The sequence below is a fragment of the Jaculus jaculus genome, chromosome 14 (assembly GCF_020740685.1).
Source record: "Jaculus jaculus isolate mJacJac1 chromosome 14, mJacJac1.mat.Y.cur, whole genome shotgun sequence".
Classification (NCBI taxonomy): domain Eukaryota; kingdom Metazoa; phylum Chordata; class Mammalia; order Rodentia; family Dipodidae; genus Jaculus; species Jaculus jaculus.
The window spans coordinates 82,224,379-82,368,557 of record NC_059115.1 but is presented as its reverse complement, the minus strand read 5'-3'; the positions used below and the strand labels follow the sequence as shown (position 1 = coordinate 82,368,557).

At 46.3% G+C, this 144,179-nt stretch overlaps 1 protein-coding gene across 4 annotated transcripts; it reads right to left on the bottom strand.

Annotated features, from left to right (window-relative positions):
- Window positions 1-30,619: 30,619 nt before the first annotated feature.
- Serinc5 (serine incorporator 5) lies at window positions 30,620-131,511 on the bottom strand. Of its 4 annotated transcripts, none has more exons than XM_045133443.1 (12): window positions 131,394-131,511; window positions 76,498-76,665; window positions 55,061-55,239; window positions 54,492-54,574; window positions 52,778-52,871; window positions 47,138-47,349; window positions 45,115-45,210; window positions 42,844-42,970; window positions 37,614-37,680; window positions 34,431-34,470; window positions 33,669-33,813; window positions 30,620-31,110 (listed from the first exon to the last, which is right to left on the bottom strand). In XM_045133443.1, exons 1-12 carry the CDS (start codon window positions 131,472-131,474, stop codon window positions 30,963-30,965), a joined length of 1,440 nt encoding a protein of 479 aa, XP_044989378.1. In that variant the 5' UTR covers window positions 131,475-131,511; the 3' UTR covers window positions 30,620-30,962. The 4 variants fall into 4 exon arrangements, with proteins under 4 accessions (XP_044989378.1, XP_044989381.1, XP_044989380.1 ...); XM_045133446.1 differs by lacking the exon at window positions 131,394-131,511 and adding an exon at window positions 130,126-130,232; XM_045133445.1 differs by lacking the exon at window positions 131,394-131,511 and adding an exon at window positions 94,220-94,281.
- Window positions 131,512-144,179: the final 12,668 nt, after the last annotated feature.

Sequence of the window (144,179 nt, the reverse complement as noted above, 5' to 3'; positions counted from 1 at the left end):
CTGATGTAGTTACAGTACACCTTATGTAGTTACAGTTCACCTGATGTAGTTACAGAATACCTGATGTAGTTACAGTACACCTTATGTAGTTACAGTACACCTTATGTAGTTACAGTTCACCTTACGTAGTTACAGTATACCTTACATAGTTACAGTACACCTGATGTAGTTATAGAACACCTGATGTAGTTACAGAACACCTTATGTAGTTATAGAGCACCTGATGTAGTTACAGTACACCTTATGTAGTTACAGTACACCTGATGTAGTTACAGTACACCTTATGTAGTTATAGAGCACCTGATGTAGTTACAGTACACCTTATGTAGTTACAGTACACCTGATGTAGTTACAGAACACCTATGAAGTTACAGCACACCTTATGTAGTTATATTGTACCTTATATAGTTGTTGCCACCTTATATAGCTATTTATACTTTTTCTTGGGATCGCTGTTGGCTGTTTACTAGGCAAGGTCAGAAAGCTTATAGTTCCCTTCTTGAGGAGTCACCATTGTGACTACTGAAGTGAATCAAATCTTGTTCCATACTTGTATTCTAACAGCCCATAGGGAAGGGGCCCAAGTATGCTTGAACCTGTGAGGCCACTTCTTTGCCGGCCCTCACCTGTGGAGGGGCAGGAGACCCCTTGTGCCCTTCCTTCCTCTCCCACAGTCGGAGCGTTTTTCTCCAATCTGAGGAAAGAAACCTCATATTCCCTATTTCTTTTGGCCAGAAGATTTTATCTGTTCCCAGTCTTCTTTCGTTTACTTCTTTTATTTACAGAACTCCCCAGATACGCTGACCTGTGAGGACACAAAAGCCAGAACAGCACACAGGCCCTGTAATTCACCCCACGCCTCGCTCGTATGAGAAGCCGGGATCCACTCCCACCTGAACCCAAGAAAACATGGGGAGGATAGGTGGGACGATTTTGAGGTGGCAGTCACCCCCCACACTTTTCTGAATCACTATAGAAGTTGTTGGTCTAAAGTGTAGACTTGTCTCTGGCTCTGTGGGGCCTACCTGATAATATGCTATGGCCACCAGGATACTGTTTGGAAAAACGAGGGAAAGCTGGAGTTGCTCAAGGGATAGGCGGTGGCCAGAAGAAGGAAAATAAGGGGCTAGGGGAACAGTCGGTGAGGATGGGGATCTACTTGTCATTAGAAGGTGGAAGGAGCCTCTGATAGGGCAGCTTGGGTGACCAGTTGCTGACGCTATATCCCAAGAGCAGAGGCAAGCGCTCCCCATAGCCGAGTCTGCCGGCCTACCTTGAGAGGTTCCACTAAACATCATGAGAAAGCACCCCATGTGGTGGAGGACCTGACCTCAAAGGAACACCGTAGAAACTCAGAGCAGTGGTCAGTGGGGTTGAATTGGGGGAATTAAGATAGAGGTAGTGAGGGAAACTGTTTTCTTGAACTTATTGTAATGGGTAAGAGAGAGGGAGAAAGAGGGATGTGGGGAAAAAGAAGGAAGGAGGGTGCACACAGCGCAGAGTACTAGAGGCGGGAGAGGGGGAGGGGGAGGACACCAGAGTGAGAGTTTTAAGGGTATAAAGGGAAACTGCCCAGTGAGAAAGGGAACTGGGTGAGGAACTGAGGTAGGGTCTGGGGGAGGTGACATACCCTTTTCTCAGCCCAGACGCATCCTCAGTTAGCACAACAGGACATGTTACCAGAATCCCGAACTCCAGGACCCCTGGAGAGGGCGGGGCATGAGGAGGGTGATGCAGTAAGAAGCACAGCAGAGGCCATGGCGCTGAGGGTGTGGAGCTGGTCTGTGCTCAGCCCTCGCAGGAGGTAATCCAGGTGAGGAGCCGCAAAGGGGGCCTTGGGGACCACTTGGGCCCCCTCCTGCTCAGCCCTCCAGCTGGGTGTTTCCAGTGGCTGTCTTCATCCAACTTCCAGTTGCCAGAGGCAGCAGGGCACAGACCCAGATGCAGACGTAGAGCTTGCAAAGCGCCCACGCCCTTCTGATGAAGCCCCTGCCCTCTGCCATGACTGCAAGAAACCTTTAGAGGAAAACAGCCAGGAAAGTGCCAGGGAAGCCAGCGAGCAGTAGAACATTGTCTCAAAGAAATATGGGTGGCTACATGGTATAAGTACGAAAAGTTAAAATGGAAACACAACAGACAGCGCTCAGTAGAAACTCACTTTGGAGAGCAAAATTATCTACAAAGGAACAGTTGTCAGACTAGGTGTGAATGCAGGTTACCACATTTGGGTTTTAATTTTTTCTTTCGAGATCATCTTCATGTATTGCTTATATTATAGCACTCACCAGAGTAAAAAATAGCAGTAGTCTAATGCCTAGGGGAAATGCTGTGAAAGAGCACTTTAACCAGAAAGTTCTCAATCAGCTTATTTATTTTACTGTATTTTATAAATTTATAAAATGATTCTATGTTATTATTTGTTTGCTTGCAAGCCCAGGCTGGTCTGAAACTCAAAATTCCCCTGCCTCCACTTCCTTCGTGCTGCGTTTAGGAAAGGGTGGTGCCAGGCCAGGCTAGCAGCTTGTTTTTCACAAGTTATTGTTAATAATTCAATCCCCTCCAACAAAGGAGGACTAAAAATGAGGACAAACCTTTCCAAAGGCCCCCAGTCCTGATTTTCTGGGGGGTAAACCTTTCAATAAAATATGTGTAGATTAGGAAAAGCCACAGATAGGGTCGATCCCAGCGCATGTCTCTGCAGAATCCAGTAGGGGGCAGCAATCCTCTAAAAATAGCACTCCTCAAGCTGCGGCTCTTTTTTAAGAAATATTTTTATTTACTTGCAAGTAGAGAGAGAGATGGATGGAGGGAGGGAGGAAGGGAGGGAGGGAGGGAGGGAGGGAGGGAGGGAGGGAGAGAGAAAGAGAAAGGGAGAGAGAGAGAGATAAACACACAGAGAAAATGGATGCACCAGGCTCTCCAGCCACTGCAAACAAACTCCAGAAGCATGCACCTGCCACCTTGTGCATCTGGCTTCACATAGGTACCATGGAATAGAACCCTGGCCCTTTGGCTTCCAGGCACCATAACCTCTAAGCCATATCTCCAGCCCCCAGCTGCTCTTTTAAGGTGTCTTAAAGTTTATTAGAAGTAGGATAACAGAAAATGTCAAAAATAAATAAACAAAAAGAAGTAAACTGCCAGCAAATACAGTTTATTAAGTTCTTACTCTGCTCAAAGCTTTGTGGCCTGTGCTGATAGCTTTGTGCTCAAGAACTCTACTTACACAAACCGCCATCTCAACAAAGAGCGATAACCCCAGCACTCTAAATTCAAACTATTACAATTGCAGCTCACTTTCTATTAGGAAGCACCTAGGAAAAGACTGCCCCATTGTTCCCTAGCCTAAACTCCAGGCGACTCGGCTCTGTGAGTTAAGCAAGAATGTACCTGTGAATCCACTCACCACTCACTCACACATTCTCTTTGTTTGTTTGTTTTTATTTATTTGAGAGCAACAGACAGGGAGAGAAAGAGGCAGAGAGAGAGAATGGGCACACCAGGGCCTCCAGCCACTGCAATCAAACTCCAGATGTGTGCACCCCCTTGTACATCTGGCTAATGTGGGTCCTGGGGAATCAAGCCTCAAACCGGGATCCTTAGGCTTCACAGGCAAGCGCTTAACCACTAAGCCATCTCTCCAGCCCTCACTCGTTCTCTTTTAAACTCCCACTGAAGAGTACAAGACACTATATGCCACACACTGTGATGAACCAAAACACTACCTGACTCCAGTGGGCTTTAGGCCAGGCCTCTGAGAAAGTGAAAGGTTTCATTGCTCTATTACCAATTCACCTTAGGACCATGAGCTTTCTAACCAGTTTATTTTAAAAATAAATAAGTTATTTATTTATTAGCATGAGAGAGAAAGAGGTAGACAGAGAGACAAAGAGAGTGAGAGACTGGGCACACCAGGGCCTCCAGCCGCTGCAAATGAACTCCAGACGCATGCACCCCCTTGTGCATCTGGCTTACATGGGTCCTGGGGAATCAAACAAAGGTTTTGTTGGCTTTGGCTTTGCAGGCAAGTGCCTTAACTGCTAAGCCACCTCTCCAGCCTTCTAACCACTTTCTATGTTCCTTGGTCACTGGCTCTATTTAGTGGGAATTTGTCTATTGAAAGAACCTATCCTTACTTAAGCCTAAGAATTTTTAGCTGTGTCCAAAGAGATCCACGGCCAAGTTTCCTACTGGAAAGAATGGGCTTCTAGGGCAGGAAGTCCCTGGACACCAAGTAATAGAGCCAAAAGCTGGGAATCTTTTATAGAGTGTTCTTTTGTTAACAAGAAAACAATTTAAAGCTTGGGAGGCTGCACACAGCAATCCGGCCTTCTAGCTTCTCTTCAAGAAGCTCACAGCTTCCACAGAGGATGAGGCTCAGTACAGCACTTGTGTGATACTCCAGGTTCGAGCTCTAACACCACAAGACAGCCTGGATAAATAAAAATGAGTTTAAGATGAAAAAGTTCTGGCTACACTATGTGTATTTCTGCCTAGGAAACAATGCCCTCCTCATACCACGATTCCCATTCAGTCTTTGTCACCCACATTAAAGTTCCTGCCAGGCCCTGCCAAGTAGCTGAGCTGAGACCATCCTACTACAGGTAAGGATCAGAGTCCATGGCACCTGCCAAGATTTCTAGGTTCTTATGTCACGGGGCGAAGAATTGCACCAGGAGCCCACAGTAATAGACAATGACATTCCTAAGAATGGAAGTAGGCTAGTAGGCTGGGAAAATGACATGCCCTCAAAGCACTGGGCCAGACACCTCACGGCCACCTAGAAGTCATTGACCTTACGCAATCCCGTCTCTGTACCTTCAGGTTTTCTCCTGCATGCTCTGTGTATTGCGGTAGCTCAGGTGGTGCAGGGTTTCCAGTCTTTTCTGCCTACTGACTTCTCTCCTGGTTAAACCTGACGCCCCCTGTGTGACCACAGTCCTGCACACTTCCACCTGGGACGCCAAGAGGCTCGTGGGTCTGTGCAAGCAGAGAGTCAGCCTTGGCGTCCAGGTCTCTTGCTCCTAGTCCCGCAGCGAGTCACACCAGGGTCTGCATTCCAGCTCACGTGTCCTCACTTCATGTGCCAGCATGACCCATAACACAGATAGGGCACCCTCAAACTGGGTGGTCATGGAAACGAGAACAAACGTGAACACCAGCAGTCCTGCTGAGAAGGGCCCTCCTGGAATGGGGGCGTGGAGGAGGGAAATGTTAGTACAAACACATGTGACAAATAGAGTTTCTACTTAACAAAAATAACGGTAAAAAAGAAAAAAATAATGATTGAGGAAGACACTTAACCCTGACCTCTGGCCTCCATGCACACTTGCAGACATGCTTGTAGTCACAAAGATACGGACACATGCATACACACACACACACACACACACACACACACACACACACATACACATACACACACACACACACACACACACACAATAAAGTTGAGGCAGGTTTATGAGGCCAAAAAGAGCAAAGCTATGTCCCTTCCTATATTCATCTTCTGTCCCTTCCTATCAAGCAAGAAAGGGGCTCTAATTCTTCCTCTCCTTCCATGCTTGACCAAGCAAGAGGACGGAGGTGTTCCCACTTCCTAGGAGAAGGGCTGCTTACCCGAGCTAAGGCCTTACAGAAGCTTAGACTGGTTCTAAAATCTGAAAGAGGACCTGCCCATTCCTCCTGCCGCTCATTACTCACTGATGCCCAACACCTGCAGCTTCCCCTTTCTAGACTTTCCTGGAACAGAAGCCACTATCTGTGGCCAGATGGCATGCTGGGGCACAAGGGAGTCACAGATGCTGATGAACTCCTGCAGGACCGAAGGGAATTGGTAAGTCAGAGTAACTGTGGAAAGTGTCCCCCATGCCCCCAGCATGGTTAAACCCTGGCTTTCCTTGGTACATTTGTCTTCCTCCTCGTGCCCTATGTGGGGTTATTTCACATCCCAAAATATAGAAGTTACATTTAAATCCTAATTTCAAGGTCTGCTTCCAAGGAATCTGACCAGAAGTAAACTGGTTCCGAGCTGTAGATGGTTCAGCAGTTAAAGATACTTGCTTGCAAAGCCTGGTGACCTAGGTTTGATTCCCCAGTACCCACATAAAGCCAGATACACAAAGTGGTACATGCATCTGGAATTCATTTGCAGTGGCAGGAAGCCCTGGTGTGCCCATTCTCTCCCCCTGTTTTCTCTTCTCTCTCTCTCTCTCTCTCTCATCTTTCAAATAAATAAATAAATATTTAAAAAAGGAAGTAAACTGGCCCACTCAGATTCTACTTAACCTTGAGCCAGAGGGTCTTGGGTTTGAATGGACCCCAATGCTCATAAACATGTTTGTGCATGTGTGTGCACACACATACATCTAGAAATTTCCAACATCTCCCTGAACCAAAGACATGCTTATCCTCAGCCACTTAGCTAGGCTGCTGTCCCTTCAAGAAAGCCCATAATCAGAACATGGTCACATACTTCTGGGATCCCAGCACTCGAGAGGTTCAAGTAGGAGGGCTGTGAGTTCCGGGCTACCCTGGGCTACACAACAAGGTCCTGTCTCAAAAAACAAACAAACAAAACCAATCAAACAACTGTTGTCAAAAAAATCTAATAAGTAAATGAAAGGTTGAAGGGGGAGGGAATGTCAGGAATGGGTCTCCTTCCTCTCTCTGACCCCAGGCACCACCCAGCATCACACACAGCCCCCTCACCACCACCCCACCACCCCACCACCCCACCACCCCACGAGGTGGCCAGTGCTTGGAAACACCTGGATTTCGGGGCAGCAAGAGGCAACAGGTACTTAGCCTCTGCTCTGCACACTCCGAATGGCCTCAGTGGCACTGGGGACGGTCCCTGCGTGCAGTGGTCCCGCAGCCACACTTGGCTGTTTCTCCCGCAACCTGCTGGCGGTGCAGCACAGTCCACTGCGTGGAGCGAGCGCAGCTGTCCCTCCCGCCGGAGGCTGGCTGCCTGATGGGGGACTATTAAGCTTGCCATGTGCCTCCTACCCAGAGGGCAAAGACAATTCACAGAAGCTCAGCTTGCCAACTCCGGGATCCCCTCCAGAGCCTCCCTGGTGGTGTTCATCTGCTTCGTGGACACCTGAGCTGTCAGGGAACTGCCCCAGCCTGAGCCGGCCTCGCTTGTGCTTGGAGGGCTCTCGCTATTAGTCATTCCCAACAGGGGACATCATGCGCTAAACTCTTGCCATGTGCCACACACTGTGAAAGTGCTGGACCTGGGTCACCTCCTTAGTCGCTGCAGCAGGCCTGGGACAGGCCGCACCGAGAATTAATGGCTCTCCCTAGCTTGCACTGCTCGTGAGCGAGCCGCAGGGACGCAGGCAGATTTCAAAACAAGAAAGGTTTCCGCGCCAGCCTTGCTTCTCTCCTACTCAGGGCAGAAATCGTCCTCCACATAACTGGGGTCCAGCCCTTGTGAGGTGAGGGCTGAAGTGCTCACGGGCATTTGTGTCGCATGTTACTTCAGGGAGTCAACCACGCCAGGCCATGAGCCCCAGCTAACAGAATGATTTTGCTTTTGTGTGGACTTGAAACATTTTCAGTGATTTTCTTTCTATGTCTAGGAAGCTTGCAAATGTTTCTCTGGCCTTAATTTTTCCCGGTCCATGTGAAAGAAACTTAAACCTCTCCAGCAATCCACGATAGGCAAACTTAAAGGATACTGCAGTTGAGGGGCACTTCTGTACCCCCATGACAGCAAGTAACTATAACGATTCCAAAACCAAGCGCTGGGCACCCTGTGTTCCTTTGCTGCAGCTGCTGACGTTGTGCCTACATCCTTAGGGACGGAGTTGGCAACACCAAGATGGCACTGAAAATTCTCACCAGCTATTGAGTTGATAATTCCCCTCTTAAAATTCATTCTAAGGAAATGATTTACATGAACCAGGTGTGGTGGCGCACACCTTTTATCCCAGCACTCAGGAGGCAGAGGTAAGAGGATCGCCATCAGTTTGAAGCCACCCTGAGACTATATAGTAAATTCCAGGTCAACCTGGGCTAGAGTGAGACCCTACCTCAAAAAGAAAGAGAAAGAAAGGAAGGAAGGAAGGAAGGAAGGAAGGAAGGAAGGAAGGAAGGAAGCAAGGAAGGAAGGAAGGAAATTATTTACATGGAAATAAAAGCTGCCTGTAGAAACATTTATTGCAAACTTATCTCTTAGAGTTAAAAAAAAAAAAGTGGGTGGGGTGGGAGTGGGGTGTCAGTAGGGGTTTAAAGCCCAGAAAAATGATTAGGAAAGTATAACTGAGCAGATGCAATAACCTAGCGGGGCATTTTGAACAATGGAAAGTGTTCAGATAAACTGGGGGAGGGAGTAGAACAAAACCAGCAATGCCATGAGTGCAGTCTGTTGTGAGGTGATAGGGTAGGAGAGCCTGGGGCTTTCAATGAATGTTTTAGTGCCTGCTATGCAAGAGGACAGACCCAACAATCAGATTAGAAGGCTCAGACGAGGAAGGGAAGAAGAAAAGGAGAGAGAGAGATGAGGAACACTATACCACTACACACATGCATTAAAACTAATATTCTCTATGAAATATGCAAAGATGTATGCCCATATAATAAAATAGAATTCTACATTGATGGAGATAAATGGGAATAATCACTAAAAGGTTTGAGAGTTAGAATTAAGATCACCAAAATAATTTAAAGTCAATAGAGACCATAGAAGAAAAAAACAGAGGAAGTTTCCAGGAAATGAAACAAAAATAGAGAGAAGTGGGAGAAGACGTTCAAGCTGGAGCTAGGTAGGCAAGGAGGTAGGCATGAGGTCACCCAGGGAAAGGGCAGTCCAGTGTGGATGGCAGCGCCTCCTGACTGGGCAGGAAGCGAAACATGAGGGATCAAGGAACATGTGCCTGCACGTGGCGGCTGTGTCTTCTGCAGGGCCGAAAGCTCCTCCGTGGTTAAACCTCCTTGAAGTGCCAGGTGTGTTCTTCTGCTCTAAAGCGCCAGGGCACTGCCACACACGCATGCTGATGGAGCCTCTGCACCCTCAAAGGACTTCAACTTATTATAATTCTATTTGCATTATGGTTTTAACCCCTGCCTTGATGGCTTCTCAATATGGACGACTTGGTCCGCCATGATTTGGGAGGGAAACAACGGCTTGCTCTCCATCATTCACATGCCACTCAGCTCCCATATAGTCACAGACAGCTCTTAAAACTCCACAGTGCATAACACAGTGGGCTCCCGCCTCCCTTGGGGGCCCCCGTCAGTTCTCTTCCCCCTCCTTTCTCTCTGTATTGTGTCTTATCCTCTGCTTTGTTAAAGTAAGCTTCTGCTTGAAACGTCTGTTCGCTGAATCCTTTCCTTCAAGATGACAAGAACCAAGCTGGGTATGATGGTGTGTGCTTTTAATCACAGCACCAGGGACACAGAAGTAGGAGAATTACTATGAGTTCAAGGCCAGCCAGGGCTACAGAGTGAGTTCCGGATCAGCCTGGGCTAGAATGAGACCCTGCCTCTAACCACCCCCACCCTCACAAAAAGGAAAAACCAAGGAGAAAACTTCACGCAGCAACAAATTCAGAAGACCCCCAAATCTATCTAATAGGAGTCTCCAAAGAAAGAGCTGAGACAATGGTCCAGCACTGTCCAGAGCAATGTGCCGTGACCGTGGCTGGGTAGGGGTCCCGTTGGGTTCCACTGCGAAGGGATATCACCTCCCCCAGTGCACCAGGAGTATGGCTCCCAAAAGGAGAGCGCAAGGCGCTGTGAGGAACTGGCACTGGCTCCGAGTGATCATCCCTTCTTTCCTGACGATGCAGAGCTTCTTGATAGGACCTTAGCAGTCTGTCCTGGGCAAGTGCACCTAGGTTTGGTCACAGCACAGATAGATTAGGCATACTCTGCCTGCCAACAGTCTCTCATGAGTTATCTGACTAAAGCCTTACAAGGAAGCAGGGTGGGAGGGAATCCTTTTAACAATCCCACCTGACAAGTCTAGGAATGCTGCCCAGAGAAGTTGAGAAGCTTGTTGAAATTGATTCGGCTAATAAGAAGAAAATCCAGAACTGACCCGGTGTGGGGGGGAGTGCCCCTTGTACCTTACACTACCTGATACCTTTTATGTTTGCCATAGGACCTTTAAACCTCTCCGGCAGGCTCTCCAGGACCCTAAAACTGACTGCCTCACTGGACTCTGGACCCCAGAAAGAACCTAAGGTGGGTCATTAAATGCCCATGAGCACTTCCACTGAGTCCCATCCCATGAGCCTCCTGTAGCAGAGCAGCGCTGGAGAAAATGAGCATTCCCACACCACCGTGGGGTTCAGAACCGCAGCTCCATCTCACCTTCCACCTCACTATGAGGCTGCCCACAAAACAGGAGTCCTGCCCCCCTCTTCTCTGCAAAGCCAGGCAGAAAAAGCGGAGGCTGAGTGCCACTGTTGCACAAGTGTGTGCTTCCTGCCCCGCAGGTTGATGTCGTCGTCTGCAAGGCACCCTGCTTATCCATGCTCTTGGTGACCATGTCCTCCCAGCAGCTCCCATAGGGCTCCCCAGCACTGTGAGGGCTAGCCAGCTAGGACCTAGTTTCCCTTTCGGTTCCAGCATGGTATTCTGGTGTCTTATGACCACAGCCTGTGATGTCTTCAGCAATAGGGACTTACTTTTTAGATCTGGCAGGTAATCACGTGTTTTGGTAACGCCTACATTGTTTTGGGGACCTCATGGGTCTCCCTAGCCAACAGCTCACTGTAGGGGGACAATCCAATTCTGGGCCTGGGATTTACCAGCCAGAGTCCATGGTTTAAGGTTAAACCTTTTCCACCTTCTGTCTGGATTGCATGGCTCCCTCCCCTTTTATTGGTGGTTAGACCTTGTAGAATGTGGATTTCTATGGAGCTGATTCATGTTGTCTTAACTTTTGTGTAATTCCCTTTTCACCCTCCCAACCCCCTCCCCCTCCAAGCCCCTCGCACTCCCGATAGTCTGTCCTCCCCTAACTCGTCAGGTAACTTCTCTCATCACTCCCTAGGTCTCTCTGCTGCTGTCATTCTGGCTTGATGCCCATATTCCTGGTGCTGACTACCGTCTGCACTCAGCTCCGACTGGCCCCAGTCAGGAACCGCGGGCGAGAGGGAGGTGCAGAGTTTCCCTCTGTGCCTGTGGTCATGCCCACAGTGGTTCTTTGCCAGCTCCATCCATTCCATTTTCCTGCAAGTTTCATTATTTCATTTTTCCTTACAGCTGAGTAGAATTCCATTGTGTACATATCCCACATCTTCATTATCCATTCGTTAGTTGATGAGCATCTGGGCTGATCCCAGTTCCTAGATGTCGTGAATAGAACAACAGCAAACATGGCTGAGCAAGTGTCTCTAGTAAAGAGAGGCGTCTTTAGGGTGTATGCCCAGAAGTGGCATTGCTGGATCAAATGGTAGATCTACTTTCATCTGTCCCAAGAGTCTCTACGCTGATTTCTGTAGTGGCTGTACAAGTTTGCATTCCTCCTAGCAGTGAGCAAGGGCTCCTCTTTCTCCACAGCCGGCATTTGTTGTCATTCAGTTTTCTGATGAACGCCATCCTGACTGGGGCGAGATGAAATCTGCATTTCTCTGATGACTAATGACTTCGAGCTTCTCTTTTAGTGAGTATGGGCCATTTGTATATCTTCTTTTGAGAATTATCTGCTCAAAACTCTATCCCACTTTTTGATTTTTCTTTTATATATATATGGTCTCACTCTAGCCCAGGCTGACCTGGAATTCACTATGTAATCTCAGGGCAGCCTTGAACTCACAGCCATCCTCCTATCTCAGAGCCTCCCAAGTACTGGGATTAAAGGTGTGTACCACCACACCTAGCTTTTGACTTTTTTCTTTATTGTTTAGTTCTTTTTAGATTCTAGGTATCAGACCTTTGTCAGAGGTATAACTGGTGAAGATTTTCTCAAATTCTATGGAATATCTATTGACTCTGTTGATGGTTTGCTTGTCTGTATGGTTGATTTTTAGTTTCATGAGGTCCCAGTGGCTGAGTGCTGATCTAATTCTCTGTGCCACTGGGGATTTATTCAGGAAGTCTTTCCCTCCACCTATATCATGGAATGTCCTCCCTACTTAATCTTGTAGTTGTTTCAGAGTTCCAAGTCTTACATTGAGGTCCTTAATCTATTTAGGGTTGACTTTTGTGCAGGGTAAGAGAAGTAGGTCCAATATCATTCATCTACATATGGTTGTCCAGTTTCTCCACTCCAACACCATTTTGTTGAAGATGCTGTCTTTTCTCTAGTGTGTATTTTCTGCCCGTTTGTCAAAGATGAACTAGTTGTATTTGCTTGGATTTCATGTTGGGTCTTCTTCTATTCTATTCCATTGATCTATATGTCTGTTTTTGTACCAGTGCCATGCTGCTTTGGTTGCTATGGCTTTGTAGTATATTTTGAAATCAGGCGTGGTGATCCCTCCAGTCTTTTGTTGAGGATATTTTTGGTTATCAGCCTGAGATATTTTTTAATTTATTTTTATTTTTATTTTATTTATTTGAGTGGGTGTGTGACAGAGAGACAAGAGAGGCAGATAGAGAGAGAATGGGTGCACCAGGGCCTCCAGCCACTGCAAACAAGCTCCAAATGCATGTGCCACCTTGTGCATCAGGCTTATGTGGGTCCTGGGGAATTGAACCTGGGTACTTTGGCTTTGCAGACAAGTGCCTTAACCACTAAGCCCTTTCTCCAGCACCAGCTTCCTACTTAATCTCCAGTAGGAGGAAGTGTCACTGGGGCTGGAACTTGAGTCCAGCCTAAGTGTGTGTTCAGCGTCGGCTTGTGCTGGCAGATGTTGGCCATTGTCTCCCTGCTGTGGATGTGTGATGAAGCCAGCCAGCTTCTTCCACCACGACGGAGCTTCCCCTGGAGACTGTAAGCCTGAACTAAACCCTCTCGGCCCCATCAGTGTTTCTGGACAGGTGTTTTTTTCCAGCAATGAGAGGGTAATTGTAACACCGGGTGAAATCAGGAGTACTTGGGGAATTAAACCCAGTGACATTGACATGACTTATGACTTCTAATTTATCATTATTTAGTAAATTATGACATTGAAAAAGATGCAAATGTGTCTAAGCATTAATTTATAAGTATTTTTAAAGTAAACTAACGTTTTAACTTGTCTACAATTTAAAATATGGGGAATCATTTCCACTTAAGTGAAAGGGCTATGTATTTATCTATTGTACCATAATAATTAGTGAGGGATAGGGAGTGGTAAATAAAATGGGAGAAACCAAGCCAGGCATGGTGGTGCACACCTTTAATCCTAGCACTTGGGAGGCAGAGGTAGGAGGATCACCGAGAGTTCAAGAATACCCTGAGACTACATAGTGAATTCCAGGTCAGCCTGAACATGAGACCTTACCTTGAAAAACCAAAAAAATAAAAGGTGGGGGAGGGGAGAGACCAGCCCAGGCATGGTGGTGCATGCCTGTAATATTAGCACTTAGGAGGTACAGGCAAAAGGATCATGAGTTTGAGGCCAGCCTTGGCTACAAAGGAAATTTGACACAAGTTTAGGCTAAATGAGACCTCCATCTCAAAAAAAATAAAAGAAAAAAGAAAAAAAAAAAAGAAAGGAGGGGATAGGAGAGAATAAAGAAGAAAGAGGCTTAAATCTCTTTGTGTCTACAAGATACCCTAAGGCAGGGCCTTGGCTGTAATGAGAAAACCCAATTCCTGGCACCTCTCCAGGGACCTGGAATGATGTGTGCCTGGGCACAGCCTGCGTGGCTGGCCCGAGAACCAGCTGGCACCATTAAGCAAGAAGAAAGTCCTGATTCTCCTAGGCCAGCTGGCAGCACCCCAGCCCCACCCCCAACCTTCTGGAAAATAGAAATTAAACCTGTCAGGGCCAGAAAGAGGCTACCCAGGGAGCCCCTGCATTCCTAGATGTTGCCCTGGATCAGGCTATTGTCCAGCCTCTTGTCCTAAATAGCAGAAGCGAGTCATAAGTTAGCGTTCTGTCCAGCTGTCCAGGGCTGTCCCTAGAAGCCACTTCTGGTTCCCTTCTCCTTGATTGAAGGGGGGCTTTCTCCAGGCTCCTCCTCCCTGTTCCCTTTGGCCAGCCCATGCTGAAGTTGAAGCCCCAGAGCAGAGTTCCAACTGCAAATCTTTGAGTGGGGTCTGCATGTGCTGGAGGTGAGTGTGGGTATTTGCATATTCAACCTGCTCCCTGGTGATGCAGATGTCGCTGGTCAGAGGGGAAAGTGCTAGACAAAACAGCAGCAGGCAATTTTAGCCTCAAATGCATTTAAGTAGAAACCTGGACTCCTGGCATAGGTGTCTGATTGAACATGGAGCCAAGTGTGTGTTCTTCTGAGTGGCTCAGAGAGGAAGGACCTGCCCTTCACTCAATCATCATGGCGGCACTGAGCACACAGCTCCAGGGCCTAGGTGGCATTTTTGGCTGGGCGTATGAGCCAGTCCCAGCAATTCATCTTTAGTTAGAGCCCTGGAACCCATGAGCGAGTACAGCCCTGTGGAGATGCACTACCCTTTCCCCACAGCTCAGCGCACCTTCCATCCCTCCATTAGCTCCTGGCTAAGCCCAGGTAGATTCCTTATGGTTAAGTGTACTTTTCCAGGTGGGGTGTCTAGTCTCATGAAATCTGCCTCTGGCCGAAGGCAGAGGATCAGCTGACTGCATAGTATAGGCTGCAGCCAATCACATGCCCTCATTTTGTCAATGGCATCTTTTTCTCCTCCTAATTAATAAAATCCTACAATTCATTTTAGAATGCTTAGAAAACGTTTAAAGTATAGAGAAGGAAATTCTCATATAATCCTAGCCCTCAGAAATGATTAGTGTTAGCATTTTGGAAGAAGCCCTCCCAATCTTTTACATGCATGGATGTGACTTGCATGCAACCTACCTTGGTTCCTCAAGCCCAAACGTTAATTAACGTAGAACTCTAGTGTGGCAGCTGGCTTTGGCACTAGCCTGTGTGCTTCCTGTATGCTCTTGGAGGCCCTTGAGACAAACGAGTGTTTCCAATACCCTTCCTCAAGGAACATTGCCTATCACAGGCCCCACTTTTTCAGCCACCTTCTCTATGCCAGGCTACAAGAGGTGAATTCAAACACACAAACGAATCAAAACTTATTATCTTCACCTAATCAAAATGTTGGTCAACACTGGGGAGACTCAAAACTCATCAAAGTGCCAAGAAGTTGTTGAGTGTTTGGCACTATAAGAGACCTCTCTATCACACCCTCCCGGGCTCAAGTACCATTACAGAATAGGTGGTAGAAAGAAGGCAAATGAGCCAAAGGATGGTGAAAGGTGGTTTGGAATGGTGTCTTCCAGACCTGAAGTAGTAGCTGAATTTGCAACCTCACAGTAGCTGTCAAACATTATGTGTACAAGCTCTGCATGATATTGGGCCCATCAACCTGTTGTCAAAGATGATGGAAGAGGGTATTTTTTGTTTGTTTGTTTTGTTTTTCAAGGTAGGGTCCCACTCTAGCTCAGGCTGACCTGGAATTCACTATGTAGTCTCAGGCTGGCCTTGAACTCAAGGAGATCCTCCTATCTCTGCTTCCCAAGTGCTGGGATTAAAGGCATGTGCCACCATGCCAGGTGGAAGAGGATTTTTAAAAATGACATCAAGATAGAAGACAGAGTTTTGCTAAGAAGGGGTTCAATGGAGAAATAATGGGAGATGGGAACAGAAAAGGATGGTGGGGAGCAGTTATGATCAAGGTACATTGTATATATGTATGGAGGTTGCCAGTTTAAAAAGTTTAAAAGAAAAAAAGAAATGGAGATGAACTGGGGACTTCTGAGTAAGATGGCTGCATAGGAGTCACAAGAAACCAGCCTGGGGAGGGATTCAAGCAAAACCACAGCAAAATACACTTTTCTTCTGAATAGTAAAGGTGTACAAGTTTTTATTGGCCACAGCACCTTACCAGAAGGGAAGAAACCAGCCAGAATCCCACTGAGGCACGTGTAGCCCCGATCCACATGGACCCGCGCCCACCCAGCCTGTCTGGGAGCTGCAGGAGCAGAGACAAAACAAGGGGATTTCTAGCCTCATCAGCCTTCTTGCAAAGTCAAGAAATGTGAAAGGGAGACAGCAGAGACCAGTTGAAGGGGACACAGGTGGGACCAGCTGAGCAGTTCCAGTACAACTCCAGGCTTCCTGTACTCTCCCCTCCCCCAACTTTCAGAACCGTGACCCTCAGAAGAAGGCATCAGCCCCCTCCCACCACACCCCGCGGCAGGGCGTGCAGCGCAGTTGACCAGAGCACAACACGGAGGGATAGAGGTGGGCACTCAGCATTGGTGAGATTGAAAGCCACCCCAAAAGGTAATGAGGCCGACTGACAAAACAGCAGGTACCCAGGCCTGCACTGGAAGTGCTAATCGCTCTTTCCATGTCAGGACAGGTAATGGGTTACATATTTGTGGTTGGCTTTACCATTCTCAATTAATCTGTATTTGGGGGTTGACTATTGTTACCTTTGATGCTTTCAGATTCATAGGGCCTTTGTCTTTTTTTTTTTTTTTTCTGTTATTATTGGGGGCAAAGTCTGCTTCAGACCCAGGCTGATGTGGAACCCATTTCAGAACAGAAATCTCAGCCTTCCAGCTGACAGGATTAAGGGTGTGGAGCTACACACACCCTGAGGGAATTTGGCTTTGTAAGGTTATCTGTTTGTTTCAATCATCACACTTCAATACTCTGCTTTTTTTTAAAAAAAATTCATTTTTCTTTATTTATTTGAGAGTGAGAGAAATGGGGCAGGAGGGAGGGAGGGAGAGAGAGAGAGAGAGAGAGAGAGAGAGAGAGAGAGAGAGAGAGAATGGGTGTGCCAGGGACTCCAGGCACTGCAAATGAACTCCAGATGTGTGCACCCCCTTGTACATCTGGCTTACATGGGTACTGGGGTATCAAATCTGAGTCCTTTGGCTTTGCAGGCAAGTGCCTTAACCACTACACCATTTCTCCAGAATGTGCTGTTTTTTTTTATTGAATGTGTATATTACTCAGTTGAATTTTAGAATTTTGCCAGTAAATTGTTCCACCCAACCCACTAGAAGACTTGAATAGTAGGAAATTCAACACCTAGGTTTACTCCTGTGGTTGGGTTGCAGTACAAGAGCTACACTTGGCACCTTGACCTCCTACTCTGAAGGGGCATAAAGTTGGATTTTCAAGTCTAAGAGCACTGCAGATAATTAGAAAACCCAAGCACCAAATCAACTCAGGATGCAAAAATCGCTACATTATAATAAAAAAGCACAAAGGATCAAGACAATACAATCCCACCAAAATTATAAGTCCATCAGAAATGGCCCCAATGAGACTGTTTTAGATGCAATCCTTGATAAAGATTTCAAAAAAATGATTTTATCTCTACTCAAAGAAATCAAAGAAGAAAACAAAGGAATTAAAGAAGAAAAGAAACTCCTGAAGGAATTCCAAGAGAACACAGGAAACCACCTTAATGAAATAAGGAGGTCATTCTTAGACACGAATAAGAAAACAGAAATATTAAAGAAAAGCCAAGCAGAAATACTAGCACTGAAAAACACAGTTAGCCAAATAAAAAAAAACTGTGAAAATCTTACCAGTAGAATGGATAAAGGAGAGAACAAAATATCTAAACCAGAAGACTCAGTGGCAGATCTAATATGATCCAACAAAGATAAAGACAAGGTAATAGGAAGATAGTAATGGAAATTTCAAGATATTCAGGATGCTATGAAAAGATCAAACATAAGAATTCAGGGTACAACAGAAGGAGAAGAATTTCAATCCAAAGGCATAGTAAGTATTTTCCACAAAATCATAGAAGAAAATTTCCCCAAATTGGGAAATAAATGCCAATGCAGATACAGGAAGCTTTTAGAACACCAAACAGGGCCAGAGAGATGGCTTAGTGGTTAAGCGCTTGCCTATGAAGCCTATGGACCCCGGTTTGAGGTTCGATTCCCCAGGACCCACGTTAGCCAGATGCACAAGGGGGCACAAGCATCTGGAGTTCATTTGCAGTGGCTGGAAGCCCTGACACGCCCACTCTCCTCTCTCTGCCTCTTTCTCTGTGTGTCGCTCTCAAATAAATAAATAAAAATAAACAAAAAAATTTTTAAAAAGAACACCAAACAGACAAAACCTGGAAAGCACCTCTCCTTGCCATGTTATAATTAAACTACTAAACATGCAAACCAAAGAAAATATATTGAAAGCAGTTATAAAGAAAAAGCAAGTCACCTATAAATGCAAGCCCATCAGGATAACAGCAGATTGCTCAACACAAATTAAAAGCAGAAGGGCTTGGAATGATGTATTCCAAGTTCTGAAAGACAACAACTGTCAACCAAGACTATTTTATCCAACATAGCTATCTATCTGAATTGAAGGAGAAATAAAGGCATTCTACAAGAAAAACAGACTAAAGGAATTTATGACAACTTAGCCAGCTCTACAGAAAATACTTGAAGGAATCCTTCCCACTGAAGAGAAAGTGAAGCACACACATAAGGAAACAGGAAAAAATAAACTCAAATAACAGGTAAAACAAGAGAGTAAAGGGAAAACAGGAAGCAGTGCAAAACAAGAATGGTAAGAGTAAACACATACCTTTCAATAATAACTCTTAATATCAATATCCTTAATGTCCCGACCAAAAGACACAGGCTTGCAGACTGGATTAAAAGGCAGGATCCTGCTGTTTGTTGCCTCCAGGAAACTCATCTCTCAATAAAAAATAGACACTGTCTTAGTGTGAAAGGATGGAAAACGGTATTTCAAACAAATGTGCCTAGGAAACAAACAGATGTTGCTATTCTAATATCTAATAGGATAGACTTCAAAACATTAGTAAGGAAAGATAAAGAAGGTCACCTTATACTGATTAAAGGAACACTCCATCAGGAGGAATTACAATCCTAAACATAAATGCACCTAACGTGGAGACTTCCAATTTCATCAAGTAAACCAACACTATTAAACTTAAGGTCACAAATAACACCAAACACAATTGTAGTGGGTGACTTCAATAACCCACTCTTATCAATTGGCAGGCCATCCTGGCAAAAAAATAAATAGAGAGACATCTGGACTACATAATGTCATGGAACAAATGGACCTAACAGATATCTACAGAACATTCCATTCAAATGCTTTAGAATACAGATTTTTCTCAGCAGTACATGGAACATTCTCCAAAATAGACCATATATTAGGACATAAAGCAAATCTTAACAAATACAGGAAAATTGAAATAATCCCTTGTACCCTATCTGACCACAATGGGATTAACCTACAAATCAGCAACAAGAAAAACTACAGAGCATACAGAAATTCATGGCGAATAAACAGCACACTATTGAATGATGAATGGGGTCATTGAAGAAATAAAAAAGCAAATCAATAAATTCTAAGAATCAAATGATAATGAGAATACAACATACCCAAACCTTTGGGACATAATGAAAGCAGTCCTAAGAGGGAAATTTATAGTTCTAAGTGCCTATATTGAGGAATTAGAGACTTCACAAGTTAACAATTTAATGCTTCCTCTTATGGCCTTGGAAAAAGAAGAACAAGGCAACCCAAAAATCAGTAGACAGGAAGAAATAATAAAAATTAGGCCTTCTGATTTTTCTTGTGTCCAAAGGATAACAGACAAGACAAGCATTTTAGATTATATTACGAACTTTCATTGAATTCATGGAAAAGAAAATGCGAGGATGAAAAGAGAATCGAAAATCTGACTTAATCCTGACCACCAAGTAAAACCAAGACAGACACAACTAAGAGTCAGTCACAGGTTCACTTTTCAGTTAAAAAGCTAGTTTCGTAAGGTCAGTATTAATTCAAAGCAAATGAAGAGTCAAGCAGGAAGTTCTGCTGTGACAATATGCAGGATTTTTTCTGCCAAAGAGGAATGTAATCCTCTCCGGTGGCATTAAGTCAAAATGTATGACCTCACAAAGATAACCATGAAAAAAAAAAAAAAAATGAACCTTGCAATGCAAGATTTGTCTAAGCCTTTCACTATCCAACTAACCAATATTTATCACTTATTGATTTACTTATTTCACCAATGTATTTCATTTCACAGTGAGTCTTGCAGTGGAAATGCTGAATAGGTACCTAAAATGTAAGCTCACCAACATTCATTTTCCTTCAGCAGTTGAGATGTATCTTTCTAAAGCACTATTTTATAATACTACCCTCCCTGTATTAAAACAAACAAACAAACAAACAACTAGTTACTCTCTGTTTTATTTGTTAAACAAAAATCTATGAATTTTAATCTGGCTATAAAGTTTTGTAAATATTTTATTTTTATTTATTTATTTGAGAGAGAGAAAGATATCAGGGGTGGGGTGAGAGAGAATGGATGTGCCAGGGCCTCCAGCCACTGCAAATAAATTCTAGACACATACACCACATTATGCATCGGCTTACATGGTACTGGGAAATCAAACCTGGGTCCTTTGGCTTTGCAGGCAAATGCTTATCTGCTAAGCCATGACTTCAGCCCTGGCTACAAAGTTTTTTATTTAAATCTTTAAATAAATTTTAATTCATGGGAATAATACAAAAGTTGTGGAAAGTTTTCAGAGAAGAAAATTTAAAAACCACTTTAATTCTAACACCAAGAAACAATCAGTTTCTGAACATTAGAACATGCTGACAACACATATGCCAAGGAAACAAGTGTAAGATTTTTTTTTAATTTCCTTATTTTGAATTATGGTAGATTTTCAAAATATTTGCTGTCTCACCTAGAGGAAGGGTACTTCTCTGCCTCATTGCATTAGCCTGCAGTAAGTGATGAAGGAACCCCTCCTTGTGGGAGGATTCCATACCCCACCCTGATGACTTCCAGAGGGGCCATGACACTTGCTTTTGCTAAGCACAAACAATAGAAGTTATGTGTGCCCAGTCTAAAATGCATTAAGAGTTACTGTGTAGTTAGGCCAAATTCTTCCTCTCTTCCATAAAATCAGAAGTATCCCAAACAAAGACTATATTATGACCTTTGGTCCCCGAGTAAAGAGGACTTGGAACAGAGTGTAGGCAACCCACAACTGATATGTAATGTGAATGAAGCTGAATGAGACTTTGGTCATTGTAAACCATTGGCAATTTTGGAGCTGCTTGTCATACAGCAGGTTAATTTATCCTGCGCTGACAGATACACCCACCTGCAAGGGTCTTTGGAGAGCTTCTGTGTAATGAAATACTTGCCTGAGTCCCAACTCATACCTTTCATATTTAAGTAATTATTTTTGAGGTAAGCCCAACACTGGCCCTTTTTTTATGTGAGAGAGCAAGAACTAGAAAGAGAGAGAGCAAGAGAGTATTGACATGCCAGGGCCTCCAGCCACTGTAATCGAACTTCAGACGCATGTGCCTCCTCATGTGCTTGCGTCACCTTGTGCGTCTGGCTTACATGGAATCTGAAGAGTCCAACATGGGTCCTTAGGCTTTGTAGGCAAGCGCCTTAACTGCTAAGCCATCTCTCTAGCTCTTGTATTTGTATGGAACTTGCAGCAATCCTCCTGCCTCAAGCCTCCCAAATGCTGGGCACGAGCAACTATGCATAGCTCCAAACTGTATAAAACTTAATTTTGAAGCATTTTATGTGGGCTGTTTACAAATCCATTAATTTTACGTGAATATTGTATTATCTAATTTTATCTCTGGGGGGTGCGTGCATGTATGTAGTAGCTGTGGTGAGTGTGTCCGTGTGTGGACAGATGCGTGCACATGCGTGTGGAGGCCAGAGGAGAATCACTGCTTTTGCTCTTCCATCTGTTTTCCTCGACACAAGGCTTCTCAGTGAACCTGGAGCTTCGGCCATCTTTTTGGCTAGACTGACTAACCAGAGAGCCCTAGTGATCTTCTTGTCTGCCCTAATTGGTGCTGGGGTGACAGACATGCCCAGCCATGCCAAGCTGCTTGCCTGACTGCTGAGGGTCCAATGGGGGGCCTCGTGCCTGTGTGGCAAGTATCTTACCCATGGAGGCATTTTCCCCAGTTTTACCTTTGAGATTATTGCCTACTTGGTTTATGTTACCTCAGCCTCTTTAGTCAGAAATGAGCCTTCATGTGCAGCTATGATCTAATTTTAACTGATTTTCTCAAGCCTTTCAAAAAGCCTATAAAACAATCTTGCATTTCTAGCCTTCAAAAATCTTACTATATACTGAACATTCAGCCTAAATTTAATATTATAATTTGAAAACATTTTTTGTTTTTCGAGGTAGGATCTCACGGTAGTTCAGGCTGGTCTGGAATTCATTATGTATTCTCAGGGTGGCCTCGAACTCATGGCGATCCTCCTACCTCTGCCTCCCGAGTGCTAGGATTAAAAGTGTACACCACCACACCTGGCTATAATTAAAATTTTTAACAGATTCCAAATATAACTATATCTTATGAGGTTTTTACTAATAAAAAGCAGGAAAATATATACATCAAAATAATTGCAAATTTTATTTCTAAATAGAATTCCTAACTAGACATATAACTCAGCTTGTCATCAAAGAGTCTTTGAAAGAATTTTTGGTTTCTGGCAGTAACAAGATATTTCAGACTTACCTTGATATTTCCTGCCCTAAAACAGGCAACATACTTACACTTCTCCCCAGAGTCCAGCCCCTACCAGGTTTTTGTCTGGGAGGCAGCTAAGAGGAAACTGCAGAGCAGCCCCTAGGGACCACTGAGGGGAAGTCTGAAGTTCGCAGTCATCTTTAGTCTGACAGCCATGATCCACTAAGCCCTTATCCCCAGGGTTTTAAGCCCCTACAGGGCAACTGTCAGTGAAAAAGCAATTCTTTGCTGACACAGCAGTTATGCAAATAGAAGCACTAGACATCAGAAGGACAGACAAACCTCAGGTTCTTGGAATAAGGGAGGAAGTACAGTGAGGTGGGGGGGGGGGTTGAGGAGGGAAGAGACATTTGGCAGCTTCTGCGAAAGCAAATGTATTTTGGGTTTTAAGAAACATTTGCCCTTTTCCTCTCATGTGCACAACGGGATTGGAATAGTGACATCCATAGGGTCACTGAGATGACAGCAGACACACCTTAAGTGCTCAACAAGCCAGCATGAATGAGCTGGGCCCGCTCAGTGGATTAGAACCGAAGGTACACCACAATAAGGAAATCCAGAAAGTGCATTCATTCTTTCCTTCTCATCTTTTCCCAATTGCTCCTTGGAACGTGCATTGGAATTTAAAGAAGGATTCTTGTCTTCCTGCAAACTGGCTTGTGCTCTTGGATACCCAAAACAGATGCCTAGAGCTAAAGTTGCTGCAGTTTTCCAAACTCACTGCGTTAAAGCAGCATGTGTACGTGTTCAGTTCCAAGTCCAAGTTTTCAGCAAGAGACTAAGTGCCCAGCTTAGATGGACGTCCAGGCCTGGTCAGTGAGCTGCTGCTGACAGGAAAGTTGTATGCAAATGACATGGTTGTTACTGCTGGAGCCATGGAAACCGTCCCCAAAATATAGAAGCTACAAGGCAGGGTGAAGCATGGCCTTGAGGGCAATTTTTAGTTGGTTGTTTTGTGACAGGATGTCACAATGTGATTCAGGATGACAATGAATTTGTCATCCTCCTGCCTCAGCTTGCTGAGTTCTGGGATTACTGGCATGTGCAACCATGTCCAGCTACTTGGGTACATTTCTTATTTGTGTGTGCGCATGCACATGCATGTACATATGCAATTTGGATCAGAGTATAGCTTTTTAGATTATTTTTTTATTCAACACACACAGAACACATTCAATAAAACACTTTTTCTACAAAACTATTAGCTAGCATACCATTTTCATACAGAAACATTCTAATGGTTATTATTTCTATCATGTTGCTTATGTAAGCATTGTGGGATATTCTTTTGGGGGGGGGCGGTTAGACCATTTCTTCCTAGGTAGCCCTGGCTGGCCTGGAACTCACTATACAGACCAGACTGGATTTGTACTTGTGGCCATCCTCCTGCCTTTGCCTCTGAAGTGCTAAAATTACAGGCGTGCCACTGTGGTCAGTTCTGGTAGAATATCCTTATTGTTGCAATTGTGTAGATTTAAACTGTAGGAGGGTTCCTTTCATTGTAGTGGCCAGGCCAAAAGGTTCGATTTTGTTTAGGGGTTAAGATGCACACTGCTAAGTCCTAGGCAACTGAGTCACTCACACACCACACAGAAATGTTTTCATCATCACCTGCAGCACTTATAAATTACTTGCCAATCTGATAAGTGAAACAAAATTTCCTTGATTACTAGTAAGGCTAAGCATTATTTTCATGTCTATCATGCTTTTTATAATTTTATTGCTTATTGACTTATAAGAATATTTTAGTTATTAAAGATATTTGGTCAGTCATGCTTTTTCATTTTCCTGGAATGTCTGTGTACCTGTGTGTGCTGGGGTTCAAACCCAAGTTTTTACATATGCAGAGTATACTGTCCCATCGAGTTGCACCCCCAGCCCTTGGTATGATTTATGTTCAGATACTCAAACCTCTGTTTTCAGCACTAATGTTAAATGTACCTACAGTATGTCATCCACTCCCTACCTACTACATACCACCAACATACCACATTTCACATACTACATGTCGCATTCCATGTGCCACTTTCCACATACCGCCCACATACTATATTCCACCAACATACCACATATCACTCACATAACACCTTCCATAAACCATCAACATCCCACATCCCAACATACCACATTCCACCCACACACCACATACCACCAACATACCACATACGGCCAATATGCCACTTTCCACATACCACATTCTGTCTACCATCCACATACTGCATTCCACGTACCACTTACGTACCACATTCCACAGACCACCAACTACGACATTCCACAGACCACCCACATACCACATTCCACAGACCACCAAATATGACATTCCACAGACCACCCACATACCACATTCCACAGACCACCAAATATGACATTCCACAGACCACCCACATACCATATTCCACATACCACCAACATACTGCATTCCACATACCACATTCCACAGACCACCAACATACCACATTCCACATACAACCAACATACCACATTCCACATATCACCACTATACCATACTCCACATACCACCCTCATACCACATTCTACATACCACCCATTTACTGCATTCCACAGACCACCCACATACCACATTCCACATACCACAAACGTGCCACATTCCACATACCACCAATATACCACATTTCACCCACATACCACCAACATAGCACTTTCCACATACCAACAACTGAACAGTTTAGACCTTTTAACCAGCGTGCAAAGCCCTACACAGGCTAGTAAAACCTCCCCAGCCTTGTCTCCTAGTACCATCATTCACAGTCCTTTCTTCACCTTGATTCATCCACCCCCTTAGTTGAATACCATGATACGGCTGGCCTCATTCGAGACCCGAGGCAAACAGGAGCGAAGAAGAGGTGGGAATCCAGTCTGCCCTGCCCTAGGAGCTTGTATTCTGTGGAAAATGACATAGCAGGGAAGTGGAGTGGGGGCCCAGGAGGGCAAAGTCAAGGAAGAGGTACAGGAGAACTTCACTCAAGGTAATATTGGAGCAAATGTGTGAGAGTGGTGAGAGTGCCCACTGGGAGAGGCCTTCCAATAAAGAAAGGGCATGAAGGGGCACAAGCCTCCGTGCCTGAATATCAGCAAGGCAGCCAATGATGATGGAGCAGAGCAGGCAAGGGGCAGAGTGACCAGAGGTGCAGTCAGGGAGGTAACCAAAGATCACATAGGTCTCTGGAAACTCTGGCCTGTCCTCTGAGTCAGGAGGCCACTCCGAGACATGATCAACTGTGTTTTACACGATAGCTGCTCAGCTCTCACGCCTCAGTCTTTTACAAGATGACTTTGCCACTTCTTTCTGAAGGGTAGAGTGGACAGTGAAAATGTGATATCTACCCAATAGAGTATACTCAGGCTTTAAAAAGAAGGGACTCCTACAATAAGCATACGATAAGCTGTATGAAGCTGGAGGGCACTGATAAGTACAGCAGGCATATACTGCTTTCTCAACTTATATTATGGTGTCCCTTGTCCAAGGACATTACGGAATCTTAAAAAGTCAAATTTGGTTGACCGTGTGTGGCAGTTCGCACCTGTAAGCCAGCCTTGCACTCAAGAAGTAGAGGCAGGAGGTTCACTGCCAGTTTGAGGCCCCATCCCAGGTCACACAGCAAGCCTCTGGGTGTCTGTTTGAAGAAACAAACAAAGAAAGGCAAAACTGGGGCTTTGGATTTTGAAGCCACATTAGTTAAACAATACATTTCAGCTAGGAAGAATATGTTCAAGACCGTTACTGTAAAACACAGTGACCATTCTCAATAAATATTATATTTAAAATTGATACCAGATTTTTATTATAGTTTAAATTTTATTGTGTTCATAGGCACGAGCATAGGCGTGTGCACGCCACAGTTTGTGTGTAGAGGTCGGAGGAGGACGTTCAGTTTAGTACTCATGTTTCATCTTGTTTGATGTAGGGTTGCTTGTTTTGTTTTGTTTTTCATAGCTCCATTCACGAGCTTCCAGAAAATTCTCCTGTCTGTCTCCCTTCTCACCCACAGGGACATAAGGATGTGGAAGCTCACCAGTTTCCAGCTTTACATGGGTTCTGGGATCTGAACTCAGATGCTCAATGTTGTACAGCAAGCTCTTTATTAACTGAGCCAGCTCCACAGCACCCCTAATGGTAGAGTTTATGTTTGCACCATAAAAATGAATTCATGATAATCAGTTGGATTTGGCCATTCTAGAATGTATAGGCATTTCAAATAATTATACTGGATACCATAAATAGATACAACTTTTATTTGTTCAATTAAAACTAATCACTACAGGCACCAAAATTTTTAAGCCCTGACTAACACTTAAAGACAACAACTTTGAAAAACACCAATTGGAGGGCTTGAGTTATATTTGTATCTAACAAAAAGGAAAGAAACAACATGGTTTTCAATTGTTTATTTTATTAAAGTACAGCATTAACAAGTGTTGAGTTTTCTACAGAGGAAAAGACTAGTCAATTTCAGGTGTTTCATAGAAAAATTAGCATTCAGAAAACAACTATAAATTCATAATTGGCTTTGTCACTAAAGGGGACAAATAACATTTAAAAAGTTAGCAGGGTCTGGCCGTTTCAGCGACCTTTATAAACTTCACACAGTAGACGTGCCTTACAAGCTGCACCCAACTTCTAATACAGCAAAATCTAACCACAAAATTTGGCTACAGCTAATTGTTTCCAAAAAGTTTAAAAAATTAACAGTTATAACTACAAAAAAATTTGTATTTTTGCAAAGTAAAAAAGCTTAAATCTTTAATAAAGGAAAACTAACTCCTCTTAAAATTTTCATAAATAGCTCTCAAGACATATATTACGCATCTGTTGTAACCTTTCTTTACCTGAGAGACTTGCCCAGGATCCTTTGTTCCAAAGGACTCCCTTAAAGAGTACTTCCATCATTTTACTCATGAGAATATGATTATTCTACAGAGTGGATTTCAACATCTGCATTTTTAATCCTTCCTGCCCCAATTAAGTTTTATCTGAAAGGACTTTGTTTTAAGACAAAAATCAAATGCACCTCTTTGGTAAAAGCCAAATATTTCAATCTGTTGAAACGACCACTTCTGTGAATAGAGGGTGAGAGAGAGAGAGAAAGGGTTGGGTCGAGGGTATGAACAGCTCTCTAGTTCTGTGAAGTTGCATTAGAGAAGTTGTCTCTGTTGGAAATGCAACTCGGTTTACAAGTTACAGAAAAAAAAAAAAGAAAAAATCCTTCAAAGACTTCTAAGAGCCAGGGGCTCCTGTGCCAGCTCTGACGGAAGAGGCCAGGGTTCTGTGTGGGTGTTAGCGGCGGACCCTTGCTGGTTAGAGATGAAGCCCTCAGTTACTTCTAAGCAGTATAAATGTGGAAGGCAACGGTGAGATAGTACTGGGCCAGAGCACGAGAGAAAGAGCCAAGGAAGTTTAAGCACAGGCTCTGGAGTCCCCTTCGCAGGGTTACATGAAGCACCAATGCAGTCAGCCATTGGCCCAAATTAAGTAAGGCCATTACCTTAAGCAGGCAGAGGGTGACAACCAGGAAGGGGGTATGCACAGGACCCTGAGGCCACCTGAGGAATGCAAACGTCCAGTGGGAGTGCCTCCGCTAGCCGTTCCTTGTGCAAAGCAGGACTCCACAGTTCAGTGCCCCGCCTCTGTGCAGCACCGCGCCACTCAGTCTCCCTGTCCTGTAAGAAAGTTCCGAAAACAGCCCGAAAGCAATTCCTCTGACAACTCCCCACAAAACTGGGACGAAAACACCAAAAACAAGCAACCAGTATTACAAAAGCTCCACCAGTAAGGGGGCAGTGGGTTTCCCAGAGGCAAACAAGGAACACACAGTCTTGGCGTTGCGCTTAGAAAACACGTGCGCGCTGTTCTTAAAACCCCTTCAGATCTCACTGCCGAAGGAGTGTGCTTTGAGAAATGCACTTTTATAGCTAGGTACAAAGATTTATAGATACCAAAGGTCTGTTATTAAAAAAAAAAAGTATCAGATCAATGCCACTGTTACTCAAAGCAATTGGCACAACTTTTCCAGTTTAAGTCAAAAAAGAAGCTCAAAAGGTAGGTTTCTCCAACCTGCCAAAGTTGACTCACCAGACTGGGTCTTATTTCTCACTCATGCCCACTGGCCCGTCTCCTATGGGCAGTGTCAGGGCAGCCACCTGGCGGGCGGCGGCCTGACTCCCGTCGCTGGGGGAAGACGTGGCAGCGCTCTCCCCGGCGCCGCCACCTCGGACGGCGGACACGCAGCCACCGGGGACGCCGCGGGCTGACCACTGACCACTGACCACGCCGGGGCCGCGGGCCTCCCCGAACGAACGCTGGCCTCGGCGCCTCCCTGAGCTGCTTTCTGGGGAGAAAAGGAGGCCCACAGAAGCCATCCCGGGGGTGCACGGCCTTGTCGGCCAGACTCTGACCTCCGGCCACCTGGTTCTGGGTGCAGCCGAGGCGGCGGACCGAGGGCTCTACGCGACCTCGGCACGAAGACCACGACGTTGCTGCCAGCGGCCCCGGGCTCCGTGCCCGCCTCTTTTCACGGCGCCCTCAGCTCCCAGAACCCCGTCCCTGCACCCGGCAGCGCAGCGCCCGCCGCCACGGAACCGCCCGCGCAGCCCTGCTTTCCGAAACAGCCCCAGATCTGGGGCTCACTCTCCCGGGGGCTTCCCCAGCGTCCGCGTGTGCCCGCTGCTTCTAGGAACTGACGAGGGAAGGCGCTCCTGACCCACAGAAAGCGATCTGCTGAGGCCCACAAGCAAGGCGAGTGCCTTCCAAGACTGAATCTCAAACACTGTAAACAAGGCAAAAACTCCACAAGGAATCCACTCCTGTGGTCAGTCCCCACTGGGTGTTTGTGGCAGGAGGACAAAGGAGTGAGTGGCGAACTAGGAGCCTAACTGCTGCCCGCACCAGCACACCTTGGCACATGGCAGCCAGGCTTAGGTGGGTCCCAGGTCTGCCTGACTTGTACAGATGGGCACAGAAGAAATGGTCCAGGGTCAGTCTTCCTGGGAGTTCAAGAGAGTTCTTTCTACCCTGAATGAAACTAACAGGAGTGTCCCTGGTGTCTTTCACAGACTTTCCTCTGGGTAGGTCTCCCAGACTCAGAACATTGACACTGAAATTGCACATTGTGAGTACCACTCCACAGAGTATGCATTTTGAAGTTTCCTGTGAATGCTGCCTGTGCCTTAATTAGATGCCTTCAGCCATCCACTTCTGCCTCAAAGTGCACTTGGTCACGTCTGCGGCTTGTTTAACATCTCTGTCTGGTCAGCCCTCTCTGTAGAGAGCTGGGTCCTCACCTCAGCACCTGCACTCCACGCAAGCCATGATGCGCACCACGGTGAGGTCACACTGCAAGTTAGCAGGCAACAGCCCTTTTCTGGGATCATTTCAAAGGCCTCAAGGTGAAGGAGAAATGGAGGGGCTCACCTTAAACACCTCAAAGAGAAGTGAGGCAGGCTTCAGTCAAAAAGCGACTCATCTGTGAAGGTCCTTAAAGCATTATTATCTCTAGCACAAACAAGAAAGAGCTATAGCCCCCACTGCTTAGGCAAAGGAAACAGCTTGAGTATTGTCCTGTAACCACGTGGCCACCACCACAAATAAGCGCCATTCGTATCGCAGTAACTTGGATCAGGTAGTGATAACGTGGAGACCACGTGGAGGTGAGGGCACATTGTGCTTTTCACATTATTACAAAGATGCTGAACCCAGGAAAGGATGGGGAGACCGTGGTGAGAGGTGAGGGCAGAGGGAAGGCTGTGATTCCCAGCATCACAACCTCAGAGGAGAACCTCAAGAGGGGGGTGAGGAAATGGCACTGTGGGCACGCTTCCTCCTGTAATTTATCAATGCCAGGGAGCTGGGGTGAGGCTCCCAGAGACAAAGACATGTGAGAGAGCTCTGGACCCACTCAGAGACTCTCAAGATTTTGAATGTTTTTTGTCTGTTTGTTTAAATACCAAGATGAGAATGACAGACCATCCAAAGTCATTTTTATCCCTGTGAAAAGAGTTGTGTCAAAGCTATTTTTTGGTTAAAATTCACCCCAAAATAGCAACATAATTACTACCTTATTTCTAAGGATAAGACATAAAAAACACATGTATCATCCCCATTGATTTGGTAGGCTTCAATTTCTTTACCTCAAACTGGCTGTTTCTTTTTGAATTGCAGAATTTAGAACCTAATCAAGAATGCATTTTTTTCCATTTCCTGAAAAGCTTTGTCACACCCACTTAAGATAGCCAGGGGCTGTCAAGGGTCACTGTTGCTGTTCAGATCCCTGGCGCACCAGTCCAAAGGGCAGCCCTCCAGGGTGGGCTCACGCCTGCTGCGCAAGGGGCCTGTGGCCTCCTCACACAGAGAACTGCCTAGAGGGGCAGCAGAGGGGAGCGACCAGTGTCCACAGGTACAGCAGGACACACATCCAGCAAGAGGCCATCTTGACCCAGAAGATGGACCAGCTCCCGGTGAAGAAGGTCTCGATGCTGGCACTTTCATAGCTGTTGGAAAGAAGACATACATCTGTGGTCAGAGCAAGAAGAGAATGGTCTGCGGAGGGTCCTTGGCCACAGAAGGGCTCCCCACTCTTCCCCTCTAACAGCCTTTCTTTTCTTCCCTAAAATATCGCAGATATCATTCAAACCCATGCAAAACATAAAATTTGATGACTTTCAATTTAGTCACAATTGTGTACCCATTCACACTCAATTTTAGAATGTTCTTTATCTCCCCAGACACCCGGCACCCCTTGGCTGTCCTCCCCTTCCCACAGTCCCCCATCACCCTGCATTCATTCATTAATGTACTTCCTGTCTGCATAGACTGGCCTTTAGCCAGTTCGTATAAAGGCGGTCCTCTTCCGAGTGGCCTGTTGGACATAGCATGTTGTTTCCAAAAGGCTCGTCCATGTCATTGTAGCAGGCACCAGCAGCGGATGAGTAACCCTTCCCCGAAATTCTTGGGACCAGAGGTGTCTTGGATTTTGGGGCTTTTGAGACTGCATATTTACACAGATGTCAGCAGTTGAGCAAGTCCAAAAATCCCCACTGGGACACTGAGTATCATGTCAGAGTTCAGAGTATTTTGGACTTCTGGCGTAGGGATACTCAACGTATACGTCATTCTCCCCACTTCCAGACCAACATCTCATTGTCTGGGTACAGCACGTTTTATTTATTAGTTTATCAGATGGACATTTGAGCTACCTCCAACTTCTTGGCTGTTATGAGTTAAGCTGTCATGAACATTTGTACATTCTTTCGTATTTTTCTTTTTAAGTATATACTTGGGCGTGAAATCACTGGATCGTATTGTAATCCTGCGTTTAGCCACGCAAGAAACTGTCAAACTGTTTTCCATTGTGGCTTCACTGTACATTTCTGCCAGCGATGTAAGAGGGTTCCAATTTCTTCACGTCCCCAACACTCGCTACCATCTGCCTTTATGATCTGAGATCCCACCACACTTTCTGAGACTATGTAAGCCAAAATTCCTCTAGGAGTTCTCAAAGCATCTCGGGGACTTCCCTGGTCCTCTCCTTGAGGAAGACCCTCCTCAGCAGGTCTTTTCCAGTCACTAGGTGTGAACTCCCAACCCCTCCACTTCAGTACACTGTTCTCCCAGGACGCATCACTATCTGACACAACGCCACTGATGTGTCCAGGGCCGGCCTCCGTACAGTGTAGGTCCTGCCACTTACAACAGTGCGGCTCACAGGAGCCACCTAGCACCTGCTAAGAGCCACTCTAGCCAAGCTAATTACCCTGATTATCAAACATATTGTGGCAGCCCTGGCCCCTGGTTCTGTACAAGTATGCCCCTCCATGTAGGAACAAGGAAAGCCAGATACTATGTAGTGCATAGTATAAAAAAAAAAAGGAAAGCATGAGACACACAATTTGAGGCAGGAAAACAAATAGGATGCATTTTCTCTTAAAACAGATTTTTTTTTTCCTTTATCGCTATTCCGGTGTTTTCTAGAGTACCATATGAAGTTAACCTTTCCAGTTTTGTTTTGTTTCTAGGTGCTGGGGATGAAAATCAGGGGCTCTTACGTGCTACACTCATGTTCTGTCTCTGAACTACTCCATCCACTTCTTTTTTATTATTATTAGATGTGGACATAGTTAGAATGTAAACACGTGTTGGTACCATCCTTTCCCATCTCCCTGTGCCTTTTCTGAAGAGGCCTTCCTCATTGGGGATGCAGGTCAACCCCATGGGGATGTGGGCCATGCAATATGGGGGGATCCATCCTCTTAATGCAGTGGTGAGTGCACAGCCTCCATGATGCAAAGGCTGCCAGTCCACCCGTAAGAGAGGCACGCTGTCAGCTACAAAGCCTGGGGAGGAGTTCAGCTGTCTCCAGGAGACTGGGTCTGGGCTGTTGTCTTTTTTAAAAAATCATTCTATATTCTTATTTTTTTGTTTTTTAAGACAGGGTCTCATGTTTCCCATGCAGCTTTTTTTTTTTTTTTTTAGTTTTTTTTTTTTAGGGTCTCACTCTAGTCCAGGCTGACCTGGAATCCACTATGAAGTCTCAGGGTAGCCTCAAACTCATGGTGATCCTCCTATCTCTGCCTCCCAAGTGCTGGGATTAAAGGTGTGGGCCACCATGCCGGACTCTCTCATTTTTTTTTTTTTTTTTTGGTTTTTCAAGGTAGGGTCTCACTCTATCCCAGGCTGACCTAGAATTCACTATATAGTCTCAGTGTGGTCTCAAACTCATGGCACTCCTGTTACCTCTGCCTCCTGAGTGCTGGGATTAAAGATGTGCACCACCACGCCGGGAATTGTTTGCTTTTTTTGAGAATCTTCTCACATATTCCAGGCTGGCTTCAAACTCAGTACATAGCTGAGAATGACTCTGAACTTCTGATTTTTCAGTCCCCACCTTCTAAGTGCTAGGGTTACAGGCCATGTAATCACGTAAAAGCTGTGTCTGCTTTATAAGATGCTGAGGGTCAAAGCCAGTGCTTCATATATGCTGGGCAAGCACTTACCACTGAGCTAGATCCCCGGCCCCTGAACTTTTAAGAGATTAAAATGGGCCACTCACTGGAACCAGTTGGTCACCGTCATCATCACGTAGAGGGAAGCCAGTGAGAACACGGCATGGAAGTAGGAGTAGCTGTAGACGGTGCCCCTCTTCTCATCATAAATGACCCAGGGTCCTTCTTTGACATTTTGCTGCTCTGCAGAATCTGTAGGTGGCAAAGGAAGCCCGAGAGCAGCGGTGAGACCATGCTCCCTCCAGTCGTGGTGGCTACTGAGTAGAAAAGACGTCAAGAGCCATTTCTGCCCTCAGCCATCCCAAGAATTCCCTTGACCAGATGAGTTTCCAAGTGTATGTTTACTTTAGCAGAGCCTAAGAGAGCCCTTAAAGACACAGAGAACATTAGGAGATTAGCAGGCCTTGCTTGCAGTCTCAAGTCCCCAGGACCCTCCTTCCAAGAAGAAAAGCAAATTGAAGAAATGGCCCCAAGTGAGGTGTTGGAAACTCTTCGCATTTTCCAAATCATTCCTTAAAAGAAAAAAAAAATGTATATGCTGTTTTTCTCTCACTGTGCAATTTCACTTAAATATGAACCAGAATGTAGAGAGATTTTCCCTGCCAGAATACAAAAAAAAAAAAAAAAAGCAAACAAAACCCAGCTCTCCTGGAGGAAGAATGCGCAAAGTAGGTCCAGAGCAAAGCAGCCCCAGAGCAGATCGCTGTCCTTTAGCACTGGACGCTGGCTGCCCGAGACCCACCCGCCCGCCCGCGAGAGAGCTCACTGCGCAAGGCCGCAGCGGCCCACCGAGAAAGCGCTGCACTTACCCTCTCCATCGGGACCAAAGCAAAAACAACAGCGGGCTACCTACGAGAGCAAAGACAACCAGGTCAGACCCCTATTTGTTTCCATCCCCCCAGAAGTGAAGCACTGGAGGCCACCCACGGCCAAGGCGTCCTCCATTCAAAGCACATCCTAGGCTCTGAAATACACTCCGTCCCCTCAGAAGGTTTGACGAAGCATCTATTCTTTCCCAATGTCCTGGGTGCAGGCAAGGAGGAACGCCACCGGGGATGTGGGCATGCCTCACCTAAGTACCCTTTCGAAGGTGCTGGTGCTCCCTCCAGCCACTATGACCGGGGGAGCAGGGCCCCTGCAGCTGCAGAACCGTCCTGCCCTGACACCCTTCCAGGGCAGGCATACAGCAGCCAGCGGCCCAGATGTGTGGGGCGTTCTTAGGGTCACACATGCTTGGGAACATCCCTGAGGCTAGTAAGTCTTGGTTTGGCCTGTACTGCCGACAACTCCCCCTGCCCCGTTCTGCCCCCGCCCCCTCCCTTCTGCGTGTGCCAGGCACTAACAAACTCCCCCCTGACGCAGTCTGCCTCAGTTTCCACTTAGAAGGACTCAACCTGAAACGTGCAGTGAATGAGACAAGGGTCCCGCTGGCCTCCCACGCTTGTCTAGCGCTCCGCATCAACTCCTCCCCAGCTTGTGAGGCTGGGATTAGCCTCCCGTTCACAGGTGAAGGCGCTGAGGTTTAATAGCCAGTCTGAAGCTAGCAAACTAGCTCAGCGACCGAGCTGGGACACACAGGGAGGACGGCGACCACAGGATTCATGAGTCACGTCAAGTGGCATGCACTACCTAAGGAGCTGAAGCTGACAGAACATAGGAAATGTGAAGGAAGAGGGGCCCGCTCATGTTTCTGACTAAGATCAGGCTGCCAAGCCAGGTGTGGGGTGCGTGCCCGTAACCTCAGCACTCAAGAGGCAGAGGCAGAGGCAGGTGATATAGCCTGGGCTACATGGTGGATTTAAAGGCAGCCTGCACCACATAGTGAGACCCTGGCTCAAAAACTAAACAAACGGCCCTGGACAAATCAGGCTGCTACGCTGGCTGTGGACATGGATGGGAGGCATGCCTCTTCAGCACATTTGAATTTCAGACTATCACGTTTTCTAACTGTTCAAAACAATAGCTGTAAGTAAAAGAAACAAAGCTGTGAAAAATTACCACACCATTGCAGAAAGGCTGATAAACATATACCAAAAAAAGTCTAGGAACCACCGTGTCCTTGCCATTTACTAGTGGAAGATATATATAGATACAGATATAGATATACAGATATCTACCTATGTATATACACATATGTGTGTGTGTGTGTGTGTGTGTGTGTGTGTGTGTGTGTGTGTGTGTATGTATGTATATTTTTGGTTTTTTGAGGTAGGGTCTCACTCTAGCCCAGGCTGACCTGGAATTCACTATGTAGTCTCAAGGCGGCCTCGAACTCACAGCAATCCTCCTACCTCTGCCTCACAAGTGCTGGGATTAAAGGTGTGCGCCACCACGCCCAGCACTAGAGGAAGATATCTGAAACACACATGCACGCACGCACGCACATGCAGGCATGCGCAGCTAACGATGTGGGAGTTTCAGCATTTGGCCTTTGTGTCCTGCTCAAGGTCGAGCCCTTTCCTCTCCTGTAGGACAAGAAAGCTTGGATCACATGACACGGATGGGCCTATTTTATCCATGCTCAGGCTCTGGTTCTTTTGAAGGTTCGGTTTCCATAGGATAACACCAACTTTCACTTTCAAAGGTCTACCCTGTGAAACAGGATGCAGTCCTGCAAACTCACTGGCTCAGGAGGAAGCTCTGGCCTACTTCCCCTACGGATGAGAATAACATACTCTCTTAATCCAACCTAGTAGTTTGCTGTTCTTTGAGCTTGACCTCTGTACACAATAGGAACACTGAAACCACCAGGGTAAGTCTCGGCAGGTGGCCACCCGATCAGAGGTGGGGACAATCCCCTGCTTCCGGAGCTCACTCTCCTGTGTGCAGCCACTTGTTGAACCCCAGCACAGATTTCTCCTCCGAGGGACAGAAAGAGCTGGTGAATGACGCTGGCAGCCCGACAAGCCCTTCATAATGCTCCACTGTCTCCGGTCAGGTGCAGCAAAGTGCATCCCTAGGCAGCCAGCTGCACAGCAAAGCGCACGCACCGAGAGATGCCTGGATGCATCCTTCCAGTAAATGCTATTATTAGAATACAGCCAATGGCCAGGTGCCAGGCAAGACAAGGAGGGACTAGGGACAGCAGCTGAGCCCTGGCAGTGGGTGTGCTCAAGAACACAGCTTCTGGGGCAAGAAGAAAGCGTTTCTGTTTTCCCTTCTGTAAAATGGAAAGAACAGCACACTTTACTAGGGTTTGACGAGGAGTAAACGAAACCACACAGGGAGAGCTGAGCACAGACCCAGCCACATCCAGTGCTGAACGTGGCAGTTATCAGTGGATTGCTTGGGGCCAGGGGAGTCTTTTCCTAAATGCCTCCATCTGAACAGACCTTTCTGACCATGCTGTGCATTCTATCAAGAGCTCTGGAGAAAGTCTTCTGCACAAGAAAGAAAACAACAGATATTCATCAATCCACAGCTGCAAATTATCTTGATTCTTTCCATGTATCGGTGAATGGCCTCACTATGTACTTACTGTTCAGTTTTCTGCCTGTGGTCACAGGGGATGGAACTGATGCCCGATCAAGGGAGTCAATGCATCTAGAATGTTCAGCAGTGTCTGCAGAGCATGTGCTGGGCCCTCCCTTTCCTGCCTCTCTCCCCCTTCAAAGAATAGCTATTACATCAAGTCACTGCTATGTTATGTATGGAGAGCATAGATGGGTATAAAACAGATGATGGGACTAGAAGTTTGAAACAAAAGAAAGACTCATACTCTGTTACAAATGAAGAAAAGAATAGGGAAAGTGTAGCCTGACAAGGTTACCCATGCCTTTGGTGGAAGTTGGGAAAATGATGCCAGGCAAAAAGCCAACATTGGAAGAAAATCAAGAGTAAGTTCATTTTAACATACAGGGCCATATTCCTTTTTTTTTCTCAGGCAGACAAACAGGATCATAAAATGCCACTTAATCAAGACACCAAGACACAGGCTCTCCTGAGGAATGAGTCTTGAGCTGAGGCAGGGGAAGACAAGCAGATGGACTTACTTCGAGCTCGGGAGCTGCATATCGGCCCTGCAGAGCATCGGAACTTGCTCTTGTTGTTGATGTCAAACTAGGAAACAAACAAAGAAATCAGCAGAGCATACCTGGCACAAAGGAGAAAGCCACACGCCCAAGGCCTGGGCGAGAGAGCGCACCGCAACCCACAGTGCCCGTGCCCGACTGGAAGTGCGCCATCCTTCTCGTCCTGGGGTCGATCAACTTAACCTCGGATCAAAAACATCTGAGCCGGGGGTGTGTCTCTGCTGAACACAGACTTTTCCTCTCCCTCCCCTTACTCCCTACATCATAGTCTGACCACTATTTACGTAGGATCTGCTTCTGTCAGGCATTACAACCGAGTGATGACATGACCTGAGGGATATGGAGGAGGTGCACAAGACGTAGGCAAAATCGTATGGGCGCCATTTTAGATACAAACTTGGTATCTGAGGGGCACCTGGAACTAACTGCCCATGGGCACAGAAGGGCAAACGCAGTCTGCGTTAATATCCTGTCCTCACCTCTTTATGTGGACTGCAGTGGATCATTTCATGCAAAGAGATGTTTGTAGCAGAGATGCCGCTGGTCACTTGTTCTCTGTGGGGTTTTGCCTCTCCTCTCTCGATGTTGGGATAACTCTTAGATTTCACTGTTTTTTTTTCATTTTTGTTGTTTATTTTATTTATTTATTTGAGAGCAACAGACAGAGAAAGAGGCAGATAGAGATAGGGAGAGAGAGAATGGGCGCAGTAGGGCCTCCAGCCACTGCAAACAAACTCCAGATGCGTGCACCCCCTTGTGCATCTGGCTAACGTTAGATTTCACGTTTTATCCTAATAGGCTTTATAAATTTTATTTATCTATTTTATTTGCATGTGTGTGTGTGTGTGTGTGTGTGTGTGTGTGTGTGTGTGCATGCATGTACGTATGTATGGGCCTATCCCCAGTCCTGGTTTCACTTGTATCTTTCCCTACGTTTAGTCAGTGCCACATACAGGGGATCCAAAAGTGATGAGAGAGCCCTCAGGGAAAAGTAAAAGACATGAATACAAAGGTCAAGGTCATTAACTGTTACAGGCAACCGACCACAGAATGAACTTTAACAGAGCAGCTAACCAACAGCGTATTAAAAACTCCCACCGTTTCTTCCACCTTAGAAAGGTAAAGTGATACATGAAATTTGACCTACAAGGGTAGAGGTATTTATTTTCCTTAAAAACAAAAACCACAGAAACAGTTTAAGTAAACTGAAGCGTATTTAACACTTGGGATTTCAACTCAAGTTTCCCGAAGGCCTAACCATGTGTTAGGCCCTGTTCTGACTGCTGGAGGCTCTGCAGTATAGTGGGCCAAGAGCCCCCAGGAGTGGAGGCAGGTGTCTCGCTTAGGTCGCCATTCTGCCAGTGCGCAGCCAGGCAGGACAAGACCCACTTCCACCGGCCAACCCCGGAGCCAGCGGCTTCGCTGCTCACCCCCTTCTAGCGCTCAGGGACAGCAGAGACCAAGAGCTGCAGGGAAACCATGGAAAGCTCTACTCCCAGCGAGGTCCCCTGGGGGCGCATGCTCTTTATTGTTTCTACAGCCCCTTCGCTTTCACGTCTGTTTTGAACAGAAATGCACTAGTCCAAGCCCTCTCTTACTGGACTTCCAGCCAGGGAGGTATGGGACACCTCCCCGGGGCCATGCGCCCAAGGAGTGCGACAGCTGCTCCTACCTCTAGACCTCTGCCTGCAAATTGTGCTTTAGCATGGAAGAAAGTTTCAGTGTGGGAAAGCCTGGCTTTCCACTTTAGGATGAGATCAACATCTAAAATGTTAACCTGAAAGATTATGAACATTCTCTAAAAGAGTTACAACAAATACGCCACTTCATACACTCCTTAGGATAAGATAGTTTCGAAGGACAGAACTCCAGCACCTGAGTCACTTCCTCACTTCCAGCACAGATCAGAGCACAAACTGAGCAAAGGTTTTGCTTTTATTTCTAAATCCAGTTCATCCTCAGCGACATGCTATATGCTAACATTAAATGGGACTTTATCCATCTTAGTCTTTCCTGTAAAACTGTTCTTGGAACTGGTAGACAGTAATATCGTCTTGAAAGCTCCTTAAGCTGAGGATTTTGTGGTTTGTTTGAGGTAAGGTCTTGCGGCGTGGTCCTTGTTGGCCGGATACTATGTAGCCTAGGCTGGCTCAAGCTACTCCTTCAATCAGATATAAATTGACAGTTTCTGCCCAGAAAGTACGGCTGCTTCTTTTTTTTAAACATCAAACCTCCCATTCTTCTTTAGCCAGGGGAAAATGTAAAACTCTAGAAGATTTGAAAAAACCAGTGTGGTCTTTCCTCAAGGTCTGAAGTCTGAATTCACTCCCCTGTGATCTCGAAGCCAGTCTGTTTATAACATTCTGGAAGCTGGTTCCTCCTGGAGTCACAGTGGTTACAGCACATCAGTCACCAGACCCCACGTGGCACTTCACCAACTCCTGGGGACAGACCTTGTAGAAACATCCCACAGAGCAGACTGGCTATTCTTTTCATTATTATGAGTTATGCACAGTGTGTACACAGTCATGTGGACACCATCGCTAGCCTCCTCCCTGTCCTCCCTCCTCCGCAGGGGCCCTCCTTGTGGGGGAACGTGGGTCATGCATTGTGGGGTACCATCAGTTATGGGGAAGAGGTGAGGTCTCTGTGCATAATGACCCAACATGTGGCTCTGACCTTCTTTCTGCCCCCTCTTCCACAAATTTTCCTGAGCCATGCTGGGTTCCTTTTAGGTCTGCTCTAGTGTGAGGTCCTGGGCGCCTCTGTCAGACTGGCTATTCTTCATCTACTCCACACAAGCTGCTGTTCTGCATCGTTTCATTCCATTGGCCACTACAATTTGTAGCTTAATTACTAGCATTCAATAACATTTGCTGTTGGCATTTAGACAGACTTTTTTTTCAAATAGCAGCTGTCAGCTTTGAAAATTGACATCTTTTGGTACCCTCAGACAACTATCCTTTGCCAGCCTCCACTGTGATACCTCAGTATCGAAAGACAGCATTTTATTTTATTTTATTTTATCTCTCACCAAAGTGTCTAGAAAGGTGATCCTTTTCTTTGCTACTTTTGTTCCTCTTCCTCCTTCTCTTCCTCCTCCTCCTTCTTCCTTCTTCCTTCTTCCATCTTCTTTTTTTTTTTCAGTGCCAGGGATCAAACATTGGGTTTAATATGTGATAGAATGGCAGGCAAATTCACTACCACTATGCCAAATTCCAAATTAAAAATGACTGTTTGAGCTGGGTGTGGTGGTGCACACCTTTAATCCCAGCACTCGGGAGGCAGAGGTAGGAGGATGGCTTTGAGTTCGAGGTCATCCTGAGACTACATAGTGAACTCCAGGTCAGCATGTGCTAGAGTGAAACCCTACCTCAAAAAACTAAAAGAAAAAAAAAAAAGAAAGAAAGAAGAGATTTTGTGAAATAGGCTGTCACTAAAGTTGTCCTGGCTGGCTCAAATTTGTAATCCACCTGCCTCCCAAATAGGTGGGATTACAGGCATGAACTTCCATTCCTAGCTCTAAGTGATTTTTTTTTTTTTTACAACTGCTAGAAAAAGTAAAAGTACAATTGTGGGAAAATTCCATCCTGCAAAATACCTACTCCAATGTCAGTCATGTTCAGTGTGCCTAGGAGAATCCTGCCATCTTTTCCACTGGCAGTTTATAGCAAATGCAAACCCTATTTTATCTAAGGAGCAAACATGTTTGGTTTGTTTCAAGGTGGACCTCCAGTAACTCACAAAAAGTATGATTTTATTTTGTCAAACACCTTTATAGTTTCTTCTGATAATATAAAAATGACTAAAAGAAATGTAATGTTGCTGCCGAGAAAAAGGAAGGAAAAAAAGGAAAACAAGAAAGAGGGAAATATTAGCTGTCCCTAATGCCACTATTTTTACAAGTTTTATCCTCTCCCAGGATCTTTTAAACACCATTCCGTCATTTTAAAAGAAAGATCCCCCATATTTAATATTAACGAGAGATCATCTATCGGTTGAGTACCCTTCTCCCTTGACCCACCAATAGTTTTACAGGACAGTGGGGAAGAGATTGAGTGAAAAGTCATGGAAGGAGCCTGTGCTGTGACCAACCCCTCCCCTAGGCAAACAGTAACCCAATTGGGAAACAAAAGCCCAAGGAAGGAAGAGCTAAGAATCACGGTGCAGTGGAACAGTTCACTCCCTTGAGACCCTCTCACTGCTGAGATAGAAGGTACTCAGTAGACAATTTATGGATTACCAGTGAAAGGCCAGCTGCATTTCAGCACAGTCTGTTCTGATGTAACAAGGGGATTGTCACTTCACTCCAGCCCTGAAGACTAAGGATCAGTGTGAGACAGTCATCACTAAGCACATGGAACGGAGGAAGCATTTTTTGGCTGGATCACAACTGAGCAAACAGACTGAAAGGTCTATGTCTTAACAGAGGAGCTATAAAAGTGCCAACGTGTTCAGAGCATTTCATTTATATGTGCTATTGCCACCAGGATTATTTAGCTGCAACCAAAGGAAGATTATAATATGCCTATTACAAGTTGTAATTTTTTATATACAAAAACATAAAACATGCTGAAATAAAACCTAATTGAAAAGGTTCCTGTCAAGAGGAAGCTTAATTATAAGCGAAGTATGTACCCAGAATAGGTAACTAATCATTTCCATGCTTTATTTTTCTCTCTCCAGTAATCTCGAGGCATCACCCTGACTAGGCGGTACTGCCTCCCCTAAGGCCACAGCATCCGTGGGGCTCGGCCCATGAGAGGTGGGGCACTTCCTGTCTTCCCTGGACCACCAGACACAGCACAGCCATGTATGCAATGCTCTGTTCTCTTTCCATCAATAACAGAAAAAAAAAATGCTATTTCCCTTGGATTAGAAAGTTGCCAGAACATTCTGGCACACGCTACCTTTTCCTTACTCTCTACTCCCCTGTTCTTCAAGAATGCTGTAACAGCTAATACTCAGCTGTATTTTAAAAGGCATCAGGCAATGGTGTTGCAACAAGCACTCCCTCACTTCATTTGCCCATGCAAGTGTCAGTAAGGTGGATGGAGCTGAAGCCCACCGAGCCGGCGTCTTCAGGCCCAGCTGCTCTTCCTCAGAAGGAACAACAGAGGCTGAAGCACTTACTTCTTTCCCCACAGCTGCAAAGCCTGCAAAGGGGCCTCAGGTAACTCTTACCACTTACCAGGAATACAAGATGCACCCAATCAAGAGGGTGGTGCCCAGCCCGGTCACCCAGTTTTCGTCTCTGTACAGGTCTTGACCGAAGTCAGGCACACAGATGGTAACGTTCTTCCCGTGCTCATCTACGACTGGTAAAGAAAACACAGTGAGCCCAGTCACTCTGGAAAGGCCTGTGGTGGTTCACAGCAGTCATTCTGGGGAAACTCAGATAGCTCGGAGCGGTCGACCCTTACTCACCACTGGAAACTTCCACTCAGCAGTCTGATTCTCCCCAGGCTCTATTTTTGCTATTTCAGTGACCACTCGCCCACTGCAGCACATATGAGGAACACCCTTTGGTTGCAACTTAATTCTAAAGGGCTTGACACTTTCAGGACCTAAAGGTCACCTTTGCTCATTTTCTGTGCTACTCACACAATAGTTAAAAGCAAAGTTAGAAGTTAGAGCCTTTTTTTTTTTTAGTGGATCCAGCAGCCTCCGAAGGGAGCGGTGTGCAGGCCCCTCAGGTGCGCTGAGGTCCACAAACATCCGACAGAGGCAGTGTCACAGGCCTCTGGCTCCTCAGCAAGACGTTGTGTCACTGTCGATAACAGAAAGGACAAAGTCCTTTCAAGTTGTGGCCTGTGAGCCTGCCGAGGTTGTCTGGGGTAGAAAAAAGTCAGGGGGATAGCCACATATAAGGGTTTCTTTATAGAACTGCTAAAAGTAGTAATTTGCATTTTGTTTAATATAGTGTTTTCAATTATGAACATCCAAGGTACATCCTAATGCCAAGTTGGCCCCCAAATAAGGAACGTAAACATGGAATAACAATCTAGAAACCATTTTACAAAAACACACAGTCTATTTGAAGTTACACAGAAATTATTACTAGAACTCAACTTGAAACAAATATATAGCCATATATGCTGCGGTTAAAAAAAAAAACCTTGGTTTTCTGGCTAGAGAGAAAATACTTTTTAGGAAAAGTACAATAAAATATAACTTTTCTATTTGAATAGTATCACTTAGAATTAAAAATAAAAGTATTTTCATGTTTCTGAGTGACATTTGCCATTTAAAAAAAATACTGTCAATAAAAACCCCATTAAGTCAATTCAGAGTAGTAATGAAAGAAAGTCTTACAAGAACTAAACTTAAACAGATTCAAGATAGGGCTTTTCTATGTGTGGAACTTTAGTTCCAAGACAGACTGTACTCACTATAAGACCTCCAATTATTACTTTCCACTATAGCCTCAAGGACCAGCCCCACTGAGTGTGGGGGTATACACCTATGATCCCAGCACAGGAGGCTCAGGTAGACGTCTAGGTGTGTGCCTATGAGCCCAGCACGGGAGGCTCAGGTACAAGAAACATAAGTACCAGGCTAGCCTGGCTACATAGTGAGTTCCAGGCCACGTGAACTATAGAGTCCATGACTTGCAAGAACAAAAGCAGAGGCTAGAGAGATGGCTTAGTGGTTAAGGTGCTTGCCTGGGAAGCCTAAGTATTACGGTTCAATTCCCCAGGACCCACGTAAAGCCAGACGCACAAGGTGGCTCATGCATCTGGAGTTTGTTTGCTGTGGCTAGACACCCTGGCATGCTCATTCTCTCTCTCTCTCTCTCTCTCTCTGCCTCTTTCTCTCTCCTTCCCTCTCTCTCAAATAAATAATAGATAAAATTAAAATAAAAACATTTTAAAAAGAACAAAAACACACCACAAAACCCAACACCTACATGGTATGCATACATACATGCTAAAACCTTCCCAGTTACCATTGCATTTGCTTTCTAAATTTAATCAACTTCCATTTTCTATTCAAGAGGCTATGTTTACTCTATGTGATTTCCACAAGATCCAATACACACGTTCATAAATTCTTATGTATATGCATATTTGTGTGTGTCCATACATTCATTTATATATCATAAGTGATAAAGGTTAGATAATGATCTCGAGCATGAAAAGAAAATTTGGTCTCTTGCCAGCCTAGGGGCTCACAATAACAGCTCATAATGTAATATTTAATATAATACAATGTATAATATAGTAATTAATATAATATAACATAAAACACTGCTGAGGCTGGGGAGACGGCTCAGCAGGAAAACACCAGAGAAGGACTGCTCATTGCCACAGCCCAAGGTGAAGACTGTATTTCATGGAAAAGCATATTTCCTTTGGCTCTGGTGCTTTATTTAATTCTTGGTACTTCAGCAACTGCTCATTCCTGCGGGAAAGAAAACGTCTGTGCCACCCACATGGGCTCCCTGGCACAGCTGGCTTACCTACTTCCGCAGGTTTGCTGGACAGGGCCGAGAACGTGAGGTACGTGACATAGCAGCTTATGAGCCCTGACTGCAGAAGACCTGAGTGTGGCTGTCCTGGAAAACGGTAAGAGACAGGTGGAAGAAGACAGGTTTCAAGTTTCCCCAGCAAGAAGGCAACATGCCTCAGAACAGAGCCCCTTCCCACCAGGGTGATCCTCCTCAAACCTGACCACCCGCCTCTAGGAGAGAAAAGAGGAACCTAACGGAGTATGTTTCTCAGATAAAACTGAAGGCTGGGGATTCACCTATGCTAATGCTGTTGTGGAGATGTACTAAATTCTGCCAAGGCTCTCCACCAGCAACTTTTCACATCCAATAGCTTTATAATACACTGTCCAGGCCTCCTGAGGTTTGTAACATTAGTTCACAAGTCACAGTATTTGTGAAACCATATAGCTGTGTGGAATAATTGACAAGTTTCAGAGGGGATATATTCTGGTCATCATTTACAGTCCACAGCAGCAGAAAAAGGCCCTCAGCTGACAATGGAGGAGGGGGACGTGTGACCACATTGACTAAATACAAGAGCTGGTCAGGCTACAAAGAAGCTATGGGGATTGGTACTCATCAGAAGGACTTAAGGACCAGCACTTAAGCTTAGTGCTCAGACCACTAAGTGACCAAGGGACTTGGGAACATGAGATTTCTCTTTGGTGAAATTCTCAACCATCTGTTGAAAGGATTCAGTCTTTCCTCTGATGAAATTTATTTCTAAAAGTATTACGACTAAATTATAACTATCAATAAAGGTATCAGAAGAGAGCTTTATAACATTGTGCTTTGCATGGGAATAGACAGCTTGAACAACTAATGAACATCAAGCCAAATATTTCAAAATGTTATTTCTGTTTTAAAGGTAGGAAGATTTAATCCAAAGAAGATTCCACTGCCCCCCCCCCCCAAAGTAGGGTCTCACTCTAGCCCAGGCAGACCTGGAGTTCACAATGTATTCTCAGGGTGGCCTCAAACTCACAGCAATCCTCCTACCTCTGCCTCCTGAGTGCTGGGACTAAAGTGGTGTGTCACCATGCCCAGCTCAAAGGAAATTTTAATAAAAATACAAAGTTTGCTTTAGGAAATTCTTCACTGATCATTTTAAAGGACTAAGAGGATAATAATAATAATAATCATTTCAATTTCCATAAAGGAATTGGAAATTTAATATTGAAAAACCTTTAGTACTGCTAAAGCATATGATACTAGTTGCTTTGGGGAAGGAGGGGCTGGGGCAGGTCTCATGTAGGCTGGCCTCGAACTCTTGACTGTTCCTGCCTCCACCTCCCAAAACTGGTTTGCACTACCATACCCAGCTACTAGTTGCTTTTAAAATCACTATTTTAGAAAGGATTCAGAGGGGCTATAAATTTATTACCTGTATTTTGCTTTTTGTGCTCAGAAATCTGAATGTCACATGCATGTTTATCATTTGTAGAATGGACCCTTTCCAAGAAACTATCAGACTGGAGACATATGCTCATAACCCTGAGGCACACTGGCTGGCCACCCCTTCTGGGCACTGCTGGAGTACCTTCAACCCCTGCTCCGTAGCTCTGAAACAACCCAAGCGTGGCCAGGCTCACATGTATGTGCCAAGAAAGGTTGCCCACCAGGCCAGCAGCTAGCACGATGGGATTTCCCACTTCCTGACTCCTGCGCCACGCTGTCCTTGCTTGCTGGTCCCCAGCCTCAGATAACCCCAGAAATATAACCTTCCTGAGCCCTATCATTCAAGTCTCCCCAGGACACTTCTGGCAAAACTCATAAGCCCCTTGGTAACACTAAGCACATTTCCCTAAATGCTCCCCGTGGTACACTGTCTCCCTATTTATTAGTTGCAGGTCTGTCACATGGAATATGAAGAGGGAACTTGAGTCCCACCCACAGGAGGCTGAAGAATGACCTGACTTTCCAAAAACCCACTGAGATTGTTCAAAGTCTCTGAAGGAACTATAAATATGGGAGAATGGAAAAGCATGCTTACGATTTTGTACACAGGGCGAGATGGCTGCCATTGAAATCAGCAGGCACAGCCCCCCGTGGACTCCCAGCAGAATTTTGTTCTCCATGCAGCCGTCCCTCTGTGTGTAAAATATTGCCAACAAAATCAAGCCTCCGACAGCAACCGAGTACATGACCAGCGTCACCAGGGACAGGAAGGCGTACCACAGCTTGTTACTGGCAGTGCCCGCGGTCCTGTTTCGCCGACAAGCAGATGAGACGAGGAGAGAGAAGACAAGTCAGTGAAGGGCTCCGTTTTCTGGTGAGTTCTGTCCCTCAGGCACCGACCGACAGCTGCCAGGACCCACCCACCAGGTCTGCTGGAGCCACCAATCGGAAGACACCTTTCACCGGTGACTACACGTCACCACAGTTAGAAAGTTCTTGGCCAAGTGTGCCAACTTCTTGGTTCAGACTTAGAAACTCCTGTAAGCATAGGAGAACTTTCTGACGCAAGGGTGTTTAGCAGCTAACATGAGCATCCACTGGCTTAATTCTCACTTCTCCCCCCGGAATGACAACTGCTCCGGGTCAGGGGCTGGCAGTATTTAGCTATGAAGATGGCACTCCACTGGGGTTCACGTCAAGTAAACGCACACCCGTGATTGCCTTCGCTAGCAGGCCCTCGGAGCTACCTTCCTTTTAAAGAGAAGCAAATAGGTCTACCCACAGCAAGCCTGGCCAACCCCAGCACTTTCCTCCCGGGACAGGTAGACAAAAAGGGTCTACAGTGAGACTGCTTCTCCAAACTATTATTAGAAAGGACTCAAGGAGAAGTGAATACTCAAATACAGTTAACACAACTAGGCAAGGAAAAACTGTACTGGGATGTAGCATAAAGAAACTACAAAAGAGAAGACTGCATGCTCTAGTTTATGTCAACATTGATAAAGGATGAGTGGAATGGCTGGTGACTTAAATCTACAGAGACTGTCCAGAGCGGAGCAGAGTGCTCATGAGCACTACGTGAAGAGGACAGAACAAACAAGACGGCCTGAAATGCTGTCATCGGCCCCATGACTCAACTGATCTCTGTGACCACATTCTCTCAGACCTTCACAGAGAAAGCAACTCGCTTAATGTGCTCTCAAAACTGTAAAGGGTTCAAGCAGCCCAGCTAAAATGCTTTAATGATGAAAAAGTTACTGCTGCCAGAGACAAAGAAAATAGGGAGGATAAGCCAAAATGATAATGACCTTCGTATTCCTGAAACTGAGCCAGCCCCTTCAATGACTACAGTATTATCTAACATAAAAGGCACACAAAAGAAATGAGAGAAAATGAAGCTCTGGGAGCCAAATAATAATGGATGACAAGGAGACAAGAGTGAATTATACATCAGAAGGAGAATGCTACGGATTGACAGAAGAAAGACAGGCCCAACTTGATCTTCTACTATTCTTGTGGGTCATGTTCTTAGTAGATGAAGGACTTTCTTATAGTCACATGTATTCCCAAAGTTACACCTTTGGCCCTAACCTCTCCTCTGAACTCCAAACTCAACTTACTCAGTGTCTCTACTTGGAGGTCTAATTGGAACCTTAATCTTAGTACATCCAGGGGGATTTTCCTACGTCCACACCTTCTTCCTGCAAACCTGTTTGTATGTAATCTTTCCAGCTCAGCAAAGGGCGATTCTATTCTTCCCACTGTTGGGAGAAAGCCAGGGGAGAGAGAGAAAACACAGGAACAGCACTGCTTAGGCCTCTCCCTGCCCCACCTCCAGAGTCACCTGGACTTGCTCCTTCCTCAGTTTATCACAGAGTAGACCAGAGCTAACTTGTTCCAAACTTCTCTTCTCACCTGAACACCTCTCTGCCCTCCTCAATGGGCACCTATGACCTGCAATAATCCTTTTCCAATTTAAAACATAGATTAGGCTACCTTTTTCCCCTTCAAAACTCTTCTCTCCCAATATTTCATGTAGCAAACACAGCGTTAAGGGCTAGAAATGAAAGTCTGTGGTACAGCACTTGCTCAGCCTGGGTGAGGACTTGGATTGGAGCCCTAAACAGCAGGTAAACACCAAAGCCTTGATACAGGCCCTCAGAGACGCCCTGGACACCAGGGCTATCTCTGATGTCATCTCCTCCACTCTTCACACACCACTCTGCCCCAGCCACAGTGGATGCCCCTTTGCTTCTTAAACAAGCCTGGTGGTTTCAGGGCTGAGCAGCATCCTGTCAGGCACTCCTCCCAAGGGAGAGCCAACTCTCCTGAACCATTTCATACTTCATTTTGTACCAGTGAAGCTGTTGCATAATTGTTAGATGTTTGCATTGGGTATCTTCCTCCAGAGAAACAGCAGCCTCACAGAGCAGGCCATGGGCCAAACCAGGCTGCACCAACAGAGCCTGGGAAATGATAGGCGTCTACTGAACACCAGTGCAAAGACTGCCATGTGCTAGGAAATGACGAGGCAGCCCTTCCTGTAAAGAGGCTGGTGCTCATGGTGTTCCAACTTCATTCAGTTCTCCCAAGATGTCCTGCGTATAAACAGTTCAATTACTATTGCAGCAGGTCAGCTCCATAGTCTTCATGCCTACTAGCATGTTGTCCAGCATACACTTAAGTCTTTAAACGCTACAAAAAGCGTGTTGACCAAACACTAAATAAGCGGCTACGGATGAAGAAGAGAAGAGGACAGGCAACAGGCAGAGCCCATAAGACAATGACGAGTGGGCACCAGCTGGGAACGGGAAGCAAACTTTCAAAGTGTTTTTTTTCAATATTTTATTTTTATTTATTTATTTACTTGACAGAGAAAGAGGGAGAGAGAGATACAGAGAGGGAAAGAGAGAGAGAATGGGTGCGCCAGGGCTTCCAGCCACTGCAAATGAACTCCAGATGCATACGCCCCTTGTGCATCTGGCTAACGTGGGTCCTGGGGAATCGAACCTGGGTCCTTTGTCCTTGCAGGCAAACACCTTAACTGCTAAGCCATCCCTCCAGCCCTCAAAGTGTATTTTTACTAGCAAGATCTGTATCTACTGTCTGTGCTTTCAACTGTGATATACAATTGATACTTCAAATCATAAAATGTGACCTAGGCAGCAAAACCAAAACAAAACAGCAACCAATGAACCTCCAGGCCAACTAACCAAGCATGTCATTTCACTTGAAGTCTCAAGGCAGAGAGAACAGTGACCGGCCCTGGAATCTCTAGCTGGAAGACAAGGGACATTAAGTTTGTGTTCTGCTGGATTCCAGATCCATGTTTTGCTGCCCTACTGTGCTTCTAGGAGCTTTTCTTCTTGATGGTTAGGAGTGGTTATCAACTTGATTGGATGTAGAATCACCCAGGAAACAAACCTCTGGGCATATCAGTGAGGATGGCTGTAAATTAGGCTAAGGCAAAAGGACCTACCCTAAGTGTGAGGGGCACCATTTCGCAGGCTGAGGTTCTGGACTAAATGAAAGTGAGGAAGCGAGCTGAGCACCAGCATTCACCTCTCTCTGCTTCCTGACTGTGGACCCTGTGTGACCAGCTGCTGCATGTTCCTGCCTCCATGCTTCCCCACCATAATAGACTGGAACCTCAAAATGTGAGCCAAAATAAACCTTCAAGTCACTTTTGCCAGGTATCTTGTCACAGAATTGAGAAAGTAACTAATTTATTGAAAGTTGGAGAGAAGGACAGATGAAGGGAGGAAGGATGAGGAGAAAGAAAGGGAAGGAGGAGAAACTCCTAGCAAATTTTCCCACCAACACTGATGACCACCAACACTAATGGCCACCAACAGTGATGACCACCAATACTGGTGATCACCAACAGTGAATCAGCCCTGTAAGCAACAGGATCTTAAAACACACACACACACACACACACACACACACACACACACACACACAGCAACAAAGATGACTAAAATAAACAGCCAAAGAAAATAACAATGTTAATGATCTTCCTAATTTTGTGCAAATAAGCCAACTTCAGGTATCTTGACAAAGGGGATTTTTGTTGGAATTTTGGCTCCAAAGTAACATTATTTTCTGCAATGTTCTTAGCTTTTCTTAGCGTTGTATTTCCTGAAAGTTTTAAAAGCAACCAAACTTTTTCAAAAAAGGCCTGTTAACACTTAGCATTGATGATTAGCCCCAGAAAAATGGCTCTAAAATCAAAGATGACATTAGAGGCGATGTGAAAGAATGCGAGCCCTCTCAGGGCAAGACGCCATCTCATGGTAGATCAGGAACTCAGTATCCAAGACGGTCAGATTTTTTTCACAAAACACTGGCTTGCAGTACATTTGTAAAAACTTTAGGAATACTCATTTTGTCTAATACAGAAGTCAGTGAAGCATACACAGTAAGACTTGCTGGCAAAAGAGATATTAGCCAATTAAAATGCATTTCCAACTTAATATGAGTAATTTTTCTGAACAAATGAGAAAATTAGGGTCATATTAAAACTACAGTACCCATATAGTTAATATTAAAGAAACCTGCAGCCTCAAGATCTAGGAGAGAGAACAGAATAAATTACTAAAATTGAGAGATGACTAAAAGTGTAGTATATAATTACTTATACAAGAACACAAACTGATCCTGAAAATCCAAAATTGTAATCCCAGTACTCCAGGAGGCAGAAACAGGAGGATCACAAGTTCAAGGCCAGCCTGGGTTTAACCTTGTAGATGACAGACAGATACACAGGTAGATAGATGATAGTTCTACAAAAATAAAAATAAAAGGTTTATTGAGCAAAAAAGGGAGTTGTTTTGAAAGAAAGTCAGCTCTGTGGTACATAATTCTCCTGGCATGTAGAAGACCCAGAGTTATCTCCAGCACCCAATGAGAGTAAGATGAAAAACAGGAAGGAGCAGAGTGAAGGCCAAGGGCAACTAGGAGCTGTGCTAAGAACCACAAGTCAACTCCGCCTTAGAACAAGAGCTGTCTGGTAGTTATTTCCTCAGTGTGGCTCAACAAGAAAAAACCAACTTGCTATTAATACTCTGGTATTTCCCACTCCAGTCTGGGATGGGAATTCTATTTTCAAGGCACTTAAAAAGAGTCTACCTTGGGCTGGGGAGATGGCTCAGTGGTTAAAGGCACTGGATTGCAAAGCCTGCTGGTCTGGATTCCATGCTGCAGCGCCCACATAAAGCCAGATGCAAGAAACGGAGCTTGCATCTGGAGTTCATCTGCAGCAGCTGGAGGTCCTGAAGCACTCAGGCACTCTTTCTCAAAAAAACGTATTTTTCAATCCGTATCTTTTCCAAAGGTGAGAAGGCTTTCTAAGGAAGGTTTGCAGATCTTGCTGATGAAGGGATCACTTGTGTTTTTGAAGTTGAGACAAAACAAAGTTTTTAAAAGAAGAGAAGTACTCCGTCTCACTCTTTGCTGAAGACAAACCTCCAAGCCCCAAGTGCCTATCTGAGTTTACAGACACAAGAAGCACACAGCGAGTCCCGCTGGTGAGAAGGAAGAGCAGAAACGACAGAAAACGGTATTGGAGAGGAGAAAAATGGTGAAGACCAAACAGGTGTAAGCAGATTGCATTGGCTGGCCTGAGGGCAAAGGCATGGCTGTCTAGGGAAGAGAATTCAGAGCAGAGCCCTTCGCCAGACTTGGCTGTTTCTTTGACTCAATGAGTGAGTCCTCTGGGTATAAAAACACATACCAGTTCTTGTTCCATTTATGTGCAAACTCCACAATCAGAAGTAGCTGGATGCCAATAAAGATGAAGCCTCCCGTGGCTCCCACGTAGCGCCAGGCTGCAAAAGAAGGCCAGCCAAGAGGCCGTGAGGTGAGTATGCCAGGGAAGTTTTACTCAAGGCTCATCCCGCCTATGACGCACTTACCTCCCAGGCAGCCAGGCAAGGTGGCACGACTGTACGCACTTGTTACACAGGTGACAAAATGTATGTGAGGTGACAAAAGCTCACACACGGTGAAGGGCACCATTGGGATTTCAACATGGCAGTCCAGTTCTGGATCATTCCAGCAATCCCAACAGATGCAGGAGTTCACAAAATCCACAACAGCCCATGATTTAAAGGCAAATACAAGTATCACCAGAGAACTCAAGGATTTAAATTGTACTGGGCAAAGAGTCACCAATGTTCAGTGGGAAAAGGATGGGGAAAAGGCTCCGGTCTACTTTTGACCTTAAAGGGTTATGACCTTGGGTAAACCGTCAGGTGGACTGTAGCTTGTGCATAAAAATGACCGAGGTACCCAGGCATGGTAGAAATTTCAGCAGTTGGAAGACTAATGCAGAAGGGTTGATTGGGACACAGAAGAAGACCTTGTTTGTTTGTGTTTTTAAATTTTTTTTAACTTATTTGAGAGAGAATGGGTGTGCCAGGGCCTCCAGCCACTACAAATGAACTCCAGATTCATGCAACCCCCTTGTGCTTATGGCTTATGTGGGTCCTGGAGAGTGGAACTGGGATCCTTTGGCTTTGTAGGCAAACGCCTTGACCACTAAGCCATCTCTCCAGCCCCCTGCCCTTTTTTTAATGAAAAGATGGAGATGATCTGAGCACTTTTTGGTCACTTCTGATTCTAGATATACTACCTTAAATAAATAAATATATATATTATATATATACATATATATACAGAACATATATATATAATGTATATTATGTAATATGTACGTAAAATATATAGAAAAGTATCTTCGTGGAGAATAAAAAACTAGTTAACAATGTTATAGATAAAGGCAAAACTTGAATACAATGTAATAGAAATATGGAAAACTAACATGGCCCTAAAATTTTAGGTGAACCTTGCTATCTATCTAAAGAACTACTGCTGGACCCTGAATTCTACCGTGTGAAAGTCAGTCCACTGGACAGTGTTGCCACCCACTGAAATTCAGCCCGTCTCCCCTAATAAGCTCATGGGAAGAAGGAACCCTGTTTTTCCCTGGAGGAAGAAGAGGGTTCCGTTTCAGCTATGACTAGTGACTCCATATTAAACATCAATAAGGAATAGAACTCACCACTGCATAATGTAAGTTGAGAAACAGACTGGGGGATGCCCTCCTCATTTTATTTTCACAGCTAAAATGTTCTGTGTTTCCGTGCTTAGGTTAGGTTTTCTGTGCAGTGCTCAGAAAAAAACGGGGTCTCCCTTGGGCTGGTAGGGTCACGTTAATGTGTCAAACCAGTTTCCAGCAGAGGAAGAAGAGGTCCTCTGACAGGCAGCCTGGAGAGGGAGGAAGGGGCGGGGGGAGGAGGGCAGGAGACCAAGGCGGAGAAGGCAGGCAGGTATGAAGGGCCGCTCATTTTTGTAAGCTCACAAGAAAATCAGTAATTTCAAAGTCACCTTTGGACTATGCTTTTGAACAGTTTAACAAAGTGAATATAAACAAAATACATGGGTACCGTTCAGAAAGGTATCCTGATCGGGAATGAAGAACGCTCCAGAGCACATGGCGCCCAGCAGCAAGAGTTTGAAGAACCAAAAGCTGGGAAGAAAAAAAAAAACAGGAGGAAATGTATGTAAATGATATTCAAAGAACAACAAAAGGTCTCTTGGAAGGTAGCATGCCAACCCAGAACTCTGCCCATTCGTAGTGTTCTCTCCAAATGGAGGGGAAGTGATTAAGTGACCATAGAATGTCTTTCCCCGTAATTAGACACACTCGGGATTAAGCAAAACTCCATTTCACAGCAGGGGTGGAAATGACCCCAGGGAAAGGTCCTGACACAAGCAATAAACTCTTTGTCCCGCTGAATTTCTCGTTATGCTAGCAGGTGTTACAAACAGGGCTGCGGGCTCCGAGGCCAGGCCGCTGGGTGGTGGCATGAAGTCCCATCATCACCCAAGCCAGTGTACCAGTGTCAACCCTAAGGAAGAGCAGCAAGCGCTCCTGGGACAGGGGAGGGGACCCTTGCATGCTGTCCAGGACTGAAAGGAAGGACAAAGCAATGGCCAGGGACAGAAGCCTTACCCGTTATGAATGTGGGCTCGGCAGCCCTTGCTACTGTTGATTTTCAAGGTCAGTAGACAAAATACCAAGAAAAAACAGGCCATTCCAAAGCAGACCCTATACACTGCGGAGTAGCCCACCAGCTTCTCACAGCTGTCGCCAGCTTTAATGCCTTTGCAGAAATCTTCAAAAAAGGGAATCTGAGGAAAAAGAAGGCAGAAAAGTTGACTGTTACACCGGCCAGAGAGGGACCACCAAGGAGTGTTCATCCAGTATGAAGTCAAAGTCCACGGTGGAAATGGCTGTGTGCGAAGGAAAATAAAGACTGAGGAGGGACATCTACCTTCTAAAGACCTTTTCCTAATTTTGTATGATTTTTCAAAATATTTTTATTTATTTATTTGAAAGAGAGAGACGATACAGAGAGAGGAGGAGGGACATGCAAAGACCGCCTGCCACCTCAAAGGGCTCCAGACGCATGCATCTGCACTTACATGGGTGCTGGAAAATTGAACCCAGGCCATCAGATTTTGCAAGCAAGCACTTTTAACTGCTGAGCCATCTCTCCAGCCCCTTCTCTGATGTTTTTAAATGCATAGTTCTCATAAAATGCCATATAGTCTTTGCTGGTCCACACATATTTCTCAAATACACCAGAGCCGCTGGTTTCACTTTCAGTGTACAAGGAGAAACTGACTCACAGAGCCTGACCCCTTTGAACCAAAATGCCTTATCTTGGGAAAACAGTAATCTGTAATCAGTCTTGCTCTTGTCAGGAAGAAGGAATGACTGCCTTAACTGCTTAGCTAAAGGCTGTAAAGCTCTGGGAGGCTCTTCCTTATGCAGTCATAAGACCTGAGGACTGATCACTAAGCAAGCAGGGAAGCCGTGAGCAAAGATGTAGTACGAGGCAGAAGAAGCCAGGTCCATACCACAAAAGCTCGCTCCTTCACTGCTCTGGAGTAGACTTGCCTGATTACTCCAGCTGACTTGATTTATCCAATTTTCCATAGCAACACTACTTTTTTAGCATTATGTAATACTTCATAGTAAAGCTAGTCAGGAAGAAGTTTAACAAATAGGAATGGGATGGGATAAGAGTAAGATAGGGTAGTGGGAGGTGAATATGATAAAAAAAAGAAAAGAAAACATCATATAGCCAAGCATGGTGGTACACGCCCTTAATCCTAGCACTCATGAGGCAGAGAGATAGGTGGATCACTGTGAGTTTGAAGCCACCCTGAGACTACATAGTGGATTCCAGGTCAGCCTGGACTAGACAGCGAGACTCTACCTTGAAAAACCAAAACAAACAAACAAACAAAAAAATATGTATGAAACTGCCAAAAGTAAAATAAAATAAAATGAAAAAATGCTTCTAACAAAGTTGTAGACTATTCAGAACATAAACTTAAAGACCACAATGTAGCTATTATAAGCAAGAAAATCCCAAAGGGATTTATAACAAGAAATCCGAAAGGGAAAAAATGACCCAAAAGTGGAGGTAAACTTGAAGCATGATAAAGAAAACTTAAAGCCGGGCGTGGTGGCACACGCCTTTAATACCAGCACACGGGAGGCAGAGGTAGGAGGATCGCTGTGAGTTCAAGGCCACCCTGAGACTACATAGTGAATTCCAGGTCAGTCTGGATAGTGTGAGACCCTACCTCAAAATAACAAAAAAAAAGAAAAGAAAACTTACTTACAGATTTCTTGCAGAAGAGTCACACCTAACAACTTAGGTGTGACTGGACTAGGATTTCAATAAACAAGGCGATTCCACAAACACAAACAACCTGTGTTTAACTGGCATTCATCTTTCCTCCTGGCAGAAAGATCTCTAGTCTCATGTACCATATTTGACTCAAACATCTCCCCAGGTACGTTCTCACCGATGTGAAAGACGTCATGAAGAAAGAGCTAGCACGATTTCAAATGAATGCCTGGTACTGCAGGTGCTTGACATCGGAGCAGTGGTGAGGGGCATAAAGAGATGTTACTATCACGTGTCAGAGTGCGCGTGGGGCAGTGAACACATCGCCCAAATAGACTACGCTGGCATGCTTCAAAATGTTTATTCAGAGAAAGAGCTCTAACAACGTGACTTCTGGTAAGGGGTTTGCACCCGTCAACCTCAGCTTCCGTGCAGTAGATACACACAAATTAGACTTTTTTTTTTGCCTAGAAGGGGGAAAGGAAGGTCTGACACCTGGTTCACCAGAAGTGATCACAGGTGGTCTTCTTGAGGCCTGGGAGACTTTGCATAATATGATAGTGGTCCATTTATTACTCTGCATGTCTCTTCTCTTAAATCTTTCATAGTTTATGTTGTCTCCTCCTCTCTCCAGGAGCCAAATTCTTATTCTTTTGTGTAACACAGATGGCATGACTTCAAAGCCAGCCTAGGCTATAAAGAGAGTTCCAGGTAGCCTGGGTCAGAGAGTGAAACTGTGTTTCAAAACCCAGAGAAAAGAAAAAGTAACCAATACAAAAGAAGTAACATACATCACAAATGGACCACACACAAATAAATGACTCAGGGACTCTAACATGAAACAAAAGTCACACCTGTACAACAGTATAAGTGACAAGGAGGTGATGTCACCACACAGACACACACACACACACACATAGACATCTCTAACATGAAACAAAAGTCACACTTGTAGAACAGTATGAGTGACAAGGAGGTGATGTCACCACACCACACACACAGAGACATCTCTAACATGAAACAAAAGTCACACCTGTAGAACAGTACGGGTGACAAGGAGCTGATGTCACCACACACACACACACACACACACACACACACACACACACACAGACACATGGATGAGGCTATATAACCTCACTCATTATTATGCTATTTCATTTACATAGAATTTACTTTCCTATAATATCCATCATCTTTTCTTTTTCCATTGTTGTTTTGAAAAACAGTCTTACTCTAGAGCCTAGGCTGACCTTGAACTCACAGTAAAACTCCTGCCTCAGCCACCCAAATAAATTCTCTTCTCCCTTCTCCCACTCTATTAGCAACATTACTTGTTGAACCTCATAAACATCACACCGCATGCACACTGGCATGTACTCATGCACACTGGCATGTACTCACAACACCACATGCACACAGGCATGTACTCATGCACTCTGGCACGTACGCACCACACCACATGCACACTGACACGTACTCATGCACACCGCATGCACACTGACACGTACTCATGCACACCGCATGCACACTGACACGTACGCACCACACCGCATGCACACTGACACGTACTCACCACACCGCATGCACACTGACACTTACGCACCACACCGCATGCACACTGACACGTACTCACCACACCGCATGCACACTGACACGTACTCACCACACCGCATGCACACTGACACGTACGCACCACACCGCATGCACACTGACACGTACGCACCACACCGCATGCACACTGACACGTACGCACCACACGGCATGCACACTGACACGTACTCACCACACGGCATGCACACTGACACGTACGCACCACACCGCATGCACACTGACACGTACTCATGCACACCGCATGCACACTGGCACGTACTCACCACACCGCATGCACACTGACACGTACACACCACACGGCATGCACACTGACACGTACGCACCACACCGCAAGCACACTGACACGTACTCACCACACCGCATGCACACTGACACGTACTCACCACACCGCATGCACACTGACACGTACGCACCACACGGCATGCACACTGACACGTACGCACCACACCGCATGCACACTGACACGTACGCACCACACCGCATGCACACTGACACGTACACACCACACCGCATGCACACTGACACGTACACACCACACCGCATGCACACTGACACGTACGCACCACACCGCAAGCACACTGACACGTACTCACCACACCGCATGCACACTGACACGTACTCACCACACCGCATGCACACTGACACGTACTCACCACACCGCATGCACACTGACACGTACTCACCACACCGCATGCACACTGACACGTACGCACCACACCACATGCACACTGACACGTACTCACCACACCGCATGCACACTGACACATAGTCACCACACCGCATGCACACTGACACGTACTCACCACACCGCATGCACACTGACACGTACGCACCACACCACATGCACACTGACACGTACTCACCACACCGCATGCACACTGACACGTACTCACCACACCGCATGCACACTGACACGTACTCACCACACCGCATGCACACTGACACGTACGCACCACACGGCATGCACACTGACACGTACACACCACACCGCATGCACACTGACACGTACGCACCACACCGCAAGCACACTGACACGTACTCACCACACCGCATGCACACTGACACGTATTCACCACACCGCATGCACACTGACACGTACTCACCACACCGCATGCACACTGACACGTACTCACCACACCGCATGCACACTGACACGTACTCACCACACCGCATGCACACTGACACGTACGCACCACACGGCATGCACACTGACACGTACGCACCACACCGCATGCACACTGACACGTACTCACCACACCGCATGCACACTGACACGTACACACCACACCGCATGCACACTGACACGTACGCACCACACCGCATGCACACTGACATGTACGCACCACACAGCATGCACACTGACACGTACTCACCACACGGCATGCACACTGACACGTACGCACCACACCGCATGCACACTGACACGTACTCATGCACACCGCATGCACACTGGCACGTACTCACCACACCGCATGCACACTGACACGTACTCACCACACCGCATGCACACTGACACGTACTCACCACACCGCATGCACACTGACACATATTCACCACACCGCATGCACACTGACACGTACTCACCACACCGCATGCACACTGACACGTACTCACCACACCGCATGCACACTGACACGTACGCACCACACCGCATGCACACTGACAGGTACGCACCACACCGCATGCACACTGGCATGTATGTACCACACCACATGCACACTGGCACGTATGTACCACACCACATGCACATGGACATGTACACACCACACCACATGCACACTGGCACGTACTCACCACACCGCATGCACACTGACACATATGTACCATACCACATGCACACTGACACGTACTCACCACACCGCATGCACACTGGCACGTATGTACCATACCACATGCACACTGGCACACACATTTTTCATCTTTACCCTCTTCTCTACTTTCGTGAAGCACCAGGCCAGACTTCACTCCCTGATAACCCCTCCCTTGTTTGCCCCAGTCTGGAGCCCATTAGGCTCCTCAAAGGGTGAGTATGTGGCCTTGCTCGTTTGATCCAAATGGAAAGAGGGCAAATAATCCCTGCTCCAGTGCCCAGCAAGCCTCCTTTGTGCTCTGTGGGTGACTTAGCACATTTACCCTTCAATAAGTGGTGAGTATTTTTAGGCAAAGAACCTCCAAGTTGAACAAGCCAACAGGAGTTTAGCAAAAGGAATTTGGTCTGATTAAATATTTGCTGTTCCAAGCTCCATTCCACTTTTAGAAAAAGAAAACACATATCACACACAGATTCCAGCAGCGAGGGTGTTACCTCCTAAGTCAGTGCCGGGCAGCCGAGGACGTGGCGAGTGAGCCACGCTCACACACTGTCTGTGTTGTTCCTAGGCAAGCTGTTGAGAGCAAAGGTTTTCCTCCAACTCCTCACAGAAACCACCCTCCAAGCCACAAGCCATCACAGGAGAGTCAATGGCTCACTCGGACTTCCAATCCTGAATCGATGCTCACTTGGGCAAATTTTACTCCACAACCCAGCTTAATTTCCTTCTCTATATAAAATAATCTTGTGGAATTGTGTTGAGAAGTGCATCCCACAGTCCCCGTGAAGCACACGGTGGTCACTGAGGAACTTTCCTTAGTGCTGAGGCCCTGTCCACTATGCGAAAGGGCGTTCCGGGGCACGTGTGAGACAGTGTGTGGATTACTGACGGATCGGTGAGCCCCATCTACCACGGGAGGACAATAATATTGGAACTCAGTTCCCTTTACTGAAGAATTCACTACATGTTAATTTCCAATAAGGTGCAATAATTTTCTATAAACTGAGTTGTAACATGCCTGTAATCTCAGCACTTTGGCTGCCGAGGCAGGAATGTCACAAGCTGGAGGTCAACCTGGCATAATAAGGAGTTTTAGGGCTAGCCTGAAATATAAGGTGTGACCTGTCTCAACAAATCCAAAGGCTGAGGTTGCAGCTCAGTGGCAGAACACTTGTCTAGCTTGTGCAGGGCCCTGGATTTGATCCCTACCGCTTTAAAAAAAAAAAGTCACGAGCAGCACTCACCCACCAGCCTTCACAGACCTAACGACCTCCTAAGAGGAGGTGTCTCTGGGACCCTTTCCAAACCACGCACAGAAGACAGAGTTCCGTTCAAGGAGAAGGGAGCATCACGAAGCCTGCTACAAGGAGCGCCCGCGTCGGCCCACCCCCTCAAGCCTCCCGCAGGCCAGCATCGACGGGAGGGACCGCCCAGGTCCGCGGAGAGCTTACAGACAGCGCTGGGAGCGGTGATTACAGAAACGGAGCGAAGGTGAGTCCCGAGTGGCTTCGGAGAAGAAAACGTGCCAGGAGCTGAGCTAATTAGTACTACATTTCACTATCTGAGACTTCTGGAACATCAAATGCAACCGAGCTGCTGCTAGCACTGGGCAGCTCAGCACGAAGGGTAAATTAAGCCGTGGGAACCAGGAGGAGGCCTGCACACTCTGCTTCGTCTCCCTGACTTGCCGAAAATTCAGGAAGGGCAAGTCACCCCCGCTGTCCGATATTCCCTTCAACTCCACACTCCCAAGACCGTGTGTTTTCTCCTTGAAGTAATTCTGACAGTGTCTCTGCCTGTCACCCACCAGGGGACCACAGGTGTGAGGCAGGCCCATGGAGCGAGCCTCCTGGCTCTCTTGGGTAGTGGACCACCAGGGCCCCTTCCTCAGTACACGGGCACCCTTGCTGCCCTCTGGGCGACGTGTGGCTCTTAAAGACAGCAACAACCAGGGCTCACCTCTCTTTTGATTAGGCCAAATTTCTAAGAGAGAAGTTTACATTGTACACTTCTTAAAAGTCAAAAAGAATAAATAAGATTCCATAGGCTGGTTTTACCTGACCGCAACCTCTTTCAAACTAGGAGCTTTGTCCCCACGCATCAAGTCATCAGAGCCTCAAAAGCACGCTAACCAGCTGACAGAGGTCAAACCAAGAACACGGGTCCTCTATTTGTGTCTGGCGTGACGAAACAGCTGGAAAACAACTCTAATCAAACTGTAAGACAGCTTTCATTCCAAACCGGACACCCTGTAGAGAGCTGAAGTCGAGCGCAGACAGACTTCCACAGGAGCCGAGCGCGGTTGGTGATTCACCCTGTGCTGCGGGAATCGGCTAAAAGTGAGGGCAGAGCACACAAACCAGCACCACGGGCACTGACGTGAGGGCAAAGAGAGCAAGTCCCAGGGCAGAATTATGTGGCTCTTCAATGAGACAACAGCGCTGAGAGTGCGGGCCGTGCCCTCTTGGATGTGGCCTGGCCTATGAATAAAAGCAGAGGGATCCGGGCGTGGTGGCGCACACCTTTAATCCCAGCACTTGGGAGGCTGAGGTAGAAGGATTGCTGTGCGTTCCAGGCCACCCTGAGACTACATAGTGGATTCCAGGTCATCCTGAGCTAGAGTAAATCCCTACCTCAGAAAACCTCCCCCACCCCCCCAAAAAAGCAGACGGACTTGTGACTCAGGAGTCCCAGTTTTGAAGTTGGCTGGCAGCAGTGGAAGGGATCACAGCAGTGCAATTTCAGGGTGTGGGGCAGTCATTCACTCAATGACAGGCTGAGCAGGAAGAACTTGTATGAAGGGGAAGTGTGGGCGGAAGGCTCCACAGGGTGTTCCAGAAAGACAGCTAGGCTAGAGATAAGGATTTCAGCTGGGGAGTGGTGGTGCACACCTGTAAACTCGGCACTTGGAAAGCAGAAGCAGGAGGACTGATGCAAGTTCAAGATCAGCCTGATCTACACAGGGAGTCCAAGTCAGTGAGAAAGAAATAAGGATTGGGGAGCAGCACGGGCCTGGCAAAGGAAGCGACCAGCAAGCATGGGTCCACTCCCTCTCCTGATAAGAACGGGAAGGGAGTGGCACAGGTAAGGCCGGCTTCAAACCCTGGGAAATGTGAACTCCCAATTAAGAGCCCACATGCGAATTCCCCCAGAGTTAATTAAATCAGCCAACTTTTCTCTTAAATGTGTGAACCTGGAACATAGTAGTGACATATATGCAAATGTACCTACATGCATGACTGTCCTCTGTGTAATTTTGAAAACCTAGTAAAACTAAGAGTCTGCATGAGTGTGAGTTATTTCCTACCGTACACTACGCGACACACATTCATTATAAGGTTCGACCTCCCACTCATTCCCATCTACTATGAACAGGTCTTATCTGGGTGATAGGGATACAAGTGATGGTTTAAAATGAGTTTAAAATCCATGCTAAAGGCTGGGCATGGTGGCACATGCCTTTAAATCCCAGCACTCGGGAGGCAGAGGTAGGAGGATTGCTGTGAGTTCAAGGCCACCCTGAGACTACATAGTGAATTCCAGGTCAACCTGGGCTAGAGTGAGACCCTACCTCGAAAAACCAAAATTAAAATAAATCCATGCTAAAGGAATAGGAGTATGGCATAACAAGAGTATTTTCTTAGATATATAGGGGTGGATTTGATCCCACTACCACAAATTAATTAAATACCTAATAACCTAAGTCCATGCTAACAAGAAATTAAATGCTATATATATAGCCATGATGATTTATTTATATATACCAACCATGGTTTATACGTTATTGACATGCTTTTATTATTTAACTTGGACTATTCATAAATGGCCATGGTGGGACACGAGAACCTATTATCTTCCAAAAGATGCGGCTCCAACATGCTCACAGCTCCCGATTCGGAGAGCTCTGGTTGCTGGGAACCAGAGCACAGCAGACGCTTTGATTTGTGACCTCACATCCCTGCCACATCACATCACACTGGTACCCTCACTGCTTTGGCATCTCCAAAATTCTTAACTTGAACACATAAAACTAGGCATTAGGGGGGCTGAAGAGATGGCTTAGCAGTTAAGGCACCTGCCTGCAAAGGCAAAGGACTCAGGCAGGTCCAATTCTCCAGTACCCACTTAAGCCAGATACACAAGGTGTCACATGCATTTGGAGTTCGTTTTCAGTGGCTAGAGGCCCTGGCATGCCCATGCTTTCTCTCTCTCTCTGTATCTTTCTCTCTTAAAATAAATAAGTATTTTTAGAGAAGTCAGTTTTATCTGTAATCACTTATATTTATTTCATAATACTACATACTAAATAGTTACATTATCCTTGCCTTGTCAATTTGGCATGGGGTTCACTAACACATGCAAAGTAAGATAGAACTCTGGCACCTCAGCATGAAGTTTAAATAATTGCTTGTAATCCACACAAGCACCATTGAAAGCCTAAGAGAGGACCCAGCAAAACTGCATCGCACTTCTTAGATCCAGCCAGTCTCCTGTTGATGTAAATACAGTTTTACTGGAACAGAGCCACACTCATCTGCCGGCTCGTTGTTTGGGCTGCTTTTGCACCACAATGGATATCCAATGCCTGCAGTGTTTACTCCAAGGCTCTTTACAGGGAAAGTTTGCCCACCCTTGCACTACTAGAAAACCGCTAAGGAGCTGTGTAGAACGGTGTCGCTTCAGTACAAACTGCTATTTCAAGGGCACGTGGCAACTGATGACAACTCATTCTAGGGTCAGAGCGCAGAGGCGGCGAGGCGCGGAGGGGTCACCTGGGGTGTCCCAGCACTGCTTCTTCCTTTAGTCCGTCTCCCCTGGAAGAGTAGTCTTCAAATGGAAGTTGACTTTAAGCAAATCAAGCCGTATTTCTCCTGCATATCATTAAAAACTGTATTTATTTGAGAGAGCAAGAGACAGAGCAAGACAATGAAAACAGGCACGTCAGGCCCTCCTGCCTCCGCGGAAGAGCTCCAGGTGCGCGTGCCACTTTGCGCAGCTAACTGGCTCTTGGAGGCACTGGGGAACTGAACCCAGGCTGTCAGGCTTTATAAAGTGAGCACCTTTTATCACTGAGCCATCGCTCCAGCCCCATTTTGCATCATTTTTGAAAGCAGTAAACTGGTCATCTTAATTTTTTAAATTATTTGTTTATTTGTGAGCAGATAGATAGATAGAGAGAGAGAGATAGTGAATGAATATACGGGCATGCCAAGGCCTCTTGACACCACAAATGAACTCCAGATTCGTGGCTGTTAGGTGGGTACTGGGAATGGAACCCAGGCTGGCAAGACTTGTAATCATCTTTAACTGCTGAGCTATTTCATACCCTGCCCCTTATTTTTTTTTTTTTTTAATGAAGACAGGGAAGGGATTGGGGACCTAACAGATCTTTAAGTGTCCGGCCCTCAGAGTCCCAGCAGCACTAACAACAGTCCTCACATCTGTTCCAGAACCACACCTGGGTGACCGAAAATAAAACCCACACTGATGAGAGCTGGCGAAAGATAATTCTAGACTTATGTGAGGACTGTAGAAACTGTGTTACTGAACCCGAAAAACCACACCCTCAAAATACTCAACCTCCTTTGATTACACTCACCCCAATGGCGAGAGCAGCACAAGCTATAACCCTCACCCTCACCTAAGGGCTGGCTCCAGACATGGGCACGGGGAGACATTCCTGGTTTCTTCCGTGACCCAAGTGGACAAAGAAGAAAAGCTGAGCTGACTCCAGTGTCTCCAGTGCTCATGTACTTAAGCCTTGGACACACTGTGTACCTACCCAGCCCAAGGTTAGAGACTCCTTCCATACGCTCTTACCAAACCATCCTCTTCTGTTGTTGGGATGGGGTCACACTATGAGAATGGCCTTAAGCTTGAGATCTTCCTGCCTCAGCTTCTCAAGTGATGAGGTTACAGGTGTGCACTACATAGGTCAGCTGTTAAACTGCTCTTTTCTTCCCCACCCTGAGGACCAGGGTTCTAAAACAACTAGATATAATACACACTTCATCCACAGCACTCCTCAGTGTTTGCTACCTGCACTTAAATGAATGGGTAAACAAATGAAAGCAGTGTATTTTAAGAAATTTTTAGGACTGCAGAGATGGCTCAACAGTTAAGGTGCTTGTCTGCAAAGCCTAAGGACCCCTGTTTGATTCCCCAATACCAACATAAAGCCAGATAAACAAGGTGGCATGTGCATCTGGAGTTCATTTGCAGTGGCTAGAGGCTCTGGAGCACCCATTCATCTCCCCCCCCCCTTTATCTCTCTCTCTCCCTGCAAATAAATTAAAAATTAAATTTTTTAAAAAAGAAATTTTTAAAGATTACAGGCAAGAACCAAGTGTGATGGTACACGCCTATAGACCCAGCCCTTTGGAGGCTAGGAGACAGAGGACAGCTGTGAGTTTGGGCCAACCTGAACTACATTGTGAGTTCTAGCTGAACTACAAAATGAGAGTCTGTCTCAAAAAAAAAAACAATGTATTCAGGAGTGAGGCATGGTGGTGCATGCCTGTCATCCCAGTACTTGGGCGGCTGAGGCAGAAAGAGTGTCAGTTTAAACTCAGTTTAGGCTACACAGAAAGTTCAAGGTTAGTCTGTACACATATAGTTAGGTCCCTGTCTCAAAACAACCCTCCTCTCAAAAAAGACAAGGAAAGAAGGAAGGAAGGGCACTTAGAGATTAGTTTAATCAAAGAAATATGATCGAGCTGGAGAGCTGGCTTAGTGGTTAAGGAACTTGTCTGCAAAGCCAAGGGACCTCGGTTCAATTTCCCAGGACCCACCTTAGCCAGATGCACAAGGAGGCACACACATCTGGAGTTCATTTGCAGTGGCCGGAGGCCATGGAGTGCCCATTCTCTCTCTCTCTCAAATAAATAAATAAAAATAAAACTATTAGCAGGGTGTGGTGGCACACACCTTTAATCCCAGCACTCGGGAGGCAGAGGTAGTAGGATTGCCGTGAGTCCAAGGCCACCCTAAGACTACATAGTGAATTCCAGGTCAGCCTGAGCTAGAGTGAGACCCTACCTCGGAAAACCAAAAAAACAAAAAAAGAATAAGACTATTTTTAAAAGTTTTTTAAAAAATAAATATGATCACCCTATATTATACTGTGTGCAGTACCAAAATTTATCTGCAGAACATGCATTTCAAGACAAGATGCTGGGTGTCATGCTGGTGTGTACCTATTATTCCATCAAAGTCCAGCACTTAGAAGATGGAGGCAGGAGGATCGGTTCACGGTTATCACCGTGAATCTGATGCCAGCCTGGGCAATAAGAAGCTGTATCTTAAAAAAAAAAAAAAAAAAAGAATAAAACAAGCACACAAAAGAATGGATGCCAGAAACCATGGACAGCATCAAACTCGGTAGACATATACACATACCTATGATAAAGTTTAGTTTATAAACTAGACCCAGTAAGAGAGAAGCAATAGTAATTAATAATGTAACAGACCCAGTTGGGCATGGTGGCGCACACCTTTAATTCCAGCACTCAGGAGGCAGAGGTGGGAGAATTGCCATGAGTTCGTGGCCACCCTGAGACTACACAATGAATTCCAGGTCAACATGGGCTACAGTGAAACCCCACCTCAAAACCAGCCCTTCCCCCACAAAAACCCAGACCAAGAATTACAATAAAACTGCAAGCATCACTACTTTTGTACTTTGGACCCATGTAAAATAAGAGTTACTTGAAGCTAGGAAAATGGCTCAGTGGTTAAAGGCACTTGCTTGCAAAGCCTGATGGCTCAGGTTCAATTTCCCAGCACCCATGAAAAGCTCAATGCAAAGTGGTGTCTGCATCTGAAGTTTGTTTGCAGTGGCAAAAGACCCTGGTGAGCCCCCCGCCCCCCACACACATGTTCAAGTACATAAATAGTTAATTGAGCTTGCTTAAGTTACTCAGGAGGCTAAGGTAGAATTGCAACTTTGAGGACAGCCTGAAACACTTAGGAAACCCTGTCTCAAAATAAAATTAAAAAGAGGACTGAGTTCTGTTCAGTAGTATAGTAACTGCCCAACATGCACAAGGCTCTGAATTCAATCTCTAGTACTGCCCAATGGATGAATGCAATACGACTGTTACGCATAAGAGCTGTGACAGCACACTGGTGGATGAGATGGCCAAAGCGGCCACTAGGAGACTGGAAGTGGCACACACAGTGTAGATGTTGGACAGAGAAAGGAGGATTCCAGTCCTGGGCAGGCCAGAGTGGGACGGTACACAATTTAAACTTACAAATCATTTATTTCTGAAAGTTGCCACTCAATATTTTTGGAGTTCAGTTGACATCAGAAAGTAAAACCATAGTAAACAAAGTCTGGAGGCTTGGGGGGGGGGCACGATTGAAGTGCTTAGTCCTGTTCCTATCATTCCGACACTGCTTGGTCTTATTCACTCGGTTGTGCATTTGCTCCTTCCGGCTCCATTTTTCTACCAACTGACAGTGTTCATTTCCAACTGTAAACTCTTGTTGGCTCTACCTACTTCTCTGCAGGTACAGAGAGTCAGTCACTTAACAGATGCTTTTAATGGTCACAGTGAAAAGACTTAGAAAACTCTCATTCTCACTCTCTTCCTCCTGCAGCCAACCCAACTTTAAAACAGATCCATGGGCTGGAGAGATGGCTTAGCAGTTAAGCATTTGCCTGTGAAGCCTAAGGATCCCGATTCGATTCCCCAGGACCCACGTTAGCCAGATGCACAAGGGGGAACATGCATCTGGTGTTCGTCAGCAGTGGCTGGAGGCCCTAGTGCTCTCTCTCGCTCTCTCTCTCCCTCCCTCTTTCTGTCTGTCTGCCTCTCTCAAATAAGTAAATAAAAATAAACAAAAATTTTTTAAAAATAAAAAAGATCCAGCTAAACATCTGGTGCCTCCCAGAAGGCTGTGGATAATGGTGACAGATCCTCACAGACAAGGATGGTGAGTGACACTTCTTCTTTTGTGGCTCCTGGCAAGCTTGGTATTACTGGAAAAGTGTCAATCTTGGTCTTTGATTAAGATTCCGGAAAAAGCCTCTCAGGGTGATCTGTACTAGTTCCAAGTTCCCCACAACAGTTCACTGTGTAAATGAATGGCCCAGCAAGGAAGAGCCAGGGACGGGACCGTGCCCCCACCCAGGGTTCCTGCTTGCTCTCACACAGGTGGAATTCAGACCAAAGACAACAGTTCAGAAACTTGTCCCTAGAGTCACCCTAGTAGGAGGGATGGGGACCCAGGGGACTTCAGAAGTGGAACCTCACTGCTAGCCCTCCACAGGCAAACTCTGATGGGCCCTTAGTGTTCTGCAATGGCCTTGAGATTCTACAGCCCAACCCACCTTAACCTCAAAAGCTGACTCCCTGGCATGCTTGACACTGTAAGGCTCAGCAATACAATGAACCTAGTTGTTCGGGAAGAGACCTTTTAAAAACACTCCATCTCAGCTGGGTTAAAATAATAAAACTAAATTTACAAATCCCTCCAGAATCAGAGAACTGAGCCAGCAATATTTTTTAATTGATATTATTCTACCACAGAAATGCAACCGGCAGCTGTTGAGATCATTGTGGTCCATTCGTGGCTTTAAGCGTCTAAAACTGCCCCTGTGGCTTGGGTCTCGGCACGGTTCATTGAACACTCAGCCAGCAAAGGAGCAGGGCCATAGCGGAGCCAGACCTTCCAGCCCGGCATGAAGGCCAGTTATTCTGCATCAGGACAGACTGTTCCAATGCGTGGATCAAAGCGGGGTATTTTTCACCCATGATGTTTGCTTTTAAAAGATGGCTACACCAAACACAACCCGAGGGCAAGTTCTATTTTACACACAAAGCCAAACAAACACTGAGCTTTGTGGCTACTATTTTCCACATCAGGTTAATGGTCCCCCTTTGAGCTTGGATTTTGGTTGACAGGATGGGAAGGAGGCCGTGGAGAAGGTGGTTCCTTCTAGAAAGGACACTTCCTTCTCCCTGCACTGTGCTTGCTATCAGGCTGGCATCGCTATTTCTGTGAGTTTCTGGCCAGCAAGCAAACTTAATGGTACAAGCAGGAAAGCACTGTCCGGAGACCAGAGGTCACGGGTTCCCGTCTCCACTGCCCCTGGCGTCTCAGCCTTAGATAAACCACATTACCACCCATCACCTATCAGATGGCTGGCTGATTAAAATTACTACTTAGGGCTCGTCTGTCTCTAAAAATTCCACCAATTTATTCAAATTATATCCTTTAAACCTAGCATTTTTTTTTTTTTTTTTTTGGTTTTTTGAGGTAGGGTCTCACTCTAGCCCAGGCTGACCTGGAATTCACTATGTAGTGTCAGGGTGGCCTCGAACTCACAGCGATCCTCCTACCTCTGCCTCCCAAGTTCTGGGATTAAAGGCGTGTGCCACCACGCCCAGCCCCCAGCATTATTTTCTTTACATAACACTTAATGCTGCCCACCTGTCACAGACATGAGCTGCATTCTTTTTTTTCACTCATCTTGTTAACTGGATCCTTTAGCTATAGACCTACGTTCTAGCATTTTTGGATCTCTGAAACTAGCAAAGAGGGCACCCCCAAAACAGTATTTATTATTGGGCCATCACAGTCCTCTTAATTCTTTAGGCTAAATAATAGGAAATAAAGCAGTCGTCTATCCACAAGTCTTAAATACATTGCATGAAAACTGTCAACTCCAGGAACCACAGGTGTGCTGTAAGGTGTCCCTCTGAACTGACTAACTATACTTGGGATTGGTCTTTAGAAACCTAAGCTGTTCCTAAGGAACCAGCTTCTATATTCAACAGTCACAGCGCTGTGGTGATCCTGAAATTTGGAAATGAAGAGTACTGTGGGAGGAATATGCTACAGACAACAACATCCTCAGCTTTCCCAGGGGATCAGTTAATCTGGAGAAGGAAGGCTGAGGGGAGCTGGCACGTTCCCGAAATATCCAAATAAAGGGAATGGAGTCATAGAAGCAGGAAGCTGGTGGGGGCTAAACTGTTCCTGACCAGAATGCACAGTGCAAACTGAGTACTTCCAACACCTGTTTGGATCCAAACTAGGAGGGAGGGTGGGAGAAAGCATCTGCCGGTGTCCCCAGTATGGTGTGAGTGAAGAGTGCCTTTACCTCACAGGAGACAACCAGAGTCAGAGATGAACGGGCTGCCCAGGGAAGCACGTGAAAAGGGGACCAGGACAGTATGTAAGATGCAGGCTAGAAGACATGACATCACAGGCTCTGCAATGATGACAATGCTTGCCAATGAGGATGTCGAGAGCCTGGAACCTTCACACGTCACTTCGTGAGGAATGAATGACCCACGCTGGGGTGAGGATGGAAACTGGAGCAGCTTCTTTGCAAGACAGCACAGCAATTCCTCAAAAGGTTAAGTAAGGCATAATTTTACAGCCTAGGAATACCATCCCTAAATATTTACCCCCCAAAAATGGAAACATCTGCTCACACAAAAGCTAGAGCATATGTACTCATGGTGGCATCATCATTAGAATCCAAGAGGCACAAATAACCCAAACACTCATCAACTGAAGAATGCACAAATAAAACACAGGCCATTCACGAAGCGGAATATTACCTTGCCATATGAAGGAGTAAAGCTACAATGTGAATGAGCCTTGAAAACATGCTATGTGAGAAAAGCCAAGCACAAAAAGGCATGCACTGTGTGTTAGCCTGTTTAACAAAATACCTGATGCCCTGTGTTTAAAGAAGACATATTCTGGGCTGGAGAGATGGCTTGGTGGTTAAGCGCTTGCCTGTGAAGCCTAAGGACACCGGTTCAAGGCTCGATTCCCCAGGACCCACATTAGCCAGATGCACAAGGGGGTGCATGCATCTGGAGTTCGTTCGCAGTGGCTGGAGGCCCTGGCGTGCCCATTCTCTCTCTCTCTCTCTCTCTCGCTTGCTCACTCTCAAATAAATAAATAAAAATAAACAAAAAGAACATGGATTCTGGGGGCTGGGAAGTACGAGAGTGAGGCACTAGCTTCTGGTAAGGGCCTTACTGGGTCATCATTCTACAAAACAAAGTACGAAACATGGCAAGACAGAGCACATGTGCCAATGCAAGTGTCCCTCCCTTTTCTGGTAGGCAGTAATGCAGGTACAGGGTCCTGAACTGATGACCTCATCTAAGCCTAATTACCTCCCAAGGGCCAACCTCCAAATTCCATTAACAGGAGCTTAGGGATTGAGTTTCCAACATGTGAACGGAGGGTACACATTCAAGCTACAGAACTGTATAATCCCACTTATATGAGTGTCTAAGATGGCCAAGGAGAAGAGCAAGAGCAAGAGACACCTTAGGGCTGACAAAGGTGTTCTGCAATTAGACCATGGTGGTGGCTGTAACACTCTGTGACTAAAGGACACTGAACTATATATTTTCAGGACCAATTGTATGGGATATGAATTACATCTCAATAAAGCTGTTTGAAAATAATTAAGAAGCAAGCAGCTTGACATCCTGCTGAGGGATCAGTGTGCTAGGAATTATTCTAAGCATGTCTTATGGATTAAATCACCAAATTTTCACAAAACTTTATGGAATGGGTGATTGCAGCTTATTGTGCGTGCATGTATGTATGTGTGCATGTGTATGTGTACATGTACATGCATATGTCCGCACATGCTCCCTGTGATCAAGCCCAGGGCATTGCATAAACTAGGCAAGCATTCTACCATTGAAGCAACATCCCTCTCCCTATAATTATTTTTAGACAGAAAAATCAAAATGGAAAGAATCTTTTTAAAAAAGAAATAAAACCTTGCTAAGCAGTTGAACCAATGTTCAACCCTCAGGCAGCTTTCAGACCAAAATCTTAACCACTGTTCAATACTGCCCCTGAACAGTAAGGTGAAGCCATCATGGCTTCTTGTCCCTCAGTTTTACTGAGCATGAAAGAATGAGGGGAATGCATCCAGAGCATTGTAAGAGTCTAGAATGAAAGAGAAAAGAGCTGATAGAAGACAGGGAAGCCTGGGCTGAGGGCAGTGCATCCCAAGCATCTCCATGCACCTGTGATCCAAGACTGGTCTTTGTTAACAAACACAGACAAAAGAGAGGTCAAGGGAGCTAAGTGGACAGTGAGAGCGCACTACCCACTCAAAGGAGTACTTTCCCTCTCAGAACACAGGAGTCATTTTATTACAGGCTCTTCTTCCACCCAAGCCTGTCCCCAGAAAACAATGTGTAAAATGAAGTGTTTCCAGAAGAGACCGCACAAAATTACAGGCAAAAGACAATGCCTTCTAAAATGAAAAAAAGGAGTAAGAAAAATACAAGAAATGAATACTTGTGTACAATTTAAATTTCAAACAAACACATGACTCATAAAAACCAGTCTTCATGACCAGAAGTCATTACACACTCTGTCTATCAAACAAATGATTTCACAATGTATCTTATGAAATCTTTTGGTTCTGAAAACTTTTAAGTGCAAAATTTCCAACCATGTCAGCCACCTCAATGAGCCAGAACAGTGCATGCATCACGTGGAAGGAGCCTGAAAGGAAGAAAATGAGCCAGATGTTCATGGTTAGCAGCAGTGAAAGCTTCCCACGCTGGCCACGGCACAGTCAGATCACGGGAAAGAGGGCAAGGGGACCTCCAGTCACTTGTCCTTCCTTCTCCGGTGCTGGCAGGACCCAAGAACCCTCCTTTTTCCTCCCGCTCAAGTGCCCACGGAGCTGCCAGGGCACCTGAACACCAACTGTCCACATATATCTTTGAGCCTGGCAACTACATCTTGATTTCTCAGGTCAGAGCCCTCACTCCTTCACTCATCTCCCCGCCTCGTGTTCTAATTCCTAAGGTCAACTTAAATCCCAGGCAGCAAATAACACGAGTTTGCTGAAACTGCATGGTAAATGGTCAGAAGAGCCTATAATAAAATGATTCCTATGTTCTGACATGGAAAAAATGTCACAAGAGAAGACAGAAACCACGTGCCACTTGGCCTGCTTCAAGTTTTCTATGAGACAAAGCTTTTGGAAAAGGAATTTCCTTAGTGGAAAGCAACGTGAAGTTGGCCCAGCATCTCTTTGCAGTTCCCTCTGCCCGAGACTTACACACAGGCCACTTTCTGAAAGCTACCCTCTTGTTCTAACTGCACACACCACAGGCATGTGACTCTGTCGGGGCCTGTCTACTGCAGAGGCGAGAATGTGGTGTGGGAGGCAATGACACCCTGCATCCAGGCCATGGCAAGTGTCCAGTTCTTTCTCCTCTGCCGCTTTGACCCACCAGCATGTCCACAGACCAACAAAGAGGGGGTGAAGGCCCAGCAGCAGCCCAGTGTGTGCCCCACAAGGGGGCCTTTCAGCACTCACCCTCACTTACCGCCTGGGCATGAGATCAGCCTCCTTCTAACCCATAAACAAGCATACTTTGTAGCCAGTGGGCTGATCTCGTGTGAGGGAAAAGGGTTGGTTTCACCCAGAGTGATCTCATTCCCTAGGCAGGAAGCCTGGCCAAAGCATTTCTGAATAGGTACTTTCGGAGGACAGGCATGGAAAGATTTACAAAGACACCTGTGAGTGCCAGGTTTCCCCTTCCCTTTCTCTTCCTCCCTCTGTTCTCTGAGTGCAAATAACTGCCACAGGCCACCAGGGGCTCACCTCCCTAAAACTCCCCCCCCCCGTTCCCACGATGGGCGCCATTTGTCCACCGACTGTGTCCAAACACCTCAGCTTAGCGCTGAAATCCATGAAAATTTGGGTCCTGTGACCCACTTTGCCTCCTCCTTGTACCTCTACACATGTCTTATCCTTGTTCTTGCTTTTCCTCCTTCCCTTTCTAGCTAATAGCCAGTAGCAAAGCACATATTCCACCCAGGTTCAAATCTCAACTCTATTGACTTGGCACAAGGCACTGACATAATTCAGTTTCCTATGTGTACAGCAGATTGTAACAGCATAGTGACAAAGGAAGAAGACATGGGCAAAACACTCAAGCTAAAACGTGGCAGTGGTATCACCGAATACAAATCAGCTTTAACATACTTATTTACAAAAGTCTCCACAAACCCTTCCATGGCCACATGGTCAACCCCTTTCTCTTCACTGCTCTGCCAGTGCTCAGGAAGCACAGAGCCTGGGTGGAGTTGGGGACCGTTTCTTTGGGAAGGTTACTTGAATAGTAATCAGGTGTTGAATTAGAAAGTTCATGTCCTAAAACACATACCTGTGGCTTTTAAATTACCTAAGAGACTCTACACATTTGTATGGTTACAGAGTCCGTGTCTTGGACCCAAGGCTTTCGCTTGCTTGGGAGCTCCGCCAGCTGAGGCCAGCATGACCACTGACCCAGGCATGGCACCATGGTGGCCTGGTCCTGCGTCTCTGTGTCTCTTCACTGCATGCCTGGGAGGGCACGGGTCTCAACGGTCCCTTTCTAAGGGGCGATGCGCTGAGACAGCTAAGCTTTCCTCTCCCACTTCCCCTAGGATGAGAGCTGCCCTCACCACACGCTGCTGCTGCTCTCTCTTCCTAGCCAACTGTGCCCTGGCAGAGGAAGTCTGCTATGCTCCATGCCAACTGGGCCCAGCTGAGTAAGCCTAACTCATTTGAGGGTCCAGGAGAAGGAATCCCACTCCACTGCACAAACACTTCATAAAGAATGAATCGGCTTTCCAACACTTTAGTCTCTTTGTTCGAAACCTAAGAGAGGAAGAATGGTGTTAGTGATTGGGATTTTTCAAGACCTCCCCTCCCCCACTACATCCCACCCCAATCTAGCCCATCTGGAAGCCCCCTGATCCCTTCCCAGGGGAGCAGGAAACAGCCTCCCACGTATCTCCACGGATGTCACATGCTGGGCCTCCTGCAGTGCACACTGCCCAGGAAATGGCTAGAAATCTGGCCCTTGCTCTTGAAGACACCTCCTTACAAGTAGTCTGACCAGAAAGACTGAACTTGCTTCCCAGTCTCTATGCAACAATCTAATCTCTGTCATTCTTTTCATAAGGGCCAAATTAAACGTTGATAACAAGCTGCTACTTGAAATGTGAGCATCCATGCTCGTGACGAGGGAAGCATAAAGCCTGCTCACTTCACCGAGAGCAGCTCGGGATAAACGAGAGCGAATGTAAGCCTGACCTCAGCGCTGCCTACTAGAAGCAGCCACAGCCTCTGATCAAGCTACTGAGCAGTCGGCCTGCTTGGCCTCAAAGCAGAGCCCAGGCTTCATTCAAGTCCAGAGGCAGCAAGTAAACCCAAACCACAGTGACAAGGGACTCCACCCTCGACATCATGTGTCTCCCGCACGCCCTCATCAACACCAACAGCGGGAAGAGCCGGAAGGACAGAAACTTACATGCTCCTTCATCTGCTTGGACACGACGGGCGACATCATCATGCAGCACAGGAGGACGACCAGGATGAAGTAGAGCGCGTACATGAAGCGGGTGGTCCGGGACTGCCGGGCTTTGGGGCAGCAGCCGCAGCAGAGGGAGCAGCCTGCAGAGCCACAGCAACAGGCCAGCTGCAAAAGACACCAGCGTCCTTAGAGTGTGTTGCTGCGATTTCACAAGGAACACTTACTTCTTTTTCAGCCCAGGTTTCTGGCCCATGACCTTCTTTTCATAATTTTTTAAAAATATATTTGTTTTATTTATTTGAGAAAGAAAGAGGCAGAGAGAAAGAGAGAGAGAGAATGGGCGCATCAGGGCCTCCAGCCACTGGAAAGGCTTATGTGGGTCCTGGAGAATCAAACCAGGATCCTTTGGCTTTCCAAGCAATCGCCTTGACCGCTAAGCCATCTCTCCAGCCCTGGCCCATGAGCTTCTGAAGCCACTAAGCTTTCCAGAGTGAGGGGTGATGACTGTGTTCTGTTATTTATAAGCCCCTGCGCCATTCCTGAGTTTATGCTGATGGAAGGACTCTTGGTGAGCTCCTCTCCTTGGGAGGGACACACTAGTAGGACATCTTACATTCTTTATTATCTCAGCACACTTGTACTGTAGGGGGGGTTCTGCACAGATAACTTGGAAGCAGCTAAGCTTGTACACACTGTCAATGTTTTGTTCTGAGTTTATCCTTAGTTTAGATGTCAGCCGAAGGGAGGCTGAGGAAGAAATCAGAACTCGATAGCCTTGGACATGACCCCTCCCCTGTACAGAGAGAGACAAGACCTCAAAGCATGTGAACCATCTCCGGGCCACCTGGTCAGAAGGCCAAGACTGAGCGGTGAGTGTGCCAAGTGCCTCTGCGCTGGCTCTTTATGAAATACAGATGAGAAGGACGCTGAGCAAGACGGCTAGAGCGTGCTGACCCTTGGTCTTCTCAGACTGCTCCAGATTCCATCCCTGATCTTCTGTCTGGGTACCAAGGAGCACAGACTGCTTACAATTGCAGGGTGGGGTCTGGTTGCCATGTAACTTTTGAGGGTTAGGAAGTCTGGCACCTCCCCACCTCTGAGGAGGAGGAAGGGAGACTGGGCTAAGGACCAGTGGCTGATGACTGAATCAACTGTGCTACACAAAGGCATCTTCACACAAGCTCAACAAGGCAAGCTCCCACAACACTGACTATCACATGCATCAGGGGTGATGTGCCCTGTCCCCATGGGCTCAGGACCCTTGTGAGCCTCACCCTATCTGCCTCTTCACCTGGCTGTTCATGTGTGTACTCTTCGTAATAAACAGGAAGGTAAGTAGTTTCCTGAGTACTGTGAGCTGTTCCAGCAAAGTCTGGAACTAGGAGGGAACAGTGGAGATCCTGATTTATACCCAGGCAGTCAGACTATGAAAGGCACACATGCGCCTGGCATCTGATGTGGGGCAATCTGGGTTAAACCTGGGGAGTTAGTACCAGGTTTGACTAGCTGTGGGGAGACAGCTGGTGTCATATACGGAGCCATTACTTTACAAATATTTGTCCCTGATTTTGACAGATGGACTTTCTAAACCACACAGGACCAGCAGGCGAGTTTAATAAGTGACAGAGCTTTCACCACAACTGGTGTCTGCAAGGATGAGCATCTCTGAGGAGGGCTTGAGGGACAGCCAGTAACAAGCAAGAAAGGCACCGTCCTGCAAGTGCCACAGTCATCCTCCTCAGGCAAAACAGTGGTTTCTGGGAACAACCAGGAGCGAGAGAAGAAGCCAAGAGGCAGAAGAAGAATGAAGTAAGGAAGGAAACGGCTCCAAGAACAGGATTACCCAAATCCTGTGCCTGATCATAAACCGCTGTGAGCACTTGTGGCACGCGCAGCGGGACAGGTGATGCCTGTAGACGGGAGTCTGCACCTGGCAGGGCAGCAGGCGCGGCCGCCTCTTACATGCGCTGTCTACCAAAGGCCCCAGCGCCTGCGGGGAAGCTTTCTAGGCCAATGAATGAGACACGGGCCCAGTGCGGCGGCACAGAGCTTCTGCACGACCACTAACCAGCCTCTCGTTTGAAAAGAACTAGGTCCGTGTTAATCAAGTGCAGGCAGTAAAGTACGGTGGCTAGCTGCTTAGGCCAGAGCTGAGGCTGCATAAGTCTGCTGCTCGGCTTTGCCCACTACCAGCTCTGGGCCGAACGCGGTTCATGTACCCTCCAAGACTCGGTGTCCTCATTCGTAAAGGAGGGTGGTAACAGAATTTGTGCTGCAGGTCCTTATTCACTGCTGTGGGGTTTCTTTGTTTATTATTATTATTATTTGGTTTTTCGAGGTAGAGTCTCACTGTAGCTCAGGCTGACCAGGAATTCACTATGTAGTTTCAGGGTGACCTCGAACACGGCAATCCTCCTACCCTGCCTTCCGAGTGCCGGGATTAAAGGCATGAGCCACCACACCTTAAAGGAAAGGTGGAGGGAGGGATAATCAAAATCTAAGAGGATATAAATAAATCATATGGAAACCTACTCTTTTGGACAATGCAACACTCAAGAGCAGTAAATTGTTACTAGAAAAATTTCAGTGTCAGAGATGGGATACCTTCCAGTGAGTTGTTGGCCAGGGAGGTCCCTGATGCCCCCAAAACATTATAGGCCATTGGTGAGGCCCTCAGTTTCCCACCAGGAATAGATGGTAAGACCCTATGGCTGAAGACTCCACATACTTGAGCTGCAAATCCACTGAAAAATCCTGCTGGAACTGAGCTGATAACCTCCCCCATGTAAACCAGCTGACAGAAAGCTAGAAGAAGCCATTCTGCATGCAGTTCAATGAGAGAGAGAGAAATCAAGTGAAGATACTCAACAGTGGACAATGCAAGTCTTATATTTTGTCAGCCAGGCCAAATGAGCCAATGGGTACAATAGTGGCATGTCTGTCATGGTGAAAACCAACTGCCCTCTAAGTGGACTGGAGGCCTGCTCTATGGAGGGAAACACATCCCTGATACTGAAAACCTACAACAGGGGTAATCATGAACCCTAGGGTTGTAACGTCTGCTGCTATCTGGCTAAATGTATATACTATGCTCATCAAACTGCCCAGTAAACATGTCTCTTAATGTTCATACTTATATATTAATGCTACTCTCACTTTTGGTAGAGAACCTTCTCTTTTCAGATGGCAATGACCTGGGGATGACTCAGAAAGCATCATGGTGCTGGGAAGAAATGACAGGAGTGCTCAGCACTAAAATATCTCTTATCACACCTTCCAAGGCTCAGGGCCCATTGCGGAAGAGGTGGCAGAAAGAATGTAAGAGCCAAAGGAAGGGTAGGACTCCTTACAACGTGCTCCTCTAGACACAAAATGGCCTGGATATCCATGACCTCACAGTGCCTGACACTACCTACACAAGACCATCATAATAGAAGGAAAAAGATCATGACATCAAAATAAAAGGGAGACTGATTGAGAGGAAGAGGGGATATGATGGAGAATGGAGTTTCAAAGGGGAAAGTTGGGGGAGGGAGGGCATTACCATGGGATGTTGTTTATAATCATGGAAGTTGTTAATAATAATAACCTGAATTGTAACTAAATATATGAGTATTAGCCCTGGTCTATACCGAACCTAAGTCCTTACAGTTCAATCTCTTGACAATCTGGCAAGAAAGTTGGGAATTTGCAAGGCTGTAAATAAGTATCAATTCCAATGCCATGTTATAAACAAACATGATGCACAATGAGACAAGATCACAGGTATATATGCATAAGACAGCAAATCAGAATGCTCTACTAGATCTGAAAAATCTAGTCTTTTCTCATGACTGCACTTTGTCAAACAGCCATGGTTTGAGCCTTTGTTGTTCAGTACTATTTGGGCATTTCAAATTCTTGCTGATGTATCTGAACATCGTATTTTCAGTTTTCCATCCATCTTACTCAAAAATCTCTTCTTGACCCATGAGATGAACTCACTGCTCTATTAAAGATGCTATTCTACCTGGGCTGAGGCTGATCACAGCCGTGGTGTACTAACACTCGTGCATGTGTTTCTATCAGCCTCCCTTTCCTTTGAAAGACATCATCCATATTTTCAGTCTCTGGTGTCACAGATTTCTTTGCACATATATGCCCAAATATCCCCTCTTCTCTCTCCCGTCTTCTCCTCTCCTCACCTTGTCTCCACAGCTGGTTGGATTCTCTAGGCTCCCTTCTCCTCTATGTGCTTTTCTTTAAACCATGTGGACTCAGGTGCCCAGCCTTGCCGAATTGCCAGTTATACTTTGGACCTTAAGCATCCCCCACGGTCCCATGTAGCAAAGGAGCTGCGCCCAGCATGAAGTTGTCAACAGAGTCAACACTGCTTCATCCAGGCACAACGGATCACACCAACAATCCCAGCATGCAGGAGGCTGAGGAGGAAGGTGGCCATGAGTTTGAAGCCAACCTGGGCTACATAGTAAGATGCAGGTTAGTCTGAGCTAAAGTGAGAACCCTGTCTCAAAAAGCAAAACAATAACAGGGCTGGAGAGGTGGCTTAGCAGTTAAGGCCAAAGGACCCAGGTTCAATTCCCCATGACCCACATAAGCCAGATGCACAAAGTGGTACATGTGTCTGGAGTTTGTTTGCAGTGGCAACTCTCACTCTCTCTCTCTCCCCCCTTCTCCTTTCAACAAATAAATAAAAATTTAAATTTTTCTTAAAAAGTAAAAAAAAAAAAACTTCACATAATGATCTCTACAAAGGAGAAAATGAGTACTTAAACACATTTGAAAACAGAGAAATAATGACATAAAGAATGTAACTATGCTGGGGGCTGGAGAGATGGCTTAGTGGTTAGGGCATTTGCCTGCAAAGCCAAAGGATCCAAGTTCGACTCTCCAGGACCCACGTAAGCTAGATGTACAAGGGGGTGGATGCATCTGGAGTTCGTTTGCAGTGTCTGAAGACCCTGCTGTGCCCATTATCTCTTACTCTGTGTGTCTTTCTCTTTCTCTCTCTCAAATAAATAAATATATTTTTAAAAAGAATGTGATGATGGAAACTATAAAGCAAAGTGGTTTCATCCCACTCCATCATTAAAGTCTTATGTCATAGTACACAGCATATATTTCAAAGTTTACTTTTCACATTTAGTAACACTGTATTACATTTTGGAGCTGTGGACCAATGGCGAAGAATCTGCCTAGCATGTGCAAAGAGGACTACAAAAATAAGTAGATATATATGCATGTTTATATGTGTATACATATTACACACAAAATCCAAATATTTCCATTCAACAACAGCCATTCTCTACTAGAACAAGAATACTCTTCAAAACAAGTTTTGCCAATCAATAACCAAGGGAACATACACATTGCCTTCAGCTAAATACTGACATATGCACCCGGTGGAAATTCATAACAGCATCCATGAGGGAAAAAAAAAGCTGTTTGTGTTAGCATTCCAGGAAACTCTTACACCATGTTGACTGACCACCTGTTTCTGGATGAACATCACTTAGATTAAGCAAGTTTCCATCCAATCCCCACTACTTAGAGCTTTATTACCCTGACATGTCACTCATCCTGATCTTCCCTTAGAAACTGGAATCAATCCCTGGCTCCCTCACTCCAGGACAGCTGCAACTCGGAAAGAAGAGCCTGGCTCCACGGGGCATGAGCCTTCGCCAAACAAGTCAGGGCTTGAAAAGGAAGCAAATGCAGGATGTCTAGTGGCCAGGGAAGCCCCAGTCTCAACCAGGGACGTTGACAGACAAACAGGCAGCAGGGGGTCATCAGATGTCACGAGGTACCACCCTGCTGTGGTAGGGGAGTTCTGAGCACGGGGCGGGGAGAATACATGTGAGACAGTTCTGTATCTTCGGCTTCATTTTGCTGTGAACCTAAAATGGCTCTTTTTAAAAGCCTGATGTTTAAAATAGAAAACAAAATGTAATAAATGAGCAAAGCAGTTCTGCTCCTCCTTGCCTGGATAAATGCATGCTGAATGAATAATGCATGGAAAAGCCATGTGGCTGAAAAGCGCCTCAAACAAAGCAGACAATCCCAGTCCCCAGGGCCAAGGTCACAAGCCACATGCTGAACTCTGGCGTGGTCACCAGCACTGCCTCACGAAGTTCCACAGACTGGTGATTTGTAGATGCGGCACATTCTATTTTCCACAAGACATTATTTTACAAATTCAAAAGGGAGACGGTCTGTAGATACACTGCTACAGGTTCTCAGAGATTTAGGTACAAATACTGAGAAAAGCCTTATTGTCCAGAGCTACTGGGGCCAGGGTTAATGGAATTATGGGCTATCTACACAATAGAACATTGTTAAAAAGAGCAAACCTCACTGCGTCACCTCAAAATCTATTATACTGAAGGACCAACTGTCAGCACCTCCAAATGTAACTACATTTGGAGAAGTCCTTAGAGGCGTGATTAAGGTTTAAATATGGTCTCGGGGGATAGCTCCTAACCCAGTGACTGGTGTCTTTGCAAGAAGAGCAGATGAGGACACAGACCCCCACAGGGACAGCCAAGAAGGGGCCATCTGTAAGCCAAGGAGCAGCCTCAGAAGAAACATACTATCAACGTCATGCTCTGGAACATCTAGCCTCTGGAAGAAAGAGATCACATTTCTGTTTAATTCACATGGTTATAGTGTTATAGTTACTTTCTCGTTGCTAGGACAAACACCTGACCAGAAGCAGCATATAGGAGGAACAGATTTATTTTGGCTTACAGTCTGGAGGGGAAGCTCCATAATGGGACCACATGACATGAACAGAGGCTGGACATTACCTCTGCCACAGCAGGGCGAACCAGAGAAGAGTGAGCTGAGCTCTGGCAAATGGGAGCTGTCTGTAGCACCTCTAAGCCCTTCCCCAACAACACACCTCCTCCAGCAAGACTCTACAGCCCAAATTGCCATCAGCTGGGAACTAAGCATTCAAAATACTTGGGTTTATGGGGACATATAATTAAAACCATCACATCCACTTAATTAACATAGTCCATATGCTCTGATGCCATCTTGTGTGCACATGGGTCCATGAAGGTGTGTGTGAAGACACGAACCACTAACTCTGATTACCTGTACAATGGGCCTAGATGTAGGGAGGGAAAGATGACATCTTCTTAACTTCTTATCATTCAAGTTTTTACCACATTACATATTACTCTAGCAAGGGAGAGGGGGAGCAAAGTCACATAGCTCAGGACCTCAAATTCACTAGGGAGCCAAGAATGACCTTGAACTCTTATTCCTGCCCCCACTTTCTCAGTGCTGAGATAGGTGGAGTGTGCCACCCAGGAGGTGGTCAGATTTCTTTCTGTATGAGAGAATGAGCGAGGTAGTGAGAGAGACACTTGGCAAGCCAGGACCTCCAGCTACTACAATTGAACTGCAGACGCATGCACCACCTTGTGTGCATGTGCGACCTTGCATGCTTGTGTCACCCTGTGCATCTGGGACCTGGAGAGTCAAACATGGATGCTTGGGCTTTGCAGGCAAGTGCCTTAACTGCTAAGCAATCTCTCCAGCCCCCAACCCCTTTTTAAAGGTGCAATAAAAGAGTGAGTAGATGGCTCAATGAGTAAAGTGCTGTGCAAGTATGAGGACCAGAATTCGGATCTCCAGCAGCCATGGAACAGCCAGCTGTGGCGATATGCCATAATTCCAGTGTGTAAGGTGGGGGGGATGGAAACATGATAATCCCCAGGACTTGCTGGCTAGCTAGTATAGTATAGCTAGTATAGCTGAATTGGTGAGCTCTAGGTTCAATGAAAAGTCCTGTCTCAAAAGTAAATAAACAAATTGGTTAATTAATTAAGGTGGAGAGCAATTAAGGAAGATGGCCAATGTTAACATCTGGCCTTCACTCACACACACATATACCATACATGTGCAAATATCAATGTGGAGTAATACACATACATGTGGGGCTACATGAGATCAAAAAAGAAATAGAGAGAGAGACCTGACAAGAAAAGTAATGAGGCTTGAAGATACTGTTTGCTGTAAATGTATTTGCAGGACTGGAGAGATGGCTCAGCAGTTAAAGGCACCTGACAGCCAAGGATTAATTCCCCAATAGACACATAAAGCCAGATTCACAAAGTGGCGCATGCATCTGGAGTTCGTTGGCAGTGTCAGGAGACCCTGGTGTGCCCATTCTCTCTTTCTCCTTCACTTTCAAATAAATAAATATTTTAGGGAAAAAAAGCAGTTGCACATGTGCACTTTAGTAATTTTCTTTTTCCCCCTTTTTTATTTTTATTTTTATTAGGGCAGAGTCTTACTCTAGCCCAGGCAGGCCTCAAATTCGCAGTGCTCCCCTACCTCAGGCTCCCAAGTGCTAGGCTTGCAGGCATCCAGTATGAGCCGCACAGCACCTGGCTTATTTATGTGATTTTCTTTCCTTCTAAAGACCTTTCCCTCCCTCAAACATATCATAAAGAAAAGTCTTTCACTCCAGCAGCCCTTTCCACTGCCCCTATCTCACTTCTGGGCATGAACAACAAAGTCTTTTCTAAATGGAAGGTGCTTTGTCCTTGCCTGGAAAAAAAAAAAAAAAAAAAAATTAAACTGAAAAGCTAAGCCAGCTGCTTGCTCATTAAGATGGACTTTCCACTCACTCTTTGTCTTATCTTTTTCCTTCTCTTGTCTAAGAATTCCAAACATGCATTCCACAAAAAGTGAAGGCCAGTATCCTTCCTGGCCAGTAATGGCAGAATTAACTTTCCAAGGACTAATGAGGCCTTCCAGAAACTGGTTACCAGAACCACGAGCTAGAACTCCAGTTGCTTCTGTAAAGTGGAAATCATGAAACCCTCGTTACCTGGAACTCCCAATGGGCAACAGCAACCAAAACAGAAAGCATTAGGAGGAAAAGCCCGAAGGCGTCACTGAGTAAGCACAGCACACTATCTAACGGGAGTCCTCCCCCAGCTCCAACCTTGTGGCATTCCAAAGGCCTGACTTCCACTTCGGAAGCTCACAACAAGCCCAAGAGCCAGGCTGCTGGAAAGAGCCAGGGGTCTGAGAACTGGGGAGCAAGGGTTCTAACCTCAGGAAGCCCTGGGAATTGGATTTCCCCTAATTTAAGGAGCCCAGGTAGACAGACGATGCCAGTGACAGCCTAGAGCCCTGTGCCAGGAGCATCCTGAGGACAGGTGTCCCAGAAGAGGACAGGCAGCAATGGTGCACACTCCACCAAAAGCCTGGCAAGAGAGAGAAGCGGGATCAGTGTCACGTTCCTGACCTTCCGCAAGAGGTACTGGGACATGTCCACAGGCATAAAGTCTCAGACAGTGGAAACAGGGTAGCTGGAAGGCACAGAGTCAGCTCCAGAGCAGTACAGGAGAACGTGGATCACGCGTAGAGCCCAAGACCTGGAACCCACCCCCAACAGCAGGAGCACCACTGCGGCGGCCCGTGGATGCCGGCCTGATGGTGGCCTGTCACTCAGTCACAGGTACTGCACAGGCCTCGCAGGGGCTCCAGCATCATGTGCCCTCCGTTCCAATTAAGAAGACAAAGCAAGCAGGACACTTCTATCACAAGAACAGTGGTCCCAAACTTAGGTCACATTTCTAGTCTCCGTGCTTGGGTTTGGGAAAGTATAAGCACCTCAGTGACATGAGAAACACATACGGTAGATGAGGTTGTTGGCTTTGTGCCTAAACTAAGCAAAACCCTTAAGGGAAAGACATCTTCAATGTTCACACCATCTTTCCTTCAATACCGACTTCTGTAAACGTGGAAGGTCTAGTGGAGCTGAGATGGCAAATGTATATATCTCGCAAGTACTGCTTCTTGACAAATGGCAGCAGCCAGAAAGGTCCTCAAAAATACCAAAGCTGGGCTGGAGGGATGGCTTAGTGCTTAAGGCATTTGCCTGCAAAGCCAAAGGACCCTGGTTCAATTCCCCAGGACCCATGTTAGCCAGATGCACAAGGGGGCGCGCGTGTCTGGAGTTTGTTTGCAGTGGCTGGAGGCCCTGGCGCACCCATTCTCTCTCTCGCTTTCTCTCTCTGTCAAATAAGTAAATAAATAAATAAAAATAAAATTTAAAAAAAATACCAAAGCTATGGTAAGCAAGAAGCCATATGAATTTTTTTTAACTTTACAGAAACGAAACTATGTATAACTTGTTAGTATTGTATCAAACAAATGTTGCATAGAGATAATAGAACATGCTTGTAAATAACTGAGCCGAGTTGTAATGTATTTTTATATTATGAAATGTACTGTAGATGTTTTCTAGAGGCATGAAAGTCAAATGTATATATATGGTAGAAACAATATTGAAGGGTATTGTAGCTCACTCGTGCTGCCAGAGGAACCCTAAGAAAGCACCTTCTCTAACAATAATGTCTTGCAGACTTAAGGGACTATGTACTACTGTTAATGTCTATAAGAACAGAACACATTGAACATCCTTCCAGAAAGTCTCGGAGGGAGGGCTTATATCTATAAGACAATAATGGCACTCATTTCTGACAGTGACCATGAAATCAATTATTTCCTTACTGTTGGAAAGACGTATTGTAAAGTACGGCTATATGCAGTCAAACTGCAGAAAATACTCGTGATTGAGGAGTTTTCACCTTACTACAATGACAGAAAAACCAACAGTTTTTACACTAATTTTTTGAAAGAAAGAATAGACAAAAATATAGAATTAAGCCTTTGCTTTCAAAATCGTAAACATTCTACGATGCATAAGTCATTTCTCATTTGCTTTAAAAAATAAAAAAATATAGGAGGCTTTAATCATTAATGATGGGGTGAAGAAATATATACATGAACTGAGTCATTTCGATTTAAAGAAGTGCAGATAAAAGTACTGCTACTATAAGACATTCTGGACGGCTGGTTAATAAGATCTTGTCCCTATGAGGTGTAGCAAATGTGATTTTATTTTTAAAAAGAAAAAAAAATGTATTATAATTTTTTTGTGTCTTGGTTTGCTGTAAGCACTTCATCAATTGTTTAATTAATTCTGTGTCTGCAAAGTAACCTGCAGTCTCTTTTATTCTTCTTAAAATTTGTTAAAAAAAAATTGCCAAATAGAAGTGTTTCAGATACATTGTTTGTATTTTTTATTTTATTGCCTCATGTTCTTGTAAGTCTTTCTGAATTGACCAGTGATTGTAGACCTTGCTTGAGTATTTTTCTAATAAAACAAAGCGGATCATATTTAAAAAGAAAAAAAAAAACCCAAAGCTAGCAGGGCGTGGTGGCACACACCTTAATCCCAGCACTTGGGAGGCAGAGGTAAGAGAATCGCTGTGAGTTAGAGGCTAGCCTGAGACTCCATAGTGAATTCCAGGTCAGCCTGGGCTAGAGTGAGACCCTACCTCAAAAAACAAAACAAAAAAAAAAACAACAACAAAAAAAAAAACCCAAAGCTGAGGCTGGAGAAATGGCTTAGTGGCTAAGGCACTTGCCTTCAAAGTCAAAGGACGCAGGTTCAATTCCCCCAGACCCATGTAAGCCAGATGCACAAGGTGGCATATGTGTCTGGAGTTCATTTGCAGTGACTAGAGGTCCTGGCATGACCATTCTCTATCTCTTTCTCTATCAGTCTCTCTCTCTCAAATAAATAAATAAAAATATTTTTAAAAATACCAGAACTGCCAGAAGGCAGGCTCAGGTGCCAGTATCCTACTGGGGCTATAGAATCAAGTAAGCAAAGCAAGTATTTCAGTCATAAAATAGAGCTCAGATGATGCTGTGTCCTGAAGTACATTTAGATTCTGCATCATTCAACAGCTCACTATGCTACCTAGCTTTTGGGGGGCCGTTTCCCACTCTGTTCCTTTGAGGCTTCAGGGTGTCGTTGAGTCCGCTGGGCCAGCCGAGAGGGCACGACCACTCACTCTGCTCTGTACAGCAATGCCCACTGAGTCTCGGGACCCACAACCACTAGGTTGCTGTGTAAGGGCCCGAAAATCACTGAAGAAAGACCCCAGACTCAAGTAGTATGTGAAAAAAGCATTTATTCTGTAGAATCAGCCAGCATGCAGGGTTCAACCAGTCATACAGAACAGTGACCCGAGAGGAGCGCGCAGGCTCCTTTTAAGGACAACTAGGGGAATTCCAAGCGGGCTAGGTAATCTGACATGATTGGCTAGGCAAGCAGCACTCACAGTTGTTCGTCTCTGATTGGCTGGGGTGAAAGGGACACGTTTGGATACGTCTCCAGGAGCTGACTCAGCCCCCAGGGCACAGAATGGCGGCCATCTTCCCCGGCCTCAGCCCCCAGAGCACAGAATGGCGTCTATCTTCCCCGGCCTCAGCCCCCAGGGCACAGAACGGCGGCCATCTTCCCCGGCCTCAGCCCCCAGGGCACAGAATGGCGGCCATCTTCCCCAGCCACATGTCAGGGTCACTGTTGATTAACAGCCCGCTCTTTGCTTGAGGTTTTTCCCAGAAGTCTTGACTACCTCTCTGGGAAACTGAAACTTAGGCCTAGTAAGGGCAGCACATTAGTAAAGCCTGTCATGGCGTCAGTTTGGTCCCTTCAGCTGCTTATTTCCTCCATCTCAGATTCAGAAACAGTCCCCCACTGAGCTCATACACATATTATCCACTGCAAGAGGGCAGCAGGGTGGGGTAAGGGTGCCACCATGCTGCCAAGTACTGTCTTTCCCTGAAACCTGCACAAGAGTGGTGGGTTTCTGAACGCTCACTGGAGGTATGTCTTCTGTATCACTAGTGCCACTGTAATTTAGGGGAATGAGGAAACACAGAGTCACACTGTGTATTCCATGCTGCAGGAAGAAATCTGCACATGCACAGTATTAATAACCTGTCACATACGCATTATTAATGACCTGTTTAGTCTGAGGAACACTGCAGGCCCAGATGGACTTGATAACAGCAGTTGCTAACAGACTGGTCTGAAAAGTGCCTGAGCCTAGAATTCCGGGAAGAAAGGGGGACAAGGGGGGGAGGGGACATCAAGAATCTCAGGAACATGGTGACCACCTGACCAGGGCTACAACATCAAGCATTCAATGCAAATATTCATCATAAAACAGAAAGAGCTTGAGCTCCAGGATGGCTCTTTGCTCCCCTCAATACAAAACTTGCCATCAGGGGAGGGTATACACTGAGAAAGGAACCAGCCCGGAGGATATGCACCACCCCTCACATCTCAGTCAAGGCCCAGATGAAGCCACAGAGGAAGTGGGGAGACCAGCAAGAGTGCTGCTTCCATGGTGAGCCTGACAATCAGTGCTACTGGGTAGGAGGCAGACTCTGAGGATACTCAATACATACCAAAACAGAGATCCAGAGGCTCCTAAGAGCTCATCACTGAAGCAGACTTAAAACTCACCCACCATGGCTCAGGGAATTTTGCTGATGAGGGGTGGAAAGATGGTAAGAGCCACAGGTTGGGACATCATACCTTCCCCAATAACTGACTGCTGCTCCGATAGTGCATAAATCACAATCCCATGGGGAATACCAGCAACCCCACTGAGGAGGGCCCCCAGTGGAATGGAGGCAGGGAGGAGGGATAAGATGGTTCCAACACATGATGTATTCATACAAGTATGTTCTTAATTTTTTTTAAAAAAACTGCCAGCTAGACTACAGAAAAATGAAGTTATGGGACTAGAGAGATGGCTTAGTGGTTAAGGTGTTTGCCTGCAAAGCCAAAGGACCCAGGTTTGATTACCCAGGACCCATGTAAAGCCAGATAGATGCACATAGTGGCACATGAGTCTGGAATTCGTTGGCAGTGGCTAGAGGCCTTGGCATGCCCATACTCATATCCTGTCTCTCTCTCTCTCCCTCTCTCTCTCTTTCACATAAATAAATAAATAAATAAAATATTAAAATAAAAAAGAATGAAGTTACGTCATTTGCAGGAAAATGGATGCAACTGGAATGAATCATATTAAATAAGTCAAATCAGTCTTAGGAAGCCAAAATTCTCATTTTTCTCTCAATTGTGGGTTCTAGATTTTATATACAGACTCAAAACCATGTATTTGCAGATGACGTGACAGTAGATGCAAAAATGTCTAGTGAAACAAAAGCAACTAATTGGGTGGGGGCAAGAACAGAGAGCAGCAGGGAACAGAGAGAGTGGGCTCAATATATATTATATTCTTGTGTGAAAATGTAACCCAGCTTAATAAAATAAAAATTAAATAACTAAGCAAATAAAGACTACCAGCTGGAGATGTGATACTGGGGTTCGTTCTTTCTCTTTAAAAAATATTTATTTATTTATTTGAGAGAGAGACTGAGATAGAAGGAAAAGCAGATAAAGAGAGAGAATAGGCACGCCAGGGTCTCTAGCCACTGCAAACAAACTCCAGATGCATGTGCCACCTTGTCCATCTGGCTTTATGTGGGTACTGAGGGGAATTGAACCTGGGTACATTGGCTTTTTAAGCAAGTGCCTTAGCTGCTGATCCATCTCTCCAGCCCTGGGGTGGTTTCTTCAGGATGGTAGCTCCACATGCTTTGCAGATGGCTGGCCATCTGATTCTTGATTCAACAGCTGTCTCTGCACAGTGGCATTTGTGGTAACAAGCAGGCTTAACTCCTGTGTTCCAGATGCAATCACAGGTAGTCCCTAATTCACACATGATGATGCCTTAGAAAACTTAACACACGTTACACACATTAGGGTGTTGGCTTGTTTGAGAGCCTCCAAAGGATTTATCCCATACAAACAATAACAGGGCAACCTGCTGAAGCTAACTTGAGCTATATTATTAGCTAACAATAGTTAATACTTACTAATCTCTTATTCTCTGCAAAGTCCAACAACAACTATTGTTATTATCCTCATTTACCATCCCTATGGGAGGGAAATGAGGTCAGGGCTCAAGGAGCTGGTAATGGCAGAGGATTTAAACCTGGTGAACTCTGCTCTCCTTCCAACTTGCATATACGAGTGAACAGTGTACATCCCACTGGCCTCAAGTCTTGGTTTCCTCCAAGAGGGAGGCTGGCTGTGACTGAAGTAGTAAGCACAAAAAAGAATGTTTCATTCCTGCCCTGTGCGTAGAGCGAACAGACACCTTGTCTGGAGAAGTCGCCACCCTTCTGTGCCCCGTCCTCTCGCACGCAACGCCTAGCTGCCAGGGACCTGAAGCCTTCTGAAACTTGTGCCAAGCAGCTCAGCTACTCAGGCACCAAGCTTCCTGCCTCACCACCAAAACCTGCCCTATTTGAAAGCACAGTTGGGGGCTGGAGAGATGACTTAGCAAAGCCAAAGGACCCGTGTTCAACTCTCCCTCGTAAGCCAGACACACAAAGGTGACACAATTACAAGGTCACACAAGCCCACTAGGTGGCAAACATCTGGAGTTCACTCATAATGGCTGAGGCCCTGACGTGCCAATTCTCTCACCCACTCGTCCCCCCCAAAAAATAAAAAGAAAGCACAGTCTCCAATTCTGTGGAAATGTGAGGCCACTCACTCACGCAGCTGGTATTTATTAGACTGCATGCGCTCTGCGAGCAGCATTTGTCCCTGGGAACACAGTAATGAACCAGAGACCTTGTCTCTGAGCTCACCAGGCAAGAAAACAAGACATCTGGAAAAAATGACCATTTACTTGTTTAAGACAAGAAAGGAAGCTAGCCAGATGGGTGTGGTGGCACACACCTTTAATCCCAGCACTCGGGAGGCAGAGGTAGTAGGATTGCTGAGAGTTCAAGGCCACTCTCAGACTATCTAGTGAATTCAAGGTCAGCCTGGGCTAGAGCGTCTCGAGACCCTGCCTGGAAAACCAAAAGATGAAATTAAATAAATAGAATCTAATGCAGACACTGAAATAATTGTTCCAGGGATATAAGGAAAACTCACCATGATGGAAAGATACCTGCACTGTATTGACTGAGAGCAGTTAATAACAATTTCAATAACAGTAAGTACAGAGTGTGGTAGCATCTGAGAGAGAAACATAACACAGATCTATAAAGACAACAAAAATAATATACTGGATAACACATTGATAGTCACCAGGACTTAAGAGCTGCAGGATTTTGAGTGATTCCAAACTCCGTGACATACACGTCTTATAATTAGAAAACCACTACTGTAAGTTTCTGTTTGGAAAGAAAACACGACAGCATTCCTGCTCCATCCGTGGTAAGCACTCAAATATTTGTGAAATGAATCAGTGGGCAAAACCAGAGTGCGTTGTCGTAGTCACGAGATACAAAACCATAGAAATTACTACACTTAAAACATGGTGGGGCTGGAGAGATGGCTTAGCGGTTAAGCGCTTGCCTGTGAAGCCTAAAGACCCCGGTTCAAGGCTCGGTTCCCCAGGTCCCACGTTAGCCAGATGCACAAGGGGGCGCATGCGTCTGGAGTTCGTTTGCAGAGGCTGGAAGCCCTGGCGCGCCCATTCTCTCTCTCCCTCTATCTGTCTTTCTCTCTGTGTCTGTCGCTCTCAAATAAATAAATAAAAAATTTAAAAAAAAAAAAGATTCTTTAAAAAAAAAAAAAACATGGTGAAGATGGTGAAATTTTATGTGGCTTTATTTTTTTTTTAACCACAAAGAAAAAGTGCTGGGGATATGGCTCTGCAGGGACAAGTTTGTCTGGTATATGCAAGGACCTCAGTTTGGCTCTCCAGAACTATAAAAATAAGTAGGTAGGTAGATGTCTGTCTATACGCTTGTATTATTTTTAGAGTTCAGCTGATACTAACAGACCTACACTAGGCAGAATCTAAAGCAGTTTAAGATGAAATCAGAAATGAACTCTCACATGTCCTTTATCTGCACTTCTGCAGTCTCCCTGTCCAGCTGAGCAGTCCCCTCAGGCCACAGCCCTGCACAGTGGCTTGCACCGCTGTGAGCAGGACGCTGAGGGTGGCCGGAGGGGCTTCTAGTAGGTGGTTTCTCACTCAGATTTTAGTATTCCAGAACACACTGGTTCTGCAGAAAGTAGAGCCAAGGTTCAACTCAGTGCCCTTGGCCACTAAGACCAAGTGCAAGCTGGGAAGGAAGGCTGTGGGCGACACAAAGCCAGCACCTGTGCTGGGGTTCCCACGAGGCCCTGGACAGAGCTGCGCTTGTTTTTGAAGCTGCTTCCTCACGCAGTTAGGGTTACTTTCAACACCAGAAGGATGTTTACTGAGTTTTCTGTTCTCAGACAGCAGTCGGATTCTTTGTCATTCTACACATCACCCTGTCTTTCGTTCACAGTTTCACTTTAGCCAAACTTCAAAAGTATTAAATGGAAAATTCCAGGAATAAGACGTCATAAGTCAGAAATAAGTTTTATTACAGTGTGTTGTTAGAATAGTTCGATTTCATTATTATTGTTAAACTTTTGCTGCACCTAGTACACATTAAACTCTACCAATACTTACATATAGGGAAAAGTGTAGTATATGTATAGGGCTTAGTATCTACTCACTTTTTCTTTCCATTTGTTCTTTGGTGCATGTGGTATATGTACACGTGTGAGTAGATGCAAACGCTCCATGTTCACACGTGTGGAGACCAGAGGAAACTCCATGTATCCTTCTCTATCACTGAGAGAGGGTCTCTCTGAACATGGCGCTCCTGAGTTTCAGCTAGACGGGACGACCGGCAGGATCCCGTGGTCCTCCCACCTCCAGTTCCCTCGGTGCTATGCTTACAGGCACCTGTGGCCACACTCAGGTTTTTATGTGGGTGTCAAACCCCATCCGTGGGCTTATGCAGTACTCATCCTTACCCACTGAGCCACCAATCCAGACTCCCTGTCCATGGTTACAGGTGTTCACTCTGGGTCTTGACCACAGGCCCTATGAATGGACAACAGCCGTATCTTCTGGTTGGTTGATGAGAGATGCTATGAAGTGTAAAGCTAAGGTAAACAGATCCCACCTCTTTCTGGAGGGTCGACAGGAAACATCCTGGAAGGTAGTCACGAAGAACAAGGTTCCTCAAGGGTAGCACTCCTGGAGCTGGAGTGCTGTCCTTCGCTGTGGGAACCTTCCCATGCTCTGACACTTGCTCAGCAGTGCCCCTGGCCGCCTCCTGCTCGAACCCAGTTGCAACCCTCCTCCTCCCACGCAACCCCCAGCGGCTGTTCCTCAGCTCAGAGCCGCTGACTTAAGGGCTAAGAGCAAGCACCACGGAGTGAGGCAGCTGCACCTGCTACTCTGGACCCTGGTCTGAGCCCACAGGACACTCCAGTAACACGGGAAAGGCCGTTTTGTGTGTGAAACGCCACTAGCCACATGTTCCAGCTAAATGAATCTTCCTTTGTCCCTTTATTACCTCTAAAGAGAAAGCAAGGCTGTGTGCACAATCATTTGCACGTACGTAAGTGTTGCAGTCAGCTTTGCACTGCTGGCTGAGAACACCTGACCAAGAGCAGCCTGTGAGGGGAAATGGTTCATCTTGGCTTACAGACTCCGGGGGAAGCTCCAGACAAAGGGGAGTTATACTCAATTTCTCAAAAAAAAGTGTGAAAGATAATGAAACCATGAAATTCAAAAGAGTGATGAAATGGGAAACAAGTTGAAAGCACTGTTAAAAATTAGTTTTGGGGCTGGAGAGGTGGCTTAGCGGTTAAGCGCTTGCCTGTGAAGCCTAAGGACCCCGGTTTGAGGCTCGATTCTGGAGTTCGTTTGCAGTGGCTAGAAGCTCTGGCGCGCCCATTCTCTCCCTCCCTCCCTCCCTCCCTCCCTCCCTCCCTCCCTCTCTCTCTCTCTCTCTCTTTCTCTCTCTCTCTGCCTCTTTCTCTGTCTGTCACTTTCAAATAAATAAATAAACATAAAACAAAAAAATTTTTTTTAATTAGTTTTGAAGATTCTCCTCAAAGGTCAGAGGAGGGAATCTTCTTTATCCTACTTTATAAATAATGGCTTATCAACGGCTAACTACTGAAACCTGAACCCCAAATCTGCCTCAGTGTGTCATGGAGATTATACTGCAATGGAGAAATCTGGCAAGCCCTTTCCAAGAGCTGCAAGTGCCAACCCAGCCCCCAAACCCTGCCAAGCCACAGAGTGCTCTCCAGGCTGGCAACAGGGCCAGAGCCAGAGAGATGGGAAAGTCGGCCCTGGCAGGGGAGAGGACGAGAGTGGCCTCCTTCATGATCGGAGAGCTACAGTGGGGAGGACGTCAGGGCGCGAGAGGGCCCGTTTCAAGCTTCGCAGGGAGAGCACTGCTTTCCCTGTAGGACACAAGTCTGGACCGTAAGCAGCAAGACACTCACGTGGCAAGTGGTGCCCAGTGCTCCCTAGGAAGCAGCTAGTTCACGGAGCTGGCAGGACAGTCCCTGCCCTCACGAGACTGACATACTGGTGATTTTAAGCAAACTCAGCATCCAGGAGCTTTTCCCAAACCTGGGGTACATCTGAGAATCTAGGAGGAAAGTCTCAGATCCAGTCCAGTGCTCTCATTTTCCTGAGAAGGCCCAGGCCCAGAGAGATGAGGTGATTTGGCTCGAGGACCATCTAATGATGGACATCGGCGGACAGGGAGAGCCCACGGCAAGCATCCTGGGTCCCACACATCACTAACTGCAGCACAACATACTGACAGACACTCAAAACTGTCACATGAAGTCACGACAGGTAGGGTTACACAACACCCTGCCGTCCAAAGTGTCTGTTACAGTCAGCTCCACGTTGCTGGGACAAACATGCAACTAAAAGCAGCTCATGGGAGGAAGGGTTTATTTCTGGCTTACAGATCCAGGAGAATGCCATCAACGGTGGGAGAAGCTGGCTTACTCCCCCGGGTCAATAGCAAAAGAGATGCCATCAAACAGGCAGTACTACAAAACCACCAACGTTCCAACATCCACACACCTCGGGCTGGGTTTAAGATCTGCCTCAGTGACACCTCTTCCCCAGGAGGGCTCTGCCCACTGGAGACTCACGACTCAAGCCTGAGCCTATGGGACCATACATTCCAACTACCAGCGTGTGTAAGTGTCGAGTGCATGTGGGAAAGTTTTCATCACAACAGTTAAAATGAGAAATCAGAGAACAAAGCACTAACATCGGGGTGGCCACAAAACAGAGTGACCTCATACCGCTAAGGCCATGCCATGATCATTGCCCACCCATGATGAACTTTCTTGTCCCACCTTCTGAGAAGCAGACAGAAAGAAATTCCTCACCCACAGCTACTTTTAACCCCACACCCAACTTACATGTAGGGTCAGCTTCTGTCCACTTCCCTGCCGCACACTACAGAAGAGGTCACTGTTCAAAACAGCACCTCTACCCTCTGCCCAGTGACGTTTTTCTCTCAAGGTTAGTCCTGTGGCAAGGGCTCTGCACACCTACGCAGGCTTGTCCACAGCAGTCAGGATTCCACACTCTGTAGGACTCACTAAATACCCAGTAAAAGGGTAACATTTTCATGTAAACAAAAACATGAATGGGAAAAGCTGTACTAGGCATCAGGCCTCTTTGGGAAAGCACCACTGCCCCTGGGATGAGCACAGGGACAGGGACAGGGAGGGGAGGGGAGGGCCACACGTCCTCCCACGGTTTGCCCTCGTCCTTCTGGGGCACTCCTCTCTGTGAGAAAGGTCATGGGGACGCGAAAAGACCTGCTGGGCGGCTTGAGAGCCAAAGCGGCAGCTGCAGGGGTTTCTCACAGCTGAGAAAACACTTTTCCAGTTAACCTTATCACTCAGCAGTCCTCACAACCTTAGGACAGCCTCTTCTTTCATCCCCAGACCCACCTCCTCCCACATGTGGCTGAAAAGGAAGGAATCTGTGCTGGCTCTTCCTGCAAGCAAAAACCACAATCCCATTGCCTGTTCCCATTACAGCGCTGCCCAGACACCCAGAATTGCCTCAGCACCCTTTACCCACTTCTGAACCAGGTCCTCATTCCAAGGCCAGCTGGGTGCTCAACCCTAGAAAGGCTCTGTGAGGATGCCTGTGCTGAGGGATATGCCACCTTGATGGCACCACTGGTACACAGCTATCCCATACATGCAATTCCTCTCGCATCTCCAACTTTGGAAGCCTGTTCATGTTCCTAAGATACATTTGCAAAGAAAGCCAGAGCCAAAAAAAAAAAAAAAAGAAAGCCAGCCAGCCAGAGCCTAGCTGGAGGTGAACACTTGCTCAGGATGCCCTGAAGACCTTGGGTTCAAACCCACACACACATGTGCCAAATGGAAAAAGCCAACAGAAATGCAAATGACCTTAAATGGGGTCTTCCACTATCTCCCAACCTTTCCTTTCCTGCTTTTTCTTCTTTTGGTTTTTCGAGGTAGGGTCTCACTCTGTTCCAGGCTGACCTGGAATTAACTCTGTCATCTCAGGGTGGCCTTGAACTCATGGCAATCCTCCTACCTCTGCCTCCCGAGTGCTGGGATTAAAGGTGTGCGCCACCACGCCCGGCTCCCTTTCCTGCTTTTTGTTCATCAGGCCACAGAAGAAAGTAGGGGGTCTGAAAGTGGTTTCCTCTGGGGCACTGTCGCCATTGCTCACACTGGAATGGTCCCACTGTCCCCTCTTCTCTAGCTCTTGACATGAAAGCCGGCACCCCGGCATCAAAGTCAAACGTGCGTGCCTCAAGGCAGGCCGACGCGCACTGATGAGCTATTATTGGGCTGTAAGACAAACAGGCCCAAGGGAGGCAGTTCAGGAAACAGAACTTAATTACTGTTATTTGCTCAGTCAAACCCAGTATTTCCCCAGTCAGCTGGTGAAGTGATGTGGATTGAGCAAGGGTGCCTTTGAAGACTCTGGATCAGTCCATCCCTCCTTCCTTCCTCCCTCCCTTCCTCCCTCCCACCCTCTCTTCCTTCTCCCAGGGAAACCAACGTGCTGGTTTTCAGGGAGGCTAAGAGGGAAGCAAGGCTGGGCCAAGATGGCTGGGCGAGGCACCTCTGAAGGAGGACCACCCTCCTCTGTGGGCCTGGGCCGGCAGGGGGTGGGGTAGACAGGGAGCTGGGGTAGTGAAGGCAAGAGAGTAAAGCCATGGAAAAGCACTGGTGTGCTGATCTGATGTTGGTGGCGGGTAAGCCTAGCTTGCTCCAGTGAGCAGGCAGAGGTTTGGCGACCCTGAGGCTTTTGGGCCCGCACAGCAGGGGAGAGCCAGAGCCTGAGCCTCGAGCAGCCTGGATAAGGGTGGAAGAGATCCACCAAGAACAGAACAAACACAAACAACACAGCAGAAGCAGAGGAGCGCCTGAGCTCCTGGTGCTCCAGATGTGGCCTGTGGGCTGGCAGTGGATCACTGTCTGAAGCTGACTTCTCAGCAGAGGGCCAGTGTTTCACTGAACCTTACAAGCTCAGAATCTGCAAGGACACTCAAGTGTCTGAAACAATGTCCCCAAACAGAGTGTGCCCTGTAAGAACCAAATGGACCACACTGTAGCCCAACCCAAAGGTGTGGTCTGAGAAGCTCTAAGTGGGAGCTCCTCACGCTACATGAGGGTCAGGGCCCAGAGCCAATCGTGACCATGCCGGAGCGGAATGTAACCAGTGCTCTCCCCTTCTCTGATACAGCTCCCTGGAATCAGGACTTGCTGAACCAGGAGAGGCATCCCTCTGCATCCCTCTGTGGGGCCAGTGGAAGCTGGCATACATAGTAAGCTCTTTCCCCGTGGGCACAACCTCCAGAGTCCACACCCGATAACCAACCCTTTATGTGACTCCTAGACTCCAAGAGGCAAAAGTTCTCTGCCCAGACACCTCAGGCTCTGGCCAGACAACACAACCAGAGCCACTGAGTCATTTTACTCACCCCTGGCCTTGCCTGCTCTATCTCAGGGAAACCACAGTGAAGGCGCATTCCCAGGCTGTCCTGGTTCCTCTGCTCTCACAGCCACCCCGTCACCTGCTAGGTAGCTGTGTGCTGTGCTGTGCTGTATCCTTGCCTCTTGGGAAGTATAAAAGCCATTTTGTTGTTGTTGTTGCAACTGTCCCCTAGTATGCTGACCTCACCACACCTGAACAATAATAAACCCTACATTTTACCATATACACACAAATGGCTTAATTTTCAGTTCCTAATCCCATAAATTTTCCTTAAGCTTTCACCACCTGCTCCCAATTATATATGGGCAGATGGCAAACACAAAGAACATGACACAAATACTAATGGGGAATTAGAAATTAAATGATATTTAGCTTGCATTTTAGATGAACAAATACGCCTGAGTTTTCAAGGACACCATAATATTTGGCTATAAAGTCACATAGAAATCTTCTCTCTAACCTTGTCGTGGTACACAGTAACAAGGAACATGATTTCCAAGGAGTATCCCACCCAGACCAACAAGGTTGAGAGTTAAGGTTCTAATTAAGTAAGAATGTGTTTTTTATAGACAAATGCCTTACCCATAGGCATCCTCTATGACTTAAAGAAAGCATGGGGGTGGCACGGAGCTGTCACCATGACAAAAATAGGTGAAAATGGGCAGCCATGGAGACCCTCTGCCCATACACAATAGTAACCTACTATCCTGATCACGTCCACTGTTTCAAGGCTCCCCACTAAAGTACTTTCATGTTTTTACTTAATCTTTACCACAGCCCTATGACATAGCTGTCACAATCACCTAAGTCACTGAAAGTTTAAATGATTATTATAGAACCACTTTAGGAATGACCAAAACCTGACTTAAAAAATCAGCTTTAAGCCAGGCGTGGTGGCGCACGCCTTTAATCCCAGCACTCAGGAGGCAGAGGTAGGAGGATTGCCATGAGTTCAAGGCCACACTGAAATGACAGAGTCAGCCTGGACCAGAGTGAGACCCTACCTCGAAAAACCAAAAAAAAAAAAAAAAAAAAAAAAAAAAAATCAGCTTTACCTCAAGAATTTCCATAGTGCACTTTTTGACCCATCCTCTACCTAATCCCACAGAGAAAAATAAAAATCAAACAAGGGCTGGAGACATTGCTTAGTGGTTAAGCTTGCCTGCAAAGCCTAAGGACCAGGTTCTTTCTACTCCCCAGATCCCACATAAGCCAAACACATAAGGTGATACATGAGCAAGATCGCACATGGAGAGAGTGCACACATCTGGGGTTCAGCTGCAGTGGCGGGAGGCCCTGGTATGCCAATTCTCCTCCCCACCTCTTTCTCTCATAAAAAAAAAAAAAGGCCAGTCTGTTGGGCTTGCCTCAAAAAAATCAAACAAAAAGCCCCCTATAGCAGACACATTAAGACCCGAGGCCGGCACAACAGGCCACTAACGCTATACTTCCCTACCCGGACTTCACGGAGGGCCAGCGTGGATGTCCAGAAGGGCCACTGCGAAAGCTTTCTGTAGAGCTGGAGGGATAGCTCCGTTGGTGGAATGGAGCGTTTGGCAGCAGGAAGACCTGGGTTTGATCCCCAGCACTGAATAAGCTGGGTGTGATGGCATGTGTATGTGTTTATGGTGTGTGTCCATGTGTAAGTATTTGTGCACATGCATGTGCAAGTGCACACATATGTGCTGTACATATACATGTGCAAATGTTGAGTGTCATCTTCAATTACACCACCTTATTTTTCTAGGATAGGGTCTCACAGACCCAGAGCTCACCAATATAGCTAGACAAGCTAGCTAGAAAGCCCCAGGAATCCAACACCCTGCTTGTACAGCAAGCATTTTACTCAATGAATCTCCCTAGACCTCAATACAGGGTTTTTCAGTTACTTTCTATCTGTGCGGCCTCAAGCATGAAGCAGAGATATAATACTTCTTACATCGTAACAATGACAATGCTTTCAAGCCATCTCAGTCACAACAATGTCAGCCGCCAATATTCTTAGTGCCTCACAGGCTGGGATCTGAGCCATTTAGCACCAGTGTCTCATTTCCTCGTGGTGAGGGAGACTTACCTGGTGGCCAGCTCTCTCCCATTACTCAAAGAAATCCCAGAGGACAAGACTCGCAAGGATGCCCTTCCTCTTGCCAAGATAACCTGCTCTCCAGGAACTGGCTGGGCCCTCACCTTCCGAGCATCTGCTCAAAACACTACGACTCTGCTTTGCACTTCTGTTTACCAATTAAGTCATTTGTCCTTTTCCAAAGGACACTGGGCAGTTTTAAAACCACTCAAAACAGATAACTAAAACAAAGGCAACCACTCATTTCTCCAACAGTAGCTTGCAAGTCCTGCGACAGAGGTTACGGCATGTGGGCGGTCTCTCCCAGCCTGCACGGGAGTCGCCATCATCCTCCCACTGCGGGAGTGGGAGACCAGGGCTCCTGCAAACAACTTGCGCAGGGCCAGAGCTCTTCAGGGGACAGGGCCAGACCTTAGAGGGATTTCAAAGCCAGCCTCCTTAGCTGCCCTACCAAACTACCAAACAGAATGTGGGAAAAGGAGATGGAAATCACACTCGTGAAGAAATCAGTAGTTATTTTTAAAATGCCAATTAAACTTCATTTTCCAATTAAGCTATTGCTTAATAAATGAAAAGATTAAATAGAAGCCTAGAGATGATCTTCCAAAGTGAGGAAGTCTACTTTAGTCCTGATGATGCCATGACTCAGGGACAATCTAACTGTGATATATGAATGACTTGGATGATGAAAGCCACAGTATTTACATGTTGTGACATGTGTAAACATCAGTACCTTTCAGGTCAGACCTTACCAGCTAATCTGTTATTTGCTACCAAATCTCTGAGTGCTTAACTTCAGGATCATACAAAGAGATGGCTTGATCATCTAAGAAAGAATGGTATCAGTCCCCAAAACAAAACGCAGTCTCCCAGCTGATGACTGCCAGTCCCCTATACATAAGGTCCTCCAGGGGACAGTTTTCAAAAATTAAGAAAGTAGCTGGGCATGGTGGCGCACGCCTTTAATTCCAGCACTCGGGAGGCAGAGGTAGGAGGATTGCCATGAGTTCGAGGCCACCCTGAGACTCCATAGTGAATTCCAGGTCAGCCTGGGCTAGAGTGAGATCCTACCTCAAAAAACCAAAATAAAAATAAAAATTAAGAACGCTAAGAAGTCAGAGGTAAACCTTAGTGTCTGGAGTCGGTTAATCTGGCCAAGATTGTTCAACAGGAAAAAAAGAGTCACTTCAACCCATGGTACTAGGTCTCAATATCCATATGTAGAAGAATGTAGTCAGATGCTTCCTCGGAGGTCTAAGTGTAAGAGCTAAAGCTATGAAATATGAAACTCTTAGAGAAAATAAGACTTAATCTTCATGAACTTCAGTTAGGCAACAAAAGAAAAAACAGATAAGGGGTGTGGCTCAGTGGGTAGAGTGCTTGCCGAGCATGGGTCTGATCCCCAGTACTGCACAAACTAGGTGTGATGTGCACATCTGTAAGCCCAGCACTCACAAGGTAGAGGCAGGAGGATCAGAAGATGAAGGTCGTCCTTGTCTATGTAGCCAGTTTGAGGCTAGTCTAGATTATGTGAGACTGTCTCAAAAAAAATTTTTGAAAATTAAAGTCTTAACATCTAATTTACTATCATCCCTTTAGTACAAAGAGGTGTTTTTAAAACTTTCAAATAATATTTTTTAAATTATTTGCTTGGACATTACTGCTTGTAGGTGAAATGCAAGTGTGGGCATTTCTCCAACTCCACTTCCAGAATAAAACAGGACTTGGAACACCTGTTAATTTGACCAGGAACAAAGTGTCCCCAAAGGCAAATTCCCAGCACTTTAGGAACTAAAATTGCTTCATGTGTTTCTGAAGTTGTTAAGTCTGCTATAAAACACTTTGTAAAGTTTACAGAAAGTATTTTATAGATCTTTCAACATCTAGTTTTTTAAGAGTTCATATTAGAAACGGCTCAATCTTAGCTCGAGAGCTGTGGCTTCCCTAACCAATTTCTTGTCTCATATCAAAGCAACCCTGTGCATGGCACTTCCTCAGCCACATCCAGACAGAACACTGCAAGAAAGCCAGCTTAGCTATTACCCCAGCTTCCCCTTTGAAGAGCAACTCTTTTCCTGTAGCTCTATTGACACCTCAGTACTTCAGCTAAGAGAACTGGATCATACGTACATGGTGGACATGCAGATAAAAATAAACAAAACCATGGGTTCAGACCAGATGTGCAACTATATTGACAACCTCAGTCTCTATCCTAATGCAAAAAAAAAAAAAATGGGTTAAATCAGGGGCTGGAGAGATGGCAGTGGTTAAAGATGCTTGCTTGCAAAGCCTGACAGTCTGGGTTCAACTCCCCAGCATCTATGTAAAGCCAGGTGCACAAAGTGGCACGTGCATCTGAAGTTCTTTTGCAATAGCAGGAGGGAGGCCTTGGCATGCCCATTCTCTCACTCTCTCTCATCTCTAATAAGTAGCTAAAACATTTTTTAAAATGAGTTAAATCTGCTACTACAAACCCGCTTCCTAAACACCCAGCATACACCACCACCTCCTCCCCCAGCCCTCAGGGATGATATTACAATGGAAACAATGCTGTTCAGTAAGTAATGGTATTATATTCATTACACAGTTGGAAAACTATGGATATAGAGAGGTAAAACAATTTATCTAAAGTCATTTACCTAGTAGATGCTCAAGCTGGGATATAAAACAAAACAACTAACTCTGTTGCCTAAATGGAGCACTGCTCTAAGCCTCTCTCCAGCCCTCTACCTGGCTTATTTTTGTCAAGTTCCGTGGAGAACTAGAAGCAGACTTAGTTGGCTTTGCAGTTCTAAGCTCTCAAAAGACAACAAAAGAAAAAAAACAGACCAAACCAGGAAGAAATCTATATCTGGGGAGTTGACTGCATCCCCAGTCATGAAGATGGGGCAATATGTCCACACAGACTGAAGTTAGCAAGGATGTTAAGCAATGTCTATGCACAGCCACTTCCTCAGATGCCGAGCACTGACCCCAAAGACGCCAAGCACTGACTCCAGGGACGCCGAGCCCTGGCCCCAGAACACCGAGCACTGACTCCAGGGATGCTGAGCACTGGCCCCTGGGACGCCAAACACTGGCCACAGGAACTCTGAGCACTGGCCCCAGGGATGCTGAGCACTGGCCACAGGGACGCCCCAGCACTGGCTCCAGAGATGCTGAGCACTGACCCCAGGGATGCTGAGCACTGGCCACAGGAACACAGCACTGGCCGCAGGGACGCCCTGTGTGACCCTGGCCACTGATGTTCCTGTGCAGGACTCAGCTTTCATCATGACTTTGCAGCTTTTCTTGACTCTCTTCTAACAAACTATCATGTAAGTGTGTGTGTGTGTGTGTGTTTGTGTGTATCATCTAGTCATTATATGATGCACTACATTTACATGTGTAAATGTGTCGCGAGCACTCTCAAAGATGATTGGTTGAGAGGATTCCGCCCACGAAGGTCAATAATACTCAGACGCTGGTGTACTCGCAAAGGAGTTTACTGGGATGAAAGTCACACACAAGCAAGTCCAAACTATCACAACTAATATTATAGCTAATATAATATATATCCAAATTATATTCATCACTACTAACACAAGAATATTTCTAATGAGTCTAAAATGTATACAACCTGATATCGCGAGACTTGAGACGCAATATCGCGGAACTCGGTCTCAACGCGAGACTCAGTCTGTGAGATTTCTGACGTCACAACCTGGCGACGCGGGGTCCGTGCTCCGACTTTCTCTCGGTTCGCAGTTTTCAAGGCGAGTCTCAGTCGTCTGGGTCGTTCGGACAGCGTGTCGGGCAGATGAATTCGGATCAGTGATGCGTCTCGCGGAGGTCTCAGTCCGGACCGCTGAGCAACCGTTCAGTCAGTCATAGTGTCGGGAGGACTGGGACAACGGCTGCTAAGCAGCTGGGTTTTTTGTATTTTCCACTACTTATCTAGGGTTGCACACACACCTTCTGGTAATCTCTTACTATGTCATTGTACTCAGCTTTTTCTTAGATTTTTGCTTACAAAGGTTGACTTTGCAATTTTACTCTCACACACAAAGAAAAACAAACTTATTTATCTAAACTGTCCCTGGACCATATGCTGGTCCTTACATGCTCATAACAAAATGGTTCTATGTATAATGTATATTTTTAAAATATATTTTATTTATTTATTTGAGAAAGAGAAAGAGAGAGAGAATGGGCATGACAGGGCTTCCAGCTACTGCTGCAAATGAATTCCAGATGCATGTGCCCCTTGTGCATCTGGTTTACGTGGGTCCTGGAGAATCGAACCGGGATCCTTTGGCTTTGCAGGCAAATGCCTTAACCACTAAGCCATCTCTCCAGCCCTATAATGGATATTTTTTAAGATGATTCAATATTTCCCAGGTTGGCTTCCTTTAGCCTTTCCTTTTATTTTAAATTTTGAGTCAGGGTCTCGCCATGTAGCCCTGGCTAGCCTAGAACTTGCTGCAATCCTCCTGCCTCTACCTCCTGAGAGTTGCGGTTCCAGGCGTGAGCCGCTGCACCGGGCCTTAGAGTAGACATACTGTTGGTCAGGAGCCCCAGGCTTTGTGTACGAGTAGCTGGTTTTCATTACTCCCCAAAATTTGCCGAGGTCCGCACGGGGAGGATGGATGGAAGAACAAGGCTGAGGAGAAGCGGGTGGACTCAGCACTCTGGGAATAGCCTCAAGCCAAGCATGAAGAGCCGCGATGGAGAGCGCCACCCTTCTTTTCAAGCAGAGTCCCACCGTCTGACACATCATCACTGCAGGGAAACAGCTCACTGGACCTCTGGCTGCAAGAAGCCAGTTCTGTGGCGGCCCTCACCCTTCCCCTCCCCCTGTTGTAAGGAAATAATTTACTGCGTCATGCTTTTCAAAGCCTCCAGCCAGAAGCCGCTGCTGGGCAAAATAATTTGCATACAGTTCCTCATTGGTTAACCAGCGCTGTCTAAATAGCCTAATTCCCCTTACTCAGCAACCTGCAACTTACCCAAGACATCCCTGGTTAAGAAAATGTGTTTTTAAAAGGCTGTTTTCGGTTACATCCTGTGAGCCACATACAGAGCAGAATTTCTGGAACAACACAAAAAGGACTGAACAACTGCTCAGAAGTTTAAGAGACACATTTTTTTAAAAAGCCAATTTGAAATTTAAACCATAAGCTTATATTTAAAATCTACGGCCAGGAGCTCTTTGTTATATTGCTTTGGGGGGGGGGGGGGGAGATGTCCAACATCCAGCCACTCGCTCTCAGTATTTGCTAAGTGCCAACTGCACTGGGCACTGAAGAGCCAGGACAACCCAGTGACAGTACTGGGTACGTGGTCTGGAAAGACAGCCATGCTCTGGGGCTCGATTTCTTCCACAGTACTGGAGAAGGGCGGACACGGTATTGCTTTAAGGATCCTGGTAGCTCCCAAGGAAGCCTGGGAGACTGCGCGGTTCTCAGTCTCTCACGGTCAGTCTCAGTCTGCAGCGCTTGGAGCCACGTGTACCACTCCCTGGAAAGCTCAGCAGTGGCAGCACCAGCAGGGGCGCGCTCCAGCTTGCTGCCACTGAAGACGGCCCAAGATGCTGCAGCTGCACACGCCCGACCACCGTCCTGAACATCGACGACAGTGTGCTTTTGGTTTCTGAGTGAAGTTTCTCATACCCAACGCACAGTTTTCCTTTACTAGTATGTCTCAGTTTTGGCCACTGTGGAACACCGTACCCAGGAGCAGGACCATTGACCCAACTGTGTTTTTTTCTTTTGTTTTGTTGTGATCTAGGAGCCAAAGACTGCGCCCACCTTCAATGCTGCCCCTTCTGGCTGTACTATACGAAAACGACCTTGTACCTCTTCTGAGCACAGGCCAGTCTTTAGTCTTGGGAAGCTGGCAGGAAGAAGGATTAAGCCAGCACTCCCTAACAAAGAAGTGGAGTTGCCTCCCAGGCTAGGAAGTTCCTGCTTCTGGACTTGTTTGCTTAGCACAGTCCAGGCCAGCAGAGCAGAAATGGGTCAGAAGAGCAGAAGATCCTTCCAGCACCAATTTTCTGGGAGAGGATCCAAAGGGAGCCTGCTGGGCCAGCTCCAACCTCCCAGTTTAACATAAGTGCGAGTTGGTGAGCCTTCCTGAGGAAGGTCTGCAAGCGCAGGGCTTCCGGGCTATCCATGCTACACGTGCTTTGAAGACACACGTGTCCTAACAGGACTGATGCGTCAGGGAAGGACCTGAGCTAACAGAAGTGCAGCTTTGTCTGTGAAAAGGTGAAGGTAGAAAACTGCCCAGCAGTTTATTACTACACAGTAACTCTCGAAAATCACACAGGGTGCAACCTTTCATCCAACTCCAGATACCCCTCCACCACCACTGAACAACTCTAACGTCCAACCCCAATTTTCACAAGTATATTTCAGGTCTTTCAGAGTGAAGAGCAGATCACAGCACTTAGGAGGTATTTCTTCGCAACTTCACATTTGTAAACTTGTAATGTTATTTTTTACCAGGCTCCTTTTTTAAAATCTGTACATATGCAGTGTGCATGTGTGTATATGCGTGCTGAACATACGTGTGCAGGTAAACATGCTCGTGTGCATGTGGAGGCCAGAGGTCAAAGTCAACATTCTTCCCTTTTTTTGTTGTTGTTTTTGTTTTTCGAGGTCAGGTCTCACTCTAGCCTCTAGCTCAGACTGACCTGGAATTCACTATGGAGTCTCAGGGTGGCCTCGACTCACAGCGATCCTCCTACCTTTGCTTCCTGAGTGCTGGGATTAAAGGTGTGTGCCACCACGCCCGGCTCCACCTTATTCTCTGAGATTGTGTGTGTGGATGTTCATGTATGTAGGGGCACACGTGTGTGTACAGGTGCACATGCATGTGTGAGAGGTTACAGATCACAGTTGGGTGTCTTCCTCAATCATTCGCTTTACTGAGCCAAGGTCTCTCCTAAATGCAAAACTCCCTGATTCAGCTAGTCTGCCTAACCAGCTTTCCATGAGGCCCACTGTCTCTGCTGTCTGCCTCCTGAGCACTGGGATTAAAGACATCTACATAGGACTGGGGATCTGAACTCAGGCCCTTGGTTTGGATGCCAAGCATCTCACCTACTGAGCTATCTCCCTGGCAAATGTGTTACCGACAAAATTTCTAAAGGCCCTAAGTGAATTTTTCCCATAAGACCAGTGGCCTTTATTATGCAATTCTACATATACAATATGCTATTTCAGAATGTATATGTGATGTTTTGTGGCACAACTATTTCCAGGGTTCTAGCCTACAAGGGACACTATTTACAGCAGTTTTTTTTTAAGTCAATTAAATGTATAAAAGAGAAAGTGCAAAATAAATGTTTACATGATTGAGTATGTGATAAAAGTATTAAAATGTGTGTATGTGTTTTTTAAGAAATCCTGTCTATAGAGTGAATGCCAGGTCAGCCTGAGCTAGAGTGAGACCCTACCTCAAAAACCAAAGGGAAGAATTCCTGTGATATGTGAAGACATTCAGTATTATGGGAACCTAAATTAGGGCATAGACAATGGAGTACAATCCAATTAATTTTAACACTAGAATGAACAACAACAAAGAACTAACAGGGTTGTTCTCCTTGTATTACAAGTGATATTTACTTTCTTTATACTTTTCTTTATCTCTCCAAATGCTATGACTACATATTATTTTTGAAACATAAAGTACTACTTGAAAATTAGTTTTCATGTAATATTATTTGATCATTTCAAGAGTTAGTCAAGCTGAGGCTAGGGAGCAGCTCAGCAGGAGAGGCCTTGCCTAGCATGGCACAAAGCCCTGAGAACTTGGGTGTCCTGTGAGGGAGGAGACTCAATCACTATTTTTTGCTAAAAATCACTGATTCTTCACTCAGGCCTTCAGGTATCCAATGAGGAACTAAAAGTTAGATAAAAGCTTAATATGTTATGTCTCCCTCCATCTTGCTGCCTTAAATTTTGAGTCAGATTCTTGCCCTAAAGCCAAAATACCTCCCACCTTTTAAACTGAAGGCGCCAAATTACCTAAGGGGTTTTCAAGACTTGCAAGAATATCAAAACTGGCAGAGCACCAACTGGCCACCTTGACAGTGTCAGGCTGGAGTCCTGCTCTGAAGTCCCCAGCCTTGGCCCTCAGCACCCAGGAAGCCTTGGTCACTGTGCTGACGAGCTCCAGCTTGCTTTCGGAGTCACACTCTAGCATGGTCACCTTGATTCCAGCAGTCACTGCTCACAGTGGGCCTGTGATGGGAACTGAACTACCCGAGGCATCAGTGTTCCCGTCGCTGATGAAGGTGGGCAGGCGGGTTCCGAGCTCCTGACCATGCAGACGGTAGGCCAGGCCAGCCCAGGCTGCTTCAGGATGCTTGCTCTTCCCTGACCCTCCTTTTGCCCCTTCCCTACAGGACCCCACAGCTCCTCCAAGGCCACCAGGGCCAAACCCCTCCCAGCACAGCTGTGTTAATTAAATAAACAAATGCTTCCCTACATCACCATTACTTTTGCCACTTGTTTTTGTTTTTCTTTGGGGGAGGGGGTTGTTGGTGATAGTGTAGGGAGTCAGCCATCAGGAGCAATGGAACAAGAAGGGGTTAGAATTCAGGATCCTGGCAATGTAACCTTTCACAGCTGTGTCTGTCAAGGACAAGGGTGTTTTGAGTAAGTGCAAAGGAGCTGCCTGATACCCTCCTAACCATAAAGGGCGCTTGCTCACACTGCTTACAGGAGAAAATCCAAGACAAAAAGAAAGCAGCTTTAGAAATTTACATGTAAGCTGCTTGGGCTACAAGGTCACTGGAGCTGAGCTGAAAACTTTCCCATGTAGACCAGCTAACAGGAAGCTAGAAAAAGTTACACTGCATGCAGTTCTATTGGAGAGAGAGAAGTCATCAATGGAGATAAGCAATAGTGGACTCTGCAAGCTTTAAGTTTGGCCAAGCAGGCCAAATGAGCCAATAGGAGCAATAGTGGCATGTCTGTTATGGGGGAAACCAACCATTCTCTAATTGGACTAGAGACCCACTCCACAGGAGGGACTACATGCCTAGTACTGAAAACCAACAACAGGGGTAATCATGAGCCCTAGGGGTGTAACATCTGCTGCTATCTGGCTAAATGTATGTACTATGCTCACTAAACTGTCCAGCAAACCCTTCTCTTAATGTTCATACCCATATATTAATGCTACTCTCATTTTTGTTTAGAGAAGCTTCTCTTTTCAGATGGCAGAGACCTCTGGGATGACCCATAAGGCACCACAGTGCTGAAGAGAGGTGACAGAGGAGTGCTCAGCACCCAAACATCTCTATCACGCCTTCTAAGGCTCAAGGTCCATTGTAGAAGAGGTGGCAGAAAGAATGTAAGAACCAAATGAAGGGTAGGATTCCTTACAATGCAATGGCCTGGATATCCATGACCTCACAGTGCCTGACATAACCTACACTAGCCAATCATGAGCTCAGTGAACAACAGGCTGCACAGCTCTTGGAGTTATCAATCAAACTCCAGAACGTCACCCTGGGGTGGGAAGAGGGAAAAACTCAAGACAATAAAGGAACCTTTACATCCTGAGAGACTGTGCCACTTGAATGGTCTGCTCGCTGGTCTTAAGAATCTACTTCACTTTCTTTGAATATACTCGTCACTTCTGCTGCTGTTCACTTGTCCCTTGAGAGTCATAAGTGGCAGGTCAGGCAGCCCAGAGAGAGGCTTGACCCTCACATGCATCTCTTTACAACCTTGCTGTGGTGGGTTTTGCCTTCTGACTCAGGTGAGCCAGAGGGACAGCTGATTGGTGTGGGTTACAGGCTGTCTCAGGAAGAGGCCAACCATGATGCCAAGTTCTAGGAGCTAAATTTGACCAACCACAATGTCAGGATTACAAAAGGCGACCTCCCTCCGAGGCGGGGCCCAGATTATATGTGAAAAGCAGACCTCCTTTATGCAAGCGATAACAACAGATCATCCCATGAACTCTAGCAAGAGCAGATTGTATGGACAGACATTTCTGCCTTTTCAGGGGCCCAGTCACCCTAACTGCCTAACAAAGCTACCTACATGACTCTCTCACTCAGGTTTTTGTTTCTTTAGGTCTTTCAACTTTTTTTAAATACCTAGTTCCCTACAGAAAATTCTCTTCCACTTAACAGGTGAGTGTGGTCTTGACTTCTGCACTAACCCTGGCACGGCTGCATCTGTGTCTGACAGACAACAAAGGCTCATACACACAATACGGGAGAGCCTCTGATTTGCACCCTTCAACAATGGTCTGAGGAAAGCAAGACAGGAACCTCCCCCACCCCCATTTGACAGAGATCAAGGCACAGTTAGGGACAGCAGGGAGTCTCTAATACCAGAGAGGTTCAAACACAAACCAGGACTAAAGAGCTTCTCATAGGCATTGTCCACGCAGGCACATCCACAAGCCCTCTTCCAAGCATTTCCCTGAGTGCACATCGCAGGCAGGCAGGCAGCAAGACACCGATCTCTACAGAACTCAGTTTGCTTCTCCAGAATTTTCCACTGACTAGAAGCCCACAAACTGGAGCTGGAAGTGTAACTCAGAGGTTGGGCCTGGGTTCCACTCCTGGCATTCATCACAAAGACACACAAGGACAACACTCCACAAGAGAGGAACAGGACGTATAGAGTTGGTCGCCGGGTACGAAGTTAGGCATTAAGATCTGATATTCTATCGCACAGCAGTGAATACAGTTAAAGATGGATTATATGTAGAACCCAAAAACAAAAACATAAAGCAGGGCTGGCAAGATAGCTTAGTGGTTAAGGTGCTTGCCTGCAAAGCAAAGGACCCAAGTTCGATTCCCCAAAACATATGTAAGCCAGATGCACAAGGTGGCACATATGTCTGGACTTTGTTTTCAATGGCTGGAGGCCCTAGCGTACCCATTTTCTCTCTTTCTCCCTGTCTCTCTGCCTCTTCCCCCCCATAAACAAATAAAAATGAAACTCTTAACTCTCTAGCAGTAGACACCCTAATTTCTTGGAGCCTGACTTCGTGACTTGATGTCTTACACAAACAATCAATGCCTTCACTAAAAGGCCCTGGAGCCTCACCCCAATGGCTAGTTTCAAGGAAGACAAGGGGTGTTATAAAATTTAACTCCAGATCAGGAGCTGCCCTCTTGAATACCATTCAAATATCACCTCACAAAAATGGCCCAGGCCATGCCAGGTCACTTCTCTTAACTGCAATAAAAGGCCTCATTCCCCCTCAAGGGTGTGATTCTATTTCTCTGAGAACTCATCCCCTGGGTTTCTGTCCACAGTGTCTATTCCTCATTAAAATTTATATCAATTCTGATCTGATCAATACCTTTATCTCCCTGCCTTGGGCTTATTATCCCCACCACAGCATTTTGAATTTTAAAGTAGCTAAATGTTTTGAATGTTCTAACTACAAAGAAATGATAAATATCTGAGGTGGTAGGCATGCTAATTGCTCTGATTTGATCACTGTACAACGTATGCAATGTACCACTGCACCCTGTACATTGTTATGTGTGAGTTGAAAAGCAAAGCTCCGATTCTCCAACACTGGGCAATGGTGGCACACTCCAACTGGGTTTATTAATATCTCATCTACCGCCTGTAATGACTCTTTGCATTTGCTTTAAACTTCCCTCCTGTCTCCACCTCCAGTCAGGCCTCTTTAATCCTTCTGTATCTATTCTATCTGTACCTACACAGTACTGGGTGAAATGATCTAAAAGTTAGTATTAGTAATTAAGACTGGAATAAAAGGACACGTTCCAGTAGAGTGGCGTCCTCTGAGCACAGTTGCCATTACCATCCTCATCAGAAGCAGCCAGGACTACTCATGAGAGCCCCTCAAGATCGCTGATGTCCCCTTATTGAAGGAGGGGTTGGATAGGACCACCAGACCTCCATCTGAGGGATGTGTCACTCCTCCCGGGCTCCAGTACTTCCCTGCCACCTGTACATAATTCCTCCCAGGGTGCACGTGGTCTCATGGTCTCCAGAGGTGCTGGAGTATACAGTGTGTGGAAGAGTCACTGAAGGAGAGCTCCATCTCTGCAGCTGTGGAGAAACCGCCACCCATCTGGGGAGACTCTTCAGTGATGAGGCTGCTTTGGGGTCAGCCACACTCCTATAGTAACTGCACCCATGCTCCCCTAAGTAAGCCCAATACACTCATTGGTTCGCCAAGCTAGACTTGGGGGAAATCAGTTTGGAGTTACTTTGGTCTTTGGAGCCCTATCTAAAGGGAGCGGACAGCTCTTTATATCGCCCTCAAAAAGCTCATGTAACAGCATGTGTATGCCAAAGGCCAGCGATCAAGGAAAATGTGTTTACTTCACAAACAGCAGGCAAAGAAACCAACATAGCTTTTCAATTTATTGTTCGTGAATAACTTTTAATATTTCAGAAAGACACAAGTGTATCTGTCTATTTTCTGGCAAAACATGGTCACAATGCTGAAGCAATAGGATTGCCACAAGTTCAAGGTCAGTCTGGGCTACAGAATGAGTTCGAACACACGGCAGACTACAGGATAAGATCCTGTCTCAAACTAACAAAAAAGATTCACCAATTAGGAAAAGAGAAAAAAGCCAATGGAGATACTGAGGAAGAGGAGAAACCTAGAAGTCAAGGGCTCAGAGGCTACCTTCTCACTAAACTGTTGGCACGGGTCACAGCGCTGAAGCGTAACTGCACGTCAGCACCCGCAGTGTGCGGGCAGGAAGTGCTCAGTCTCTTTCCACCAGCCTTCAAAGGCTGGCCCTAGCCCCCGCAGGCTCATAACCCGCTTCCCCTTTTATCCTATAGGATCACAGGGCCTGAGGCTGTCGCTCAGTTGGTAGAGTGCTTGTCTAGCATACATGAAGCCCAGGCTCAACTGCCAACACCACATAAACCACAGTGGCGACGCAGGTCTGTAAACCCAGCACTTGGCAGGTGGTGGCAGGAAGATCAGAAGTTCACTGCCCTTGTTACATAGCAAGCTTGAGGATACATGAGACACTGTCCCAAAAAAAAAAAAAAAAAAAGGCCATCATCTCCCTTCCCAGGCCACCCAGGGCTGAATTCAGTCCCACTGCCTGAAAACTGAGGCTGCCAAAATCTTGCCCTCTGACCTTCCTTTTGTAATGGGATGTTTGGGGTTCAGGAAAGTCCTTGAACCCTAAACCATAGGTTCATGTCTACTTTAAACAAATAACTGAATAAGACTGAAAAGAATAATCATTAAATTATTTTATTTATTTAGGCAAGTACAATCCAAGGAAAGGAGAATGAATATACCCACGTGGCTTGAGAGCCCATATAGTGGGCCTGGAAAAACCATAGATGGGGCAGAAATGAGAGTTCAAAGAGTTCCTGCCATGTGGAGAAAGAGCCCACGTGGGAAGGAAGGGCTGAGGGGTGCCTCCCCTTGGTTCGGCCTGGCGGGGCCTCGGCCATGCTGAGGGGACCTCACCAGCAGCTGAAGGTTACCAAGTGCTCAGGCGGCTCAGGGAGCTCGCCCTCCTCTCACAAACATATTTATAACCTTGTGGTGGTGGTACCTTTCGGCTCAGCTCACCTGAGGGACAGCTGATTGGTTTGAGGTAGGGGCTGTCTCGTGGAAGGGGCAGTCAAGTTCTGGGGTCTCAGCTTGACCAACCACAATGTTAGCATTAGATTTAAATCCTAGGAGAGACTCCCCCAAGAGGGGCCCAGGTTATTTGTGGAAAAACAGATCTCCTTTAGGCAAAAGATAAGAATATAGATCACCCCTTGGTCTCTAGCAAGTGCAGACTGCAAGGATAGTCCCAATGGCATTGCTGTTTTCTTACTTCCAGGGGTGCAGTCACCCAAACTGCCTGAAAGAGCTACCTGACCTCCCCCCATCCTCACTGGATTACTGGGAGCCGTCAGACCAGCAGTTCCACAGCCCAGCCCATCTCAGTTTATTTCCTCTCCAAGCACAATTTACCTCACTTGCATTTTCTTTTCCTCCTGGATGCTACAGGGACTATCTACTTTTTAAATGAAGAGGCCTGGGTCCATATTCAACAGCAGTGAAGTGGCTTGTTTAGGTCTGGTTTGGCTATTTTAAGAAGATCCCCACATGAAGCCGAGAAACAAAGGGAAAGCATGAGCATGTGGAAGTGTGCAGAGCACCGGCCAGCAGACAGCGAGCCACGCAGGCCACATGGAACACCTGTGAGTCGGTCCCCATGGGCCCAGTCGCTATGTGCTCCTCCTTCCAAAAGAAGTATCCCAGCCAAGGGACCCCTGTCACCTCCCCTTCCACAGGAAGTAATGCCCAAAGCTGAAGTGCTCAAATCCTCAGTCAGCCATGAAGACATCTTGCCCCGGGAGTGATCTTACACGGCCAAGAACCCCACATCAATTCACAGGAGCTCCAAGGGCACCTACAGGAACAAGTTGCAGCCTTTGATTTCTCTTATTCTGGGTACCCAGGGAATATGTATGCTGACATACTGCTTTAGGGATTTTGTTGGCTTTAAAACAAAAAGCACAGCAAATGAAGTGAGCCAACAATGTCCTAGAGTCCTTAGGGACCACAACGCTGAAGGAAGTTCACAGAAGTGTTCCAGAACACTTAATACTGCCATTGTTTCCACTGTAGATCAAGAGCAGGGAGTCAAGAACAGGAGACTGAATTCCTCCCATTCTGGTGAACTACACCCACCAAAATCAGAGCTTTCAGAGGACCAGCCCTCTGCTAAGCCTCCCTTAAAGGTACTAAGACAGAGTTCAGAACAGCTGGGGTAAGGGGGAGACTGCTCAAAGACCTCAAGAGCTTTGATCCAAAATGCAACAATTAGCCAGTTTACAAAAGTGATATGTAAACAGAAGCCTGGCTTTCCTTCTCTCATCATCTTTTTGTAAATTAGATTTAAGAAGCCATATGTGCGTTTGGCCTACTTTTGTTTTGACTAGACAGTTTCGCGAGGAAAGCATGCTGTTTAATCACCACATACTGTAGCATTACTTCAGACCCACAAAGAGTTTCAAAACCTACTGTGATAAAAACCCCTCCGAAGTTTTTTCCACAGGAGCTGCTTTCCGAAAACATCAGCAACCTTAATCTCACAAGGCAAGCTACAGAAGAAAAGCCAAAAACAAAACCCTATTGCCCTTAAAATTCAAACAGATGTTTCATACAGTCAAGCTGACCCGCTGTTTGACTCTCCTACACACGCTGCTCTGCCCCTCGGTACTTACACTGCAACGTCTACGGAAGCAGCAATACTCTACCAGCCAGAAGCAGAGGAAATGTTTAGAAACGCACTTAACCACAGCTGCCGGCCAGGAGTCACTTTTGTCTACTTGGACAACTGCAGTGGCTCCGTCACAGTGGCTTAGCTCACTCCCTGGACAGGCAGGGGTGTCAACTTTATCTCTGCAGTCAGAGATGAGTCGGAGGCTGTCTTCTACTCCCTACAGACCGGTGGCTCCCCAGCACTTAATCTCTGCTCAGCCTTATCAGCGCCCCAGGTCAGCCAGCATGCAGTCCAGGGAAACAAATCTGAAGGAGTGGCTTCATGACTTCACCTGGCAGCATTCACAATCACCGCACTGTCCACAAGAATGTGGGGGGACAGAGAGTCATCTTTCCAGCAGCATGAGCTTGGCTGCACCACACAAAGACATCTCCACGCTGCCTTGCCAGTGTCAGCCCTCTGAGAGCTGTGTCAGCCCACAGGTCCCAGCAGTAGGGTGACAGCGATCATGGAAGAGCATGATGAAGGCGTTTCACTGCACTTTCCCTGAATTTTATAAACTAAAAAATAATAGAATAAAGCCGGGCGTGGTGGCGCACGCCTTTAATCCCAGCACTCGGGAGGCAGAGGTAGGAGGATCGCCAAGAGTTCAAGGCCATCCTGAGACTACATAGTGAATTCCAGGTCAGCCTGAGCCAGAGTGAGACCCTACCTCAAAAAAAAAAAAAAAAAAAAAATAGAATAAACATAAATAGAAAAATAAAATTGTGCCATGAGTGGTGAAAAGCGGGGCTCAACAAATCCGAAAGAAACTAGGCACTATCACATGAACGGGAAAAGCAGGAAATCACTGAGCACACGAAATCTAAATGACAAACAGAAGCTCAAAGATAAAGAAAAAAATCAAAATAACTAAAATATATTATCAATGATAACATCTAAAGGGTGTGGTGATGCATTTTTTCGTTACTTTTAGCACTTGGGACTAGAAAACACATTCAAACCTATTAACACATTAGTCATTAGCTGACTTTCACACATTCAGCTCTAAGACCTCAAGAGAGGTCCCCATGTTTAAAGGAAGAGGACTAACTGCATCTTAATGTAAACCCAGAAAATATTAAAGCTGCAAATTAGTGGCTGGAATATGTTAAAAACCTCTTTGGTCACCCCATAATTCAGCAAAAATAGCAGGACCAAAACTTCCAGCATAACCCCAGTCTTGCAAAGTATAATCATATTCATTAAATAAAAGCAACTGAATATATATAACATCAAAATGTCGTTCTAGAGGGCTGGAGAGATGGCTTAGCGGTGAGCGCTTGCCTTTAAAGCCTAAGGACCCTGGCTCGAGGCTTGATTCCCAAGAGCCCATGTAAGCCAGATGCACAAGATGGCACAGGTGTCTGGAGTTTATTTGCAGTGGCTGGAGGCCCTGGCACGCCCGTTCTCTCTCTCTCTCAGGCCCTGACATGCCCTTTCTCTCTCTCTCTCTCTCACTCTTGCTCTCATAAACAAATAAAAATTTTTAAAAAGTCGTTCTATCTGGGTAATGATATGTGATTTTTCCCCCCTCTGTGTTTCACAAACATGCCCACATTATTCAAAAAAAGTATCAGTCTTGGAAAGAGTGAATCTTCCACAAGTGGAAGCAGCATGTGATATGAAGAGGACCTAAGATCTCCCTTCATTACCAACCAGCAGGAGGGCAAGGTTCCTTAAACAAAAGCCCCCCGCAGGGGTTTCAGGTAGGCCCTGCGTACGCTCTGCCTGGGAGAAAAGAGAGAGCCACACTTCATCCCTGCAGCAGGCAGGACATGCTGCCATGCATCCAGTGACGGGAGCTAGGTGAGCCAGCCATGGCTAAGCACAAGTTCTGTGTGGGCATGATCACTAGAGAAAGGTCGCTACTGAATAAATATTCCTTGAGCTAAACCTTCAAAATAGAGATTTGGGTTTCTAGAGGACAGTGAAGAACATTTTGGCGATATCATCAATACTGTGAGGCATTTCATTTACCTTCTACATAGGTTTTCATGGGCTTTGGTTTAAGCTACAATCTGAGGGCGGCTCCATCTCCCTGAGGAGGAAGACCCACTCCAGCCAACTTCTCAAAGGGTAGACTTCATAGGAGTCTCTTTTGTCGGCTTTTCCTACCTCTAACTCAAGTGATGTCAGATTTTGTCTATTAGTGTAGTGGGAAGAAATGAGAGCCTACACAAAGGTTCTGGGCATGTCCTAACTCGTTCCAAAAATCCCTGCAGTAAGAGACTGGGCTGGACTTCAACATGTCTTCATTTGCTGCATAATGTGGCCCAGGCCCCACGTATGGAAAAGCTCACATCTGTCAAAAGAACTTACTGTCTGTTCTGTACCTGGAGAGGCCCCTCGCCTCCCTCTCCTAGAGCCTTTGCAGAGCACGACTTAGTTTTGGAAGCCCTCATCTCTCCCTCTAGGTATGGTACAGCAAACATCTATATCCTTGGGTTCTACAGCTACAAGTTCAATTAACCAGGTGGTGCCACATTCTAGGATCCAAGCATTTAGGAATGTGAGATAGGAGGATGAGTTCAAGACCACCTGTACTACACAGTGAGATTCTATCTCAAAATAACCAAGGGCATAGGCAGCTCATTAGTAAAGTGCCTGCCTGACGTGCAAAAAGCCCTGTGTTCTATCTTCAAAATTTCAAAAAACCTAAATTCGGGGGCCAGGGATGGCTTAGATGGTAACAGCACTTGCTGTACTGCAGGAGGACCTGAATTCAATTCAGAATTCCTACGTGTAAATCTGGATGTGGTCATACATGCCTGGTACTCCAGTGCTGAGAGGGGTAGACACAGGACATCCACTGGGACTCACTGGTGAGCCAGTCTAAGTGACAAACATGGCAAGCTCCAGGTTCAGTAACAGACTCCATCCCACGGAAATAAGTAAGGTCTTGGAAGAGTGATGGAGAAAGATAACCAGGGTCCTTCTTTGGCCTCTGCACACATGCATATAGGTAGTGTGCATATGCGTGCGCACACACACACACACACACACACACACACACACTCTCTCTCTCTTTCTCTCTCTCTCTTACACACACACACACAAAAATCAACACATTTTGGAAAAAAAATGTTTTCAACATTTTTTGCCATTAGTCCCTAAACAAGACCATGTTACAACACTGACATAGCATTTACATTGTATTCGGTACTGTAAGTAAACTGCAGGTGATCTATCTAAAGCATATAGGAGGATGTTCAAGGATTACATACAATACTGTGGAGCCAGGAACAACAGTGACAAAAACAAAGGCATGGGGGTGACAGTGTTTACCAGGTCCACCCCCAGCCACACACCTCCTCCAGAAAGGCTCCACCACCCACACTCTCATCAGCTGGGGACAAGACATTCTAAACACATGAATTTGTGTGGGATATCCTGACTTAAACCATCACAGGACCAATCTCTCATGCATACCAGACAACAGAGCCATGATGCAGCAATCAGTGTCTTTCTGAAAGATCTTTGAAAATATTTTTTTAAATTATTTATTTATTTATTTATTTGAGAGCAACAGACACAGAGAGAAAGACAGATAGAGGGAGAGAGAGAGAATGGGCGCGCCAGGGCTTCCAGCCTCTGCAAACGAACTCCAGACGCGTGCGCCCCCTTGTGCATCTGGCTAACGTGGGACCTGGGGAACCGAGCCTCGAACCGGGGTCCTTAGGCTTCACAGGCAAGCGCTTAACCGCTAAGCCATCTCTCCAGCCCTGAAAATATTTTTAAATAATCTTTTTCTTTTCTTTTTTGGTTTTTCAAAGTAGTGTCTTGTTGTCTAAAATATTCTTTGGGGATTAGGATTTAGCTAAGTGAAAGAGCACTCACATAGAAAGTACAACACCCTTGGTTCAATCCTCAGCACGGGTGAGAAAAGAAAAGCAGGAAGGAGAGAAAGGAGAAAGACAGATAGATCACAAAAGGACCAAAAAAAAAAAAAAGAAAGAAAGAAAAGCATTCTTTTACAATGTAGTCAACAACCTCCTAAACTCTGTGGGAGGGCAGAACACTATCTCCAATCAAAGCCAGCTAGCAAGCTGACTTATCATATTTACATTAACCAATCTTTATAACATCACTTTCTGAAGTGGATGTGGGCCACCACTCATCCTCTCCCCATTCTCTTCTCCCTTTACAAGGCCCACTCTTGGCTCTCGAGAACTCTTCCTAACCGTGGCCTGCTGCCCTTTGGAAGTATATTCAAGCCTTACGACCGCTTTGCTTTTAATAACTCCTACTGCTTAAAAGTAAAAGAGGCCCAGTCTTCTGGTGTAGTGGGTCACACCTGTAAACCCATCACTTTGGAAGCTGAGGCAGGATGATCACTCCAAGTTCCTGGCTAGCCTGGAGCAATAGACAGCTTCATGTTGCTGAGATGAACTTCCAAACCAGGCACAGTTATGGAGGAAGGGATATTTATTGAAGCTTACAGACCCAGGGAAAGTTCCATAATGGCAGAAGCTGAACCGCTTCCATAGGTCCAAGCAGACAGAGAGAAGCCCCAAGCCAAAAAAAAACCCCAAAGCCACACCAAAAGCAAGCACACTTCAGGAACTCCAAGTGAAACTTAGGCACTTTGCATATCTTTAGACTGGAATTCCAAATTCAGCACCATACCTTAGGGCTGGACCCTAAGATCCACCCAGTGACACCTCCTCTAGCCAGGTGGCTAGAAATCCAAGAAGTTTTAATAAACTCCTGAGTCTACTGGGGGACTTCTATTCAAATTACCACACCTGGGCTACATAGTGAGTTCCAGACTAGCCAGAATGTAACAGTCCGAAGATCCCTGAAGAAAGACCCCGGACCCAAATAGTATGTAAAAACAAGGAGCGTTTATTCTGCAGAATCAGCCAGCACGCAGGGTTCAACCATTCATACAAAATGGCGACCCGAGAGGAGCAGCAGACTCCTTTTAAGCAGAACTAGGGAATTCCAGGCCGGTTAGGTAATCTTCTGACATGACTGGCTAGGCAAGCAGCAGTCACAGTTGATCGTCTCTGATTGGCTGGGGCAAAAGCACGCAAAAGGGACATGTTCGGACATGTCTCCAGGAGCTGACTCAGCCCCCAGAGCACAAAATGGCAGCTATCTTCCCCGCCCCAGCCCCTTGGGCACAAAATGGCAGCTATCGTCCCCAGCCACATGTCAGGATCACTGTTGATTAACAGCCCACCCTTTGTGTTTTTCCCCAGAAGTCTCGCCTACCTCTCAGGAAACTGAAACGTAGGCCTAGTTAGGGCCGCACCTAGCTGAAGCCTGTCATGGCGTCAGTTTGGTCTCTTCAAGAGCTATGGAATGAGGCCTTGTTTCAAATAAACAATAAATGGCCCATTCATTTCAAAAAATAAAAAATGGGTCTGTAGCTCCATTCTTTCCTCAAAGTTGATGAATGAAACCTTATGCTTTAACAAATGCCCCTCCCCTTTGTTTACCCTTGACAATGTCCCTGCTGGTATTAAAGGGTTTTCTAATTAAAACAATAGCTATCAGAAGTGTGGTTACCTTGGGGAAAGCTCACTAATGAAGAAACATAATCTGGCTGGAAATGCCTGGGCACTCCTGCCCTTGAACAGGCTGTATGGATGAACTGAGGCTTCATCCTGGGGCAGGTGAAAGGCCCAAGAATTCAGAAGCCCAGAAATACTATCACGCTCCAAAGGGAGCTTAAGCGGGCCCCTGCATACCTCAAACTCCAGGCTTTACTCTCTGTTGGAAGCAAGTAAAGAATCCCTCTTCTCATTATATCAGAGCCCACTCTGAATATAAAACTAGGTAAAAAGGGCATGAGATAGCCCTCAAGGATGGGAAATGAGTAATGAAGTGAACCACTTATTTGGTTTCTGTAAATAGCCTGCACCATAAGCCTTAATAGCCCACACTGTAAGCCTTAGTAGCTCGCACCATAAGCTGTAGCAGCCTGCCTCAGACCACCAAGGTCATAGGAGGCTGATACCACACTCTGCTACCCCCACCCAAGGACCTGTGCAAATGCTGACCACCAAGGTCATAGGAGACTGATACCACACTCTGCTACCCCCACCTAAGGACCTGCGCAAATGCTGACCTCCAAGGTCATAGGAGACTGATACCACACTCTGCTACTCCCACCCAAGGACCTGCGCAAATGCTGACCACTAAGGTCATAAGAGAATGATTGGTCCACGAGGGGCATGAACAAATTAAACTAATTGGCTTAGAAACCATGGGGTGACACAAACTGACTGGCTCGCACCCCGCGGGCTCCTGATATTAAAAAAATGATTGGTCTAATGCACAGGCTTTGTTAGAAACCCTATAAAAACTGTCCCGTTCCTGCATTCGGGGCTCTGCAGTCCTCTACCCCTGTGCGGTGTACGACTGTGGGCCCCAGCGCGCTTGGAATAAAATCCTCTTGCAGTTTGCATCAAGACCGCTTCTCGTGAGTGATTTGGGGTGTTGCCTTATCCGGGCAGAGCGTGGGGTCCCCCTCTTGGGGTTCCTTCACAGCCATGGGCTTGACCCACCCACAAAGTCCTGCTCGTGTGGCAGTCTTGCTGCCAAAGCCTATCCAGAATGTTGGCAAAGTCTTTCCTACTAGAATGTTCTCTGTATCATGCAAGATGCATCCCATAGTACCAACAAGGGCAAAAACGTGCTTCTTCACTGAGCCTCAGGATATGCTGCATAACCAACAAATGTCTGCATGTGTGGCAGAATTTAGTTTGTAACTTTGGTGTTTACAGCTTAGACCAGGTATGAGGAAGAAACTAACCCTCACTCAACTTTTCCTCCTGACAGTCAACAATATCTACCAAAACAGTCTAATCACCATGTACTCCAAACTGCCTAAGGTCCATTCAAAACAGCCATATATCCATGCTGTACTAACAAGAACAAGAAGGAACAGCAGCCAAGCACAGAGGTCAGCCAACTGAAGCCTAGTGGACCAGTGTCAAAGGTCTGGATGCCTCACCAAGAAGGATCAGTCAGTCCATCCATCTGTCTGTACTTCATTTGCCTCATCTATAAAAACAGGCCACATAGAGTGTCACCCTTCTTCAAGGGTCGTTGTGAAGAGTAAGTGATGTACTTGTAAAAACAGGCAGCAAACTACACACTGAAATAAATGTCACCTACAGCCATCATCACTGTGATGCCTGCAGGAAGCCCTGCCAGCCCTAACTCTCAGATTGTCGTGAAAGGTGGTCCAGACTTAACCATGCATTCCATGTGACTTCAGTCAGTATGTGCTATCCTTTTTACAGCTAGCTCGCCAACACCTCCACTCTCAACCAGCCCCTACGTTAGGAAAGCAAGGACGCTGTTTCTCACCCTGACCCTAAGGGGCGACCATAGTGATTTTGTACCCAGAAGGCGTTGAATGAAAGACCACTCACCTGTAATCTCTGCCTCGGTTATATCCTTTAGTGAACAGCCCAAGCAAAGTCTAAATGTCATAGTAAACACGCACACCAAAAAAAAAAAAAAAAAAGAAAAGAAAAGAAAAAGGAAAAAAAAAGCATACCTGCAGACTTATTTTCATGCAGGTGAAGGTGCAGGTAGGTAAAAACCACAAATAAAGAGATTTGGGGCCAGATGTGGAGGCACAAGGCTGTAATCCCAGCACTTGGGAGACCACTGCAAGTCCAAGACGAACCTGGGTTACAGAGTGAGTTCCAGCCAACCTGGACTACAAAGTGAGACCTTGTCTCAAGAGTGAAGGGGAGAAGACAGGACAGAGGTGAGGGAGAAATAGGGAGAAAGGAAGAGGAGAAAGAGATGGCTAAATGAATCCTGTGACTTTATCTCTACTGTCCCATGCAACCTTCCTAATAACCTAAGAAGTATCATCACCCGTTCTACAGATGAGGAAAACTAAAGATATAGAGGGCAACTAACTTGTCCATAGGCAGATCAGCTCACTAAGTCCACAAATTTCTACTTCCCACCTCAAACTTTTCCCTTTGACTTAAATATCCAAGTAGAGGCTTAGTACTTGTTGTAGTCCGCTCCATGCTGATGGGCTGAACCTCCAAACCAGACAGTTTATGGGAGAAGGGGATTTACGTCAGGCTTACAGATCCAGGGGAGGCTCTGTAATGGCAGAAGAAGCTTGCCCCCTTTACCAAATCCATGCAAAGACAAAACCACCAGCAGCACCATAGGCAAGCACAGTCTAGAAACCCCGAGCAGAGCTCAAGCACTCTGCATCCCTTTAGGCTGGAATTTAGATCGGCCTTCAGTGACATCTTGCAGCTGGACCCCAGGATCCAACCTTAGTGACACCTCCTCCAGCCAGGCGGCTGCAAATTACAAGTCACAAGCTTTAATAAAACTGCTGACTCAGGCTGGAGAGATGACATAGCAGTTGAGGCGCTTGCTGTGAAGACTAAGGATCCACCATGTTTGACTCTCCAAATTCCACTTAAGCCAGACACACAGAGGTGAGGCAAGAGCAAGGTTGCACATGCCCACTAGGTGGCACAAGCATTTAGAGTTCAACTTCAGTGACTGAGGCCCTGGCACAACACACTCTCTCTCTCTCTCTCTAAAAAATAAAAAATAAAAACTCCTGAGTCTATTGGGTGGGACACACATTGAAACTACCACAGTATCTTAGTCTGCTCTCTGTTGGTGCAGCTGAGTATTTGAGAGCAGTAATTTATAAAAACCCTTTCTTAGCATGATGAAAGCTGGGAAGTCCCAGAGAGCACTGGCATCTGTGTGGCACCTGTTGACAGCCTTCTTGCTGCCCCACGATGCAACAGAGGACACCAATGGCAAGTCAGCATGCATGCCAGGGAGAGCTCAATTGTACAACAGCGACTCGTCCAAATAACCCAGCAGTCCATCAGCTCATGAGTGCAGTAACCCACTCGTGAGGCCAGAGCCCTCGAGACCCAATTACCTCCTCAATTACCTCCAAGTGTGAGGACCAAGTTTCCGACTCATGAAATTCGGAAGTCAATCAAACAACAGCACTTGCTATCGCCACTTAATTTAAAATATGCATCTCAAACATAGCAAAGCCAACAGAAAACTTTGGGTTTTCCTGGCCTTATGAACCTCCTGCTTCGTCTTAGTAAAAGGCACCACCCATCCATGTGCTCAATCCAAAAACCAAGTCTTTCTTTTTCCTACATCCTGCTTCTAATGTGTGTTCTGTCATGCACCCACTGTACCCACGCCTGCAGCCAGAGCATCACACTCTTGCCTCCCTCCATCAACAGCAGGTCGCAGAATACAAGCTCTATTAGGAAGGGCTGTTGTTGTTGTTGTTTACGACTGAAGCCTAGAACACTTTGTACATACACAGGTAGCTAAAAACTACTCAGTGGGGCTGGAGAGATGGCTTAGCGGTTAAGCGCTTGCCTGTGAAGCCTAAGGACCCCGAAGGACCCTGGTTCAAGGCTCGATTCCCCAGGACCCACGTCAGCCAAATGCACAAAGGGCACATGCGTCTGGAGTTCATTTGCAGTGGCTGGAGGTCCTGTCGCACCCATTCTCTCTCCCTCTCCCTCTCCCTCCTTCCCTCCCTCCCTCCCTCCCTCTCTCTCTGCCTCTTTCTCTCTCTGCCTCTTTCTCTCTCTGTCTGTTGCTCTCAAATAAATAAATAAATAAATAAAATGAACAAAAAAAAAAACTACTCAGTGTAGCTAGGTGTGGTGGTATATGTAGGTAATTCCAGTACTCAGTAGGTGTGGGCAAGAGGATCAAAAGTTCAAAACCAGCCTCAGCTTTATAAAGGGTTCAAGGCCAGGGCTGGAGAGAAGGCTTCATGGTTAAGGTGCTTGCCTGCAAAGCCAAAGGACCTCAGTTCAATTCCCCAGGACCCACATTAAGATGCACAAGATGGCACATGCATCTGGAGTTCATTTGCAGTGGCTGGAGGCCCTGGCGCACTCATTCTCTCTCACTCTCCCTGTGTCTTTCTTTCTCTCAAACAAATAAATAAAAATAATAAAATATTTTTTTAAAAAATGAGTTCAAGGCCAGCCTATACTACGTGAAGCCCATCAGTATCTGTAGCTGACAGCTTCACACTGATGGGATGAACTTTCAAAGAGACACGATTTACCGATGGGAGGATGAGGCAGGAGGATTACAAATCCTAGGCCAGCTTTGGCTAGATAGCAAGCCAAGACAAAACAAAGAGAATGAGAGAGAGGGAAAGAAAGAAGGGAGGGAGGGATGGACGGAGGGAGGGAGGAAAAGAATCTCCACTGAATGGACAGCATAGACTACTTTCACATCTCTTCTAGTCTAGCCTTCATATTACTCAAGTACAACCTCTCACTGCAACCAGAATAAAACTAAAATTCCAATGGGTGTCTCTAAACATTTTATAGAGGCAAGGACCAAGCACCTGAGCTGACAGGAGGCGGGGTGGCTACAACCCCTTTGAATAACTGCTAGCATCCCTTCAAATTATGGGTTTTTAAATATTTTATTATTTATTTATTTGAGAGAGAGAAGCAGATAGAGAGAGAATGGGCATGCCAGGGCCTCCAGCCACTGTAAAGGAACTCCAGATGCATAGGTCACCATGTGTATCTGGCTTATGTGGGTACTGGGGAGTCGAACCTAGGTCTTTGGGCTTCTCAGGCAAGAGCCTTAACTGCTAAGCCATCCCTCCAGGCCCAAATTATGCTTTTGTTTATTGCATGTAGGGCCCTCCAGAGAAAAATCATCAAGCGCCACCAGTCAAAATCAGTATTGCCTAGCTCTTCTGGGTGGCTTAGAGGAAGTTTTGCTCACTGCACCATCACTGTGACTCTAAAGTGTCCAAGCTGGAGGACTTCTGGGTGGCCATCTTTGAACATGAGAGCCGAGCTGCCCACTTCCATAGGTGATGACAAGCCTTTCCAATATAAATATGCATGAGCCCCTTGAATGGAACCCCTTGGTCTTCTGTGCTGGGGAAAGATGCCCTTGGAGAGTTATCTAGTGCGATCTGTACCTGCCACAAGCAACGCCCCTGTTGTCACTCTTAATCTGGACACGTTTACTGCCTTTTGCATTCAGCAAGGGTCTGATCATTGTGTGGTATTACTAGCTGACAAGCTCCAGCCACATTTAGACCAGTTGAGCTCTCACAGTCCCTAAGACTCCAGCCCCTGTGGATTCCTCTACTTGTTGATGAGTCTCAATTTTAGAGGCATCTTCTCAAGACAGGCTCCTCCAGAACCTTCCCCCTGCCAGCCACCCTGCCACCCCATAAAAGGCTCCCTGATACACAGTCTTGTTACAGGACCAGACCAATCGATGTATTGTTTCATTGTTCACATGTTTATGTCTGGGATGCCCCCCCCCATCACATACTCATAGATCACTGCAGACAGCAATGTTTAGCTCCCTACAATAGATCCACCACCTCGCACTTGACAGGTGCTCAAACAACAAGAATACAACTGAGGGCTTGAGAGATGGCTTAGCGGTTAAGCGCTTGCCTGTGAAGTCTAAGGACCCTGGTTCGAGGCTTGGTTCCCCAGGTCCCACGTTAGCCAGATGCACAAGGGGGCGCACGCATCTGGAGTTCGTCTGCAGAGGCTGGAAGCCCTGGTGCGCCCATTCTCTCTCTCCCTCTATCTGTCTTTCTCTCTGTGTCTGTCGCTCTCAAATAAATAAATTAAAAAAAAAAAAAAGAATATAACTGGTAGACCTATCTTTGATGGCACTGTGGGGTGTGAGGTTTTTTTTGCACAGTGCTGGGGATTGAACCCAGTCACAGTGAAAGCAAGCTAGGCCTGTCTTCTAACACCCAGCTACATTGCCAGCCCTTCACCTAAGGTCCTGCTGGTTTAGAGGCCACATCCATATAAAATCACAGTGTGAAAGGCACCCCAGTGCTCTGAAACCTACCACAGTGAGGCCTCATATCGCACAGAGAAAGCAGAAGTTACTGTCCCATAGTGAATGTCCAGGGCTTGGTTCTTTCCAATGTTCTGAGAGGGGGAGTTTAGAAACCAGTCATTAGATCCTGGCAAAAGAGCAATGATACCAGTAATGCTTTTACAAAAGCCATCTGAATGCTGGTAATCATTTTCAAAGCCTGAAATTGGGCACTTGTTATCACTGAAAAAGCTCTGAGGAGCTTTCAAGTGACCAGAAGACAAATGTCCCCAAATACATCTGATTATTACATAATGGAAAGTGTTGCATCAAATTGGAAAGTAACTCAACAGAACAACAATCGGGGGGGAGGGGGATTGTAGAGCCCTCACCTAGCATGTACGCACATGAGGCCCTATGTGCAACCCCGCAGCCACATTTAATAAGGGGGAGCTGGAGAGATGGCTCAGCAGTTAAAGGCGCTTTCTTGCAAAGCCTGATGGCCCAGGTTTGATTCCCTACCTACCTAAAGGCAGATGTACAAAGTGGGCATTTGTCTGGAGTTCGTTTGTAGTGCAGGAAGCCCAGGCAAGCCCATATGACTATCTCTCGCTCTTAAATAAATATATAATTTTTTTTAATTTGCAGTTTCTGAAAACACATTTCTAGACCATCTTGTTCTCAAAAGCTTTGGTAAGATTACGAGCATTCCAGCATTCTCTAGTCTTGCCTGACTAGAGAGAGGTCATTTTATCTCAAGTCAAAAAGCCTCAATTTCCTCATCTGTGAACACACCACTTTGAAAGCATGCCAAACACAGTATTAGACCTCAGAAACCAAGATAACTCCAAATGGTCACCCCAAACAGGGCAGATTATGTGCCACCCTACTTGGTTGGTACAAAAACACACAGCTGCTGACCTCCTCTGTCCTGAGGCCGAAGGAAAGCAGGGGCAGTCCCTCCCCTGCACCTGAAGACCCACCCGCCATGGACACACTCATTTTTATTTTAGATATTCCATTAAAACTGCACAAAAAAGACATCATCAGCATGCATGGGAAGAGAGCTCCCCACCCATAGCCTTCTCCTACTTCGTTTCTTCTAACCCTGCAGAACGGAGGAAAAACAGCTTCGGCTAAAACCTATTTATTCTGCCCTGGTATCACACGCCTATTCCAAGGGGACATATACGGTTTGTATATCTTGAATTTTAATAGAGATAAAAAATAAAATAAAACAGGTTTCAGCACGATAAGTTGCAAAAAGGGGTGTGGAGGCTCGCGCCCAGCCCAGACAGTCGGGTTGGTGCCCAGGCAGGGCTGGGTTAGGTCCGGAAAACGCAGGAAGCCCGGCCGTACCTTTCCTGCGCCCAGCTCTGTGCCCAGGAATCTGGAGATCAGACGTGGAGACGTCCCCAGCAGTGCACAGCCCACGCTCTGGACTGCCAGGGCACAAACGCGCGCTCGCCCCGGACCGTGTCACTCGGGTTTTTTGTTGTTGTTCGGGTAGAGAACCGGAGACCTTGCTCAAGCCTGTCCTTTCCTGGCTTCACCCGACGGGCAGCCGGCAGCGAGCGGAGAGGGCTCCGGAGGGGAGCTCCACTGCAGTCCCTCGTGCGCCGGGCGAGGAGAGGAGGCACCCCGCGGACCCGGCGATCTCCGCCCGAGCCCCGCACGCCCGCCACCCGCGGCATCCCTCCCGGCCCCGGGGTCAGCCGCCCCGAACCCCGTCCACCTCCGCTCACCTGGCCCGCACAGCAACGGGCGGACATCGCGGCGGCTGACCACCTCGGGGGCGCTGCCCGCTCCCCTCGCCGCTCGGACCCTGCGGGCTCTGGGCGCGCGCTCGAGGAACCGGCTCCCGCGGCACGCCAGCCCACGACCGAGCAGCCCCGGCCCACAGCCCGGCTACGCGGCGGGGAGCCGGGGGCGAGGAAAAAAAAAAAACAAGCGCCGCCAAGCCCCGCCCCGCGGCCCAGGCCCCGCCCCGCGGCCCAAGGCCCAGGCCGCGGTCGCCTCCAGGCCCCGCCCCTCGCCCGGGCCACGCCCACGCCCGGCCTCGGCCCCGCCCACCCCCGGCGGCGCAGCAGGCTCGCTCCTCACGGGCACTTCCGCTGGCGTCAGGCGGCTGCAGCGGCTCGCGTGGCCGGGGGAGGGCGCTGTTCCCCGACGTCCCAGCGCCGGGCCTCGTGCCCGCAGCGACGCGCGCTCCGTGCCGGGCCGGGCCGACGTGGGCGCTGCGCCCTCCGTCCCCCGCCTTCCCCCAGTGGCCTGGCAGGGCTCCGGCCCCGGGGCACCGCGGGATACCCGGCAGCGCTGTGCCTCGCCCCATCGGAGACATCCATGAAATTCCTGCTCCAAGAAAAATGAAATAAAATAAACCCTCTGGCTCCTTGGTCTCCCCAAAAAACCTTGCAACTCTGGGGCTGTCCCATGTACCCAAAACTTTTTCTCCGCGTCTCCAGGTATTTGGCCGTTGTGCCCGGATGTTCCCCGGGGACCCCCCCCACCGCCTCTTCCGCAGGCGGCCTTGGAGCCCGAGCGCCCGCCTTGCGTGCTTGCGTCCTCGCCCCCGACCTGGGCGCCCGGAGGACTGGGTGCAGGTGGGCAGGAGCTCTGGGGTGCCTCCTTCTCTCAGTCCTGGCACCGGAGCCGCTTCACCGAGAGCCCAGGCCCCCGCTGACGGCTTGACCTGTGCTCGCGCGCCTTTGAGGAGCGCGGCCGCCGAGGCGCAGGCCGGGCGCAGAGCTGGCGCCCGGTCTGGGCCGAGAGCCCGCTGCCTGGACCCGTGCCACGCAGCGCAGGGCTTGACCTCGGGGCACCGAGCTCGCCGAAGGGGAGAGCTGTGCGCGAACCAGCCCGTCGGCGTCCTCAGCCCAAGATCGTAGATCTAGGCGTCCAGAGAGGAGCCCGTAAGAGTGGGCACCAACAGGACCGACTGCGAGCCAGGAAGAAGTACGAAGACAACACAAAAACAAGAATGGACTAAATCACACCGGACCAGTGTAGCAACCTGCTGGGTGGCAGCCTGTGATGAAGCCAGCTCATCCCTGGGGCTGACAGTGAGTTTCGTTATGTGCTCCAGGGAGGTCATTTCACTTAGAACTTCAGCCCTGCTCCTGGCCTGGGGAAAGCGGCTGGGCACTTAGAGGTTCTGTCTTTGTGGGAAGATCCTAGCAGCTAGGGAGTTGGGGGTGGAGTGCAGAATTAACCCTTTGAGCATGCTGGGATCCCTCCTCCTGCTTAGGGGAAACGGGCTCACGTAGAAGAACCCTAACCCACTCACCAGAGACGTCGGAACCAGGGTCAGCGCTGGGACCCAGTCGTTCTTCCCGAGTCTCGGGGCTTTTGTTTGTTTGCCAAACTCAGGCTAATGTTTTAAGGATTCTGTGAATATACATAGCTTTCAGCATTCTGGAGAGAGACCTCTAGTCTTTTTAAAAAATATTTTACCTATTTATTTGAGATAGAAAGCGAGAGAAAAAGAGACATATAGAGAATGAATGCACCAGGATCTCCAGCCACTGCAAACGAACTCCAGACACATGCATCACCTTGTACATCTGGCTTACATGGGCCCTGGGAATCGAACCTGGGTCCTTAGGCCTCACAGGCAAATATCTTAACTGTTAAGCCTCCAGCCCAGGACCTCTGGTCTTAACTTGGGGGTACAACTGGGACTGGAGCTCCCTGGAACAGTACTTCCCTCACATGCATAAGTCCCTGGGTCCATCCCCAACGTGGCAAAAAGTAAATAAATAAAAGTAACTTGTGGATTTGTTTTATCTGCTCCAAGGACCCAGAAAAGGACGACAAAGCCTGAGCTTCCAGAGTCAGGAAGTTGGCAAATTCTAACTCCCTCAAGAACTGGGTAACTTGACGCTGTTTTCTGCAAAACTAGACTAAATACCACAATCTCTAAGAATTATATAAACTCACTCCTTGTAGTCCAGGGCCTGGCCTTCTTGAAGCACCAGGGGTAGCCCTGACTTAGATTAGGTTTTCATTTCACTTAATCGGATTTGTAAACACACGATTTTCTCGTCTGCTTTCAGCCATTTCAAGAGCCGTGTGGACTATGAACATGGCCGAGTCCATTGACCACAACCAGACTTTCAAATGGCATCAAGCAAACCTCAATGCAGGCTGGGATATGGCTTAGTGGTAGAACACTTGCCTGTTGTGCATTGAAGCTTTCTGGAAAAGTCATGTGTCTCTCAGCACAAGATTCTGTAGAACTGCATGATTGTGGAGAGATGGAATGTTGTAGCTCAAAAGCCAAAATTATCTTGGACTATCTTGAGTCCTCTTGCTCGCCAGTTACTACTAACCTCTGGTATCTGACCTAACATGTTTATGATTATGAAGTAAAACCTTTGGAATGTAGTACTCAGCAGCCAGAGCACAAGCTTTCACCAGCCCCGAAGTGAAGTATTTTACACACACGTGCGTGCGCGCGCACGCGCGCGCACACACACGTCCCTGCCCTGCTGTAACTCACCTACCTACTGTCCTCACACGGATTGATGACTTTCTTTGGTTTTGTGACCACATCATTTCATGAAATCTTTTTTTTTTTCAATTTATTTGACAGAGAGAAAGAGAGGAAGAGAGAGAAGGGGCACACCAGGGCCTCCAGCCACTGCAAACAAACTACACACACAAGCGTCCCCTTGTGCATCTGGCTAACGTGGGTCCTAGGGAATCAAACCGAGGTCCTTTGGCTGTGCAAGCAAACACCTTAACCACTAAGCCATCTCTCCAGCCATCATGAAATCTTTTCCATCATGGAAAATGTCATTCAGAACCACCTGAAGCCATGTTCCCAAGCGGTAGGCCCTCCTGTCCTAGTCTCCTTAGAGCTGTGTTCTGTATTGACAGGTCAAGGCAAGCGTTAGCTCCAGGTTCCATTCCCAATGTCACAAAAAGAAAGAAAACTCAATGACAGGTAGAAATTGTTTCGGAGGTTGGACCCCAAGTTTCTGAGGGATACTTACCGTTTCAACAACCACAACAAGAAGAGGTGGAGGGCAGGACTCAGTGATCCCACACTTGCCTAGCTAAAGGGACACCCAGGGCCAACTAACTGCACCAAAAGCAGCTGTGTGTTTGCTGAGGCTGTCAAAGTTTGCGTGAAGCTAAGGAAGGCCAAGCCCAAGACCGAAGCATCGGCTGCAAGCTGACTTGACTTGCTTCCACCACGCCAGCAAGTGCTCATGCCCACATGCTGAGGCTGGCTCAGGCCACCAGTGCTCAGGGCCAAGCTTCCAGTGACACCTAAAGCTGAAACAGGGTCTCCAGCTCAAACTCCCAAGAGTGCTCAGAGACCTCTGTGCAGCAGCACTCAGGTGAGCCCTGGGCCACTCCTTTGTTCTTTGTGCGAGGAAATCCCAGGCAGGACCTGTGGAGAGAGAGAAGGAAGGAAGGAAGGAAGGAAGGAAGGAAAGAGGAAGAGAAAGAAGAAGGGAAAGGGAATCTGTGCTGACTTTTTTACCCTTGCACAAAGCAGTGTGGCTAGGCCTCGTTGTGTGCTTACCTCCCGACTGCTAAAGTCCCAGAACTCTCCCCCTCCCCCCCCCCTTTCCCTACCTGGCCATGCTAGTCCTAGCAAGAGCTAGGCCCCCTGTCCTCCCCCAGCTCCGACAAACACACATCACCAAGGCCCCCTCACAGAGCAGTGTCTCTGCTTTTGCCACAACCCCCTCCTATTCCCCGGTCCTTGACCTTCTCTCTGTATCTCTGCTGCCCCAGCCGCATGCAGACCTTCTTTCATTCCTTCCTCCCCTGCATCCTTCTCTCGCTCTATTGGGCCCTCTTGCTCTTTGTTCCTCGTGCGTGCACTACCCTCCTTCCCCGCTCACTCTCATCCTCTGCTCCCATTACAACAAAGTTGTTGTTTTTTTTTTTAACTTTTTTGCAAACAGAAAGAATGGTCATGCCAGGGCCTCTTGCCACTGCAAACAGATGTGTGTGCCACTTTGTGCCTCTGCCTTTATGTGGGTACAGAAGAATCAAAGCTGGGCTGTCAGGCTTTGCAAACAAGTGCCTTCAACCACTGGGCCATCACTCCGGCCCTTAAAATAAAGTCTTAAAACCCAAGAAAATGTCTGTCCTCTGTTGCAAACCCCTGACACTGGCTCTGAGGATTTCACAGTGAGTACTTCATTTGCATCTGTGGTTCCTTAACAAGAGGAGACATAAATGCTAGCAGACTTAACAAGAAACAGTGGCACCTTACTAGTTATTTTTGAGTATTCTGCAGACTTTTGCAAAGAAGACACGGTGTTTATAACACGAAGGTAGTTAGTTGTACATTCACATTCTTTTGATGTGGATTTTTCAGGAACAAACAGTAACAGATCTATTTTAGAAAGAGTAGCTCTTGGCAGACCATATAAAATATTTCCCCCACAGAAGTTTTCTTAAATTATCTGAACTACCTCCTTTTATACAATATAATTATATATGCATATAAACTATAAATAACTAGCATGTAATTTGCTTTTTTTTCCTCTCCTAAGTTTGTAGATTTTTCTTTTTGGTAGAACTCGATGTTGAGTTCAAAAACACCACACACTGAACTGAGAGCAGTGGCATATATGTGTTATTAAAGAAAAAAAAACAATCATAGGCACCCCCTTTTTAAACTGTAATAAATTTAGGAAAGTTTTGTTACAAGTTTATTTCCAATTCTCATATGGTTTAGAAGCAAATAAAATTATTCTAATCCACTAAAATTTTAACAACTTTGAGGAAAACCTGGTAAAGCACTATTTCCATTTCTGTTGTCGTTGGCAATCTGTAGGATCAAACCCAGGGCCTGGTGCATTCTAGGTCAATACTGTACCACTGAGTTACATCCAACCCCCTCTGCTGTTTTTTAACTATTAAAAAAAAATAAATTTATCTGATCTTCATGTGTAAAGTCTCCTGGGAACTCAATCTAGTGGTTGTAGTTTAATATCAATCAACAGCAAACAATGAAGTATTCATTTCAAAATAGAGCCAGACATTGTAGCACGTGCCTATTACTCCAGCACGCAGGAGGTGTGAGCTGGAGACTAACCTGAGCTAGTTTCAAGCCAGGCTCGGTTACATAGCGAAACTGTTTCTCTAACTCAAAACTAAGTAAGTAAATATGTAAGTTTGGAGGCCCCAAGTCAAAAAGTAATGAACCCTGTGATGGTTCCTATCCTACTCCTTCTTGCAATTGTTTGTTTATTTATTTATTTTGGTTTTTTTGAGGTGGGGTGTCTCACCCTAGCCCAGGCTGACCTGGAATTCACTGTATAGTCTCAGGCTGGCTTTGAACTTATAGCTATCCTCCTACCTCTGCCTCCCAAGGGTTGGAATTAAAGGCATGCACCACCAGGCCTGGCCAACTAATTCTTTCTATTAAGTCATTGTATGCACAGTTTGGGGGAGTTATTCCGAGAATTTTCATGCACATAATTTGGTCATAACCCCCCCCCCTTTGCCATCTTTTGTCCCCTTCTCCCCTGTCCTCACTCCATTCGCTCTCCTCTTTCCAACAAGTGATTCTTCAATGGTGAGTCTCCTTTTCACCCGCCCCCGTCATCCACGTCAAGATGTTGATGGTGCCGCTCTGGGGGCCGCTGCTGGCCCACGGGTCTCAGTGAGTCTGGGGGACGTTCCAGATTGAAGACAAGCCAATTTGGGAGCAGCCTGGACCCAGCTTCATTCAGCATTACTACCTCTTATTTGATAATTACAGAATCCAACTAGGCTCAGTTTGTATTGATGTGTCATGCCTTACGTAGGAAGGACAGCAGTTCCAGGGGAAAGCTGCCACTGTGGAGTTGTCTAGCCTTCTGTTCCAGAAAATTTCAGCACAGCATCACAGCGCAGGACCATCAGCCCACACCAGACAGCTGCATCCTCAGCATGGTTGTGGGTCAGCTCAAGGCTGATGAAGAGCCCATCATGGGTTTCCACCAGATGTTCCTGTTAACATGGGTGGTGCGTGGGTCTGCACTAGACATGGTCAGGCTGGCCTGCACAGCTGCGGCTGACCTCCTGGCCAGCTCCTCACGCTGCTTCCCCCCACCTCCTCTTCCAGTACTTTCACGTTCCTCCAGGTGCTCCAAGTGTCCCACACAAAAGAGAAGGGCGGACGTGGGCTGGGTGCAGCGCGCTCCTGCCCCCAGATGTTGTGCGTGACGTTTGGAGGCTCGACTAGTTGCATCTGACAGGAAAAGTCTGTGTTGTACCAGCACATGCCTTGGAAAGACTTAAGTAATGTGAAAGATTGTCGTTTTCTTTTTTTTTAATTTCCGACAAGTTGCTTCAGTAACCCGAAGAAGCAGCGAAGGAGAAAGCAGCTGCCTCAGCCCCCAGACACTGATTTGTTCAATGTTTCAAATGCCTCACGATACAATAAAACCACAAAAGTTAAAAACAATCTTGATGGGCTCAATATTGTGAATGTGCAATTTTTTTAACTCAATAATATTACAAAACATAAAATGAAAACTAGTATATCCTGTCTCTACACTCAACCTTTCTAGTTCCTTCCTCCTTGCCAATCAAAGTATATCACACTTTTCATAAAGTTAATCAACATCTACATAATTATGGCTCATAAAAACACATTCACTGTATAGCCACATAATGTATAAAGATATAATTTCTTGTTGACTCTTTTTCTTGTCAGCTTATTATTTTAATCCTCTCCCCTTTAGAGGAGTTTATTCTATTGCAAGACTTTCTTGGTATCTATTCTTATACTATATTCTAGTTGTTAAGGATGGGGCCCTGCAGCAAGACTAGAATCAGACCATTGTTTTGCCCCTTATTAGTTCTCTAATTCTGACAATGTTGCCATGCTATGAACCATGGTGACAAGCCAAAGGTGCAGAGGTCAAAGTATTTTCCAGACCAGATAGATATAGAAAAGATTTATTAAATAAAACATACTGCACGGACAGGCAGAGACACCGCCGGTAAATCCCCAGATACTCTCACCATGAAAGGGAATGGGGGTTCTTCTATAACAGTTAAGGGAAATTACTTGGTCTTATCTCCTGTGCCATTTATGTGAGGTCCTTATCTGGGTAGATGAAGTGGCTATCTCACTGTCTTTTAACTGCAAATTTTACCACACCAGTTGTCTCTGTGAAGGTCGGCCATCTGGGATAAGGCTCTAAATGTTTGTATAGGACATCATAAATCACTAGGGGTAGTCTCCAATTAGAGTCTGGTTGTTAAAGTGTAGGATTTCTGCTTTTACTGTTGTCTCTTGTGTCTCTACAGAAGTGCTTTGATCCTCTGCACCTCAGTCTCCTCCTCTATAAGACGAGGAGGATTAGGACATCAGTGTGCATTAACATCCTTAGAACAGCACTATCCACCATAAATACCTGGTTTTTAGCTCAAGTGGCTGTCTTCATACCTAGCCATCATTCCTCCCCACGTGTACATTTGTGCTGTCATTCCCATTTCTGTGGTTACCAGGCATGTCAATTCTGACATAAAAAGAAAGCCCTTTCCCCCACAGCCCTTCACATGATTCCAACCTGGATCTCCTCAGCTGCCTGATGTCTCCCTCACAGCTGTCATCCTGGGCACCAGAGACATAGTGACCCCTTGCATGGTCTTTCTTTTCTTCTTTTCTTAAAGATTTATTTTTATTTTTTTATTTGAGACAGAGAGGGGAAGAAAGAGAGAGAGAGAGAGAATGGGTGTGCCAGGGCCTCTTGCCACTGCAAACAAACTCCAGACACATGCCCAGCATGTGCATCTGGCTTACGTGGCACCTAGAGAATCAAATCTGGGTCCTTAGGCTTCGTAGGCATACATGTTAACGGCTAAGCCACCTGTCCAGCCCCATAAAGTTTATATTTTTATTTGCAAGGAAAGAGTGTGTGTGTCAGGGCCTCTGGCCACTGGAAAAGAACTCCAGATGCATTCACCACTTTGTACATCTGACTTTACATGGGTGCTGGGGAATTGAACCCAGGTGTCAAGCTTTGCAGGCAAGTGCCTTAACTGCTAAGCCCTCTCTCCTATCCTGCATAGAGTCTTCCTCCTCCTCCTCCTCCTCCTCCTTCTTCTTCTTTTCTTCTTCTTTTTTTTTTTCAAGGTAGTATCTCGCTCTATCCCAGGCTGACCTGGAATTCACTATGTAGTCTCAGGGTGGCCTTGAACTCATGGCAATCCTCCTATCTCTGCCTCTCCAGTGATGGGATTAAAGGCATGCACCACCACGCCTGGCTATGTCTTTCTTGATGAAAGGATTTAAAAGCAGAATCAAAAGGGAACATAAAGATAATTTTACTGAAGTTGGAGAGGAAAAAAGTTAAACAGGGCAGACAGGGTGGAGATCTTGGAAACTGACAGAAGGAGGAAGCTGGAAAGAAAGTTACGCTGTGTGAGGAGGAAAGGAGAGAGCAGGCAGGCTCCACTGTGGGGATCTGCGTGTTGCTGCGCGAGAGGGGGGTGGATTGATCTTTTTATTTAGGGGGTGGTTATCAAGGTAGGGTCTCACTGTCATCCAGGCTAACTTGGAACGCACTCTGTAGCCCCAGGCTGGCCTCAAACCCACAGCAAGTCCTACCTCAGCCTCCCAAGTGCTGGATTAAAGGCGTGCATCATCATGCTGGCTTCTTTAATTAATTTTATTATATTATTTATGTATTTAAGAGAGAGGCAGAGGCAGAGGACAGAGAAAGGAGTAAGTGGGAAGGTGCCAGGGCCTCCGGTCACTGCAAACAAACCCCAACACGTGTCGCTCTCTGCATTTTGACCGCTGGCAGCTGCGCCACCTCTGCAGCCCCAACAACGGAAATGCTCAGGGCAAGTAGGCTTCAGATTTTGGCTAGTTTATGGAAAAGCAAGATGAAAAGAGAAAAGCTGACTCTTCTCTGGTATAATTTAGAAAGTAGGCAGGTGTGGTGGTTTGATTCAGGTGTCCTCTATCAATTTAGGTGTTCTGAATGCTAGGTTCCCCAGCTGATGGCAATTTGGGAAGTAAAGCCTCCTGCAGGCAGTGTATTGTTAGGGATGGCGTTATGGGTGTATAGTCAGCTTTTCCTTACCAGTGTTTGGCACACTCTCCTGTTGCTGTTGTCCATCTGATGTTGCCCAGGAGGTGATGTCTACTCTCTGCTCATGCCATCATTTTCCCCTGTCATCATGGAGCATCCCCTCAAGTCTATGAGCCAAAATAAACCCTTTATTTTCCTTAAAGCTACTCTGGGTCAGGTGTTTTCTGCCAGCAATGAAAAGCTAACTGCAAAAGTAAAATTGGTACTGAGAGTGGGGTCATTACTGCTTGAAACCTGACTGTGTGGCTTTTGGCTTTTGGGGACTGCTGGGCTGGAGAATGTGGAAGGATTTGAAATCTTGGCTTAAGAGACGCCTCGCAGTGCTGTAAGTATACCCTGATGGACCATTCTGGTCAGAGTTGAACAACCTGAATGCAGTAAGAACTATGGACTTTGAGGTCTGCCTTATAAGAGTGAAAAAGAGCATTGTCTGGACTGGGCTAGAAGCAGTTTGTGTGAGAGGCTTGCTGTTATTATGTCTGTGTCCTGAGAACTAGTGCAGGGTTGCATTACATCGAAGTGGACTGGTGTGAGCAGAGGGATACAGCGCAGAAAGAAATGAAATCTGTGGGTGGAAATTGCTGCCATTTTAGCTGCCATTGTTTGAGAGATACAACCATTGAGATTGGGCCAGCTGACCTGCATTGGGAAAACAGGAAGAATGCAGACTCTTTGGAAGGAGTATGAATGCTGAAAGAGTGTCCTGTTCTTCAAAGTCTGCTTTATTCCTCACTGGATTAACAAATTGGCAGCCCACCTGGTATTATGGAGTGTAACAAAGGCAGAAAGAGAGGGTCATTGAATTTGCAACATGGTTTTGTAATTCGGAAATGACCATGGGCAGTGTGAAGCAGGTTTGCTGGATGCCCGCATGGAGACCCGATGGAGCTGTGAGGATGGACTGTGGGGTGCAATGGAGACCCAGGGGAGATACCAGGACTATGGGATGACTGCTAAGGAGAACTTCTGGCACCAGATAAAATTTTCCAGGACTGTGAGTAGCTAGCTGGAGGGGAGGGATTGGAACTCCAGAGACTTGTCACTGGTTAAAATTATCAGATTTGGAAACTTGTCACTGACTAGAGTTGTTGAACTTGGGAGTTACAGAGTTTTATGTTTGCCCTGGTTGTTTTAAATATTGTATTGGTTATTTCTTTGCTACGCCCAGTGCCATCTTGTTCAGTGTGAATGTTTATTCTGTTCCATTATGGGGTTTTTTTTTGTTTGTTTGTCTTTTTGTATTATGGCTCAGTTAAAAGACCTTGGACTATGGGGATGTTTGAACTCATTAGGAGTGATAATAACTATGGGGACCTTTAAAGTTGGACTGGATGCATTGCATTTTACATCATGGATGGTTAACCGTGTATAGGGTCAGGAGCAGAATGTGGTGGTTTGATTCAGGTGTCCCCCATAAACTTAGGTATTCTCAATGCTAGGTTGTCAGCTGATGGCAATTTGGGAATTAAAGCCTCCTGGAGGCAGTGTATTGTTAGGGGCTTGTGGGTATTATAGCCAGCTTCTTCTTGCCAGTATTTGGCACACTCTCCTGTTGCTGTTGTCTACCTTATGTTGTCCAGAAGGTGATATCCATCCTCTCTGCTCATGCCATCATTTTCATTTTCTCTTTTTCTGTTTGTTTGTTTGTTTTTCGAGGTAGGGTCTCATTTTAGCCCAGGCTGACCTGGAATTCACTATGTAATCTCAGGGTAGCCTCAAACTCACGGCGATCCTCCTACCTCTGCCTCCCAAGTGCTGGGATTAAAGGTGTGTGCCACCATGCCCAGCTGCTCATGCCATCATTTCCCCTGCCATCATGGAGTTTCCCCTCAAGTCTGTAAACCAAAATAATCCCCCCTTTTTTTTCCTCACAAGCTGTTCTTTGTTGGGTGTTCTCTGCCACCAATGCAAACTGACTGCAACAGCAAGTTTAACAGTGAGTCTGCAAGCGGGTGCCTAAAGGGAGGGGCTTTGGGGAACATTTAAGTATCGCTCTCACTAAGGGGATTGTGGGTATTATAGCCAGCTTCTTCTTGCCAGTATTTGGCACAATCTCCTGTTGCTCCCATTTGCCATATTTCTTCTTGCACCTGGCTTCAAGCTTGTCTTTTGTAGGTTGTAAACAGTATTCCATCCTTAACTCAAGTCTCCCTCTGGTCTGGGCAAGGGAAGCATCACTGTGCACATGAAAAGGTATTTTATAACCACTGACCAAGCCAAAAGGAGTTACAGTTACCAATCCAAACATGGTAGCTGTGGATTTTGAACACAAAATGTCCGCCATACCTCATTTGTTTGTGATTAGACCTCATAGGTGATCCCCAGCTGGTGGAGCCTTTCGGAAGTGGAGCCTTGCTGGAGGAGGTGTGCCACTGGGCAGACGGTTCAGATTTTATAAGCTAATTCATTCTTGCCGCTGTGGATGTGTGACCCAGGCTTCCTGCTTGGGCCTTTCATGCTTCCCCCGCCATGATGAAGCATCCCTAGAAACTGTGAGCCAGAAGCAAACCCTTTCCCTCCCCTAAGATGCTTCTAGTTGTATGTTTTGTCCCAGCCATGAAAAGCTCCTTCCTGCTATGGTGCACAGGCCTTTAATCCCACACTTGGGAGGCTGGTGTAGGAGGATTGTCATGAGTTTGAAGCCAGCCTGAACTGAAGTGAGTCCCCAATTCAAACAAACAAAAAATAGAGGTGTAACTGACCACCACCCTGCCATTTGTGTTAGAGGCTGTCACCATGTTTTCATTCACATCTCAACGGGGTTCTCCAACATGGCATGCAATTGCTGTCTTTACCAGAAAGGATACTATTTGGCCCTGGATCAGGGCCATTTATACCAAAGGAATATGACATAGAAATTCATTACCCAAGTGGTGCCTGGGAGGCAGCCGGTTGTGAATAGTGCTTTTCAATGCCATTCACCCTCCTTGCATCCCATCACTGGGACTCCTCTTTGCTACTCTCTTCTGTTACTCATTGACTTTATGGAGCATGCGTCTTCATCTTTGGTTAACTCCCCTTTCAGTGGAAGGCATCAGCAGCTCTATCCAGAATTCCCCTCCACCCTTTGAACCCACTACCTTGGCTCTTATGAAAATTGTTTATCCTTTCTAGGATACATACTCAAGCTACAAACATGGTCAGATTTTTCCTAAAAACAAAGGTCTGTACCCTGGCCTGGCTTATTTTTTTTCCAGGTCTCAGGAGCTACTTCAAACCCAAGGTGCCCACTGCAGGCTTCTTGATCCAAAACCAAAAAGAAAATTGAATGTAACTCTTTATGTGTGTGAGAGAGAGACAGGTGTGTGTGTGTGTGTGTGTGTGTGTGTATACACGTGTGCACACCAGGGCCTCTTGCTGCTGCAAATGAATACCAGACACATGGACCACTTTTTGCATCTGGCTGATATGGGTGGCTTGGGAACGGAACACCAGCCCGCAGGCTTTGCAAACAAGAGTGTGTAGCCCCTGAGCCATCTTCCCAGCCCCTTCACTAATTCCTATTGAGAGGATTTTTGGAAAGAAAGAACTTTTATTTTATTTTATTTTAGTTCCGATAAGAACTTCAGATAAGCTATCATCTGGCTATGACTTAAAGAGTGAATGATTTAAGGAACAAGAGATAGCTGTGTGTCATGGTGACTGATGATTTGATAGTATGGAACACTAATGATACTCCGCACTAGAATGGTGCTTTTAAAGTTTTGCATTAGTATTTTAAATATTCTTCCTTTAATCCCTTTCACATTATTAATTTGCTGGCAGGTCCCTTGAGTATAGATAATACAAAAGAAAATGCTCTGGCCTCACTCCAGGGTGCTCAAGTCCCACATAAATGGTGAGGACAGAGTTGCTTAACAAGTTTCCAGCCCCACCTGAGCCCTCCGGGATCATATTAATCTTAACTTTTAGTCCTCTAGATTATAATGAGGTGAAGTTGATATAAATGGCAGAAAACTATGTCCCTCATCTCTAAATTCTATCAGGAACACGGGTTTGCTTCTAGTTCTTCTGAAGGAAGATCTATTTATCAACCTAGCTGACTCAGTTTTGTCTCTCTAGCCCATGCTTTTCCTGGGTGCTCATTCCCTCAGTTGATCTTAAATTCCTGGGTTACAAGTCTCATAAAAACCCTTTGAAGCCAAAGGGCTATTGCTCCTAGAGCAGCAGTGGTAATTTCCTTGAGGTCCATAAGACTCTGTGAGACCTGATGGGGATAATGTCCAATGGGAGTGTGACCTGGCCAAAACCCTTCATTATGCATTCTGCCTCCATTCTACCTTTGTTCTTCCTTCTCCATCATCTGAAGGCTATCTCGCTGGTGTGGCCATGCTAAACATGTCTTGACAGATCCACTATGAATGTCTTTGCTTGGGCAAGTGGCTAAATTTAGACTACTGGGACCCTTATAATCAGGTTTCTGCCCTAGGACACAGGAACATTTTATGTTCGGAAACTCAGCATAATGTTTAAAGAAATTTTGTCCCTTTAACTTAAAGTATTCAATAGCCTTTAAGTAGTATTTTGGGAAGCTACTGGTAAACAAACCCAGGGCCTCACACACCACTAGGCATACCCTTTCCTATTGAACTCTCTCCCTGGCCCTTTACTTAGATATAAATATCGGAGTGAATGAGAAAATTAATCATTATAATAACTGTACAGTATCACCACTGCTGATTTAGATTGGAGTCCTATCTCACAACAATAAATAACTAGATACACAGACAGCA

Coding starts and splice junctions, on each gene's coding strand:
- Serinc5 (XM_045133443.1), bottom strand. CDS start 131,474: ATGACCTCCCTGGAGCACATAACGAAACTCACTGTCAGCCCCAGGGAT. Junction 52,872..54,491: donor TCAGGATACCTTTCTGAACG/GTACCCATGTAT, acceptor CTTCTTTTGCAG/CCTGGCGCTACGTGGGAGCC. Junction 34,471..37,613: donor ATGCAGCTCCCGAGCTCGAA/GTAAGTCCATCT, acceptor TTGCTCTCGTAG/GTAGCCCGCTGTTGTTTTTG.